The sequence below is a fragment of the Phalacrocorax carbo genome, chromosome 3 (genome assembly GCF_963921805.1).
Source record: "Phalacrocorax carbo chromosome 3, bPhaCar2.1, whole genome shotgun sequence".
Lineage (NCBI taxonomy): Eukaryota > Metazoa > Chordata > Aves > Suliformes > Phalacrocoracidae > Phalacrocorax > Phalacrocorax carbo.
The window spans coordinates 59,239,673-59,383,851 of record NC_087515.1 but is presented as its reverse complement, the minus strand read 5'-3'; the positions used below and the strand labels follow the sequence as shown (position 1 = coordinate 59,383,851).

At 40.9% G+C, this 144,179-nt stretch overlaps 3 protein-coding genes across 4 annotated transcripts; all 3 read left to right on the top strand.

Annotated features, from left to right (window-relative positions):
• Positions 1–67,133: 67,133 nt before the first annotated feature.
• RGS17 (regulator of G protein signaling 17) lies at positions 67,134–97,876 on the top strand. Its single transcript, XM_009502519.2, has 4 exons — positions 67,134–67,272; positions 88,200–88,289; positions 90,519–90,753; positions 94,279–97,876. Exons 1-4 carry the CDS (start codon positions 67,154–67,156, stop codon positions 94,465–94,467), a joined length of 633 nt encoding a protein of 210 aa, XP_009500814.1. The 5' UTR covers positions 67,134–67,153; the 3' UTR covers positions 94,468–97,876.
• A 3,060-nt stretch (positions 97,877–100,936) lies between these two features.
• Positions 100,937–116,434, top strand: MTRF1L (mitochondrial translation release factor 1 like). Of its 2 annotated transcripts, none has more exons than XM_064447062.1 (7): positions 100,937–101,431; positions 104,303–104,382; positions 105,600–105,783; positions 111,789–111,952; positions 112,899–113,016; positions 114,824–114,960; positions 115,430–116,434. In XM_064447062.1, exons 1-7 carry the CDS (start codon positions 101,125–101,127, stop codon positions 115,643–115,645), a joined length of 1,206 nt encoding a protein of 401 aa, XP_064303132.1. In that variant the 5' UTR covers positions 100,937–101,124; the 3' UTR covers positions 115,646–116,434. The 2 variants fall into 2 exon arrangements, with proteins under 2 accessions (XP_064303132.1, XP_064303133.1); XM_064447063.1 differs by having other exon boundaries at positions 101,305–101,431; positions 104,242–104,382.
• A 3,335-nt stretch (positions 116,435–119,769) lies between these two features.
• Positions 119,770–125,525, top strand: FBXO5 (F-box protein 5). The gene is made up of 5 exons (XM_009505931.2): positions 119,770–119,792; positions 120,401–121,137; positions 121,457–121,547; positions 122,754–122,915; positions 124,433–125,525. The coding sequence occupies exons 1-5, from the start codon at positions 119,787–119,789 to the stop codon at positions 124,682–124,684; spliced, it is 1,248 nt and encodes a 415-aa protein (XP_009504226.2). The 5' UTR covers positions 119,770–119,786; the 3' UTR covers positions 124,685–125,525.
• Positions 125,526–144,179: the final 18,654 nt, after the last annotated feature.

Genomic DNA, 144,179 nt, shown 5'->3' with positions numbered 1-144,179 from the left:
TTTTCTTTTTCTTTTAGCTAGTGAATGCCCATTGAGTTTAGTGTGAGTATAAAGACAGAGAACAAGATTGTCACCCAAATAGAGGCGTTAGGATTTGTCCCTTTATAGTCCCTATCATTCCACTACCATGCACAGATCATTTTGAAAATCACTTAAAAATGAAATGGTGGACTGGGAATGAAATTTAATACCCGGTAAGAAACCTGACTCTACGATGAAACAAAGCAAGCTACCAGTGCAGAGGATGTCAGTATCACTTAAAGCCTTTGCCAATGCAAAAACAGCAGCCAAATCCAGTCAAGCTGTACCTCCTTTATCCACATCCCTGATTTTTTAAGTAATATGAGTGGGTAGTCAATCTTAGAGCATACACACATTCAAAATTAACAGATATAGTCTTAGACTGTTGAATACTTCTGGCAATATACACGCACTAATTTGCAGTAACAATTTGGTAAAAGGATAAAATCCAATTTAAAAGGAAGACATTTGCAAATTAATTCAGATTGCTTTTGTAAGAACAAGCCAACCTTCAGAGAAGCTTCAAGCAAGTGAAAGAAAAATTTGTTCTGAAATTTCTGCTTTCACAGAAACAAAATAAATGCCTGCTGACTAAATACTTTTGTTTCAGATAAACTTTTATTTCTTTTTCCCCATCCTATGTAATGTCTTTACCACAATCTTTTCTACTGCATTGGTAACATCTTAATAGTAACTTGATAATTTTCCATGCTATTCCGGACAACTGTAAAAGAATGTGTCATCAACCTTTGTACTGAGTTGATCAGCAGTTAATATTATAAATAATTATATTTTAATTAGTTCTTTCAATAGTCTATTTCTGAAATTTGTTACAGATAATCAGTCGCTATACGAATGTAGCCCAGCAATAATTAACATTCAGCTTTCTGGCACTAATCACCGGAACCATGGCTCGCTTCCTAGCATTTAGGGCAGCCCTTGGAAATAATGTGATAAAGCACTCAAGAGCGTTCAACCAATTAGCGCACTTGGATGAGTGAGCTTTCCAAGCCATCACAGCCTCACGCTGTGGAATATTGTCTCTGTTGAATTTCCGAAAGGCTGTTCCATTAAATGATGGGGATGGAGAAAAAAAAAACAACTGTAATCAGAATGTATTAACCTGAAAAGAAATTCTGCTGGTCAGTCAAAGAAAAGAAATTCTATAAATAAATAAGTAAGTAAATAAATAAATAAATAATAGAAAGGTCTGGGAGAGAAGGGTCCAGTTGCAGCTGTGAATTTTTCTTTCCATTCTAAATGCCAGATATGCAGTATGTTAACAACCATGTAATCAGTAGGTTAACTATGATTGTGTTACAATCAATATTAACCTTTTTTTGTGGAATCAAGGGGTTTTTTTAAATACTCAAATTATACAGTAACACAGCATTACCCTTGTGCGGTGGATAGAATGAGGGTTACACTCTCTATCTTCTTTTGTCTACCATTTAAGAGGTTCAGGAGTCTCTGAATTTCATTTTCTGAAAATGTTATTAAGATTCACATTTCGTTGTAAAAACACCTCATAAATTTTAGGAAAAATTTTCAACATGTTCACAAGACCTAAACACAGCTGAAAATTCCTGTTGGTTAATGCATGCCATTAAATAAATAAATCAACATTTTCTGTGGGTCAGTTAAATTTGCTTACAGCACTTCAAAAAAATATCTGTTATTCAAAGTCATGTTGTTAAGCAGAACCTGCAAATGATGACCTGTTTATTCACAGGCAGATTTTATCTAATGTGACTAAGTGCCTGATTTATACATTTGCTTATTTTTAAGCAGTGACTCTGTTGGCACAAAATTAATACAGTAAGATGCTTCACTATTCTACCCAGTTTATAATATAGTACTTGCTAGAAAAATCTCAGTTAAAATATAGTTTTAGATTTTTTTTCTGAAGTACTTGAAAAACATTAACTTATGCTCTCACAGAGGGGAATTAGATCTATATTATTTGAAACAAATGAGCAATTTTAATCTAGATGATGAAATAAATTTATGTCTATTATGTTTCTATTTTACATCTTAAAAATAATATGTATGTAACTGTGAACAGCTTGGGTTTGTTTTTTTCATCAAAAAAACAAAACTACAAAAATACCTTGTGAAATACCTTGTGCAATGAAATGTTTTATGTGCAAAAACCGTTGATCTCTTAATTTCTTCTAATATTCCTAATTTTTCCTGCTAATTTATAAGATTTATGAGACTCTTCTGTAGTTCCTTTAAGAATTTTGAGATCTTAAGGTCAAAAGGGATAGAAATGTGCAAAAAATTAAAACACATTAATGGGTGTGGTTTTGCTTTACATTTACATGGTCCTGTGCTGAATTTCTAGATCTGTATGGCCACATTCACCTTACTGCACCCAGAATTGCCTCCCATTTCCCAGATCCAGATATATTTTTTGGCATTATCCTGTACTGGAGCCAGATCTGGGCATCATTGAATGCCACCCATACTCACAGACCTTTGTTTTCATGCAAAGAAAATATGAGTGCACACCAGGGACAGGAGCCACTGCAGAACATTTTGAAAATTACATCCAAACACAGTCTATATGCCCATCTGTGGAGGGGTCATTTTTTCTCTATGTTGAGAAGAAACATAGATCAGGAGGAAGAGTCAGGGGGAGACCCAGCTTTCTCAGCACATGCCAAGTGAAAAGTGTCATGATCTCTCTAATACTACTGTGGCTAAAAAGCCCCAGTAGGCTTGCTCCATTTTCAGTCAACCAGTATAATCAGCATTAGCTTCTCCTACCAGCAGTGCCTCTTTCAGTCTTTCTAACCCTGATACAACATCTGAATTTCAGAGAACATCTATAAGTTGCACAAGCATCTGTCAGACTGTCCACGTCTTATGGGAATCACCCTTTATGTAAACCCAGAATGCCTCTGTTGTACTCCACAATTGCAGACAAACCTGAGCACTGGTAGCTCTCACTATGACTGTTGTGCCCACAACTGAATTGAATTAGCTTCACATTTTCTTTAAAAAAAAAAAAAAAAAAGGTAAACTAGATCTGGAAGAAATTATTGTAAGGGGCTAGGATGTGAGATGCCTACATACAGCGCTCGCAGTAGATTTTGCACATTCAGAGATAAGCTTAGTGTTTGGGAAGGTCGCTTTCAGCTCCTAAAAACTTCACTAGCTGCTGTGAAGCACAGTAGAGATTAAAATGTCAAGAAGCTCCCTGAGATGTAGGAGATAAAGGGAAATTTACAGAACATTTCTTATGTCCTGACATCAAATCTCTCAAGAAGATACCATACAACAAAAGGTAGGGAGCCATGTGGAGAAACATACTAAAAAAAAAAAAAAAACAACAACAAACCCAAAACCTCCTTCCACGAATTATAGAACAAATGCATTGGGATATGCGCAAAGCTAAAGTTTCCTTCAGTAATTCTAGCTTCCTGAAAGATGCCATGATTGATCACACACCTCTTAATCAAAGGCATCCAAAACAGGATTCCTACCTGGAGGTACTAACCCAGTCCTCCTGCCTTGATTGTGATCAATGTGGCAAGAAGTTTTTGCATCTGATAAGAGAATTGAATGGTCTAAGACATATATGCTTCCTTCTGAGCCTTTTCAGTGCTCACAGCCAGTCCTGCAGACCTAAGGGGGTAGGTGCAATGAAGGTTCCTCAGCTCCTAACGTTGTTTTGATTAATTTCTGTCCCTCGTATGCACTTGTGCAAAAGAGAAACACATGGTTCTGCTTTCCTGCTTTAATCATCCCAATCAAGGCATCTCTTTGATCAACATCACAAATCACAGTACATTGCATATTCTACAGCAAATAAGTGCAGTGTGTGCTGTAGATTGATAGCCAAATGGCACATAAAAGATCCGGAGCACAGATCAAAGAGAAGAATGTTGGGTTTTGGCTGGTCAGTAGTCTTGTGTTGTACTGTATCATTCCTTTATGTCTTTGGCTAACACGGCTTCTGAAAACAGGCTAGCTCAATGAGCCTCTATGGGAAAACTCACTTTTTGTTCCTCACCAGTTTTATCTGCTGGCTATTCAGAAAGCTATCATGCAAACCTTTTATTGCCTCTGTTTTCTAATTCAATCGCAAAATAGCTGAAAAAGACATGAAAATGTGTATCCACACAAGGAATATTTGGAACCATCGCTGTGCTTTGGGTCACAGAATCTCATTTTTCAGCCCATTAAGTGCTTATATGTGGGTTCCATTATCATGGTGCTTATATATGTCTTCCACTATCGTGCTCCCTCTGGTGAGGCAGGAAAGTTGTGCCATCCCCTTCACAGATGGGAAACTTGAGTATACAAAGCTTAAGATCAAAACTGAGCTGCTTTTTGCCGTTTTCCCCCTGTAAGATATGCTGTGCCATGCAAGGATCCCACATCAGCTCCCATTCAGCACTCGAAATATTCAGATATCTGCGAGTCTGTTCCTACCGCATGGTTGTCAATTAGCAATTACTCCTTTTGTAGATCTTCTGAAAATTAAAGGTATGGCCCTCCTGTTCAGTTCAATTCTTTCCAAAGCATTTGAAGCCTTCATTTATGCCGGTGAGTATTGAGGTTTTGATGGATTATTATATTATTATTTTTATTGTTATTATTGTTGTTGTTATGATGATGATGATGATGATGATGATGATGATGATGATGATGATGATGATGATGGAGGGGGTGGCTTTAGCAATTTTTATTTGCTTGTGTTTCCTTAATAATCCTGTCCTTTTTCTTTTGCACATTTTAAAATTTACAGACATAGATGGTCCACTTATGTATGCAAAATTAAACATATGAAATAGCCTACTTACATAAAATAAAGTATATGCATAAATGGTTGCAGAATCATGGCTTCAGTGTGCACATCATAACTGCAGAGAGGGCTTGCCCATGGCTCCTTCTGGACAGACATACAAGTTGGCACATAAGGAGCCATCAGACACACCCTTTTCTTGCATTTTAGGAGTGGTCCACGTCCCAAGGCACATACCTGTTTCATAAAAGAGAAAAGAGGGCACTTCTTCCTGTGCTTCTGTTTCTCAGGCTGAGACTGGGGAATGCAAAGAGCAGGACAAGTAATTTATGCCAAGTTGCAGTGGTTATTTGCATTGTGGTCATCAGGGTGCAAGGCAGGATTGGATAGTGACTCTCAGAATTACTCTCCTTTTCTTAGGGTACTCAGCAGAGAATGAATAGCTAATTTGTAATTTGCCTTGGTATTGTACGGTCAATGTGACTACCCTTAGATTTGTTGTTTAATTCAGCTAGGATGAATTAAGCTAAAATAAAGTACAAAAAGGCCTGATGCATTTTTTCCCCTCATCCATTTCAAACCCTTGAGCTCTTACACAGGGCCTGTTGGCACTCCTGAATGCCTTTGCCCGGGTAGCTCTCAGAGTATGATTTCATGGGGGCATCCTTTTACTGGGGTTCACAGAGACTTCATATGCTGGCAGCAAGATGTGCCCTTATGGGGCTTTGTATTTATTGATGATTGAGGAGTAAATGCCTGTGAAGATGAAATACCAGCATGTTCATCACCTTTTACTGAGCACATTTCCATGTTTCACCAAGTCTTCATAAGTACTCTGTACAGAAACAGCTCTGTTTGTTGGAGGTGCTTGTTCCCCAAGCTCCTGGGACTGTGCCCAATTGCAATCACAGCAGTGTTATTGCAGTTCCTTCCTGTCCCTTTGATGTAGCATTTGCTTTTTAAATTCCTGCTGCTTTCACTCATTTTTCTCAGTCTGTTTTTTGGCTTGATTTCTGAAGGTACTGGGGCTCTTTCAGGGACAAGACTTTAACAGGGAGTGCATGTTTCTCCCACCTCACAGTTTTGCTAATTCATAGTGTTAAAGCCTGATTGATATACTACCACCAACAACTCCTAGAAGCACAGCAAGGACTACATAAAATACTGTATGCACTACATAATGCTTAGAAGAAGTCAGCATTAATAACCAAGAAAATGAACCCTGTTTATTTCCCAGCTTCTTTCCTTACTCCCTCAAGTTACTGCAGGAGTTTAAGGAGTTTAGGACCCTGGAGGAGGCACTTGGTGCCTTGCAGGACGAAGCTATTGAGTCAAATGCCTCACAGCAAATAGTGTAGGAACATAACTATTAGCAAAACTGAAGGGACTCTTATGTATTCACTTTCATGGTCCAAGAAGACCAAGATCCAGATGGCAAATCTGACATCAACACTGAACCTAATTGGTTTATAAACCATTTTGGGTTAGATTTTCCAAGCTGCTCTACGTAATCACAAAACTTGGTTTTACGATTTCTTATTGTAAAGTTGGCAGAGGCCCTATAGCTCCGCAAAGGATTTTTAAAGGCATCACCATGTCAGAGAGCAATTGGCATTTCTCTCTCTGTATATGGAAGGAGGGTGAGGATATAAAACCCAAACTGAAACAAGAATTCATTCAATCTACTGGTTTTTTTCCTAAAGTTAGAGCAGCTAAAATCTAGCAAAATATGTACTCCAGGTGTGCCTGGAGGGATTTATTTTGCCTTACACCTCTCTTTTGAACCACCATTATTTTTTTTCCCAAACACAACATATGAGAGCTCAGAATTTCACAAATATATTGAAATTGACTGTAAATTAACAGTGGGATTAAAGGAAAACTGTAAATGTTGTGGTTTAGTGGACTGAGCACACCTATTGATCTTGATGTTAGCAGTGTTACCTCTGCATTCCCGGGTAAGCAACTTACCTTAATGTTTGTAAAATGGAAACAGCACTCATTTCCTTACAACACTTCCTATTAAGAAGTAAGTTACAGTCCTACTCCAATGAAGTTTAGGAGGAGGAAGATCCAAATTAATTTTAGGAAATGTCAGACAAATTTTGCCCTCAGTTAGACCCTATGAACTTCTGTGGGAGTGAGAGGGTGGCACGAGAAGCAGAATTATTCTGTTGTCTTTTCCTATTCATGCTGTGCCAATCATCACAGCATCTGAGCGCTTCCCCAAATTAAGACTAAACAAAGAAGACTAATGTCTGTCCTGTGAAATTTCCTCCCCCCCCGAGAAAAGTTATGTGAATGCTCTGTAGGAGGGATGTTGTGATAGTCACATAAACAAAAAACGTAAATGCAAACTTAAAAAAAAAAAAAAAGCAGAAATGCTTATTTACTGCCTGTTGGGAAAAAAAGGTTGAATAAATGAGCTTTATAATTGAACTGGAAAGGCTTCTAGTTTGTTGACATACTCTTCTCTGAAACACAGTTTCAAACCCCAGACCCAGCTTTCATTCACTGTAATCTTTAGTAATGAACACTGGGGTCAAGATGAGGGGAGGCTAACAATGTGGACTTATCAGTGGAAAGCACTACTAGTATACACTGAAAAGAAGAAAAATATGTGAAGGACATCTTGTAATAACTTGAATTATTTACTAAAATTTACAGTGATATTGTTTATAATTTTTAGTAAAGGATGAACTATAATCAGTAATCCATAGGACAGGGAAACACTGGAGCATCAATTCATTTTGGTAGCCAACAACAGCAATGTGGATAAAAATCCCAGCAGTTGCATTTCACAGAATAACAGAATCACAGAATTGTAGGGGTTGGAAGGAACCTCTGGAGATCATCTCATCCAACCCCACTGCTTGAACAGGGACTCAGGACCATGTCCAGGTGGGTTTTGAATGTTTCCAGGGAAGGAGACCCCACAACCTCCCTGGGCAGCCTGTGCCGCTGCTCTGGCACCCTCAAAGTGAAGAAGTTTTTTCTCATGTTTAGCTGGAACTTCCTGTGTTCCAGCTTGTGCCCATTGACCTTGTCCTGTCATTGGGCACTATTGAAAAGAGTCTAGTCCCATCGTCCTGACACCCACCCTTTAGATATTTATAGGTATGGATGAAATCCCCCCTCAGTCTTCTCTTCTCCAGGCTGAACAAACCCAAGTCTCTCAGCCTTTCCTCATAAGGGAGATGCTCCAGTCCCCTCATCATCTTGGTAGCTCTCCACTGCACTTGCTCAAGGAGTTCCCTGTCCTTCTTAAACTGGGGGGCCCAAAACTGGGCACAATACTCCAGATGTGGCCTCACTAGGGCAGAGTAGAGGGGGAGGATAACCTCAACCTGCTGGCCACACTCCTTTTTATGCAGCCCAGGATACCATTGGCCTTCTTGGCCACAAGGGCACAGTGCTGGCTCATGGCCAGCTTGCTGTCCACCAGCACTCCCAGGTCCTTTTCAGTAGAGCCGCTTTCCAGCAGGTCAACCCCCAGCCTGTACTGGTGCATGGGGTTGTCCCTCCCCAGGTGCAGGACCTTGCACTTGCTCTTGTTGAATTTCATCAAGTTCCCCTCAGCCCAGCTCTCCAGCCTGTCCAGGTCTCACTGGATGGCAGCACAGCCTCCTGGTGTAGCAGCCACTCCTCCCAGCTTGGCATCATCAGCAAACTTGCTGAGGGTACACTCTATCCCAACATCCAGGCCATTGATGAGTATGTTCAACAGGACTGGACCCAGCACAGACCCCTGCGGAACACCACTAGTGACAGGCCTCCAACCAGACTCTGCCCCACTGATCACGACCCTCTGAGCTGTGTTTTTGAGCCAGTTCTCTGTCCATGTTACTGTCCTCTCATCCAACCTCCACTTCCTTAGCTTGCCTATGAGGATGCTATGGGACACAGTGTTGAATGCCTTACTGAAGTCAAGATAGACAACATCCGCTGCTCTCCCTTCATCGACCCAGCCAGTCACGCCACCATAGAAGGCTATCAGGTTGGTCAAGCATGATCTCCCCTTGGTGAACCCATGTTGACTGTTTCTGATAACCTTCTTGTCCTCTACATGCCTGGAGATGACCTCCAGGATGAACTGCTCCATCACCTTTCCAGGGATGGAGGTGAGACTGACTGGCCTATAGCTCCCCAGGTCCTCCTTCTTGCCCTTTTTGAAGACTGGAGTGACATTTGTTTTCTTCCAGTCCTCAGGCACCTCTCCTGTCCTCCACGACCTTTCAAAGATGATGGAGAGTGTTGCAGCAATAACATCCGCCAGCTCCCTCAGCATTCGCAGGTGCATCCCATTGGGGCACATGGATTTGCAAGGATCAAGTTTGCATAAATGATCTCTGACCCAATTCTTCTTCAGTAATGGCAAGTCTTCCTTTCTCCAGATTTTTCCTCTCTCCTCTGGGGGCTGAGATGCCTGAGGGCCAGCCTTTGCAGTAAAGGCCAAAGCAAAGAAGGCATTCAGTAACTCCACCTTCTCTGCATCCTGCATTGCCAGGGCCACTTCCTTGTTCAGCAGTGGGCCTACTGTACCCCCAGTCTTCCTTTTACTGCTGATGTATTTAAAGAAGCCCTTCTTGTTATCTTTGACATGCCTTGCCAGATTTAGTTCCAAGTGGGCCTTGGCCTTCCTCGTTGCATCTCTGCGTAACCTGACAATATTCCTATATTCCTCCCAAGTGGCCAGTCCCTTTTTTCACATACTGTGAACCTCCTTCTTCCATTTGAGTTTCTCTAGAAGCCCTTTGCTCATCCATGCAGGTCTCCTGGCTCCTCTGCCTGACTTCATCCTCCTAGGGATGACCGATCTTGAGCTTGGAGGAAGTGGTCCTTGAATACTGTCCAGCTCTCTTGGAGCCCCCTGCCTTCTAGAGCCCTAGCCCATGGGATTCCTCCTAGCAGGTCTCTGAAGAGGCCAAAGTTGGCCCTCTTGAAGTCCAAGGTTGTAATCCAACTAGTTGCCCCGCTTCTTCCACGCAGTATCATGAACTCAACCATCTCATGGTCACTGCAGCCAAGGGTACCCCAACTCTCACATCCTTAACCAGCCCTTCCTTGTTTGTTTTAGGATAAGGTTGAGCAGCACATCTTACCTTGTTGGCTCCTCCACCACTTGCACCAAAAAGTTGTCCTCGATGCTCTGCAGGAACTTTCTGGATTGTGCATGGCTCGCTGTGTTGCTTTTCCAGCAAATATCAGGGTGGTTTCTAGCCATCCATCCCAATACTTAGACTTACACATCCTCGGGTCCAAATCTTCTGCTGATGTGAATTACTATACATCTCCTGGTTTCAATGTCCCTGTGAATCCCTGAGTTGACATGGTGCTTGCACAGACAGTTTGGTTTGCAGCCTTGCAGAAATTTTGTGGGTGCAAGGGCTAACATCACACAATAAGGAGAAGGCAATGCATAGACCAGAGGGACACACTCCTGGCCAATGCACATTACCACATCAGATGAACACAGTCTCTGCTGCACTAACAAATCTCTACCGAGAATGCTGGAACATTTAAATAGAATCCAGACTAATTATACCGAAGTGGCATTGTTTTTGCTAGTCAGAAGGCAGGGATGCTACACAGTTCCTAAAGTGAAATAAGGCAGCCCCTTCCCCAATTACACACTCTGCGCTCTGGCTGGTTTCAGTAACCACACTAACCACTGGACTTGTAAGTGCTGGGTGTCCTGACTGCAGTAATTACAGCTCTTTCTCCATAAGACAAGCGTGGATGTGCACAGCTGTCTGCCCTGATGGTCTGTGCTGGTAGCTCCTCTGCACAGACATGTTAAGCTCTTTGCCAGCAGCAAAGCTGGGCTCTCAGCTTCATGTTCCTTTCTTCTGGAAGGAGAGGCAAAAAGTAAAATGTCAAAATGTTCAAGGAAGAGAACACATTTATTTGGAAATGTCATTAAGAAATTTCTCAAGTTTATAAAGTGTAAGCCCTATTACACATTTTGCTCTGATCTTTTCTTCCCCTTTTTGCTCCTCACCAGCAAAACTCTCCCACTCCTACAATTGCATTTATTGTGTGTGGGTCATGCTGTTATTCTCTTAAATTGGATGTTCTCAATTATTCCCTTTTTATTTACTTTGAAATACAAACTCCATTTTCAATTCCAACACAATAATTCTACAGCAAAGCCCAGAGGAACTTTGAGTAGGTAAGGAATGAAACACTGGACTTACTTAACAGTAAAATTAGCTGGAGTCACCATTTTACTTTCCATACATATTTTATAAAGGAATCACATTCAATAGCCTTTGGTTTCAATGTCAGGATTTTCTGATATTCCTCTACATTTCGACTTCCCTTTGGCTCACAGCAAAAATGATAGATGGGGCCAGGGCCTAAGAGCTTCAGTAATTAAAAACTTGCACCGCCATTTTCTGTATGCACAAGCAGATTATCTGCTGGTGCATAGACTCTTACAAATTATATTCTAGCTGCCAGCATCACTGGAAAAGTCAGACACATCTCCTTGTATTAGGTTCCAAAATAGCATATGGTCTAACAGCCTCTAAAAGATATTGTCGAAGACGACAGTAGCTGACAAGGTCAAGCCTGGTCATAGCTAGGGAGATGGGATTTATCAGTAAACAGAAAAGGTTTGGAAGGCAGCTTTGCTCCTAACGTGAGCACATCTCAGGCACAAAAGCAGACCAATAAAGTGACTTGCCCAGTCCCAAGGAATTGAACTGCTTCTTCGTCTACCCTCTTATGAGCAAATCTGAATTGGACAAGTGACTTCCAGACTGAGCTTGTATAACTGCAAGCACGACTTTACCCAAGATCTGAATTTATAAAGGGCTATTACAAGAATGGCTTGGCCAGTTGCTTGAGTTATTTTTTTCATCAAAATATTTTGTCAGAAAGCCCATAGCACCAAAGGCATTACAAATCTGTGCGTGCATGTACAATAGCATTTGTATTATTTCCTCCTACGGCCAGTGATTATGTATGCCTCTTAGGGGCTGCTTCTGCATGTAACACTATCACAAACAGAGCAGAAATTATTTTAAAAATAAACAGGCAATGCTTATAGTTCTCTTTTCTTACTATTGGCAATATCACAAATCCACTGCTAAGAGAGTAAAGATTTTATTGTTTGGTGGGTTTTTTTTAAAAAAATGTTTGTACACCAAAGGTCCCTTTCTTGGATTGTATCCTTATCCACTGAAGGATTTATATGAAAAAGAAATGTTTTCATATTTCTGCCTATGGGACTTAGATTGTCCTGTGAATCCTGTCCTGACCTAATTTAACATAGCACTACTGCTCAATCAGTACTATTAAATTTGGTGGATTTTTTTTTTAATTTACAGCATTAAAATTGATATCAAACTGCGACCATGAATTTTACAAAGTGGTAAGTGAGAGTGATCAACTTAAGACATTTCTAGAAGGCTGGCCTTTCAGAAACTCATGGGAAGACCATTCCTCTTCCCTGCCTTCTCTCTAAAAATGAGAAGCTTTGGGGTGTCTCAGGTTGTTGAGCCAAAATAATGAGTCATTTCAGAAAAGTGATTCTTTTTAATGTTGACAACCTTATCTACTTGCCTCTGACAACACACTGGCCATGAGAACTGCCTGGATCTTGCAAATAACAGCTGGTCAGTGTAAAAGAGGCCCTACAGTTTAAGGTGCTTTGATGTTATTTCATTTTACACCCTTTGATTTGATTCATAAAGTGGTGCTTAGGAATTCTTTGTAGTGTTCCTTAGCACGACTAAATTTCCAGGTGCCTCCCCTCCATTGTAGTTCTGATTATGTCTTGGGAACAGGCGTTTTTGGCTAGAGGGTGCCATTTTTAAACATTCATTTTTCAGGCTAAGTTTGCTGTTCAAGTTCTGGTCTGTTGCCTTCTGAATTGTGGCAGGCATTAAGAAATGCTTTTAAAAACAATGATATCATTCTTCTCAAAAAGGCTCTGTTTCCTCTTGTTTGTTGTGTCTAAAGTGTTTTACCAGGCAATATCAGCTACATGCCATTTACTGAATTATTAGGTTTCAGACAGGTTTATCAAACAAGTGATTGATCTTAAGAAACTGGTTTTTTACATATGTAAACACTGGTGTTGTCCACAGCACGTTTATAGTGCTGTCTTTCTTAGTTTTGGGACAAACTAGAGTTCACAAGGTGCTGGGTTTCATGGAGGGGAAGAAGAGACTTGGTGGACAGACTTCGACTTCATACAGATACAAATTCCCTAGCAATTATCAATTAACTTTTATTAGAGAGGATACATTCACACCTAATTTACCACACTATCATTCTGGATTGCGTTAAATTAAATAGTTTCTCAGGATTTACAGTAATATACTTTAGATTAGATTCTAGCCAATAAATTCAAAATGGAGAAAGGGTTTTCACAGATTCCATTTTAGGAACTCACAGTTATTCTTCCTGAACAGAGTTTGAGTTCACATTTCTCTGTATAATTTTATTGTAGTCATGTTTACGGATGAGCTCCATCAGACAGTACAATGTTAAACAGCTGACAAAATGGCAAGCTCTTTCCTTTTTTTATATAGTGCTGTAGGCATATGCATTAGAAAATAAAGATGGAGTCTTGCTTAAGAGAAACGACAGGTTAATTCAAAACAAGAGCAACAGAAGAAGATTATAAATACAGGAAATTTTTTTGAGGGAGGTAGGCTAAAAATGAAATAATGAGCTTATGTCTGGGTATAACTTCGGAATTGCTTTATCATGTTTAAATAAATACATACTAGTCTAAAGGTCTTCAAATAAATAAAGACTCATCCAGGAGTCTACTTAGGGAAGTGAGTTTTGACAGGTCCATAACAACATGACAACCTGTATATGAATAGTGAGTATGTGCAGCCTGTTAGCTTCCAGTCACGTGCTCAGCTCATTAAAACATGGTGCCTAGTTGAGTGACAGATTTACAGGTCTTCTTATAATTTGGATTGATGTCATAATTATGACATACTCAAATGTAAATGCTTTTAGTTGTGCAGATGAGGCGAATACCTTTCTCTTTTACCCTCTAAATGAACTATAAGTTTAGGACATGAACTAGCCCTAAAATATGAAGAATGAAGACTAAAAGCATAGGAGCCAACCGCAGAGTCATAAAGTCAGAGGTCAGTAAGATTGCAAGAATAATAACAGAAACAAAAAGCTAAAGAAGTCCAAATGGAGCCATAAAAAAGCCATTTTGCACAAACCAGCATATTTTCAAATTAGTGTTTTGCAGATTGCTGGACCTACACCTATTGCCCTATTTCTCACCTGCTGCAAATCTCCTAAAGCATCAGTGATGCTCTTGGACCGGACTTGATGCAGCCTAAACTGTGATGCTGGGAGAGGAGTGTGTGGTGTAACCTACTGCTTCTCAGCTTGGTCTTGCCTTGCAAAATGACTATGGGGAAAAAGGAAACAGAACACCTCCTACATACTCGAACACCTGCAATTGAGAAAAGAAGCTAAATCAGGAAAAAGCAAGCTATACAAGAGCATTCAGAATTTATGCTAATTTTGAGCTGAGTGTAGAAACACTGCACAGGCACTGGGGTGTTTTCAGAAAATTTTAGATAGTCTCTAACAGGCAAGTTTGAGAAGCATCGTCCTCTGATCAGCTGCATATATCCCTCGCAGATGAACATCATTCTATTGTTCAGTGAGAAGGATGTGGAGGTGACAGACGTCCTGATCTCTCCGCGTTTGGATCAAGCCATTTGTTTGCAGACTAAAGGCTAAATTGATCATGCAGGAAAATCTGACAGGGAAACTGTCTCTTGATTTTCAGAAGAATATTTCAGAAGTCAGGAAATTTCCACTAAGTTTCCATTTTGCTGCAGAAAACAAAATGAAGCAAATTGAAGTAAAATGGTAATTTTAGTGGAGCTTTGACAAAAGCTTGCTTTGTATTGGCTTTACTGGCAGTTATTCTCAGTCAAAGCAAAAAGAAGAAAAAAAAGTGGGTGAGGAAGAACAACAACCAAAAAAATACAGGCCCCAGAATTTTTTGGAGGACAACTGCTATGAAAGCCACGGTACTTGCACATGGCACATTCCTTCTCTGAGGGCGATTAAATTTGCTGAAAATATTCTCTCTCCAGTAGGTAGAAAACAAATTTATGTTTTACCTGTGAGGCTCTCGCAAGGCCAAATCTGTGCCTATTTACAAAGTCAATTGTTGGCTAGCTAACCTGGAATTTGTATCTTAAGGTCATGAAGTCATTGACCTGCAAGGACTGATGGATTTTGCTTTCATAACTTTTATTAGAAGGTAATTTTCACATAGAAAGTCTTACTTCTGTGTTATGCAAATTTAAGGCTTTCTGACCCGGACAGTACCCAATTCGTTGTTCTTACATCATATACAAATGGTGACATGACAGCTTTTTTCAAATATTCAGACAGGTGATCAGATACAGCCCAAAGCAATTAGTTAACAAAATGACCCAAGAAGGGACTGAAACTTCCTTATGGAAGTTTCTTATGGGGAACAAACTAAATAATCTCTTGCAATTTGTGTTAAGGCCTTTTGTTCTGATTTTTCAAAAAGCTCCGATCACTTTTGTCAGACTTTGTTGATAAGTACTTTAAACATGTTAAATTGTCTGAAAGTATTTTTGGAAGAGCTTACTAGACAAAGAATGAAGTTCATATTTCCATTTATTATTGGTTTGAAGAGGTATACACCAAGAGGATGTGTTACAGAACACTTGAGGCATCATTCACAAGGGCAATTTACTGACATTTGCCTGTTCTCCTGGATACATCTGCTAGCGATTACTTACCCGAGTCACCACCTTGTGTGGACTCTCTGTGACTATGTACCATTTCCACTTCAAAACGTTTCAGCTTATACATCGCAAAGAGGAAAGTGCAAGTACCAACCAGAGAATGGTGGTGCCCATGTGCAAATACAAATATCAATAGAAAGACCAGACATCCTCTAAAGAGGAGTGTGCTTGTGAATACTGAGTAATCAACTGTGTTAATTCATATCATTAAATTATTTTCCCCCATCTGAAGGGCTTTAAGCGGGCAGGTAGAGCGCAGTGGCCTGGCACCGGAGAGGGAGTGCTCTGCTTCCATCTCTCGGTGAACGAGAGGAAGGGCAGCCAGATGAGACTTTTTCATCTGGATTCTTCATTGATCCAAAAGCCAAATAAACAGATGCTGCAAGGGGGGAGAGGACAGCTGAGCTATGACACACAGGGGAGCATGGATAGAGAGTCATTTATGCAGGCTTTTCTCCCAGGGTGTTCCCACCACTGCTCTGGGACTCACCATAACCGCAGCTACATGTGAAGTGTGCAGGTCGCGGTGCCGATCCAAGAAGAGAAGAAAAAGGTGTCTAGCTTGTGGTGAGGAATCTTTTCACATTACTATCAGATGCTGATTCCTAGCCATTAAAACCCATATGACTTTCAGAGGATTCTTCAATACGCCATGACAAAGAGGGAAACAAGGACAGAGAAGTGCCTTCGCCAGGAGATACGGCATTGACTACTGAAGCCAACGAGGCTGGCAGCAGAAGAAGGACCAAAGCTGAATCCCTGCTGGCACGCTAAGGGGTGCAGCCGCAGGCAACAAGCACAGGACACTTCCCAGCTGCCTGGAACCGAGGCTACCGCCTGTGTCTGGGGACTGTGGAAACATACAAACCACTGGCAGCAGCCTGTGACTGGCACCAGAACCAGGCAGGAAAGTTGCCTCTCTGATGCTGTAGGCTCTGGGCTGAGTTAATAAACTCCTGCCAAACATAGTGGGGACAGATGAGAGGGTTACACACCATCCATAGCACAGGAAGCTGCTCACCCTACTCCTTCAGCTGTATAATGAAATCTCTGAGGCTGAGAGCTGCAAAACCTGCCTCACGGGGTGCCGAGGAAAGGGAGGGTCTCCGCCACAGATCAGACCCTCATTGCCTTACCGCCAGCTGCATAGCATAGTCAGAAGTATACAGAATTAGAGCCATGTGAATTTCAAAAGCTGCAAGTTAAGTAACTTTTTGGGAGATATCATTACCCTTCATTTTCATAACACAAATCTCTGTTATGATATTTCATCGGGTTTTTCCCTTGAAAAAAGTTCTTGTTGGTTCTCTCAGAAACTCCAGGTAGACACTTATATGTGCTTCCCATCCAAAATCTGGTTGCTGCTAACAACTCTAGCAGAAGAATTACATATATTTCAAAAATAACAATGAAAAGAAATGGGCTAATTTAATTACTAGACACAAAATTAACGTCTTCACATTATAGAAAACACATTGCCTGTATTTATAACAAAGAACAGATACTACCCAAACTCTTCCATGAAATTAAATACTCCGTTTTATTCCAGCACATCTACCTTGTTCTATATTTAGGTACAATTCTCCGCCTGAAATATTTGCCTGTTTAAAGAGGTGGGCTTGTATTCACCCATATTCTCTGGTTTCAAATGCTTGGAGTTTTACGTCTAACAGTACCATTGTGAACTTTCACAATGTAAACTCTTATAACCACTTATAGTTGTGTTATGAGGTGGAGGGGTTTGGGGGCTTTTTACCTAGTATAATTTACACTCTGACATTTAGCTTTGGCTTAATTAAGATTTTCATGGAAACATGAAGTAGACAAACTAAGTAGAGACAGAATATATAAAGCGCAAGCCTTTCTGCTTTCATTTTACCTTCAGCAAATTATATGAGACTATAAACTGCGTAAAACATAACAGAAAACACAAACTCCCACTTGAGAAAGCAAACAAGTGTGTGTTATTCTAATACAACTTCTTAAGGATGGAATTACCTCCACGTCTATATTTAAGTCCCATTTTCTGAGAGCAAGTTTGTGTTTAAAGGCTTTTTTGACTCAGGATCAGATTTTAAAACCATAACTCATTTTTTACTGTTAAAACAAAGTTTTAGGGAAATGACATTATGATAATCCTAAGACTTTTAAGGGTAATCAGGGATGTCATCATTAAAAAGAAACATTGAAGAGTTTGTGGATCAGCAAACTAAGTAAAAATCAGTATTTCACTGCTGAATCTTAATCTTGATAATTTATCGTTAATTTACCAAGATTCATAACCTTGGGATTATCATTCGCTAGTCATGGTCAAAATACTGTATACTTCTTGCTACCCAAATGACATTTCATGGGAGATATAAGTGGCTTTTGTGACTTAAGGACCAGAAATGTTTTGCTGCAGAATGCTCGGATTACCTGGTTACTGAAGTGAACCTCCATCTCCCACTTCTATGCAATGAAACCTTTTAAATTTTATTCACTCCAGCTCCTAAGAAAGGGGGATAAAATATATTTAGCTCTAGGGATCTTTGTCTAGCTTGTGATGGAAGAATATATTTGGTGATATGGTAAAATGATAATACCAGTTTATTACTGAGCTAGGATCAAGAGACCACCCAGGTGGCTCAAGCCCATAGGAAGCTAACTTAAACACTAGCGCTATAGTTCAGTCTGGTTTCATCAGTTTAGTGCCAGTGACATTTTTCTTCTCGTTTGAGTCAACAGACTTTTGGGTTTTGGTGGCTGTTGGCACATAATACCAGCCTTTGAAATTCTGATTGCTCAGCCAAAGTTAACAGAAACAGCTGCAAAACAAGATGTCATTATCTCTGGGTCTTGCTCTGAGTGAGCTACAAGTGCACTGCCATCTGCAAAGAGCAGTTCTTTAATAAGGGGACTTCTGAAGCCTTTGCTTCTGCATGTAAACAAGCCAAATTATAAATGTCGCTTGGGGAAATCTGAAACTGGACAGAAACTTGGAGATAGACTCTGCATTTGTTCGACTTGTTGCTACTGCAAAAATAAATCTCTGTAATGCTGAGATGCTGTATCTGCAATCATGTTTTGCAAGCCAGCTTTCCATCCGAATAGCCAACTGAAGAAGATCACTTCTTCAACTCATTTGCTTTGTGCCAAAGAGGAAGAGTTAGGTTGTGGGTTTGGTGGTTGGGTTGTTTGTTTTTTTTTAATTGTCACGTTTTTCTGCATAGCAGCATAGAAAGGTCTATCTAAATCTTTAAACTCTTCCTAATAGCACCAAATAGCATTAGACAGCCTGATAGTTATAAACAGCCATGGCTGTAAAAGAACCGTGGCATTGCACAGACATAGCAAAGAAAGATTCAAAGCAGCATTTTGCATGTAGCAGACCATAAATATACAGTCATCCCTAACTGCAGCACATTTTTCTAACCCATTGCCTAGTTGACACTACAGATGTAAGCATCCCTAAAATGTTGCAGTACTGCTGCTTGCAGAGGAAAATATATGATCAGTGGATCAAACACATTTTAAATATTTCATTTTGTGTCACATTGAAGCAATGCTGGGGACATGAAGGAAGATCATCTCTTTTTGATAAATTTGAAGTCTTTGGCTATTGATTTGTTTTAATGATAGCCTGTGATTTTTTTTAAGTTAAAGATGGGCAGAGACTGCTGTCAGCTGAATGTAATCTTGAAGAGTCATGACCATGACAAATTTTAAACATCTCGTATTCTACAGGTAAAATATGAAGTTGACTGAAATTATACAGTCAGATAATAAGACTGGAAAACAGGGAACCTAACTTCATGTCCATTAAAGTCAACAGGAACCCAGTCATTAAAGATCACAAACTTGAAGTAAAATGATACTAGATTTATATGGACTCTTTGTACCAGAAAGCCTTCTCACATACATGGTGTTCTAGGTTTTCACAAGCCTTTTGATAATGCATTTCTCCATCCATTTCTCTTTTCTCAAAACTCAGTGACAATTGGTTGGAAAAACAGTGACAACAGGTTTTAATAAAGTAACAATGAATGCATGGTAATAAGGAAACTGTTTGGGTTAAGAAGTGCAAATAAGCATGGAACAAGACACATGAACCAGGGAGAGAGGACAGAAAGGCCTGGAAGAGAAAAAAAAATCATTGAATGCAGTTGCAGGCCTCTAACACAGGCACTAGGATTAGGCAGCGGTCAGAACAGAGCAGCTGAACAGCTATTGAAAGGAAGTGGATTTATAAACAGGAGCTCAAGCAACAACAAGGAATGGCTTCAGTACAGGAAACTATGGTAAATAGGAGTGGCTGGGCTTCTTCAGAGCTGTGGGAAAAATTAACAGAGCCATAACAAGCTGAAGTTTTTTATTCATTTAAACACTTTAAGCATAGCGTTTTCAAACTTACAAAAGTTTTAAATCAGTATTTTTTTTTCTTCTGGTATATGGATAAAATTATTTCCTTTCATTCCTACCCATTACTCAGTCACCTTTTAGGTTGGACATCTGCATATACTTTCTATGTACCTACTAAATCTTTAGGAGAAGACACTTGCTTTGGTTGGTTTCATAGCTTTTGTCAGACTACAACTGTCTTCGTAATGTTAAGCAGGTACTGAAAGCTTACTGTCTTCAATATGAAGTCAGTAAGCTCCAAAATATGAGCGTAAAGTTAAGCAAGTCTTAAGAATATTTCCCAAACATGGAGGCTTTTCTGAATTGAGGCCTTAGAATAGAACTGGTGCTCTTTAAAGCTGTAGGAAGGTACCCAAGCAATTGTTTAAGCATTGCAATTAACAAATAAAACCACTGTTATTGCTTCATAAGTACGTTTTATCCCTTTTTAATACTCTTTTGAGCACTGTTTCTAAAGAAAGGGAATGCACGCTAAATTTCCACAACGACTTCCAAATCACCATGCACTCAGATGTTTAACTTGGAGTTACACCTACATCTCTATTTGGGTATGTAACTAAAAACGGCCTGATTTTCTGAGGGCAAGAGTCTACGTGTAGGTAGCATTTTCATTAGGACACTTGGGAGAGTTGGAAAAAACAGTTTTTCAGGTCCTCAAGCTCTTCTTCAAGTCTTAAACAAAAGCTTAAACATCAAGCTAAATATCAGTTGCTCTCAGTTTAATAATTTTAAACCAGCTGAACAATTCAGGAGAAGTCTGTTGATACACAAGGAACAGAGGGGGATGTTTGCCAGGGTTTGCCAGGTGATGAGGTATGAGCAACTATAAGACAAAGAGGAGACACTGCAAACATTTTGCTTGGGCAGAACGTGATATAAAATCAGTGGTACAGGTGACATCGGTTAGCCAGTAACCTTCGGCATCAGAGTTACGACTCCTAGTTCTCAGACTACTTCTTCACGAGGCTCGAAGTCAGAAAAAACCAGAAGCGATGGTTCCATGAGGAGTGACTTTCAGGGAGGTTAACACTGGCTTTGGTCCTTTTGAATCAGAATTTGAAACTTCTATCCCAGAAGACAAAAAGTAAGCCATACAGCCATGGCTGCTACTGCCATGTTGTTAAATTAGTTATGTTTTGAATTCAGATTCCTGCGAGCTGAGATGGCTTTGATGTGCCTACCCTCCTACGGCTCTCCTGCAAGTTAGCCCTTCTGGAGTGCTTCCAATCCTTTTAATTTCAGCCCTGCTAACATATGTGCGGTTTTGGCTTCAGTTTTTTGTAGCGCTCTACTTTGGGATCTAGATGGGATACACAGGTGTCTAGACCAGTTTTGCAAAGAGAATTAATACAGGTTGTTGGCAAGGCACAGCACCACCTTAATCCAGCCTTGTGCCTTTTTGTACCATCTTGCCAGATTGTTTTGGCGGAGCGGTAAACGCAGCAATGTGTTCTCTCTTGAGATATTAACATTTCTGGATTCGTGGCATGATTTGACAGGATCCAGATGCCAAATACGTATTTTTCCAGTGCTGTTGCCTCGAGGCGTATCAGGCTCCAGATTTTTAAGGTGCAGTAGGGAGGCTAAATAACGTTGTCTGTTGAGCCAAAATTTGGAACCTGGAGTTTGGAAAGCTGGGACAAACTAACTGGCAAGACCGGGCAGGATTCAGGATTCAGAGCCAGATTTTCAGAACATCCCGATCTTGGTTCTCACGGCTGCAGCGGGCAGATCCACGCTGCTTCTTTATTTAGGCATCGCGCTCCAGGTGCCCGGCATCAAAAAGTTACTCCTCCGCTAAATCCCTGCCTCTCCCTCGGCCGCAGGGGCAGAACGAAGAGTTGGGTAGTGGTTCACACACCTACTTTTCAGTTTTTTGTTCTGTTGGGACGTACCGATGTGGGGACGGGAATAAAGACAAGCGGAGCCCAGCGCCGCGGCGCATCGCTCCCGCCGCAACACGCTTCCAGGCCAGGGGCTCGGGTGCCGCCGCTCCGCCGCGGGGCCGAGGGCTGCCCCGGCCCCCGCCGCCGCCCCCACAGCCCCCGGCGCCTCCCCGGGACCGGCGGCGGGGCTCGGCCGAGCACCCCCGGGTGCCGGGGCGGGGCGGGGCGGGCCGTGACTCACCCGCCGGGGCCGAGCGGGGAAACTCCCGCTGCCGCCGGGCTCCGCCGCCGGTGGCAGAGCGCATGTGCGGGGGCTCCCTGCCTCCGCGCCGCTCCTCGCACCCTCCCTCCCTCCCTCCTTCCCTGCCTCCCGCCCTCCCTGCCCGCCCGCCGCCGCCTCCCTCTCCCCGCGGCTGGGTGCTGAAGTTGGGCGGATGGCAGCACACCCGCTCCGCTAGGGACGAGCCGCAGCAGCCCTTCCCGGGATCGCTCAGCGCCAACCGCACGCAGCCGGGCGGGGGTGGGTAAGGCGCTCCGCTTTTATTTAAGCCTGAACCGGGTTAAACGGCATCAAAATGTCTGCTTGATACTGATGCACGGGGGGGTGGGGGGTGGGGGGAAGAGGGGGGGAAAAAACCCACCAAGCAAACGGGGGGAGGAGGAGGAAGAGGAGAGAGGGAAGGTGGATGGATGGATGGATGGAGGGCGGTGGAGTGCAACAGCAAATGCATTCGCCGGGGGCACGGGCTGTGTGTCAGTGTGCGTGTGTGTGCGCGTGTGTGTGCGTGTGTAACAACGGGCGGCTGCGGCGCCGAGGCTGCAAGGTGTGCGTGCGTGCGTGTATGTGTGCCTGTGCCCGCGTGTGTCTCCCTGCCCGCGATGCACAAAGGGGTGGGGAGAGGTGCCGCCGGGCTCTGCCCGCGCCCCCCCCTCCCCGGCTTGTGTCTGGGGTACCGCGGGGCTCCGCCGGGCGATGCCGCGGGGATCCGTCGCGCCGGGCGGTGCTGCCCAGCGCGGGGGGGGGGGGGCGGGCTGGGGAGCGACGGGGCCGCCCCCGGGGAAGCCGGGGGCATGGGCTGGCGGTGTGACAGCCGCCAGCTGGCGGATAAGGCAGCGCTCCTGCCTTTCCTCCTGACCTTCCCTCCCTGTAACGCGGGTCTGCTTGGCCGGGGGCGGGGAGGTGCTGTAATGATTATTATTATCATTATTGGTGTTGTTGCCATTATTTTAATCGGAAGGTGAGGGTGAACAAACGAGCCGTTGCTCTAAGATCAAGAGTTGCTTTGCTCTCCATCCCCCCGGACCCCTTTCTCGGCCGGACCCGGGGAGCCCCCGGGGAGCCCCCGCCGCGCCGGCGAGGGGAGGTGGCGGGGGCCGCCCCCAGCCCGGGGCCGCGGGCACCGGCCGCACCGCCCTCCGCGGCCCCGGGCGGCACCCAGCCTCCCCCGCCCGCCGAACCCTGCGGCACCGCCATCCCTCCCTCTGCCCCGGCCTCCTTCCCGCCCCTCCCCGGGAAATGTCGGCGGGATGCGGGAGGAGCAGGTGGCCGGGCGGGGCCGGGGCCGCTCCGGGTGCGGCCCCGCCACCGGCCCCGGTGCCGACCAGCGCGGGGCTTCCCTGCGCCCAGGGAAACACCGGCTGCCGCCGCCGCCGCCCCCCGGTGCTGCGGGGGATGCTGTAGCGCTGCCCAGCCGCCGAAACCCGAGGTGTGCCGCTCCTGCGGCTCCTCACCTCTCCTGGGGATGAAACCGCCCGCGGTTAAGAAAGCCGAGGTTGCCTGGCTTGCTCAGCTGTCAGCGCTGTATTGCACAATTCGTAGCTACCTCTTCTTGCTGATTTAGAAGAAAACCTTACCCGCGCTGTCAGGCTTAGAACTGGCAGGTGTACAATTTAGGACTTTCGGTATTTTCTTTCTTCGTTTCCGTATCTGGATTTTTACTAACGTGTGTCATAGGTTTGCAGCCAGATGCTTCTGCAAAATGGATGAAATCCCAAATAGCCTGCTAGGTAAATATAAGTAAGTTACATATCGTCTGGCAATACTATTATGGGTAACAGGTGATAAATAGCTTTCTACAAATGCAATATTCATGCATTCTAATTGGGGGGAGTTCTCTAAAGGAAGTTAATTCTTTTTCACATCAGTGGATGCTAGTATCATCAGCCTTATGTAAATCACTAGGGAATTTTCCCGTGGCACAAGCCATTTAGGCAAACAAATTATTTAACCTCTGTAGAGAAACAGTGTTACACACTGTTGTCGTTGTTATCAAATACGTATTTTTATTTGAGTTCATACTCAGAATAAGCAAAGTCCTAATAAAAGATACATGTGCCCCACCCCAATAAGTTTATGGCCTAAGATGCAGAGGCTATGATACCCACAAGTACCTACCTCCCTAAAATACATGAGCGTTAGGCATTTAAATGCCTTTCTCCATGAGGGCCCTACGTCCTTTTAAGTAGCCAAAATAAGAACATAATTTGATTAAAAGCATATGATTAAAAAAAATTGCTATAGTGAATTGAACATGTAGTCCAATATCCTGGCTCTGACTACAGTCATTAGCAGATGCTGAAAAGAGGAAAATGTAAGAAACAGACTGGGTATACAGCGATCTTTTCCCGGTATATCCTTTCAAGTTCCAGCAAACCATAGTACAGGGATTTCTTAAACTGGGGTTTGCTCCCAGACCATCGTATTTAATAAACCCTTGAATTTTCACTACTTCCTTTTTTTACTACGTTTATGCTTTGGTCTCAACCACATTCTGTGGCAATGAGCGCCACAATTTAGTTATGATCTGTAGGAAAAAGTACTTCCTTTTGTTCACTATGAACGTGCTGCCTCATAATTTCATTCAGTGCTCCTTAGCTTTCGTATGTGACAAGGAGCACATACTGTGTCTGTACAAGGTGCTAGGAGTGTCCTCTCACACCAGAGCAGGTACAGCTTTGGCAGTTCAATTCTCTTCATTTTATCTGTCACTGAGTTGAGAGGTCTGCCTAGAGGCATAAAGCCATATTCAGCCCTCGGCCTTTATGTTGAAATCTACAGATAAGAATACTCGTTCTCTTTCTTGTTATCCAACATGGACATTTGTGCGCAAAGAATTGCCCTGAACCCATGAACTCATTTCAAGAGGGCTACTGAAAAGCCATCTGTTGAAAATTAACTCCCTGCACTATTGATTTGAATCGAAATCTGACTGACAGCTTGGTGAAAAATTCGCTATACTAAACCAGTTTTACACCTACCCTGGAAAGAATATGAAATGTTTTATTCTCAAACTGCAGTTCTTCATTTTTAAGAAGTATATAAACACAAGATGCAAGCTATAGGTCAAGGGACATATATCTATGAACTCTGTACATTTGAATTAACATCACTTCTAATTGTTCTGTGCAACGTTCATTATAAGGATGTACATATTGAAAAACACACATAGTTTCAAAAGTAAAGTTTAAATGGCCCATAAAATCTAACTGATTTGGAAGGAGCTGTGACCCAAGCTCTTCTCACCGAGAGTACTACTGAGTTCAAATCATGCTTGAGAAGTGCTAGTACTGATCAGACCAATATTGCAGAAAGCTTCCGTGATCTCACTGGTTTTGATTTCCTTACAAGAATAATAGAGGAATAAGAGACCAGAGAACTCCAAAAGCATAATGCGGACCCAAAGATCCAGAAGTTCTCACAGTTTGAAATCAGCAGCAGACACAGCTTGGAGCAACACAGTCCACAGCAGAATGTGGACAAGTGGAGAATAGTAGAAACCCATGCGAGTAAAATACCAGGAACCTCAGCTGCAGTAATCCTCATCTCCCAAAAGACTAAAAGAAGAAGAGACTGAGTGGTGTCATTATGAAGACAGGATAGGAAGGATGTCAGCCAGTCTCGGACTTAAGCCAGTCTCAAACTGAATGTGAGAATGATTTTCCACTTATAAGTGGCCCATATGTGTATATGCGTGTGTGTGTATATATGTGGCAAACCATATATAGATATAACTATATAAACTTTCCTTCACAGAAAATACATTTATTTGAATAAATTTTACTATCCTAGTATCTTTTAAATAGCGCTTTCCTTCTCGTATGCTTCACACGCATGCCTTTAAGTACGAGACATATGGAGATTCTTATGAATACGCTAGAATTGTACTAAGTGAAACAGTATTAGCTCTTACGGAGATGTTCATCACAGTTCCATTAGCTGCCTCCTGATTATGTCTCCATGATGGCAGGTAGGGATTTAGTCTGCACTTGTACCAAGGTCTCGGCTTCAGCTTTTTAAATGAAAAATATATCCTCACTGTACTTGTAGTGCTTATTCTGTGAATAAAGAATGAGGCTTCGAAGAACATAAAATTAATGTGCTAATTGGCTTGAGTTAAAATTAGTTAAAAACAGAATCCTTCAAGAAGTCTAGCCTTTCTGTTGACCTATTCTTTGTCCTAAGTAGTCTTAATAATGAAATAATGCAATCAAACTTTCCATACTGTTAACTAATTAAAAGCTTGTGCATAGGGTATAAAAACAAATGACTAGGCTAAGTTGTAATTAAGTTTATCTATTTATGGATATAGCTAATGGCTATAACTATACAGGCTGTAAGCAGGCTTGTGTGAGTAGCTTTGCTGCCGATTCCCTGGGGGCTACTGCACCCTCCGAAGGAGCTCAGCCCTTCAGCTCGGCACCTCTGCGGGTCTTGGCTACAGTGGGTCCGAGACAGGGAGCTGCGTGCACGTCTCACTCTGATTCTCTGGCAAGTTAATCAGTTCAGAGATCTCTTTTCTGCAAAGATTTCTGCGTCTCAACCCGAAGTCAGGTATCTGCACTCAGGTTTTCCTTGGCACTGCTGTTGTCTCTAATGTGCACAAAGGAAGCAGCCATGCACTGTGACTGTGGCAGGAACCTAGGGGAATGCTTAAAGCACACAAACAGATGAACTCAGGATCTGCACAGCTCCTCCTGCTCAGCCACCACGTAATGTTTAGCCTTGGCTAAATGTGGGTCTTCCAAACCAACACAGGAGCTTGATTCCCTAGCGTGCTTTATCTGCTTTGCACCGCTCCAGTGATGCAAAATAGATGTAACCTCAGTTTAAATGATGGGTGCACTTTGAAAAATTTGTGCTGTTCTGGTATATTAATGAATCTGGTCTTAAATTAAAAAAAAAAAAGAATAAAAGTAATGCAATCAATTTAATATTGATTCTATCATATCTTCATGTAAGTTTTGAGTGATAGCTTTGTCTTTAAGTTCCTTGTTTATAAAATATGAATGAAATACGTTGCTTCATACCTTTCACACAATTGAAATTTTCATACATTATTTACTGTGCAAGTAAATGGCAGTAAGTTCTTAGAAATCAGTAAATTTCTAGACAGAATGTATGTGGGGAATTACAGGTAGGGAGCTGGAATAGAAATAAGAGGTTAAGAAAATCTTAAATCCTCAAGTCAAGCATTACATATTACTTAAAGACACTCAGGCATCTTAAACACTACATCTGCACTGCATAGGCTTTCTCCATGCAAAAATACTACATATCTAGCCTAGTTTCTTCAGTGAGAAAGGGAGCAAATTAGAGAGTGATGCATTAACACAGCTATGTGGCTTCTGCTACCAGAGCAGCTTCATTTAAAGCAGCTTGGCTGCTCTCTCCAGTGATGCCAGCTCTGTGCCTGCTGAAATATGAAAGAGATCACAAGCTCCGTATAGCCCTAACTGTATGCACAGACTAGCAGAGAGTATACGAGAGTAATGCTGCCTTTAAAGGGAGACTGCCATTCTGTCACAGCTCCCTGCTGTAAAAGTCAATTGATATGACACCTTGCTTGGTAATTTTAGTTAAGTGCAAGTCCAAGCAAGACTTGGTCTTATTCTGTTTTAGGAAGGCTGAATATGGTTTGGGCTGTTTTGCTATGTTATGTTCTGCTGCGTTGTCTTTTGCTGTGCTGTGGTGTGCTGTAACAATGTCTTCATTTATCAGCAACTCATGTCAGTTACAGTAGAATAATCCTATGAGATAAGGCAATTAAACCACAGGAATCATGGATGAAGGCTGTCATGGCATCCTTAGCCCAGCACTTTTAGTTCAGAGCGCTTTCAAATGAGAGAGCTCAAAACACTGGGCACCCCAGGAAACAATGAGTCCTAGGCACATCGCAGCCGCAGCAAGGAGCTGCAAGAAGTCCTTATGTTCCTCACAGTACCACTGGCCGGTTAGTATCACCATATACACACTGATCTCCTAAAAGCTTAAATTAGAGGGAAATGTATGGTAAATTTTTAATACCATTGTAACTGTTTAGCGTTTATGTAATGACAGCAACCTTCTGAAGTAAGGAATTTCTTTTCCAATCCACCTTATTATGTCAGCACTGCAGGCAGCACACGCTCTCTGATGTTCACATTGCACCAGACCTTTGGGTGGTGTAGATGCTGCTTTCTCGATGATTTGCATCCTATGAAAATCAAGAGCAGTGAGTAATAACTTCCTGTACAAGGGCTTCACAAATAGCCCTGTTTTAATGAATGTAGGTGGGAAGTGTGGTCCTAATTACTCAGTGTCCAAAAGGTACTTTTATTTCCAAGTCTCATTATATTCAGAAATTACAAAGTCCTAAAATATTAATTGGATACTTCGTAGCTTTCAAGATGGGTTTGGGAAGGGAGGAGTGAGATGTATAAGTTATTTTTTATGATTCAGATAGAATGGTTTAAAAATATATCCACAAAATATTTTGATGCCTAACTCCAAACTAATTCATTGGAATGCAGTTGTCGTCATATAACGGCTTGATAATCTAACTGATCATCCCAGTATATCTGATAATCTGGTAACTGGAGTCTAATTTGTAGGATTTTTTCACTATTATAAGTATTTTACATATCCAAATATTTTTATAAACACTTACTGACTTTCACAATGTAAAAAAACCCAGATTATCATAATAATCAGAGTCTCAGCTGTATGGTAAGCATCTCGCTTGTAGGGGAATAGACAGGGATCGGCGACCGGAAGATTACGGGATGTGACGGAAAGATAGACTCCTCCCCATAGGAGTGGCAGGAACAGGAACCGCAAGAGCTATATAAGCGTGTGACGCAGCTAAATAGACGGACATTTTGTATCCATCATATTGATGTCTGTGCATCACTGTCCCCAGGGTGGGTAGAGCCCTGTGTCCCGGAGGTATGCGGCCCAAGATAAGTTCTCCCGTAGAAGCGTACAGCTACACTCGCTGACCAGCATAGACACGGATTCAAATTCTATGTCTGAATATTTGATACGTAAAACCAAGTCATAGAGCTACCACAAAAAATTAAGTACTTGTGTGGTGAGGATCTTGAAAAGTATAGAGGGGGTATCTCTACCCAGTGAATTCAGCAACTTCATAAATTATGAAGTTATGAAAGTGGCAGCTTTGAGCTGATAACTCATGTAGGACTGGGCATTGGTCAGTGATTCAGTACACAGTGATTCACTATACAGAAATCTGACTCTTTATTGGATTTGTCCTGAGCTCCCTCTGCAGAAGAACAATCCCATATCAAGTATCTGCCTCAAATCCTGTATCTGCACTGCAAATTGCAGTCTAGGGTAGATATCTATGACAAAGGTTGGACACTCGAAAAATCTAGTTAAAGCAGCACTGAGGCCTGTGCAAGAAAATGACCTTATTTTACCTCTATTATCTGTATGTCATCTTGCATCCTGCAGTATAGACTACTCAGAAACTAAGAAATCCGCTCCTGAGATATTTCTATTTTTAAGCTAAATGACTCCTGAGGGCATTTACTATGAAATATGTTCCATATGCCTTCAACCATTGTCTTAGCTCTTCTTAAACCTGCTTCATTTCATCAATAACCCTCTTCATCTGAGGACATCACGACTGTTGTTTCAATAGCAGTCAGTGAAAAATACAGAAGTAATGTGGCTTTCACATGGCTGTGTAAGATTTCGGCTCTATGTAGCCAAGGTAGCGCAGCTTTTTTGGGTGCAGGATGGCACTGAGCTCTTTGTTTCCTCGTCAGGACTCTCAGTTCTTGTTAGAGTCCCAGGTTATGTCTCTGTAAAATAACAAAAGCCTGAGGTTGTGCACCAGAACTTGACCGTCTACAAACTAAATCATTAGAGTGGTCCCAGACCTGGCTGGTAAGATACCACAGTCCAGGGACCGTTCCCCAAAAAATGCTTGTATGAGGCTGTCCTGTTATACAGAGCAGGTCAGTCTAATATATGAATATAACTAAATTGGCCATTTAGCCTCAGAGCCAGAGAAAAAGCCCTGGAATTGCTCAGCTTTCCAGTACAGACACATCACATCTCTTCTGGGTATAGCCTCCAGCCTCTGACTTTGGCCTGCATCCGCTCTTCTTAGGCATATGATATTAGATTCAACCAAAGTAAATCTATATTTGCTGTGATTTACTTACCAGTGGATCCAGATCACCTTAAGCCAGCAATTTGTCCTTGTTACCTTATATTGTTCCCTCGATATTCACCTACTACAAACAATAGCATTAGCGATTTTTATGGTTCCGTTTCGTTCACAATAGAGGGAACTGTTGTCAAGTTGTATAAAAGAACATATTCCTCAAGGATCCAGTCAGAAACACCCCTACTTAATAATTATTCCCCATTTTTAATTTCAGATCAATATTTATCAGGTTTTAATATATTTAATGTTTATCATGTTGATTTTTATCACGTTTATTCCACAATCACAATGTTGAGTGTACTAACAGAGGTCAACACATTTATATTGACAATATAGCCATCAACTTTAGCCATCAAATTGGTAATCATATCTAAAATACTGACATAACCATCTCATACTCATCTCAGATATATGTCGTTTTAAAATTTGTATCTAGCATAACTCATATTGTATGGCTTTAATTATGTGGAGTTCAAATCCTTCATGTGTCTATTATTATTAATAGTCTATCATATCTGTGGGATGAGGTGGGCATGATTTATGTCCACTATTCAATTATTTCATACATAACAGGAGAGAGAATTGTTCAAGCATATTCAGTAAGAAAGGGTAAGTTTAGGGAAGGGGAGTGGTTCTAATCTGTATGTGCATGTTATGATAGGAAAATGATATACCTTGTGTGACTTCTTTTCTACTGAGTGTTTTTCTTGGTCAGGCATATAATGCTGTGACAAGTACTGTGACCTGGTTTCATACAATGTGTAAAAGCAGATGACCTTTCAGGAACTTTCAAGAAAATAAAGAATCCAGAAAGTTCAAAACAGTAAAAGAGGAGGGGACTATCTTTCATATTATTATTATCCTGAGCATCAAGACAATTTAGTAAGCACAGAACACATCATGAAAAGGCTGTTACTGTCTTTTCATATTCCTGGGATTTAGATTTAGTAAGTGGTTTTAAGATAATTGTCCCATCATGCCATCTTGTCTACAAGCTCACTTTTCAGACAACCCCATCACCTCTGTGTGCTGGGACAACAGCACTGCTATTTAACAGAAAAGAAATACAGATACGTATCAATAAAGCGATTATGGGATCACACAGTAAAACAGTGGCAGATGCAGAAATTTAATATGAGGGGCAAAATTCAAAATTCTTGTTGATTTTAAGGGTCAAAATTTAACATTAAGAATCTTGTCTCTCACTCCACTTGACAACTTCCTTTCTACCAAAGTAATGCTCATACATAAAACATCAGAGAGAGCTTAAGATCCAGAAAATCTCCAGGACAAAAATGGGAATTTGCAGTTGAATCAGAAGTCAGTCTTTCTGATCAAATATTCTTAGACATTCTGAAGATGATCAGAGCAAAACCCATCCAATATAATTACACTGTTCCCTTGAATATGTAACCTGAATATCAAAATGAAAAGTCTTAGTTATGGCCATGCTAGGGAAAAAGTCCTCAGTAAGCAAAAGACTTCAAAAACAGGAAGACTGGATGGTTGAGCAATGTAGCCCTACATTTAAAAAATCAGAAAGAGAAAATGGAAGCATACAGCAGGTAGCACGATAGCTTCTTCGTATATCTCCTGACATGCAGCTCATCATGCAGCTCATCAGTTCTTTTAAACGATCTGGGATTTCTGTGATCCATTAAACCATTACCTGTAGATCTGTCACCCTCATAAAATGTGGTACCTCCAATACCAGTGAAGTCAGCGAAATAACAGCTGTCCTAGCTTTATCAACTTAAGTATAAAAAAATTTTAGGCACATTTCTTTTGGCTTGATTGTTAGCTTTTTCTGATAAAAGATCCTGTAAGATCACAGTTATAATACATACAAGAAAATGTTTTTATAGGTAATAACAGAGTGGACTAGCTAGTCAGCTCAGGCCTACTTCTAGTAATGAATGCAGCATGACTTTTCTAATCCCAGGTTACTTTGAGTTTTAACAACACTGCATTCCTGGGCTTGTTCAGAGCTCGGTCTAGGGGAGATGCGTTAATCTGTCTATAACAGCATATGCTTTGTATGTGCTTATGTATATTTCTTTTTAATTTAGCCTAAGATACTTTGAATTAATTGCCTTCTGCTTAGCACAGTGAGCATGGGCTGTGGCGTAAGTTACCACCAATCAACTCCTCCAGTAAATTTGCCCTGAAGTATGCTGATGACCCAAGTAAATGCGATGTAGTTTATTTCTTAAGTTACTGCGTGTCCCTTCAAAAATGGGGGGAAAGGTCTCTTGGAATTCAATTAAATATGGTCTAAAAGAACTTTAATGTAAAAAGACTAAATTTGTCTGAAAGTGTAATTTATTGCAGACCCAGCTGCAGATGGGATTCAGTTGGTTTAAGGCCCATAGGGGTTTTAAGACTCCAAATAATTGAATTGCTATTAATGTGTAAGGCATTTTTCCATTAACTTGAATGGACTTCTATGGCAGAAACTATTCTTACATGCAATGCTAGCCATCAGTCGTATTTCATAAGTGATTGCAAGGCTCTATTTAGGCTCTGTTAAGTAGGAACTGTGCTGCTGGACAGTGAGATCATATACAACAAGGGGACTGAATGCCAGAGCCACCTTGACTTTGCACTGTATGCTGTGAGGTACTAGCTGGAATCACCTAAAGACAATATTTTCTGTTTTAAAACCAAGTTGGGTACTTTTCATACAGGAGACTTTTTTTTTTCCTCTACGCTAAACCCCGAGCCATGTAGGTGAGAGGCTGTTTTAAATTGTGCTACAGTCCTATCCTCTAAGGTACAGAGTGTATCCAGCAGAGTGCCAAGCAAATCAACTGCTATCGAACCAGGCTGGCAGCGTGTGCTCAGCAGCATTCTGGATTAGACTGCTTTTCATTAGTATGGCCAATTCCAGCAGGTGGCTTAGTAGTAGTTTTAGGAACATTGGAAAATAAGAACATAGGCTGGAGGGAACACCCTGGCTAATTGCATCCCAATCTCCGTCTGTTGCCAGTGACCAGTTCTTACCTTTCCTTCCTTTTCTGGATCAAGTTAATAATAAAAGCAGGAAGGGGTTTTTTTTTACATCTATTCTTACCTGAAAGCTGTTCCAGAGCTCCTGTTGACAACCTTTTCCTCATTTCCAGCCACATTTATTCAAAGACAGCTTATTCCCCATTAGTTCCTGTGCAGTCATCCATATTAAATTGGTCTCCTTCCCTTCCATTTCTCCACCTGACACACTCATCTCCCTCCCCTCTAAATATTTGTCCCAGTAATTCTCTTTAGATGAAACAGATGTCAGAAGATGGAGGGAACCATCAGAATGCAAAATCTTTGTGTCTTGTGAAGAAAGGGGGCTCAAATGGCATGGCAGCAGCACTCCTTCCAACCACAGAGCCCCTCCTCCAGTCCTTTCCTGTCATAACTTCACCTGTGGACCTCCCTGGAGTACGAATGCAGTAGGCTGCATGACTACTCCATGAGCACCCTCTCACTCCCATTTTTGTAAAGGAGATCCCTTGCTAAGCAGTATGCAAGGTGCAGCTAACACCTAAAGAAATCTTGGAAGTGTGCTGCTTGAGTTTCAGTGCTAGATGCAGAGCGATCCTTGCTGTGAATCAAAGCACATGAGATCATGTGTATAAGAAAAGACTGACCTACATGAACTCTGGGGGGGCCTAAAACTGTCTTTTTTCTCCTCTATCACCAAAATACATTCCCATGTTGATTTGGGTACAAGAAAGCTTCAGTATCAGTATAATTTATCTTCTCAGACAAAATGGCTTTTTCAGGAAACTCTTCTGTAAGTTACTTATAAGTGCTTCTCAGCCTTGGCATCTTGTAGGGCTAGATAAATAAACAAAATATTAATGTAGACACTTAGATATTGGTCTAGAAGAACAGGGTTTCAGCAATAACAACTGTGTGATGCAAATGCTTTGGTTCACCTGCATGAGATTGCACAGGACAAACAAAAATGTCATCGCTTTGATTTGTTGCTGCATGAGTCACCTTCAAAAGAAAAGTCAAATCACAAGAGAAAATTAAACATTTGTCAAGGAAATGAAGAATCTGGGCCGCTAGGATGGATTGGCTCATGATTATTCTTAGAGTTCAGTTCGGTTACAAACTAAGTATTGATGACCCACTTGCAGACTTGAACAGAAACAGATCATGCTGCTGTATGAGAGTTTCGCACTCACATCTAAAAAGTTGTCTTTACACCCAAGAAGAGGTTTGAACCGACAATAAGCATGCCATATGCTTTATTCTGCTTGCTATCACCCTACCTGTTACTATGCACTGAGAAAAATACTCAGCCCTTTCTCAGGACAGGGACCTCACTAGGAAACAAAATTTGGCTGTGCCCAAACTTATGGTGGTTGAATAGTGATCAAACATCTGATGTGATCAGCAGGCTGCTATGCCCCCAGCCCCAAATGCAATTATAACATGACCTCAGTTGATTTTTTATATATATGTAAAAAAGTATTGTTCAAACAAACATAAAGCCATTCAAAAAATCATCTAAATTCGGCTTCCAGGCTCTTTCAGATTTTGAATGCCATGTCACTGCTTCTGAGTGATGTATAATGGAAATTTAAAGGTCAGTGCTATTAGCACATTGAAAACATTTCCATCCACATCTCCTTCCTAAGATGTTGCACAGGTGACGTACCAGCGGGCAACATGTGTCATGAGTATTATTTACGTGTGTCAGAAAACAGTCTGCTGATTGGAAAAAACAGGTACCCCAAGGTTGTAGGTATGCATACACCATTTGTTAAAGGCCAGTCTGGAGCTCAGACACCCCCAAACGTGGGGACAACATTGAATTGGTCTGGGTGCCCAAGTGATAAGCACTTATCTTTTAAGTGTCCGGTGGATGGTTACTCCATCAGCACTCCACATCTCACCCGGGTCTGAGTGCCTGAGCCTCTCTGGCACTGCTGCTATCGTGATGCCACACAGAGGCACAAGAAATCTTGACATCTTGCTCACAGGACGGCGATGTGGATGGACAATGGGAACTCGCTGTGCTTGCAGCTCGTGGGGACCTGTGGTTTTTGTCCCCTTGTCAGCAAATCTTCTCAAAGGCAGGCAGAAAGTTTCCACAGCACATGTTTATTCTTGCTAGGACTCTAAACCAATCCACAACTCCCCAAAATCAAAATTTCAGGTGTGGATTTAGAGGGAATATTGTTGGCAAGAATATCTAACCTTTGTCAGTCTTTCTCCAGAAGTCATCTGTCACAGAGCAATTATAGCGATAAGGCTAAAAGTTAGGGTGAAGCCAAAAAGAAAATTCAAGAAGTTTTGAGACATTTAGGTCATCTTTGAGAAGTGTCTATAACTTTTCCAGAGTATTAATGAGAAAGGGAAGATTGGAAGTAGATCTGCATGGTATAGAGGGTTAGTGGCCAGGGATGGTTTCTGACTGTAAAAGCAGACATATACTTTCTTAAGGTGCTTGGTACTACCGCATCCTGAAAGATGGAATAAAAAATATCCTCCACAAAAGTATCATAGTACTTGCCCACAGGTCTATCCCAGTGAGGAAACATGTTAGTCCAAATCAAAACTCCTTCCTACGTTTCCACAGAATGTGAATGAACATGAACACGGGCCTCCACCCTGGCAGAAAAATCTGCAAAATCTTGCTTTGTGACCAAACATGCAGGTGGTTCAATTTAGTTCTGACTAGTTCTTTCCACAAAACTACAAAAATTTCCCTGCAGGAGGAAGTGCTTGAGTCAGCTCCACAGAGAACAGAAGTTTATCCTATTCACTAAGTGGGATGAATCTTCTATTGAGATGCTAAATATTGTTTCAGTGCCTTCCACACAGCCCTTCCATAAGATTTAAAGAACTTTTTATGCCACATTTATATTCATTGTGAGCCTTTTGCCCCTGGCTCCCCAGCTGTTTCCCTGCTTACATCCTGAGGCAAGAACTGCTGAACCCGGGGAGCAAGAAGACTGGATTACTGATAAGGATGGTCTAGATAAAATTTTAGATAGTGTGCACACCTTAGAATTGGCTATCCAGATCTTCCAGGGAAAGGAACAAATCTCAAGAGCAGAAGTAATAAGCAGCACAGACTGAGAGAACACAGAGATGTTAAAAGGAACTCTGAAGTGTGAAAGGGCAAGGAGCAGGCATAGTAGACATCAAGATTGTAATGGCAGATGGCAATGAAGGGTACTGAAGTGAGAACATGAGTCTGGATGCTAGTTAGTGAAGAAAAAATGAAATTAATGAAGAAAAGGCAAATTAAATGGCTACAGTGATACAGTCCTGGAAGTATGGAATAGGAGAGTAAGACACTGAAAAGTAAAGGTTGGGGCAGAGGGCATAGTTTTTTGCTATGGCAATGGGAAGGAGAGGGGGATTTTAGAGCTCAGAAAAATGAACAACAGTATTTTGCAACGGAAGAGATGATAAATGAAGGAGAGAGGAGGCGATGATGGCTGGTTTAGAAGGTTGGGAACAAAGTGATTTGAAAGATCATGGTAAAGAACCCAAAGGAAAATATGGAGTGGAGATAAAGACATTTTCTCTCTATCCAATGAATTCAAATTACCAGTGCAACATCAAGAAGAAGAAAGCCATTCACCGGTAGGTGAGAGGCTGAAAAGAGCAAGTTCTCACTACCAGTAAACTGACTACATGGGTGCCAGAGTACACTTAAGGCAGTAGGGGAGCTTGTTGTGGGAAAAAGAAATCCAGTGTTAAGGAACTAGAAAAAGAAACACGTGATGCTGAAGAATCTTATAGTAAAGACTGAGGAGAATGGAAGAAACATATTATAGTAACTTTTTAAAGTAAAAGCTGATTTGTAATAGTTTTTTATTATTAGAAGTTGTGGCATCAGAGGAATTAAGTATTTTTAAGAAGATGTTTCTTCAGCCTGAATATTAAGAAAGATAGTACTCAAGTCCTGCTTTTAAAAAATCGTGTTAAAAATTAAAACAGTTCCTTTATATGTGATAAATAATGACATATGGACAACACCAGAACAACACTGCCTTGACACACCCCCCCCCCCCCAAAATAAAATGAAAAAAACCAACCCAGATTCACTTTTCCTTTGCTATCTGCAACTAGAATTTCCTCCAGAGGCACTCAAAACTATGTGCCATTCAACTAAATTTCCTTAATCTGTAGATAACAGATCAGAACTAACACTTTTATTCCCTCTCCTCCTTTCTGATCCTACCCCACACTCAAAGAAAGAAAGAGACCTCCGGCTAAGTAAGAGCAGACGACCTTTTTCAATAGAAAGGAAATCAACTTTTCCAAAGATGTGTTTTCCTTGGATCTGGTGATCTGCACATGAAGAGAAAGAAGGCAGGCAACTTATGATAGCAATAAAACCTTATGCCATTCCTGGATTTGCTTTACATGGCAATTCCACTGGAGGTCTTTCTCATCCACAGCATGCTTTCTATTACAGGACTAAGGTACTAAGGAAAAAGGTACCATTGAGCCAACTGCAAGCCTCCCAAAGATTTTATTGCTGTTAGACATAATTCAAGATTTCATTGTATCCTGATCAATATACTTTACATTTAAAAACTGATTTTCTTTCATTGTTTTTTAAAAAAAGCTGTTTACCACCATTCAAAATCCTCCTAATATTATTTCTCATCCATTCTGTTTATGGAAGGTGCATAAATATTACAGTAGCATAGTTATTGGCAACACTGGAGTTCCGAGTAACAACCCACTGGTAAACAGAAAGTGACCATTTCAGCGATGACTGAACGTACATTCTGGGATGAAATCTAAGATCCCCATATTTTTAGGGATAGAGCCATTACTAACTAATTGTAACTCTTTCTGAGGAAAACACAGTTTTTAGAAAGAAGAGAAACAAAAAAATGTAATTAAAATATTTCACTTAATCTAAACATTTCCTACAGTTCCATTTTACATGCAGCCTTTCAAGATGAGGTGTTTGTGCATGGCTTAGCATAGAGACAGGCAAAGAAGAGTTTATCTTCTTTACTCAATCTGGGATGACAGTAGCTGCTGTATGTACCTTAGCCCCAATATGCTACAGAGATGAGGCATCCAAACTAGGACTTAGTTGGCTTTCAATCCTCTGTATCTAAGAACCCACAATATCCCATTCCTCTCACACCCTAGGTACCCAAATTTCCCCAGTCAAGTGCCTGGAGTGCCTATTACTCATACTCGGAACTACTTCCAGCTAAGTCACAACCAGCTCTCATCAGGATATGTTTTCTGCCTGATATCCCAGAGGAGCTCGGTCCAGGAGACATGCTGAGAGTGTGCTTCTCATTTCCTAAAACACCTGAGCTCATCACAAAACACAAGATACAAACGAACTGTCATTCCAAAACACAGCCGGAGAAGGAGGCTGGTCAGAAGTAAGTTTTGTGGGTGGTTCATCTCTCCTGCCCTCACCACCAAAACTGTTGCCATTTTCTCTTTTTTTTTTCTTTCATAAAATAAAGTAAGAGGGACAGCTCTCACCAGGACATGAGACACCTGGGTTCACCCCATGTGAATCTGGGGGAGTTCAGACCTTCCCTTCCCCATCACAGTTTTTAAAAGCCTGCCCTAATCACCAGTTTTGTGTCCTGAGGATACTCAGGGAAATGGTCTCCACTATTCCCATTGACGCTATGCTGCTTTGCAAAAAAACTTACCCAAACCCCATCAAACAATTAAAGAGTAATTAGCAAAATACCCACCATTACAATGTTCACCTGGGAGCAGGAATGCCTTGATTTCTGCCCTGTTTTAAGCACTAACAAGTGTGAGCACCATATTATTTACTCTTTGCAATATTGAATAAAAGCAAGAAAGCACATCCACCATTTCCTTTTTCAAAGCATATCCTAGTCCTTAATGAGTTTTTAAAAGGGATGACTCAGGGTCCTAAATCTAGGAGAGGGCCATGGCTGCAAAGCTCAGTTATTCTGCAGTTCAGACTGTTTCTCGATCCCAGGAAGGGACAGGGTAATGCACTGTCTTAGCCACCAGCCCTCCACTCCTAGCTGTGCAGCAGCTTAAGACAAAATCAGAACTACTGCTCCTCTCTCCCTGCCACATGTAAGCGACCACAGTGAATCAGCTCAGAGAGTTAATCCATCTGACAATCATTTGCTTTTACAGAGCTAGTTTTCTGCCACAACGCCTACCTGATTTGGGTTACCACATGGTAGAAACGCACCATCAGAAGGCAGGAGCTGAAGGACCGATGGCTTGAACTTAAGTTGGCCAAAGCTGCCTTTAGGAGTTCATTCTGAGGTGTCTTATCCTCTCAAGGTACTGCAGATGCCCAGGTACTTTATACAAGGCTGTTCCCTTCTATGATGCAAATCTCTTCCCCCCAAAAAACCCAAAACCTCTAAAAGCAAATGGCTCATTGCAGCCAGAGTTGTCTGCTGTGGTACCTATGAGCCAGCTGAGCCGGGCCAGATCTGGGGAACCCAGAGCTTCCCACAATGCACTAGAAGCAGAAGAAGCATCACGCTGGCTTTCACATTTCCTCATCTTGGTAATAGTACCCATGTGAACTGTGCAAATTTTTTTTTTCTGGTGTTCTAGTTTTATTGGGCTCTGGTTTTAAATTTCAGGCTTATGTTTGTGTTTAATATTTTTTGTTATCTTACAAAAATAAGATCATATGCAGTAGAACTAACATGTAACAAATAACTGAATCAAAAGCTGAGAAAGGTGGTTCAACTCACGAACTGTTGTTCAAACAAACGGAAAAATTAATTAGGGAGCACGTTAAAACCAACAAAGTCTGGATGCCTGCCTGGGGCAAAGCCTACAGTTAAATGTTATGTGCAGCAAATAGCCTGACAAGTTCTCTTCAAACATCTGTAATTATTATTAAGTCGATGTTCAACCTGACCAGACATTCTAAAAGGTATTTATCCTTGCATAGAAGTTCTGCAGCTATGTAGTTATCCTAAGCCCATAGCTACCAAATCCATCTCTACTCCACCCCATAGTTTCTCTCTTTTCTTTTTTCTATTTATACTATAATCAACTCTCTTGAAACTTCACCTGAGTGAAGATACTCACCAAACCTGGATGGAGAGTGCACTTGAAGGCACACATTTTCCAAGCATTTCTTCTGATACAGCATTTGGTTTGGGCACAGATGAGCTTTTCTGGGAGGTTAGTCAGACAATTTTGAAATTGTTGCTTTCTGAAAAGAGACCATTTGTTTTTAATCTTTCCAGTGCCATAGGGACATCAAACAGGACTGTAAGGAAATTACTTCCTGGGGTCGAGGCCCATGCCGGTGGAGGCAGAAGATAGATGGATTTAGGGAACTCCACTTAGCATTTCTGAATTATCTGTCAGTCCCTGCTCCATAGACCCGTGGAAGAGGCAAGAGGCTGTATGTTCCCCTAGTCTGTGAAATTCTTAGTATGACAGGAGTCATATATAGGAGATGAAAGCTGTTTAAAAGTGATCGTTGGACTGAAACAAACAATGTACAACATCTTTGGTAATTCCAGACAGGGCCCCATTAACACAAATATGTCCACTGTTGTGGCCCTGCACCGTAGCTTAGAGAAATGCAAATCACAAATTCTTGCAAGTTAAATTTTTTCTCTGGTTATCTACATTTCTTACGTATCTCTCATTATCATCTTGTCCAAGTGCCTCAGAATCTTAAAAATCTATGTCTCAAGTCCAAGCTCTGCTTTTTGACTGTCTAGTCAAAAAGGAAAGACTCCGTTCTGCTCATCCAATAGTCAGTCACTCGTCCTTCCACCTGGATCTGGAAAGCAAAGTTTAAGTTCACGATGAGCAGAAAAGGGACTCACGTTGGCATCTCTTGCATCCCCTAGCTTTGTATCTGCTAACGGTTACATCCCTTTTGATGTGACCTATGCACAAGTGAGAAGTCTGGAGTCACTCGATTCAAAACTGGAATGAATTTAAAATCATAGTTATGCTTCATGAAATAGAAAAACTATTTTGTACATTAATAACTGGAATACCTTGTTTCACTACCTCTAGTCTCAAAATCCTATTGAAAAAAGTAACTCACTAAAAGACAATAAGCAGCAATTCAGTCAGGTTTCTTAACTTTTAGGATAGGTCTCAGCTACTGGATCATCTTTCCTCTCCAGTTTATTCACTGGTCGATTGGGTATGATGCCTGACTCTGGCACAAGTGGAACTTCCTTTATTAACTATTTATTGAAGTTGTGGTGGATGGCTACTGTAGAAAGTTTAAAGCTTATGCACTTTAGTGGAATCTGGACACATACTCATCTACTGACACACTGGCGGATGTGAATCATAGCAGGACTGCCTGCTGCCTTCTGTGTAGAGCTGGACACACTGAGAAAGTGTCCTCATCTCCATCACCAGATTTTCTAATTAGTTAATGTAAACATTAACTCTGCACTGCTGTTTCCTCCTGAAAGGAATGTCTTGCTTATACACTGTCAGATTTTGGGATATGAGAGAGCAGTGAAGATGAACACTGAAAGACAACTCACAGAATCAGTGTGGTCTGTTAGGGGAATACAATGGCTTACTCTAAGGGAACATTGTTAAAACCAAAGTGCAATAAGAGAGAGGTTTTTATGCTAAATTTATCTTTAATTACCAGGATTGCACCTGGAGCACAGAACTCATTTCTTCAGTTAAAAAGCATACAAGTATCTTCCTCTGAGACTAACAGACCAACTTTTTAAAGCCTTCCATGGAAGTGACACAAACGCACAGAAACAGGAATAAATGAATAAATGGGGAAGGAACATTTCTATCCATTGCTGCAGTAACTTAGATGGAAAAGGACATGCCAGTAATAGAGAAAGGGTGATAAAAGCATATCACTAGACCGCTAAGTTTGCCTTGTACTTTGCCATAAAAGCTAGGGATCATCAGGCTGAGTGTTCTGAAAGCTTCTCCATTCAGCAGGACTCAAAAAAACAGTTCCTACATTTTGTTATGAGTCAAGCCAACAAGATGTTTTTAATGGGCTTTCAGGCTTGATTTTGGAAACATCATAGTGTCACTTCTGGTAAAACTAGAACAAATAATAGCATCTGTCTTGAATATAGCCATCTCAGCCCCATTACACCATAGCAATGCCATTAGAAGCAAACCAGTTTTCCTGTCCTGCCTGTCTATTAAGTTACCTTCCAAAGTGGTAGCACTCTTACCAGGAAAATTTGCCAAGCATGTCTAAAGAATGATTAACTGTTTATATGTTGCTGCAATTCCTCCATCTATTGCAGTTTTTATTTCCTTTGGTTTATGTTTTGAGTATCACATAAAAGAAGTCTTTTATTGCCCCCATTTGATAAAAATAGCATCTGTATCTGAAGGATGCAGATGTTTAGTTTGCACCTAGGTTAGTATAATGGTAGCTGGGACATTATGGATTAGTTACTCCAGATTCAGAGAAATTCAGCTTTTCAAGAAGGTATGTGAGGTTGGTTGCTGCTACCTTTCCCGAAGCAAGCATACCTAAGTAACCCGTGTAAACTGCAATGGTTCTGAAGCCCAAAGTATTGTTCTCTTGACTGCAGTTTAGCCTCACTTGAGCTAATGGACTTTCAGACTTAAGGTACTGGAAAGGTGTAGCTACAGCAGAAAACCACACTGAGATTATTCCTGAAATCTGAGGTCAGTTTGTTAAAACTACATGGCTTCTGAACCTCACTGACTCAAATCACAGTTTCTTGTGCTGATGATAGAGCATAAACCAGCTTTCTTTTTGCCAAGTGGCTACAAACTGCCACCAGAGCCCTACAGTAGGTATCTCTGCGGCTGAAGCGAAAGCACTCACTGAATAACAGTGAAGCAGCGTAAGGGAGGATGGAGCACAGAGAAAGGGAGCAGGAAAAGCTGAGACAGCTGACAGAACTGCTTTTGTAAAGGAAAACAAGGTGAGCACCTGCAAACTCCTGCATCATGGCATGTCATCCTCTTGAGCAACGATTGGAGAGTAGACTGTCCTCTGCATTTGCCCAGGAGTAATCCTGACTCATTTAGGAAGCAGACTGTATCCAAGCTTTTGCTTCGCTTTTGATAGAAATAGTCACTTCGCTTCTGCTTGTTCTATAGCAATAGACATCTCAGTGCTCAGTATCAAGCTTCTTGAGTGTCAAGCAAATAAGGCAAAAATCTGAGTCCTATACCATTCCCTCATTCTTTATAGGAGTAAAAAATGAAAGGGCTATCTGTGCTGTGTTAAGCACTTCATCCCTCATTCCTCCCAAGGAAAAGAAAAGAAAAGAAAAGAAAAGAAAAGAAAAGAAAAGAAAAGAAAAGAAAAGAAAAGAAAAGAAAAGAAAAGAAAAGAAAAGAAAAGAAAAGAAAAGAAAAGAAAAGAAAAGAAAAGAAAAGAAAAGAAAAGAAAAGAAAAGAAAAGAAAAGAAAAGAAAAGAAAAGAAAAGAAAAGAAAAGAAAAGAAAAGAAAAGAAAAGAAAAGAAAAGAAAAGAAAAAAGGTAGCCCTTTATCTAATACGAAGTGTGTACAATTCTAACTGGGGACATCTGTGGGATTCAAGAAAACTGTGCTCTAAATCCTCACTGAGTGGTTTGCTGTACAAGTCTGCAAAAAAATCCCACCAAACCCTTATGCACTTGCTTTTACGTTGATATGACCAGTTATAGGAAACCAAAACTCATCTTCCTTTTAGGGTTATTTGGGAACCTGATTCATATCGCAGGCACTTGGAGGCTGATGAAAATTCTATGCAAGTGCATAAAGCTGCTTTCTTACCAAACAAACTGTGGCTTTACAATAGCTAAGATGGAGTTAAACTAGAAATACATTTAGGCGGCTTTATTGGGTCACTGGTTAAAATGATTACTTTCTGATGTACACTACATCTGCTCTTTAGATTATGCGTCTTCTCCAACAGCTCCTGTAAAGCTTACTGCTCACTATTCACTTTCTCATTTTAAAATACCAGTTTACATAGCTTTTCCAGTATAAGAGTAAAGGGATGGTAAATGGTGACTAACAAATCCTAGATGTGTTTATGATTCAACAGCCTTAGAAAGCAGCTCTGCAAATAATAGATACCTGTCTTGTGAAACAAGTATCAGGGAAATTTCTTAATCTTTGAAGCAGAACTTTCCAGGCAGCAGTTTTGCATCCATGACACATTTGGTTGTCCAGACATGAAACCTTCCAGACAGCTCATGTGCTGAGATGCAATCAGGACTAAATACCATATTATGACATTCAGTAACCTTGATTGTGGTCACTTAATCTCTGTAGGCATGGGCAGGAGTAATTATATGACAACTTATTTTTCTTACATACAAGATTTCTTTTTGTACAGGTTTACCCTAAACCTCAGATGTTATGATTATTATAATATAATATCAGATATTTTAATGGTTTAATTATTATAATATAATATCTGATATTATAATATTTCAATATTATCATTCTCTGCAAACTCTTTAACTATTTGACACTACTTGGTTGAGTGAAGCTCTAGCTTTTATTCCCGATTATGCCCAGAGGATCCCATTCCTTAAGTTCAATCATCTACTTGTCTACTGCTATACTCAAAAGGGGATGAGCTAATTAGGAGAGGTAGCCTAGATGGCTGTAACAGAAGAGATTAAATTGTCAAGGTTTCTAAATACTCTTTTTTTTTCCTCATGGTCAGATACTTAGAATAACCAACTTGCTTTTAGCTACTATGTATTTGCCTGAGAGAAAAGAGTACAACCCAGTGCCTTTGTATGTACTATTTGCCATTCAAGTATAATTGTTTTAATAAGTGGAAAAGCTTTGGCAACCTAAAAAGCTTTTGTTAGTATTTATTTTAAGTTAAATCATAATCTGTTAGGAGGGAACACTGTTTTCTGCTGTAAAATAACCAGGTATACCCTACTGAATCAGTAGCAATCAGTTAATTAGAGTCAAATTTAAGGTATTCATTCACATTATAAAAAGCAAACAAACATGGTTTGGGTACAAGAAGAACTTTCAATGTATTCTCTAAATATTGGTTTGTTTTCTTCCCAGCCAACAATTTACAAACTCTATAACTTGAGCTCTGATTTCTCCTCTGAATTGTTTTCCCAGTTTTAGTCATACCACAGCAGTTTTCCCTATTCATGGTGAAACGGTCAGGGTTTGTTCAGCACAACTGCTTGGAAACAAGATAAATTGGATTCCAGAGGAGAATACAACTTTTAAATCTAGAAGATTAGTGGTTTATAGGCAAGTGGGAAACTGATATTATCATAAAAGGATTGTATTCTTCTTTTAACTTGCTGAGGTCTCTAGGAATGAGTTCACACAGTCCTGAACAGTTCCAGTCTAGAGGCAGAGACAGAAAGATCTGTCCTGTCCCATGAGCATCTCTAAAATTTTCAAAAATATTCCTGCCCTGAATAGTGAAAAAAAAGTCTCTCAAACATAATAATCCTTCCAAAATAGAAAATGTGGGAATTTGGTTGGATTAATTAAAACATTGGGGTTTTGGAATTCCTTTATTTCAATTCCCAATATAAATTGATTAATTTAAAACCAAAGTTCTTCTTTAAATGAAAAACTGGCTTCCATTAACACAAAACAAACAACAGCAAAATAAAACAAAACAAAACCACTTCAGTGAGATACTTTGGCAACTTCAAAACTTTATTTAAAAGAAATTTGTTTTAAGAGAACATCTGTCAAAAACAATTGCTTCAGCAGTCAGTTTCAGTTTTGACAAACAGTCTTTTCTAATTAATGTTTAATTGAAAAATTCCTGAGCAGGCCTATTCTAGACTGACATGGGAATTGGTCTGCAGTTGGACACTGTGCAAAAGAAATATGATATTTGCACAGCCCAACAACGAAAAGCAAGCTGGGGAGTGAGGGCATAAAATTAAGGTGATGTTATATAAGGCAGCTTCTTTCCCAGAAAAATCTCCTAGCGAGTAGAAAGCGTTACTGATTTTGTTTGCTGTGACAGCAAGGGGAACTAGCATGGTGAAATTGGGATTGCTTCATGCCCTGGCTGTGGAAAGCATCTGCACTTTTTCATATGTCCTCTGCAGGACATAGCAGTGGTATATCAACATGCACAGTGCCAGTGGTTAAAAAGTTGGAATTTCACAGCAAATGGGAGTCACCAGTATCACATTTTGATGAAAAAAAAAATTAAAATATAGATTTCCCTTTACTCCATGGAATAGCCTTTGTGATGGTGATGCCCACTAAACAAACAGCTTACGTTCTGCTAATCGCAGGGCTACAGAAAACTATGTACGTGCACACAGCTGCAGAGCTCCATGTTCCCATTGAAATTCCTTAACAGAATAATTACTTTGCCAATTACAAATTAGCCCTGCTTATAAAGCATCTCCACATTTTTAGGCTAAATTTTCAAGGGAAAAAAAAAAAAATGGGGGTGTTATTTGCTGCTGCTGCACTTCTCACCACTTTTGTTACTGCTGCTACTACCACAGCTGCCTCACTAGCGGAGGAGGCGGTAAAGTACACTGAGACAGCAGTGGTACTTGCAGCAGGAGCTGTACCTGTGGAGGTGGAAAAGGTGCAATGACAAGAGCAATGTATCAAAAGAGTCAGGTACATGTAGGATGAGTAGGAATTTCTGCACTCCTAGTGAGAGGAAATGAGATGCTGGAGAGATTTCAAAACTTTTTTATTCCTCCAAATCAAATCCTCTTTTTCTTTTTTTTTTTTTTTTTTTTTTCTCCTAGAGCACAGCAGGACAATAGTGATTACAGTCTCCCTGTGCAATTCCAGCTTTCTAGCCACAGCCACTTTGGGGTCAGATTTAAATGATCTTTTCCCTGTGCTCTTGAGCATGCATTGGGATACTCTCCAAGTCTCACCATCAGCAGACACCTTTGTTCGCCGAGGGGGATTTATTCACTGCTACAAATCACTGACTTTGAAAATTCTAATCAATATGTTTCAAGAGAGTTTGAGTAAGTGATGTTTGGAAGCTGTGGTGAATAATTCTTCATTTAAAAGAAAGCAAATTTTCCTTGAGAGGGAATGCACCATGTATAATTCTGGAGCAGAACTGATGAAATGGACAGAGACCCCTAGATGGCCAATTCACTAAAGCAGACAGTCTTCAGTGGCAATTTCAGGGAACAAAAAACCAAAAAGGTAGAAGATACCCAGGTTTTTAGTGTAGTGGCAGAAGTTCTTCTTTCAGCCATAACAATAAAAATAGTCTCTTTTGCATAGGCCTCACTGACATTGAAGCCCTAGGCGTACCAAGAGGATAACAGACCACTGTCTCAGCCTCAGCAGGTAAATGAGCACGCTGGGCGTTACTACTCTCCTTTCCTGAGGACTTGAGGACAGAAAGAGGACATGAATGTCACCATTACAGGAATCCCATGTAACACCTATGAATATATTAAAATTCTTCTCTACTTCATCTTGTGTGTACATGTCCCAGTAGGAATGCGGAGGGGAAGAGGAAGGAAGAACATGGGCAGTGTAGTGGTGTAGTGGCTATAAATTACTTGACCCAGCTCTATCTTGACTTACTTCAGCCTACCAAAAGGCTGATTGAAATGGAGTCTGTGGTCTTGAACGGATGAACGGGAAGTAGGTAGGCATAGAGGAGTCTTTAGAAGTGCCAGAGTGGCTGGCATTCCTGATTTGTACAAGAAAACCCAGGCTCACTGAGACTTCTGCAAAGGAAGAACACCTGCAATGGAGTCAATGGAGTAGTTGCATCTACCACTAAACAGGGAGATCAAAATTGGCCTTTTGTTGCTAAAGTGGCAATTCATGGATACAAATAATAGTTTCAATATAGGCAATTAAAATAATAAGTGATGTGAGTAGGAAAGGACCCACTCCAGCAAAATTGTTCTTCTGGATTAATTTGAATTTGAAAAGACCACAAAGCTGATAGAAGTGCCAATGGAGTTTTTCAGTCCCTCTTCTGGCTCTAAAACATTAACGTGGGCAAAAATGAGAATATCAGTCCAATGGAAGTCCATCTTATCTGAATATACGTGTTCATCTCAAATGATTGAAATAACTCTGCAAAACTTCTGAACTTTGATATAGAAATACCAAAGCATCATTTGAGCAACTCTGGTCAAAGTATTTCAGGCATTAACTGCAGAATAGCACCTTTCCATTGCATCAAGATCCTCTCTACCCACTGTTTCCCATGATGCACTTCCAGTAATGGGACTTCAGTGATACATTATGGGATTTAGGCAGCAAGACAAAAGCAGTGCATCACAGGAGATAAATCTAGCCAATGCTCCCAGCTTTTGGGAAGTTGATGAATCATGGCATCAGTGGCAGAAACAGTCTACTGTTGAACTGAACAAATATGAAGGCGGGGGGGGGGGGGGGGGCGGGAGGAGGGGCAGGGATTCCCCCAACCAGAAACTTAGAACATAACTGGCAAAATCATTCCACCACTACCACACCCCTGAAAATGTGTAATGTTGCAAAAATGCCATTTTCCAGCAGTCACAGGGATACTCTGATTAGTGCTTGGCAGAATCAGATTAAATGTTGTTCAGTAATTTGCAGCAAGACACAACTGTGTGTTTCTGCAGGATCTTTTGCATTTTTAAACTATATAACTTGACAATATCTCTGAAAATGTTTGTCTGCTATCATCATCAGCATTTAATCTGAGTCTATTTTTCTGGGAAAAAAAGTGCAATCGTTGTGAATATTACTGAGTAAATCATGAGGGTTTCAGGATAGAGCAGGATATTTGGAAGTTTTGTTTATGGACAAATAAATCACAGATAGGATACCTGGTGACTTCACGAGAGCCTGAACAAGAGTGGCCAGCTACATCACCTGCATAATTTTTCATAAGCCATTCTTTGGTTCAGCTGAATTAGCATTCGTGTCGGGGCACATGGTATCAATGGAGGACACAACTTCTAGGTTCTCATCACTTTCACTAAATGCATTCAGATTATCTGTAACGAATAATCAACTTGAAAAAAAAATTGCCTGGCAACATGCTTTTAACCACTTCCTGCTTGTGTGTTATTAAAAGCATTGCCTTTACCAGGGAGGGAAGGGTTGCAGATGTATTTACATACAAACAGAAAAAACCAAATCTCTGTCATGTTGCCATGTTCCTCCTGCAGTAAGAATTGCTTATGGAGTTATCTCAGCCCGTACTGGGGGACGTTATTCCTGCAGTTCCCTCTGCAGAACAGCATCCCTAGGAGGGCTGGGGCTGGGGATGGAGCCGCACGTTCGGCTTGGGGGAAGGAGGTCATGCAACAGCCTCACGAGAGATGCCGACTGCAGCCAGGCACTGGTTTGTTGCAACAAAGGAGTAATGGAAACTGTTACCCGAGCTTTAGGGGAAGAAAGGAACAGATCTTCTCCACTGAGAGCTGAATCTCTGGAAATTTCAGACATTCGTTCATTTTGGCAGGAGTTGGTGCTACCCAGAAAAGAAGACAGGCAGAAGCATTCGTGTTCTGGAAGGTAGATGGTATTGAAGAATCTATTGTTTTTAGTTATTTTTGCTAACTCAAGTAGAGATGGTTAACCACCAGGCTATGTTCAAAATATAAGAAATGCACAAAAATTAGGCACAGAAACAATGTGGTTTTTAAGAAGATGTTACATGCAAGTAAAAATGGAGTTAATGACTGGTCTAGGTTTCAAAGGTAATTTTGGCAAGGTGAGTTCAGATACAAAACCAGACTAGGACTGCAATTTGAGGCAAAGCCTTTGGCCTACTGAAAGATCCGGAATTAACTCTTAGCAATATGTTTATTGATGGGCAAAGAAAGTGCCCCTACCTGAAGTTTTGAATGATAAACAGGTCTTTGATATTGTGGGAAATGAGGACAAACATTAAATGCATTTAAAATGACACCTGAATTAGAACAGCATTCAGAACTCAAAGTCCACCATAGGCAGCACCCTGCAAACAACACAAGTGTGGCTGCCCAGTGTGGAAAAACTGAAGGAACTGTGTTGGAATATGCCCTTAGGAAGACTCTGCAAACTTCAGGGAAATAGGTGAACAGAAGAATGCTTCCTAACAGCCTGAGACAGCCCTGGAATAAAAGATGACTGGATTATTAACTGCAAATACATGGAATGCTTAGTTATCCAATGTTGAATGCTGATGCATAAGTTAGCATAGTGCTGGAAGTGATGACAGTATCTCAGAAAGAAAAGCAACAGAAAGTAATAGGTAACCAGGAATAAGGTTTTCAAGGTGACTTTTCCCCGACAAGAGGACAGCTAAATAACAAACGGAAAAGATAACGCCTGCAGTGCTGCTGGAGAAAATTATTCCTGTTAGGGCTAATATCTGTTATATATTTTCTTCTTCCCAGTAAGCTGTCCTCCCTTCAGAATAGGCTTTAGGTGGCCTCCAGTGGAGTGGTAGTCTGGAGACCTCTGGCCCTGCGTGCTCGTGGGTGCCGCGGGTGCCTGCCACATCAGCCTCATTTGTTCCACATCTGTGAGCTCTTCCGTGCTGCACAGGGCAATTCTTCTCCATCAGTCGTCTCCAAGCATAACTGAGTAACTCTGCTGGGATTTTTTTTATTCTTCTGGTCTATAATGTGGAATGAAGCCACTTCAAGAGATGTTTATTAGAACTAGCAAGGACTGGCAGAGTAGCGTTAGGCATGCTGACTTGTGTCAAGTGTGCTGGGAAGAAATGCTGAGTTTTGCTTTTTCAGTAGTGCATTCACTGAATGTGCCAGAACTTTGCAAGAGGCGTGAGTCAAATATAAAACATAACATGAAAGCATCATTTAGTTTGAGAGCTCTTGAAAGAAAGCAGTGGTCTCTTTTATTGAGAAATATTGTATTTAATGTCCCTTTGTGGAGCCTGTGTTCTTATTTATCATTGCACTTAGTTGCATGCCATTCAGGTATCAACAAGAAAAGACATATAGTAGATCTCTGAGGCTGCATGGTTGTTTTAAGATTCATCTTTTGCCTCAGAGGATAAGGATTTATCTAGCTGTAGCAAATGTAATGTTTTTGCTTCGTGAAAGAGCTAGAATGTCAGAGGAACTTCTGATCCACATCATGCAACCTTAGAAACCACCCGTATGAAGCAACCTTATGTCTAACAGTTAAAACACAGATAGGTTTGCAGTAAATAAAATTAATTCCATGTAGTTTTCTATGATATATGCATTTTTTAAAGATTCTGTCCCCAAAATATTTTCTACCTAAGAAGGTTTTAAGAGTAAAACTGATTCAGATATTCACCTTCTTCAGGATGAGTGCTTCCTCTTCACTTTGATTCCAGTTAGAGAAGTTTTTAAGAGTTGGTTCAGTGGATGAAGCATGTTACAACCACGGGATTTTCTGAAAGTCCTATCATACAGACAGAACATGGTATATTTTTCATAAAACGAAATATATGTCTTGGTCTATAACAAGCTCTTCTTGCTACTATCATTATGTCCTAATATCCAGATTACTCACTCAAAAAGGTTTCATTATTCTTTTACAGTAAACAGTTTTGGAAGAAAAGATACTATAAATAACTAGTGTGGAGATTTTAAAGCAACTGATTCAATATTTATTTCTAAAAACATACAAGTCATAGAATGACATACTCTACCCTTTGCCTCAATAGAATCAGCTAAGGCAAATAGAAACAGGACATAAAATTTTTGACCTGAAATGGGAGCGAGATAAGGCCCTTCAGCTGGAATATTTTGAATTTTTATGTCTAAAGAAACCTTCTTTCTAATTTTGCCTTTTTACAAAAGAGACTGAAGTAGTTTCTAATATTAAATCTCCTCCTTAGCCTGCTGCAAACTTTGGTAGCTTCAGCCATATTTTCTGGGTTTATTGCATAACTTTTTTCCTCTCCCCAAAGCATATGATGAAGCTGCACAATTGGCAGGACTAGATCTAGCCTAAATATTCCTGATACACTAAATAAAACCATGGTGGTGTCTGGCTCTGCTTCACTCAATATGGCTGGGCTAGACAGTGAGCACTACTCTTCTCCTTCCACACCCTTCCCCAACACCCTTCACCCTTTGCCTCAGTGACTGAAGATAGTTCCTGGATCACAGCTGTGGCTGGATGAATGGGAATTTAATATTCAGTGGTGGGTATTCCAGGCCATGTTGCTCAAAAAGATCTTCATATTCATCTTGTTTCTGACTTTTTGTTTCAGTTTCCTAAGCCAATGATGCTTGTGAGACCTTGCTGTATCTGCACCTCTGTCCCTTTCCACTAACTTCATGTGTGTCATCCAATTTCAACCAAACAACAGGCCAGACTTTCAAAGACAATCTCAAAGACAAAAGTGCATGGAAAAACCCAGCAGAAAAGTGAAGGAGAGAGGTGCTACTAATGCTCTTTTGGAGAGAAGATTTGGTCTGCAGGCTTAACCCTTACTGGCCAACACAGACTTTGAGATTGTCTTTAATAAACCCCTGCTGCTGGAAGAGCTCCTGTGACAGCTCACTGAGGAGGTCCTCAGAGAGAATGGGTGTGGAAGGTCTCAGTACAATTTGGCCTTGTATCCAAGCTTGTTCCCAAGCTCCCATCATTCCCCATCCTCTTATAGATCTCACAGCAAGGTCCTACTTTCAAAGAGAGTTTGTGACAGAAGCCAATGCCCAAGTCACAATATGACTGAATGGCTGGGAGAAGGCAAATTGTGGGGAAGGTGGAGCTGCGTATAGCTGCCTGGGACAGCTGTGCCGTGCCCATAGTTCTTTTTAGCCCACTTAATGCTGTCCCTTAACATACAGTTGACAGGCTGCCCAGAGCTCTTGTACGCTTCTTTTAAACGAAAACCTTACCTTGTCCTCTTATCATTACAGACATACATTTTCTAAAATTCAGCAAGAAAACTACCTAAGTATATTTCACTGGCTAGAGGATATATAGGTCTTTATGCAAAGCGCTCTAATTATTTTTTAATGTTATGAAATGCTGGATAAAAGGGTGCTGATGAGCTTCCCTCATGGAGCCTATAGTCTGTGTGGCAGTAAACAAGGACATCAGACAGGCTGCACTGCCAGTGAGCACAGCTTTTATAGGAAGAGGGGTGATAGACCAGACATTCACATCAAGCTTCACTCAGTAATCTGTGAAGACAGTGTTCTGAGAGGTCTTGTCTGCTGATCTTCAGGGATCTATTTATCTAAATTAAAGCAGTTCATTCTATCCCATTGCATACTCAAGTGGAAGAGCTACTTTAATGCCTTGCTATACAGTAACATAGCTGGTAATTGTAAATCTGTGCTAATGCTCAGCATAAGAGTAGAGAGCTTGTAAATGTGCAGATCTGACTTGACACTATGCTTTCATACCAAAATCTGCATGTTTTCAGAGATTTCAAAGGTTTCAAGTTTCCACAGCACGTTTTCAGTCTCTTGTGTCTTAGTGGCAGATTTTTGATGTTGGTAGAATAAATAGACTTGGATTATGAAAAATCATGAATTTTATATTATGGGAGAGTAGTTTCAAGTTCCATCCTTTAAACTTTATAAAAATGAGGTGTTAAAAATAGACCTTTTATGTAAGACTTTTTTGTAGTTCACTTATAAGTGGTCTTCAAAAGGTTTTTCTGCGTTTGGAAGTATTTTGCTCTTTTCTGGGCAGCAAATGATTTGCAATTCTTTTTATCTTCTTAAGTTTTGAAAAAAAATGCAGTAGCACCACAGCCTTCCCTAAGCACGTACTACTTCAAGTACACCATCATACAAAGAAAGGGGAAAACAAATTAAGTTCTGGGATATTACTCACTATTGGTTCCTGTCCTCCAAAGTAAAATATCCTTTCTCAGGAGGAAAAATGGTGGATTCTTTCTATGCAAATTTGTATTTAGCGTTTGCAGAAAAGCTAAAAGAGTTAACTCATATGCTTGATAGGATTGAAAAGAAAAAGGAAAAAAAACCTGCTATATTGGTTTTTAATATGTAAGTTTTCCATGGTGTAATACCTGTTGGGTTCCACAGGAAGACATCATTTATTCTTTTCTGTTGGTGAATATGAAAGAATACATGCACAGCTTGCTATAAAAATGTATTTACTGGGATGGTTGGAAAGCTGTATTTTCAAAACGGGCACATTAAAAAATGACCAACAGAGGAGAAAGGAGAGAAGAAATCAGAGTTGGTTTTGCCTTCTTTCGCTGAACCTCCATACATCCCTTTCAACACACAACATGCTAACCAGCTTTAGGGTCTCCTCACACTTGTTTCAAAACCTCTCCAGCCCTCTGCCTCAGTGTGGTATTTTGGGACTCTCTATGAACTTAGAGGTACCACTTTGACTGTTAGATGTTTTTCTGTATAAATAGACATTTATGGCTTTCTTTTGCTGCACACTTGCATCATACCTCTGTGCTTAGGGGAGAGAGACTGCTACAGGTGTCCACTACCTGATGTTATAAAGTGCCAACAGCCACATAAATTTGTGGTAGTCAGAAAGTGACCTGTGAGTAGCTCCAGAGAAACCCTTTCTTCCAGGCAAGCTAACAAACAACACACTACTGAGGATTCAGGCAGCTGAGGTAGATGCTCAAGTGATGAGGTGCACAAAGGAAGCTGCAGCTTTCTACGTGGGAATCCTCCCAGCAAGGGAAGGGATAAAACAAGGACAAGGGAAAGGAAAGAAAACCTGCTTTCTCTCACTGAAAAGACAGTGAGTAAGCCCTAGAAAGCTCTTGTAATGGCAAGGGGATATAACTTGGAAGTCTGATTTTTCTTTTTCTCCACCATTCTCTTTTTATTTCCTGTGCTGCCTAGTGGCTTTGACAGATGAGTTGTAGCGAGTCTTGCTGCAGCAGCATGAGACACACATCTGCCTGCCGTATTGCTCTGCAGGTTATTGGTTTCACAGCAGAGCTGACAGACATCTCAGCCAGGGAAAGCCAGTGACCTCAGGGGTGGGAAGGAAAGGAGGCCATGGAAAGGGAGCTGAGCTAAGACACTGGTGCAAATCAGGAGGGGGCAGGTGGTCCCATGAAAGTCTGTCACTCTGCTGTCGGCTGAGTGCATCCTGTACCACTGCACTGGGTTGTTGCAGGTGAATGCAAACCAAAGCTCGAAGGGCACTGTGTCATCATTTCTAAAACTCTCTGGTGATTTTTTTCTGCTGTCAGGGAATCTTAGAAGAAAACAACTTCAGGGTGTAGACCGGTGGCTTCCACTGCCCAGAGATGTGTCAGGTACAAGGCGTGCCTTGACTTTTCCATGAGATCTAGGTAGAATTTGTATACTTTTGACCAAAATAAATGTTGTTGCTGAAATGTTTACTTTTTAAACACACACATATATATAGTACAAATAGAAATTGAAAGCTGTATGTCTATTCTTTTATATCTAAAGAAAAAAAAAAGCCTCCCATTGAAGTTTTGAAGCTTTTCAAGCCACATAGCTTGTCACCTCTTTGACACCCACTCTAATTTCTTGCTCCAAAATGGTTCTAACCGAAGATTTGGTCAGGTCAATCCATGTCTTCTGTCTTCCATATTTGTTTGTTATCTTCCATTTTCCTACTGTTGTCAGATTCCATTCTTATTTGATGCCTGGTTTTCCTGGTAATTTGCTGAATAGAAAAAAGGGATAAAAGAGCTCTTGATAGCTGCTCCCAGTCACTGTCCTGTGCTTGTGGCTGTGATTAGTAGCTCCCATCTCTCTCCACACTGGTGAAGCCCCAGCCACAGGGATATGGAGCCTGGGGAGGGGAGAGCACCGATTACAGGGATGTAACAAAGCCTTGGGGAAGCATGCAGCCACAGCACTCACTACAGCACCTCCACAAACCATTCTGCTACTAAAGAAAAGGGCCACGTTCATTGTATAAGTGGGGAACCCTCTGATGTGACACGGTGTGAAGGACATGACGCTTAGTAGCAGCAGATGGAAAAGTGAGACTTGCTGCTCAGGGCATGTGACTAACAGGTAGACAAAGCAGCGTCTAACACAGAACAAGCAAGTACAGTGAAAGAGTCAGACCAGTAGAAATGCAGGATTTCAGCAACAAATCTTCTCCGGGCTTGGGAACAATAGCTGCTTCTGTAAAAAGACGAGGAAATGAACGTAAAGCTTTGTTATGCTGTGGGGAGGAGAAAGGGGAGATGGAAAGGGACTAAGACATCGATGTCAAGAATAGTGCCTGAAACACAAAACGAGCAGATACTGAGTAACAGAAAAAAAAGGAAGAGGTTTATTTTGGTTTACTTTTTTTTTACCTAACATCTAGGAGCACAGAGGGAACAGACTTACGCAACAGGAAGACTGGCATGAGAACTAATGAGAACGACGGTAATTTTGGAAATCGCTCAAGATTCCATAATGTAAAAACACACAACTTGGGGATCATTGGATTACAATTTGTAGCAAAGATTTGAGTGGGGATAGTAGATTTCATCCTAAATCTACAGACTAAAGTGTTCATCGCAGCAGAACCACCCAGGGAATAATTAATATATCCGCCTGAAGTGAAAAATTAATGATCTGTATAGCCCTGATAAAAACATAGCAATCAAATAGAAAGACATGCTAAGGAAATTGCAGACAAACTTGGAAGAAGTCAAGAACAAACCTGTTTGCTTTTAATTTTATGAATGATTGTTAGACTACATCCCAAAACTGAGTTGGCAATCTGGAAGACACTTAGGCAAAACTGTGATTACAAGTTTGTTCTTTTCAAAGCTTTATGCATTTACAATTGCAACAATATTACTGCACCCATGGCATGGCACCGTCCTGGTACCAGTGAGCACAAATTATCTTTACTGATGCTCAAAATAATGGACAGTTCTTGTCAGCAATAAAAGCAACCAAAAGATTGAGAAGAGGATAAGGAATGGGTGGAAAGGGATCCCTCCTGTGTCATGCTGAATCATCCCTTATACCTTATCAGGTGTTAATTATAACCATGCACAAACTGATAGGTAAAGATCTGCCTATTAGAGTCAAACACATAGAGAAATGCTTGACATAACACAGACATCGTTATAGGAATACTAAGGAATAAAAACACCGCAAATCTGAACCTGTTATACAGGTGAGCAGATGGCCACCCAGAGCATAGGCAAGAAACCAAAACCCCAAGCTGCCGTGGACTGCACGTCACTTAGAGCAGCTACAGACCTGGAGTGAGAATGGAGGAGAGGAAACCAAAGGCAACTCTGGAGTAGTAGTAGAAAGTGTCATACACTGGCATGCAAACCCCACGGAAACTCTTGAAAACCCCTAGTTAACAACTAAGGAAGAAGTCAGAAGTGATAAGATAAATGTGCTGTCTTGACATAGCAGAAAGGCAAATGAGCAGAGAAATAGCAAGGTGGAAGCAAGAACCTTGCCAACAGCACAGTGCACTAGAGAAAGTCAAGGCTTTAAACTAACTACTATCCATAAAAATGCCAGCACAGTGGGAAACAGCACGACGCTTGCACTGAGCAGACACTGGTCTCCTCTCCCTTCCTCAGACCAGCAAGCATTAGTGCTAACTAGAGGAGCAGAAATATCAGGAGCTTGCTACGAGCTCAACAGAAGTAGCATAGCTTGTGGGAGGGAAGTGGAGATTCATTACTGATGGGTATGCACCCAGTCTGACCACTGCCTGTAAAGGGCAAATATTCCTTTAGTTCTATGGTCATGAAGTTCATAGAAATGGTGACGTGAGCAGAGTGTGGTACCTGGACAATACTTGCTCCTGCCTTTCATATTGGAAGCGGCTTGTTTTTAGATTAAACCTATCCTCATGTAGTGCTTGGATTAACCTTCTCCCACTATTCCAAACCATCCAAAAAGACACTAAGCCTGCTTCTACCTCATGCCACCTTCCACTCCTCTCCCTCTCAGTTTTACCTTCTTAAACAAATACCTTTTCCCTAGTCTTTTTTTTTTTTTTTTTTACTTTTGCATGTACCTCAGAAGTCAGTCAGTGAAATTAAAATCAGCATGATGACCAAATATCCAGTTATTTCAAAAGCCTATATTAAGGAAGCCTTTTTGAGGCTACTTCTGTCCAAATTTGTGACTTCTATTTCCAGAATAAATCTGAAAAAAATAAAGTGCCTTGGAAGTAAGGGGTGTAAGTCTTGATTTTATAGTGGAGCATGTAGATTATGTCACTTCAAAGCCTAGAACCATGTCCAAAGTTGTTTCAGAAAAGCTGTTCTCACACTAAAAAATTTTTCCTAAGGACTTCCTTTGTTTTTCAGCCTGTAGTAGCATGTGCATGATGAACAAAAGTTGTGTGCATTTATTTGGTTAAATGGTGCCATTTCTGCAGATGAAAATTTGCCAGAATGGTATTACATGCAGAAAAAAAGTAGTTACCAACGTTAAAGCTTGTTTGATACTTGAATTGCACTTGCATTTCTTCTTACACTATGTTAGTTGCAAATTCTTGTGCTGGCCCTATGATTTTTTCTTAAATTTCTGCTGAAATTTGTACGGAGTCTGTGCAGTTCACGTAACCCCCAAATGTCATCTGGCTTTTTTCACAGAGAAATGGCTTTGAGCACAGGGAAACTTATTTAGAAACTACAGTGCTAATGCATGCAGTGAAGCTCTCTGTGTTCTCAAGGGTCTTCTTAGCGTCTTCTTTATGGGGAATGTCTTGGACTTCAACACTTCTTTAATTTTCCAGCAATATGTCAAGATCTGTATTTCCCCCCTGTGAGGAAAGTATCTTTGTGGCTTTCTGAAGTGTAGTGGCTTCATCTGTCTAAGTCAGCAGCAGCCGTGCTAGCCACAACGAATAGGTAGATAGATGTAGTGTAAAATGGGATTCTCAGATGTTTATCAAACACATACAAATAAAAACAATATGCTTAAAAAAGATAAAAGGTTTCCTGATGAGTTTTACATTTTGCTTTTTATAAAATGTTCCTGAAGACTGTAGAGTGCTCTTAATCATAATTTTAGTAGAGCTCCTTAAAAACCACATGCAGGCATCTCAAACTTTTCAATAATGCATTACTGTCAGGCTTAATGTTTTGCTGCTGAGCAGTAATGTCTGATTCAGAAGTACAAAGGCATATCTACTTGATGATGCAGAGATTTAAGCAGGGCTTCCTCAGGATACTAAGTTCACCATAAAATAATAAAAAGAAATCTCAGACATCCTTTATGAGCACGGAATCTGTCTGGCAAGGTCATAAAAAGAATATTACTGTACACAAGGCAAGGATTTTATAATGTTTGGCCAAATTGCACAGTTTCAGTTTAAATGAATATTCACATAGCAGTGTTCTGTCCTAATAAAATGCTTAATGTCTGAACACTTTCTGCCAAGTGTCCACACAATTTCTTTTTCTTCCTATTCCATCAATGGACAGAATGTGCATGTTGTGACCTTCTCAGGGCTTGCTCTGAAAGGCTTTGGAAAGAATCAAACATCTCCAGAGCAGAAGACCTGACAGGAGAAAGATGTCTGTATGGTAGAGGTGTACATGTCTTGAAACTCTTTGCTGTGTTGCAGTAACTAATAAAGGAGCAAGATGTTTTGCTCTAGACTCTCAAGTCTTCAGTTCCCCAAAAGAAAAATTTAGTAGGTGCAATAACCTGTTCTCTGAGCCGAAAAGTATTCAAAACCTACAGTTTCAGAAGTTACTACAAAAAGATGGTCTGCCATTTATGTGTGAAGAATGACAGAATGGAGGCTGTGGGGTGTCTTGGGCGCATCAAGCTACTTAGGAGAAATAAATTCCCTCCATGATTCTGCCACCTTGGTAATCAGCATGGGACCATCAAAGTTAACAGTAATGGTTCATACAGCTTGATTCAGGCAGCCAGGCTTTTAAAATTAAAAACTATAATACAGGCATGCCCTTTATTGGCTGAACTCAGCATGTAGAGCACAGAATCTGTGCACCAACCTGCATGGGATGTCAAGATGGGGTATGCATGCAACATGAAGGTCTAGTTACAAATACATGGGACAACTTCTATTTTGATTCAGACCTTCTTCTCAAGTTTTTAGAACTTAGACGTGGTGCAAAATATAGTTTTTGAGGAACCCAGAAAAGCAAATCTGTTAAAATTTGGAGTTCTAATTCAAATTCTGACATGACTACTGTTAACCACAACGGTTTTAATTCTTAAAAATGCAAACATTTTAAACTGTCCATGCTGCTGCAATTAAATGAAATTTTCCATGTTGGCTATATTTAAATAACTTAAGGTGCAATTAAGGTTCCATTGTTGCCAATAGCTTCTAATTGTTTTGTAACAGACTACAGATACCTTGAAATAAGTAAATGGGGCACAAGGTAACTCAGTTACACTTCTTCTTCTGGTAGACTTATTCTTCTCTATTACTCTACATGAATTTATTGTGAAATACTGAATGTCTTTCAGGACTCAGTGGCAAAAGAGAGAATGTACCCATGTCAAGGTTCCTCTTGGGCAGAGTGACTAGTATGAATGCCATTGTTCTGTGAAGACTGTATTATTGGTCAGCAGCACTTAAAAGGGTGCCCATGGCTCTGCCATCTTGATTTCACTACTCACTCAGCATTGTGAGGGGTGTATGGAAATCTTTATAGGTCACAGACATCTGATAAAATCTCTTGGTCTGTCTTCATCTAGCTTGTGATACCCTTACGACACACCTCCAGATGAATGAAGACAACACAAATGAAAGATGGGGGTGTTAGGGCTGTGTTTGCATTGCAAGAGCAGCACATGCATCTGTGAGATTATTTAACTGGCAGGTGCATCCAAGATGGGTTGCATTGTTCTGGTATGCTAGTAAGTATGTCCCTAAAAAAAATATGGCTTTAAAACAGATAGCATATCACAGATCATTAGAAGTAATATATTATGGCATTCTCTGAGGGTTTTTGCTTAGTGTTTGGCGTTAAAAAGACATCTTATTAAAAATTCAACAAGGCACCTAACTCCTCTGAAAAATATAGTCTTTCAGGGATATCTCTGTCACTTCTTCCTAAAGCTGACTGTTTTAGGAAACTAAAACCCAAGTAACCAATCAAAAACCTGTAAAGATCACTCTAATTGTCCCCAAACAACTAGTTTTAAAAAAATCAAGGAAGTGTTAATGTAAATCTGTTCTTATAAATGTTGAGATTTTCCAAGTATGTGGAAAATCTAAAATGGTAGTTGGAAGTCACGAATCCACAGTATACAAAACCTTCTTCAGTATACATTATTTCTTACAATGAATCCTGAATGAGGTCTTAAATGGTCAGTATTTACCTTAATGCTTAGGGCTTGAAGACTTTCAACATCCCTAAACTTAAAAGCAATTCTGTTTCTGAATGAACACCAGTTAAGACAGTGAAAACATGAATTATGATTGAGAGATCAATAGAGTCACATCTGGGGCTGGTGTAAACTGGTACAAGGTCTGAATTTATGTAAGCTCCACAGTTGAGGTTTTAGTTCTTTATTGGCAAAGTTAAAAAAGCAAAGCAATGCAGAAGAGCTAAGTTTCTTGCCTGCAGAGTAAATCACCCTCGATATCCTTAAATCATTGACTGCTCCTTTTTGATGCAAGGTGATCCTTCTTGCCTATTGCAGAAGTTTGAAAAAAGACAGACCGCTGTAGCAGATTCTGCTCCAATTCTGTCCTGAAAGCTAAGCCATTATGTGTCCTGCCTGCAACAAAAGACATAATGCCACTTGCCTGCTGTATAAAATGATGGTGTGTGTTTATCTGTACCCTTATATGATATCCCTCTTTCAAAACAGCCGTTAGGGAATGGCTCTAGAAGATATGATAAAAATTTCTCAATCCCTAATGGAGTTTCAAGGTGTTTCTTTGACTTCCTAGCACATGAGCTTCTCCAGGGAATGCCCTCTCAATCCTGAGAGGGGAACAGAAATGCTTACAGGAAGGTCACCTGCTGGGGGAAGCTCCAAAAGTAACAGAGGGGGCTGGATGGGACAGTGCCAAAAGTTCAGAAAATTTGCAGGGCAGTAACAACAGGCTTTTGAGGCCAGGAGTAAAATAAGGAAAAACATTTTAAAAAGGTTGCTCTTGCTTCCTTAGAGGATAGACATCAGTAGAACCACTGAAATGACTGAAATGATGCAGACTGTGTTTTGTGCCATGTCCAACACCTTGGGAATTTCTGGGGAGACCACTCTAAAACTGTAGCACGAGTCCTGCGGGAGGTGGAGAGTCGGGGAGGTGCAACTGTTCAGAAATTACCTTCTTTTCATCTTCTAGAGACACTCTGTGGAATTTGAAATTACTCTAGTCAGTCTTCAGTAGGACTGCCCAGGTATAAATGTAATAAACCAAATGATTCTTCCATCAGTTATTCCTTTCTGAGCTCTCTTCCCAAGATACTGCTTTGTGCACAAGGGGATTTCTGTAATAATTACCCCTGAGTACCCAGTGGAATAAGTGGTAATTACACTGTCTAAACATAGTAGATCCTTGTGCCATTGGTTCCACGAGTGACTGGAAGCCTTACTCCAAATTTCTATGATTTTTTTAGTTTTCATATTCCTGTAGCACTGCAAGATTGAAGATACACACAGGGTTATACAGACTTTCTTGCTCTGCAGCTTGTATGAACTACCTGTCTCATAACTTGTATAATAAACAGTTGCTGTACCCTTGGGTTCCTTCCCTCAGCTGCAGAGTAGGGACAGCAGATGTTCTGCAAAGTGAAGTCCTTTGTGATTATGGGATTGCTCAGAGGGCCATAATACCTACCCACCCCCAAGAGAATGAATCAGTCAAGCAAAACAGAATACTATTCCTGTTTCCTATCAGCACAAATGGGAAACGTAACACTCTTAGTAAACCATGCCACCAAATGGAAGCAAAGAACCAGATGCAAAACTGGAAGAAGCAGCTTATACCTGTGTTATGATGGTCTGAGAGATCATACGGAGTACCAAGGAGAAATATTATTTCTACTTGACAAAGGCCCACCTTCGCCACCCGTTTTTTTTTGGACAAGTTAGAGTGTCTGAGGAAGAATGAAAATGTAGAAGAAGCTAAAAGGCAAACTGAGATCTTGGAGACAGTAAGTACAATTTGTATCACTGTCCTAGAAGGTCTGCTCAATATCAATTCACAATATTCTGCTCCTTCACAGTTATGTACAGACTTTCACACTTAATTGCAGAAAAATAATTTATCTCATCAGACTGACTTGCTGAATTAAAGATTCTAAATTTCTTTTTCATGCCTTGGACCAAGGCACCAAATATAAACCCTCTGTCTACAGTCAGTCTCTAAATATAGCCAAGAATTAAGATATTCCTGCTTCTGCATCTTAAATAATCTAATGGAATCAATTACAGTTTTGCATAGATGACATCTGGTATTTGCAAATACAGCATGAAACATGAAATCCAACCCAAATAAGCATGAAGCTAAAGTTTCCATCCCTCCTACTTCATCCTCACTACATATATTACTGTTTTGCATCACAGGGTGCATTTTTCATATTTCTTATAGACTTCAGCTTAGAAGCTCTCCAAGAGAATGTAACACTTGCAGAAGAAAAGGACTGGTAACTTTTACTTCAGCCAGTGGTTAAGCCAGAGGAGTGAACAGAGAACACTGTCTCATTGCTTGGATTTTCAGCCTTGGGCTTTTATTGATCAGCATGCCAGTCACACCAAGCTAAATAACAGTTTGCATTGTCAAATACAGCAAGGTTCAGAGTGAACACCAACATCAGCTGTGGATAGGACAGAATCTGAAACTGATTAAATACGACTCCATCCCACTGTGCCAGCAAGATCTTTGCCCGTTATAACTGGAAGCTAAGGATAGTCCCACCACACAGTATCCAAGTTATCGACCCATTTCAAAATATAACCCCTTGCAGCACTCTCCTAGCATCATAATTAATGCTTTAGCCTCAAGTAGCCAAACATACTATATTAGGACTAGAATGCAAACTATCCCTGGACGTAAGTACACAGGGTTTGGGGGGGTGGAGGTGGAGGTGGGGGTGGTGGGATTTTTTTCTTCTTTTTTTTTTCTTTAAAATACAGCCTAATCAAATAAATGTAACTGCACCTGTAATCAGGGACTGCCCCCTTCCTCCTCCAAATAATGCATGGGCAGGGAAGGGACCCCATACTCCAGAGCAGAGTCAGAACATAGCAAAGCAAGCAGTTGCACTCTAAAGAACAGCTAGCCTGTGGGCTCTGAGCAGCCTTGGAGGAAACCACGACTCCTGAAATTCTCTGCAGTGAAGACCTATGTTTCCTCACAACTCCTGTTGCTACCATGTACTGCCAGACTTGCAGACCTCCGGAACAGCTGGCCATGGCTGTCCATACAGAAAGGTGAACGCTGGAGAATTTTTAGTGGTAGAAGTTGCTGGGCAGGACTGAGGATGTGGACCATTCCTGGGAAACTACACTTCTGACTCTGCCTCCCGGCCATGCCATGTGCTGTGTGCTGGGAATTACAGTCACAGATTTTACCTTTCTGTGGCTGAGCAACTCCCATCCATTTCACCATCAGTTCCTGCCAGCCCAAGCAGGGGCTGAGGGAAGTGATCCCTTCGCTCCCCTCGCCTGCCTGACGTTTGTGCTATACTGTTCGGTTTCCTTCCTTGCTCTGGCCCAAGTGCTCACACCTTCCCAAGGTGAATGAGACTGGGACTTGAACCAAGTTAAAACTAATTTTTTTTTTCTTTCCCCTCTGGATTAATCTTAAATCATACCTACTCTTTTATCCAGTTCACCAAGTACCTGCACAAATGCTTCTGCCAGCACAGAGGAGGGGTCAGCTCAGGTGAGGGAATGAGTGACTATGAGCTGTGCAGCAGAAAAGGGAGAGACACCAGTATTTCAGGAGCACGGCAGCTTGTGCTGTGTTAAAGCTGTGTGAAAGTACAGCAAAGTCACCATCATCATCGTGTCTGAGTGGATAACCTTCACCTGCCCCCTTGTATTCATAGTGCAACAGATTCTAGCCATAGTACATTTTGTAAATATAGCTACTAAAATTGTGTGTAAGAAATGCATAATTTTAGGTACACAGGTGGAATGCATGGGAACGTTTCATTCCAAGATTACAGCCCTACAAATACTTAAGCATGGATAATTTAATAAGTTTCTGAAACTAATAAATTTTTTCATTTTGTACAAACATCTCTATCTTACTTACAAGAAACAAACATTCCCTGTGAAAATATCTGGCTTTAATTTCTTTAACCATAGTCACTGCACTTGCTGAAGCAAGTACCATTCACAGCATGACACAGCTATCTAGGAAATAATTTAACTGCATCATGCGCAGTCAGCAAAAGTTCAGCACTGTGATTTGGAGAAAGTGACTCCAGAGTGTCACTCACTGTTTGAGCTACATATTATGCTGCCACACTTTTACTCTCCTTATTATCTATTGTAAGAATACGGGCATTTTTCAGTTATGTCAGAGTATCCCTTGTTAACAACACATGTATACATTTGATTAAAAAATGTGTGGGGTTTTAAATATGTCATGTTAATCTTCAAGAGTTCAGCAACTATAAACCATAAGAAGTAATATCAATAGCATAAGCAGGTGCCCTCACCACAGGTAGTTAAATGGTTCTTCATTGTTTAATTTGACCAAACACTTCAGAAATTACTTGATTCTATTCAGTGACAAAGAAAAGTTAGCTATGCAAGAAGCTGAAATAACCACCAACCTTGAGTTTTGCAGCACGGGTGCAAGTTCTGAAGCTTAGTATCCTCGCTACATGTTGTGTGTAAACAGTCTATAAGGACACTATTACAGAAGAAGAACTTCAGGAGTTTTAGCAATCATGTAACCGCAAACTCTCACAGCTGCTGCTTGAATGCATGTAGATGGAGTAGCGTATCTCTCGGTTGTCTGTGCATGATGTGTCCAGGTGGCAAATCCAGCAGAGCCTGCCTTTCCCCAGCACTCCAGGCTGCAGGAGGATGCCCTGGGGGTGTGGAGCACAGTGCACGCTACTCATACCAGGCCATCTCCTACCTGATTCTGTTTTAAACTGGGCTCCCCCCCACAGTAATCTGTTTGTATTTTTTGAAAGGCAAAAGTACTATATTTGTTCTAACTTGCATGTGCTTGTAATAGCCATTACTCTGGGGAACATACAGTTGTTGTACAAAGAAGATGTGAACCACTAGAAGGATCCTGACATCTAAACCTTCCTAAATAACATAGCAGTAAACATTTCAGCTTCTTTTGAAAACTAAGTAAAGCATGGAATATTACTTCCAGCTGCATATTGCAAGTCACTGGAAAGAAAAATATCTTGGCCTAATAAAACCTAGGAAAGACTGGCAATGAGCAAGAGAAAACCTTCTGTGACAGAAAATAATCCCAAAGTTGGAAAAGTATTTTGGAAATACATATTTATTATTCATTGTATTTACAGAGAATAACTCTTAAGTAGCAAACCTCCCAGTTATGACACTTGCAGTAAACTTGGCTCTTAACAAGCAGCTATTAGTGCCTGTGATATATCACTTTTATCAATTTCAGTGGTGCAGCATTGACCAGAGAAGTCAAAAAGTAAAAAGGATCAGTTTCCAGCTCATGTCTAAAGTGAATAACCATCCCGCTGTATTTTTAGTACAATGGAAAGAGCTGTGATAGTCATATGGTAAGGAACGACTCAGTCTCTACCAAGTGCTACACAAGCTGCGTAGCTTGCTGTTCAAAATGGTAATAAACAGTCCTTTTAGTCCAGTCAAAGCGATAAGAATAGATGTGATTCAATGGCACGGTAGCGTAAGCGTGTCGCTAAAATGTGGTCTTCTGGAAACTGCTTTCAATACAATAGAACTATTACTGGGCCAGCACAGTTGATGGCCACGTGCTTTTGTTGCCATGGGCTGTGCGAATCAGTAGAATCGGAGACTGTTGTAGAAATGTGAATGTACTTTATGATGGTCTGTAGTAATTCTGTACATCTCTTATGTCTGTGTTCTTGTAGCCACTTGGGCACTGAAGTAGCTGAAATGAGAAAGAGGCAGCAGTCACAAAATGAAGGAACATCAGCTGTGTCTCAAGCACCTGGAAACCAAAGGCCCAACAACACATGTTGCTTTTGTTGGTGCTGTTGCTGCAGCTGTTCATGGTATGTCCTGTAGTATATTTGGTTCACATCCACCACAGGTAAACGATGAGAATGGAAAGTGCCAAGCACTGGGAACGTGTAAACTTCTGGGAGAGGATTGCTGCCAAGAGGCATAATTTAACATTTCACTAAAAAATTTGATTAAACAACTCCCTGATTTGGTTGGACATCTTGTGAGGGGGAAGAGGAGAGAATAGTAAATTCAAGCTATATTTACCCTACTTAAACCATAACTAAATGAGTAAATATCAGTTGTAAAACTAGTATGTGTGAATGAGAGACTTGATACTGAACATTTTATAATTTACATTCAAAATATTTTTTTTTTCTGCTTGTACTTTTGATATTGCAGTTCTCTGCATTCAGGACGGTAAAAGGGAGATGGTCATAAATGTGAATATATGGTGACCTTTTATACTACTTAGTTGTTGAATAACATGTATTTTGTAAATCTTAAACCACAAGCCTTAAATTCCACTTTATCTTTTAACCGGTGTGGCAAAATTTTAGTGGAAAAAAGGCTCAAAAATTGTTGCTGCTTGTCTCTTCCTAAACAAAGAGTCAACTTGGAAAGTCAAAGAATTAAAGTCAGTTTCAGACATAGCTTTAAATTCTCAGTGTCTTGAGATGCATCAGGTCTTTATTTCTTATTTTCATGAACATAGAGTTGAAATATAAAGTAGTTGACATGTAGTATTGTTTGGAGCCTGTGCATCCTATTACATACACGGTTCACTCTTTCTGGAGTGACCATTCCTCTGTCTATCTGTGTTATGTTAACTTGAATCAACTGCCTGGCCCCAATCTAAAATCTGAGGCTATTTGCCCCCAATATCTTTAAAAATACATACCAGCATGCATGCACCAGGCATCAAATGTGACAGCTTTTTCCAAGATGCCACGTCCTGGAGGCAGTACCAGAGTGGATCTGTCTTGGCTGTTACTTCCAATTTCACCTGGAGGCAGCGGATATTTGGAGCAAGGATGCATGAGAGCTCATGCTTTTACAAAGTTACTCTGCAATGTGTTCAATCCATAGAGCAGAGGTGGAAGGGCATTAAATGGGAAGAAAAGGGAGGACATTTTGCCAGTTATCTCTGCTTTGTGACAAGGGCACAATGTAAGATTAGCTCTACTGTTACAGACCAGAGGTTCATTTACCTCAGTATCCTATTTCAGGAAGTGACCTGTAGCAGATGCACAGGGAAAGGATAAAACAAGTGGACATGCACCTCCTCAGCCTACCCACAGCAAAAGTCCTCACAGCTTCTTGCAATCTGCAACTTAGGGACATCCTGGCCCAGAGGTTATTTCTGTGTATTTTATAGCCCTTGATGGAATTTTGTTTCATTAATTTGTCAAACCATTTTCTGAAGCAACTTCCTGAACTCATCTAAACTTTTGGCATCCAGAGTTTCCTGTAGCAACAAATTCTACAACGGACCTGTGCAGTCTGTGAACTATTACTCCCTTTTATTTGTTTTAACCTACTAGATGTTAATTTCATTTGATGCCTCCTTGTTCTTATGATTGTGAAGAACAGTGAATAATTGTTTCCAGGATGAACAAGATTTTATAGAGCTCTCTCATATTCCCCTTCAGCTGTCTTTTCTTCCAAAGTCTTCTCTGTTTTAATCTCTGTGATACAGAAACTGACCCAGACCATGGTTTATCCTTATCTCTCTTCTGTCTATCCACCTACCTTGTGTATCTTTCCTATTCTATTCTTTCCTATTCCTATTCTATCTCCTTATGTACCTTTCCTATTCTATCTCCTGTCTGAGATGTGTGACTAGATTTGTTGCAGTAAAGATATGGGCGCACCGTGTTTTGTGTTTGCTCTTGATTTTTTATTATTAATTCCTAGCACTCTGTTTGCTTTTTAACAGCCCCTGAGATAATGTTTTCATAAAATTATCTGCCATGACTACAACATCCCTAACTGAATGGAAACAAAGCTTATAATTGTCATGTACAGCTAGCATTGGCTTTTGCCTTGCATACTGGAACATGAATAGCCATAGAAGTGTCAGTCTAATTTCTAAAAATTAAAGACAACTGTACTCTATTTTGAAGCTTTCATGAGCTTTGTGACCCTTGGAGTGCCTCCATTCCTTAAAATACAATACCATTATAAATCTGAACATCTTATGCATTTTAAATCTAAATTAAAGCAATTATTGCTTTAAAATGTAGGATGTCCTTTCAGCTGCTTTTGTAATTGTTTTTTGCTGTTAATATCCTGTCTTCCGGGGTTGAAGGTTTTTCTTTGGTAAAGTAGATTAGACTGAGCATGGAGAAATCCTGTCAATTTAAGCCAGTTTTCAGGATTAAGTCAAAGAATGGGTCAAAGGGCAGAGGGACATCACTTGCATTTTCTAAAATCAAAAAGGTGGAACAGATGAAGTAATAAGTCTTTTCCAGCTTTATCTTCTGTGATTTCGTAGTGGAAACTCCATGAGAGGAGAGATAGGACAAAACTTTGAAAAAGGCAGTATGAAATATTTCAGAATCTCAGTTAAAATGAAGTAAATGGTTCTGGTGCCAAATTTGTTTGGTAAATTTGAAGTGCCCAGGTAGAGTATGTATTACTGTTCTCACCTCATTTATGTACCATAAAAATCTACAAAAAGAACTAAAAAAAAAGTAACAAGCTTTACTAGTCACTCATTATATAGGTGATTATAGGTATTTAGAAGGTATTTAGGTAATTAACTCTGGCATAGGAAAGCCTAACCGATAATTGGAACAGGTTCGCTGGACCTAATGTAATTACATGCTTTCCCTAGTTCCACAGGTCTTTGTATTTGAGTAACATGAATTTCTCAAGAAATACCTGTCTGGAAATGTTGCTGGATTCATTAATGGTGATGACAATGCTTTAACTGTCAATATCAAGGTTAGGGGATTTTATCTCTGTTTTTCCACCAGCCTGTGTGACTGAGGACAGCTCTTGTATCACTAACCTCTTAGTGCCTCAACTTCCTCGCTATTCATAGAAATGGGTGGAGGGGGGTATGTGCAGCTTTTAGTAAGAAGCTTTCACTTTTGCCTCTATGAAGAGTTAGTTCAATAGGTCATATATCCAAACAAATAATTAGAATTCTAAAAATATCTTTTGTGAATCATGTGTTGTTTGTTTACTTCTGTTCCAGCCTGTGTTATAATCAGAATAAGCATTAAGTCTTCTGTCTGCATAACAGCATAGGCAAATATTCACACCTTTGTTTGGGGAAATAGTACCTTGCCTAAGAGAGACTTGGTAACAGCAAAAAGTTAGATCAAAAAATTATTCAGTACATCTTATTACAAACTCTTTTTTTCCCTCTAATAATTCCTTCTTAAATGTAACAAATATTTGGAGTCCTTCTCCATTGTCATGGGGTAACCCTGGTAGGCAGCTCAGCCCCACGCAGCCACTCACTCATTCCTGCCCAGTGGGATGGGGAAGAGAATCAGAGGGTGAAAGTGACAAAACTCCTGGGTTGAGATAAAGACAGTTTAATAGATAAAGCAAAGCTGTGTGCACAGTAACGCAAAACAAGGAATCCATTCACTGCTTCCCATGGGCAGGCAGGTGTCAAGCCATCTCCAGGAAAGCAGGGCTCCATCACACGTAACGGTTACTTGGGAAGACAGACGCTACAACTCTGAACCATCTTGCTTCCTCCTTCTTCCCCCACTTTTATTGTTAAGCATGACATCATATGGTATGGAATATTCCTTTGGTCAGCTGTCCCAGCTGTGTCCACTCCCAACTTCTTGTGCACCCCAAGCCTGCTCACTGACAGGGCAGCGTGAGAAACAGGGAAATCCTTGACACTGTGCAAGCACTGTTCAGCAACAGTTAAGACATTGAATTCATGTGTTATCAACACTGTTTTGGTCACAAATCCAAAACTCAGCACCATACGGGCTGCTATGAAGAAAATTAACTCCATCCCAGCCAGACCTGGTACATCTATTGGCACTGATAATTGTCAGGACAATAGATTGCTCAGTTTACAAGGGCAAAGCAGGGCTGATTACCAAGGTTTGCTCAGATTGGAGAAGATGAAGATGAACAGACCCCTTAAGTTGGCCATTTAATCGCTTAAGCCCTGAACTGGTGCCTGAGCATCAGTAATGAAGGAAGCAGTCCTCCTCAGTGGAGAAAATAAAGTGCTTCTGTAGTTCTCAACAGGAAAAGCTTGTCCACTTACCAGAGGCAGATGATACACCCTTCTGGAGATCTTCTGTAGAACCTTCCTCTCTCCACTGACCAGATATAGACCGTAGGAACTTACTTCAGGAAGTCTGCCTCACTAAAGCAACTAACAGATAAGTACCAGTCAGGTACCTAAGGTGCTGGACTGAATCTCACCCTGTGTCTTAAGCTTCCACAAAACACCATTCCCATAGAAGATAGAAGAAAAGGCTTCCTTACTAGGCATAATTTCAATGGGTAGCCTGAGAGTTGCGAAATTTGCAGTAAGACTCCTAACATGACAGCCTAGAATTCCATCAATTACACTTTCTCCAGAGAGCTGCGCATTTAGTATTTAGTGCTATGACTTTACAGTTTTGAGCTCAGCTTGGCGAGGTAAGGGTAGAAGCCTGCTATTTCACCTCCCCAGCCTTATTTAGCAATTTGTTACTGCAGCTTCCTGAGCAGACGTGAAGCCAGTCATTCTCTTGCAAACACTTGTAAATCACTTTCTTAAAAAAAGCTCTCAAGACACTAGCACAGGGAGGTTGACCCTTCTGCCAATTTTATTTTTCTTCCTCTTTTGTCTCCCATCCAGAGCAGGAGTCATATCTTTTTACCCTCTCTTCCTTTCATAAGGTGCTCAGTGAATTTTAAAGCTGTGTCACACTCCGATGCCTGACAATCCCTCTCCTTTTACCACACACAGAAGGCTCAAAAGGCATCTAACATCTGCCCTGCAAGAGACATTAGCAGTACGGGAGTCTGGGGGACATGAAAAGGCTTCCAGGGGATAAGTGAAGATGATCACACAACTTCACTTGGTTCTGTAGCTCAATTCAAATGTGTGAGCTGGAAAGCCTTTACCTAAAGGGAACCACTAAAACAACTGCTGAAGACTCTTGTGGAAGCGGGAAAGGCACTCACACATCCAGCAGCTCCGAGCTGTGCCCTACACAAAAGCTATGCCTGCTGTTTGATTTCTTGTGACCCTTCCATGACTAGTTTCCCACACCCAAGAGATGCCAAGGAAGATAGGGTATTTGCCAGCTTGGCAGTAAACAAGAGTTGCTCTTGGCAAGAAACCTCTATCCTCCAGTTCTTATAAGTTGCCTAGGACTGCCATGAATTACGTCTGAAACTTCTTCCTGATAACCTTGTTACACAAATATTTTTCTTTATTAAAGGGAACATTTTCCTTGCATGGGTTTAGCAGCTGACTTGGGCCTACAAGAAGATATTTCTGTCACTTTTGCCATGAATATGAGATGACAGATACAGTTCTAAGGACAATTTTAAATTATATTATTATTTTTTCTCTGTAAGGTTCAATGTTTTCCTCCTCCTTACAAACAGATAGTGTGCATGGTACTCTAAATAAAAAAAAAAAAAAACAACAATTTTTTTGCACTTCCCACCTCTCTAGTACTTTGAGATGAAAAGTCTTTTTCCGGCATATTCAGTATTAGACTGCCATCGAAACATTGTGTCTAAGCTTTGAATGACAAGATAATCCCCGGGTGTCATAGTCATGGCTGTTTTATCTTATTTAACTATAGTAGAAAGTTTGGAGGAGGGGGAAGCAAAGAAAGGATGGAAACAAAAAAAAAAAAACAAACCCATTTAATGCAATAAATTATAGCCACATGTTCTGAAATATGTGGAAAACAAAATCCATGTTCTGTTTCCCATGCCTATCTGCAGCAGAATTTTTATACTAGGAATAGACTAGAGGTGGGCTGGTACAAAAAGAGTCCCCAGGCTCCAGGATTTTGTTAAAGTTTACAGCAAGAAAAGAAAATATATTTGAAACAAAAGCACTAATTTTGAAGAATATTTTGGCTTTCAATTTTATTTCTTTTATGAACCTAATTTTTAAATTCTGCTTTTCCTCCCTGAACACATAGGACAACACATCTGAAACAGATGTACTCAACTCTCTGCATTTTACCTTTTCAAAACATCACCCCTGAGAAAAGCAAATATGGAAAAGCACATCGGGAATTATTGTACTCTAGCGCAGAACACAGAGGCGCAGACTACTGTACTCTATTTTACTGAAATAGAAGGTGACTTTTAAAAGTATTTAATGGGAAAAGGTGTTCCATTCTGAGCCTTTTGTACTTTAAAACATCACAGGACTTCCTTACGTTTTTATCATTTGCTGTTGCAGAGGTCAGAGATGAAAACATTCCCTCTCTTTCCTGGAGGATAATTTATTCTGGGGGATGGTAGACTTAGGTAGCACAGGAATCATGTTTTGTGCATCTATGGGATAGTATCAACTGTATCATCACAGTGCAATGGGAAGCACTGGTGCTTTCTTAAGAAAGGAGCACCAGTTCCTCTGACAGGTAGAATTTAAAGCTGGGTAAAATCTATTGTATGACCTGTCACACAAACTACCGAATGTGGTGTTCTAGAAAATCAGCCTTAAATCACCTTGTCTTTAAGTCCACGTATCCTCAGTGCAGAGGCCATGAGAGAAAGCTGCCCAGCACACATTCTTGTTGTCACTGGAATGCACGATGGGGTGAGTGTGGGATAAGGATTTAAATACTTAGTCCTCAGAAATGGGCCGCTGAAGGTTCCCTGAGCTGCTTAAAATAAGAAATTTAAATTCTCAGCATTTGGAAAAACAAGCAGAAGACACTCTAAAAATAAATAGCTTGTCCAGTATTTTTTTCATACTTTAAGTTATGTTAACAGTACTTATTAAATAATACCCAAGTGAAGCCTTTTTTTCCCTTTAAAGCAAAAGAAAGGGATGATCTCTTAAAGTTAAAAAAATCAGAGAAGAGAAGCATGTCTTCCTAATGGGTAAGATATTTAATAGGCTTACTCTGCTTTATAATTCAGACAGGGCAAGTGATTTTGCTGGAGTTTTATGGATGTTTAGGTCCTCAGGGCAGGCTGGGGACAGGTGGCTGTGTGCATGCTTGTTTACACAGCTCTCCCAGGGCATCACAGCCTGACTTGCCAGCCTCTGCGCTTGCACCCTTCTGTGATGCTGGGCCAGATTGTCAGTGTTAGCCTAATAATTCCTGGAAGTCTGCCCTCTCCTTGAGCCAGAACACAAATGTACCTCAGATGTGATTCAATACATGGCTTAACCCAGAGCTTGAGAGGTGGCGAGTAAAGGCAGCTTTGACCTCTGCCTGCACCTCCTTGTGAAGCAGATGCAAAACGCTACTGTTCAGAAGAGGGGAGCACATTTCTTCTACATAAATGATGCCACAAGGTGCAAAGGTATGCTAGATGAGGTCTCAGGTATACGAACTCCAGGAAACTACTCCATAATTTTTGCTGCATCTACTTCTAAAGAGTAAGATGTAAATGCAGGAAATCAAAATGTTACTGGCAAGCCAAAAGGACTATATAAATAAAATATACAAATAGCAAAATTTAATGTAAAAACAACTAAAGGAAGCTTAAAGTTAGCCTGTTAAATCTCATGAGAGCCTGCCTTGGTCACTGTGGAGCCTTGTTCTAAATTAATCAAATACATCTCTTCTGTGCTTGTCAAAAAGCAGCCAAGAAATTACTAGTTCCAAGCTCATCCATCACCTTTTGTCTTCCTCATTTCTTCAACTCAGCCCCCTGCCACCAACACCCAAAGCCCCGTGGAAGCGCAAGGTCTTGTGCAGCCTTGGAGCAGGGGCAGGAACTGTGAGCCACCAGCTCCCACAGCAGCAGCAACGGGTTTCCAGAGGTCATTTGCCATGCAGAAGGGTCTTTGGTGCAGGTCATCGCTTTGCGGGACAGGCAAAGTAAATCAAAATCATGCAGTTCTCTAGGAGAAAGCTGTAAGTTACACATTGCTTTTATTTTGGCAACTGTCTGTGAAGGGGTAGTTGCTAAGGTGCTGCTGGCCAGCCAAGAAATCATGGTGGAAGCACAAAGATACACAAGACACTACGAAGACGTTCAGCATACATAAATCTTTTTCAATTAATTTTCAACCAAGAATTCTGGTTTGAAAAAACTTTAACACTGTAAACTGAGTCTAACTCTATGTAAACTGATTAATGTTTCTATTTTCAAAGGTATGAGGTAAACTTGTTCCTCCCCATAACAAAATAGAAGTTTAACGTAAAGAGTGGAGCAGTAGCTTCTTACGCAGCCCATCTGTTAACTTGGATCACAAGCTAGTGGTAGAATCCCCATTAACATCAAAAACAGTCCCGGGCTCTCTGGGCCAAGTTTTCCTAGTTTGAGGATTTTATCCTTAATATTTTAAACTTTGAAAGTTCATTGCATTTTGAGGAACAGATGGAGGCTTATGTACTTACTGACATCTTTACCCATCTGTGATAACACAAGCAGGTTAGATAATGAGTAGAACATAAACATAATATATTAGCAAATTTTAAATAAGTATTTCTGAAGCTTCACAAACCAAATGCGTAGATTCTGATGTGTATAATACTGCTAAGATAAGAAACCCTCATCAGTCTAACTGCAGAAAATAGTCCTATTTCAAGCAAACAATCCTGTAAAGAAAATTGGAATGCAAAAAAAAAAAAAAAAAGCATCAAACTACAATCCTCCTAAATTGAAGAAGAAATACATTCTCAGAGGGGATTTGGGATTACACAAGGCTCATTCTAATTCAGCCGCACATAAGATGCTGACAGTAGCTCCTTAGAAGAAGATAGCAGACTAAATCTAGTTAACTTTAGAAAATGATCTTGATTCTGCGCTGGCACAGTACACAGAGTGTATCCAGGGACAGCTGCTCTTGAGGAGACTAGAGGGAGAGAAAGCAATGGCAGAATCACCTCCACTGGGGTAAAGCAGCTTGATGTCTCCTCAGAGGCTGTTTTAGAGATGGATTGCTCTAGAGCATCAGCATCTTGGCTCTCCCTTGCCACTCAGGCACCTGCCTGTGCCAAAATGCTATTCAGCTTGGTGTGTGTGGAACAGTGGCTGAAGGAAGATTCGTAGTGTCATGACAGATTTTCTGCCACCAGCACACAGCTTGACTGTTGCTGTGGAAAGAAGAAAAAAAAACCACAAGAGTGTTGAGGATGCCTGTGTCCAGTTTATGTTGTGATTTTCAGCTGTTAGGAGTTTGGAGCCTTTGAAATCTCCCCTGATAGGGTTTGGGCTGTTTTTTTGTTTCATTATTGCAAATCTGACGATTATGTATTTACACAAAGATTCATTAACTCAGGAGTCTGTGGAAAACCACAGAAATGGAGAAGTGTGTGAAAGGTCAAAATGGGTCTGAGATCAAAATATAAGCTGAAGTAAGGCATGTTGATACATAGTGTCATTTTAAGGGCACCCAGGCAGCCTTGCAAATCCTCTGAACTTTATTCATTGTGGAGTATAATAAAAACTTAAATGCTTAACATGCAAAAACAACAACAAAAGATCTTATCCAAACTAAACACGCTGGCTGTGTCTATACTAGTAAACTAAGCAGGGCCAGGGTCTAATATGGGCTCAAGCAATCAGCCGTACAGTTAAACTGTTAGCAAGTGTTAACTCCCTGGCAGAGTTTTGGCCAGTGCCAAAGTGTACAGTCTGAGGCAACGACCTGTCACAGGTGCAGAAACCCTGTTTCAGGTATCGGCTTTATGGACTGGAGCTATGTGGTGCCTGTCAGCCTCAGGGCCAGAGAACTCTCTCAGCCCATTTCATCTGCAAGAATAAATGCAGTCTGTAGTTCCAAGCCAAAAGGGAAAAAAAAATAGGCTACTTAAATCTGTTAGCAGCAAAATTTCCATTTTACAAAGGTTTATTTTTTAGCCATATATCATTCCAAATCGGTTTAGAATGTAATTTAAAGCAGGAATAAATGTCTTGCGCTTTTAAGAGAAAAGATGAGAGAATGTATCATGGAAATGAGTCTGCACCCCTTGTAGATAACACTTATAAGATGGAGATCCTCTTACTAGAAAAGTGGGTCAGACATTCATTATGTGAGGCAGAAAGGCAAAGGAGATGTGAATTTTGTCTAGTCACCCTTAATGATTCCATAGCACGTATATTTGTCTAGATGGCAACTCTTGCTCTTCTGAAGTAGCTGACTGAGGACCTGATACCAGCAGAGGCTGAGCACCCATTTTGGAGCAATGGATATCTTCAGTTCCTGTTGACATCCATGTTGAAAGTGCTTCCCAGCTTGGCCTTGTCTAACGGAAAATCTGGAAACCAGCAGTTAACATCCATCAAAACAGATGCCTGCAATATACACAGACTGGCATGGTGGTTCTCAGTCCTGTTTGTTATTTGGACAGGTGTTAAGTGGAAGATCCCCCGTCTCATTTGATTGTAATGTGGATAAGCATAAACTAGTTTGGTCCAGGAAAATTTCACAAAACATAAACACAATGGTATGAATTATACTTTACGAAGACATAAATCTCTCTTTAACAAAAGAACTTTACAACACCTGATGAAAGGAAAAAATGTGAATTTAGTATGAATGTTCCCAGGCGTCTCTTCCCATTTGGAAATTGCAACTAAATCTATAGAATCAAAGGAGGGACCCTAATCAGGCTCAGTTCTTTACTGTTGCCACTATTTTCATCTCTACAAACCAAGAATAATAAAAAAAAGACACTACAGAAGCTGACTAGGCCCATTTATCAGAATTAATTGAGACCATTAGGCTTGCTTGCTAGTGGATTGGAGGGCTTTTATTCATCCAGTTACCCTTTCAAAGAATACAATTTCTATTTCTTTGAGCACTAGACAACTGCCACTTTTAATTGTCTCAAATATATGAAGGAATTGCTTGCAAAATAGCTGTAGCCAGGAGTAAGGACACTACAGATTGTCTAGTAATTAGATGTATCCATTGTACACGATGGAATATGAATGGTAATATTATTCTGAAGGAAGGAATGAAGCTGACAGCCAGACTAGTGATCCATTGGGTGACCTGACAAGAGAAATACACCCTTGAGTTGAATTTTGCCTAAAGCAGAAACCAGCTCTACAGTAATGAAACAAAGCTAGAGTAACTCCATTAGGAATCATTTGCAAGCAAACTTTGGCAAGCCATGGATTTCTTCCCTATACAGAAATTACATTCCACATCTGAGAACAAAAATCTCAAAAATGTATCCTAGGAAGGACTAAAAGTTTCCAGAAGTTGGAATAGCTTCCGGTGTGGCTATCATTATGTAAAAGTTATATAATCTCTTTAGAGCAGAATCCAGCAGAAAGTATAGTTTCTTAGAGATTTTCAGAAAAACAAAATACATCTGCGAAAAAGGAGAGTTTAGGAAAGTCAAATTGCTTCAAACCATTCATTCTTTCCTCTCTTGCACAGTTATAACTTTCGCCCAGTTAGCACTGGTCTAAGTTTGAGGGAGACACTGTCCTTTATTTCAGAAGTTCAAGAACGGTGCACACTGGTAGTGTCCATCTGCTTTTGCATGCCTGCTAAGCTGCAATATCTGTAGCTAGGTAGTTTAAATCACTCACACAAGAACAGAGGAGGAAAGCAAGTTCAGCAAGGTTGTCCATTAAAAGGACCAGTCTCCTTTCACATACCTTTTAGCCTGCCCTGCATCGACCTTGAGACCATTCCCTTCCTTCACCCTGAAGTCATCCTGAAGTGTAAATATCATTACATTTTTTTAAGTAGCCCCCAAAAATATTCTTCAGTATCAGTCTTTCTTTAAGTATGATTGTAGTAAATGTATTGGTTGTGGCACTGGTGGCCACACCTGGAGTACTGTGTCCAGTTCTGGGCTCCCCAGTACAAAAGAGACACAGATGTACCGGACAGAGCCTGATGAAGGGCCCACAAGGGTGATGAAGGGACTGGAGCACCTCTCTGAAGAAAGGCTGAGAGAGCTGGGACTCTTCAGCCTCGAGAAGAGAAGGCTCATCGAGATCTTATGTGTGTGTACAAATACCTGAAGGGAGGGTGCAAAGAGGATGGAGCCAGGCTCTTCTCAGTGGTGCCCAGTGGCACGACCAGAGGCAGTGGGCACAAACTGGAACACAGGAGGCTCCCTCCGAACATCAGGAAACACTTTGTGAGGGCGACCGGGCACTGGGACAGCTTGTCCAGAGAGGCTGTGGAGTGCCCCTCCGTGGAGATATTAAAAACCCATCTGGACATGATCCTAGGCAGCCTCCTCTAGGTGGCTCTGCTTGAGCAGGGGAGTGGACGAGATGACCCCAGAGCTCTGTCCCTTCCAACCTCAACCATTCTGTGATTCTGTGTTTCTGTGATTCTGTGTTCAACCTGGCAAAGACTAAACTTAGATCTTAAATGTTCACAAAATATTTCTGGATATATTTGTGGGTATTTTAGCAGAATGTCCCTTGCATCAGGGGGTTTCCAGCTCGTTAATTTTCCTACTACTGATCCACTTCTGAACATTTTCTAAAAGAAGAAAAAATCAGTATAAAAATTACATCAAAAATCACATTGCAAATAGCAATCCATGATGGAAGATGTATTGACACGTGGATTTTTGATTCTATAAGGCTTTGCTTTCAAATTCTTCATGGGCTCTAAAGGGAAAAAAAGAAGAATTTGGATAAATTTGAAAGCTTCTCTGCCAAATGTACACTGAATTCAACTCTTATGGAAAATCCAGCAGGAAAATATAACTCATGGCTTTAAAAAGAGACAGTTAGTGCGACTGTCCCTTATGAATAGAAAAGGTTACCAGATTTTAGATCTATTCATTTTAAATCATTAAATGTACAGGAAAGGGAATAGAGTGGAACACTGCAGATTTGCTAAAACCTTTTTAGGTACTTGCTTTACTGAGCACATCCCTCTACAACTTACTTTAGCTTAGCATTCATATTTCAGTAAGGATGATCTACCTTCAGAGTGGCATGTGGGATGCAATTTAATAACCTTATATAATGATCTTACATAAACTCCAAACTCTTGGCCAAGACTTCCCATTAACAAAGAGATGATTATACTCTTAAAGCACTAGATCACTTGGGTTCAATTCTGCTTTTACTCAAGCTGAGGAGTAGCGCAACATGAGTAAGACTATCAGGACAGAGCTAAATGTCTTAACTGACTAGACCTTAATAGCCTGAGGTGCTCCAGATATCTTAAACCTTAATTTCCACCAATCTCCTTTTTCTTTTATGGTTTATAGTTGAATCTGTAATGACTTTGGCCAATTACACTGAATCCAGCACAGTATTAAGAAAGCACTGCAATTAAAAAGCAGTAAGAAATTCAGCCTGCTTTCCGCATCTTCAAGGTATGGCAGAATCATACAAACTCAGGTGAACTGACAAGTTTCTTATCTTTCACGGGGAAGCTCACAACTCTGAATGATGGTGAGCTGGCCTTATCATAAGCCTTTGAACAAAATAATTCACAGACCTTAGTCCAGGTTTTCACAAGGAAGAAAGGTAGGACCCTGTTAATCGTAGTGGTTTTAAGTGTATTTCCTTCTAAACTCTAAAATATATCACAGGGCTAAAAGCTATTCCTTCACACAGAAGCACTGCAAGAGCAGTGCTACGGAATGGAAACAGGAGAATTGTCAGCGATTCCTTCAGTCACCCCTGGGTTGCTGCTACAGCATAGGTGTCAGAAACATGGCAGCAAACAGGCCAAGATACCTGTGTGTAGGCACACAGGGGTTTTGACCACGTCTATTCCTATGTGCACATGCTCCACAGACATACCATCAATGCCACTTGTGTAGAAATCTCAAGACTGGTTTAAGAAAATGAGGATGCTTCAAAAAAACCCAGAAAGCAAATGCAGGTTTTTCTGTGCTTTAGGAGTTTGATGCTCTCCAAGCTTCTCTCCACAGTTCTTAGTATAAACGTGATTCTGAGTGAAAAGTGGGGCTGCTAACTGTTTGCAGAACTCTGCGAGATGAGGTTCTAATAACCTCCAGGTATCACGAAGTTAAGAGTTATAGATGCTGGATTTTCTGATGAACTGTTTTCTTATTAGAAAATCTCTTTTCTTGTAATCAGAAAGCTTCCTGGGAAAAACATCTACTAAGACAGAATGTAATTTTTCTGAAGAGCTTTTTAAAGTTAAGCACAATATTTCATTTAGATCTATTATTTGATTACATTAACTAGAATTACTTACAAAAGACTAGTTAGAATAATGGTTACTAAAAATGAATGAAACCAAGACAACTGATTATTTAATTTTAAAATGTAATAATAATTCTTTTTAAAACCATCAAAACAAATGATGAAATGTAATTAATCTTAAACTTTTCCACAAACACTATTTTGTGGAAAATCCAATTCAGAAGTAAATTATCTTTAACTGTTAACTCTCTGTGGAACACAAACTGGGTTCCAGTCAGCTTCATTCTCTATAAAACCCCAGTGGAAGGGCCTGTGAAGAGCAGCTTCTGCACCCATCCCAGGTAGCAAAAATCAGACCAGAAAATTTCTACCTTGAGTTCCCCCTTGGCCCACAGGATTTATGGTATGCAGAAAGGTGCATATGGGAGCCAGAAGTCTGCCTGCATTTACTATTACTGGATCCTGAGCAGACATTAAGCTTTTCAGTTGAAAGCACATTCACAGCACTCACAAGTGCCCAACCGTCTGTTACAGACTGTTTCTCAGCTGTATGCTTTTCAAACAAAGAGATGGAAAAAAAGAGAAAAAGTCTGAAGTACACCACACTGCAACATAGCAGACTCAATTGAGGGGAAAAAATAACACCAAGGAAAATTGGAGAGGAAGAAGTTGAATGTTTTCTAGACATTGGAAGAGTCAAAGCCTACGTTTTTATAATTTGTTGCATTTTTATTTTACTTTTTGTGACCTATGAGGAAAAAAAAAAGGCCAGTTATCACTGCAGCTTTTATAGTTACAGGTCAAAATTATGAGACCACAGCGTAAGCTGGGAGGTTTGTGAGTCCACATTCCTTCCTCCATCTGAAGCTTTGCAATATGGGAGGGGTTTTAGCTGTAATACAAATTCTCCAGCATGCTAACCTTACAAATACTTGTGTTATTAAATTAAAAAACAAAACAAAACAAAAAACCAGACACCCAAACAAAACAAAATATTTGTTTAGGCTGTTTTCTTACATGAGGTCAGGCTTGCAGAATCAGACCTCAGGTTTACAAATTTTCCTTGCAAACACTTTTTTTTTTTTTTTTCATTCTAAAAGTGCTGAGTCCAAGCTGGAGTCTATGCTTGTTTGTTTCTTTTTCTTTTAAAAACAATTTGGATTATAGATGTCTCTTGCACCATCTTTTCACCTAAGGCAAATGTAACTCTGGCACTCAGGAAACGGAGCACCACAGGTACCTGGATTTTTTGAAAGGAGTTTATAGTTTCAGTGCACACTGCCAAGTAGGCTGATTAGAGCCTTATGGTAATTGTTGGCTTTTCCCCAACAGACTGCTTTCCTGTGTCAGCCTACTAAACACAATCTCCATCATTTAGTTTTAAGCACAAGACAATTCATTTTTACTCAGAGATGGATGTAGCTATTTTTCACTAAAATTCTAACTTGTTTTCAGTATAAAATTTTACATCCTACACTTCTTTACTGAATTCAGTGAAGATCTGTAAATCTTATCTCATTAAAGAACTAGGATGGACATTAATTTAAAAAAATCCTTCACATTTTTTGATCTGTTTCCTCTTTGGAACAAAAATTATCATGTATTCCTAACTGAGTTAAGACCAGATTCTGATCAATTTAAGTAAATTACTCCAAAGGCTCTGACCACCGTTTCCCTCCAAAGTTTCTCACAGACAACCAATGCAGACGTATGGAAATACCAAGTTTGCAATTTTTACTGTTTCACATCTTTCTGTGGATGAACTGCATATTACTTTTACTGGCCTTGCAGACCTCCAGGGGTCCACACAAGCCCCTGCTCTAGAACCCATTTAGTGCCACTAATTTGGCCGAAGTTTGCTCTGCATTTCTATGCTTTGCATATACCGGTATTACTACAACAGTCTAAGCGCTTTAGTCTGTCTCGCTATTCTTACAAGGAGGTAAATTCTGAGAGGTCAGAGATAAGAGATCATAATGCATGGCTTTGATGGCTGATGCATCCCCTTTCTCTCTAATACAGCCAGAGGCCTGACGGATATAATGCAAGTTTATCTGAGCCTATCATAGAATCATAGAATCGTTTAGGTTGGAAGGTACCATGAGAGGCCATCTAGTCCAACCCCCCTGCAGTGAGCAGGGACATCTTCAACTAGAACAGGTTGCTCAGAGCCCCGTCCAACCTGGCCTTGAACGTTTCTAGGGATGGGGCCTCCACAGCCTCTCTGGGCAACATGGTCCAGTGTTTCACCACCCTCGTAGTAAAAAATTTTGTCATTATATCCAGTCTAAGTCTACCCTCCTTTAGTTTAAAACCATTACCCTTTATCCTGTCACAACAGGCCTTGCTAAAGAGATTGCCCCCATCTTTCCTATAGTCTCTTTTTAAATACTGAAAGGCCACAATAAGGTGTCCCTGCAGCCTTCTCTTCTCCAGGCTGAACAACCCCAACTCTCTCAGCCTGTCCTTGTAGGAGAGGTGCTCCAGCCTATGAAGCTATCTAGTGAAAGGCATCACTTCCTCATAAAAATTGACTCTAGCTCTAGTTTTCTCAGAATAATTATTCTAGACATTATTCGCTTATTGTAAAGAAAAAGTTAATTCTTTTCCTAACTTTGATAGAAGAAGGTTTTTTACCCTTTACTCAGCTTTAAAAAAAAGTTATCCTTGGATAATACTGTTCTTATGGATGCTTATTTTTGTGCCATTAAAAGGGAGATAAAGAAAGCATTACTGACTAGACTCTAAGTGATTTTGAGATTAACATAGCTGTATTGTTCTTTATGAATGGTTTGTGATAATATTGCTGTTATTTTTCATTATTATTGCTTTGTACAGAATAGCAAAATCATCATGCTGTTCATAAACACAGCCCTGACTAGTTTTCACTGCCATCAGGCTTAAAAATTCCAGCTGTCAGAAAAACAAGTTGTCAAAAAATATTATCTTTGGTTTCATAAAAGAATTTAGAGTGCCAGTATAGTTTTCTATTGCTTTATCATATGGCATACGGGGACCACATCCACCTCTGGCTTCTACCAGAGCCTGCCTCAGCATGTAGGAGCGAACTTGTGAACAGAGCTGTGCAAACAATTGATTTTTCAATGACTGACTGTTGGACCACAGTATTGAAGACAGTCTGGTCAGATTGAACAATGAAAAATTAAGAAGATATTGGCATGTACTTTTTCTGCCTCCAAATTAAAGCCAGGAAAAATATGTTTCTGCTCATATAGCATGTTTTAAGCCAGACATAATAAAAATAAAGGAATCAAAATGCTTGGAGACAGGGAGGAGCACAACTGCTTTGTATGAAGAGTGAAGGTATTTACCCAGCTGGTGAAAAATCTATGGTTGGTTCCCATCTTTGTCTCAGAGTTTTCAAAACCACCTTCCCCTCACTTCAGGAAAATGCATTAATCGTATGTTCTTGTTTTCAGGCTCTCCCCTCAATGATGTATAAAATATTGTACTTTATATAAAATGCTTAAAAGTATTCATTACATAATTATTTGCCATTCAGTTAAGAGTCTCCTGTTTCTGTCTTCTGTAATGAGTGTTCTATTATTTTCACCAAAGTGGAACAGCTTCAGCAGAACAGCTTGAAAGACACCTACCCCACCGCAGTCCCACAGGAAAGGTGTTTCAAATCCTGAATGAGTGCACTAACCTGCTTGTTTAAAGGAGGGCTTTTCCTCCTCCAAATGACCCTGAAAAAATATTTCCTGTCTGAATCTATTTGGTAAATTCAACCTGTATTTGTCAACTTTTTAGGTGAATGGCCATTTTACATCATCTACCAGTGGAATGTTAAAATCACAATTAAATATTAATCTCTTGTGGCTTCTTTGGGGGAGGAAGTTGTGGTTTTTTAAGAAAGCCTTCATTAATCAACATTTACTAAATCACCATTATTTAAGTTATGGCAGTCCTGCCTGTAGCTCACTCACACTGGAAGCTGGATTCAAGCATCAAAAATATCCTTCTTGGCTTTTGGATGTATGACCTAAAATTATTTTGTCTCTTGATCTGATAGCAATAAAAATTCCTAGAACTAGGATAGGGTGAAGAGCAGTGCCAGTGACATACAATCTTTCAAAGGGTAGATCAGTGAAAGAAACATGTCACGACATCCGTTACCCAGAGGATCTTAACCAAATATTGATTTTCATCTTAAAACCAAATTCTGCCTTTAGGTTATGTATGTGCAACTTACATGTGCAACTCAGGTGGCCTTTGGGCTGGAATAAGGAAGGTTTTTGTGTTACAATGATGGTTAGAGCGATGATGGCCCTACTGTGTGACATACACAGGTTCAGTCTAAATGTAGTTGTTGCCCTGCAGGGCCTAGCATCTACAAAATTCAGCCAAGAAGTAGGAATTGAGCACAGATCTCCTGAACAGCAACCCGATAGCCTACCAACTAATTCCCAGTGTCCCGGTTTGATTTCTACTCCTTATCTTCATGGCAGCACAAAAACCACTACTAAGGCAAGAGGATTTAATCATCACGTTGTCTTCAACGCAGACATAATAGCAAAATACTGCAGTATAGCTTTCCTGTCCGTTTTCCTATTTCTCTTTCTTACTCACCGCTCACTTGTATTCCACCTTCGTCAGCCCATGTTGGTTTTCCTAAGTTTAGCAGAGATTTTGCATGAGCAGAACAGACAGTATTTGACCCCAGACATCAAATTAAATTAGCAGTGTAGGTTAACTGCTCTCAGATGAGTCGCCCCTACTTCCAGTAAGACTCCACATCCAAGCTTTGGATGTCTATTGCCCAACAAGTACATTATCTCAGTACAGCTTAGCTGCTGCTCGTGTGATGGAGGAAAGAAAATGAGCAGCTTCATTCTCTTTTGGATGGACTCGGGTCAATACCCTGTTACATTCCTTACCTATACAAACTGTTTCCTCCTTCCATGGTGTTGCTCTTCCATGGAACCAAAGGACACTCGGTTCTCTGCACCCAGCAGAGAAAACAAATGCTACTCTACCTATGGACTGCAAAAGAGGGAGGGAGGGAGAGAGAGAAGCTTTATGCCTTCCCTGCTTCTCCCTCACCCCAACTTTGTGCTCCGGCCAGATGCAAGCTGACCCTAAGCAGTTACATGTGTGGACTTAAAGATTACAAGACAGAAAGTGGATGGTCCCTTTTTTTTCTCCTCCTGTATACGGAATTCCCATTGGCTTTCCTGGGTGCTCCCTCCATAGACTGACGAGCAACAGGTCAGAGGAGACGGAAAGGCTTTTTACCTGCCAACCCCAGAGTTCAGGATGTGTTGTTTCTCCTGCAGCAGTTGATGACACCCTAACACCTTAGCAGCACTGGAGCTGCATTCCTACGCTGTAACAGGGGAAGCAGGACCAAGGGCCTGAACTAAGGTCTTGGCAGGTAAGTGAAGGAGCAACCAGTATCAAACAGCTTCGTTCGAAAGTGTACGTCTTTGTAATGTTTAAGTCTTAATATGTGCTCTGCTTTACCTGGGAGCTTAAACTTCCAGTTTTCAGAAGAGAGAAACCTATTAACTCTGCCAAACGCTTGAAAAAAAATGTTGAAGAAACTCATAAATGCAGAGGGGCTAGAAAGAAAGGTTATTTGTGCTAAAATCATCTCAAAGCTGGAATTTCTTCTTAAAGCTGAGCAGAAGTTGTTCAGATATCTGGGGGAGGGAGAAGCTTTATGTTACCAACATATTTTTGTATATCACCACTTAGTATGACTGAAAGAATCATTGTATGGTGAATGCTCAATATTCAAAATATGAGCTGTCTTGGCATTGGGAGGGGGATTTTTTGCCTGGTTGCTTGTTTTCTCTCAACTGGATACGTAGGGGACATGTGATAAAAGGAAATCTCCATCTCCTTACTACGTACCACTTCTTAAGCTTAATTATTGGAACTAGGTTTCCTGTATGAATATTTATGTCGTTCAGTGTCCTTTATTTCACTAGTTACCACAAATTGCAGTTTTGCTGGCAATACCACATTCCAGAACATTCATAGAGAGCACACACAGAGGAAGTCGCTACCACTAAAGGAAATCTGATTAAAAAGATATTTACAGGAAAATAAGTGATGCTAGTTACCAGCTCAAAAAAGGAGAAAAAATAGAATGAAAAACATCCTTACATAAAGTTAGTCTTTCTTTTCCTTGCTTGTGGTAATATGAGGGTAACGGATGCCTTTCTGTTGAGAGGCCAGTAAGTTTTACTTTTTGGAATCAAAAACAATTTTAGGTCAGAGGAGGAAATCGTTAGGAGCTGCCACATGCTAAGTTCTGTGTCTGAGCCATCTCCTGCCACCATATCCTGGAGAGAAAAAAGGGAACGTTCATAAAAAATGAACAACCATCCAGAACTGGTGGGACACCAAAGCCTCATCAATGTCCAATTCAGATATTCTTATTCCCCCTACCTTTATTGTTACTTATATTCCCGATTTATGAAGTGAAATAACTCCAGAAGTGACCTCTAAGTTTGTGTCCATCTTTCAGTGGATAAACTGTGAGCTTGTAGAAAATTACACATTCTAATAGCACCTGTTAATTAATGTTCATCAGATTTAAGGGAAAAAAGTCATTATCAAAATTTTCTCTCCAAAACTTTAGGGGAAAGAGTGAAAAATTACACTTTACATAGGTTTATATCTTTTAAAAATTTGCATTACTATAGTCATTGTTTTAAATTAACTTTCTCTAGACAAAATAAAGTGTTGTACTACATTGCAGCCTCACTGTTAGGAATGAAGATAGAGGAGACAATGCAGGAAGGCCAACACATACAACCAAAATGGAGAGTATCCAAGTCATAGAAGAATGGTAAGTTGGTCAAACTGTTGTCTAGTAAATGTTTTTAGTTTGCCTAAACTAATGTCAGTAATTGCTTTGGTTCTTATGCTTTGGGAATGTCCTTTTTATCTCCAAAAAATTCTATACAAAAGGAAGCAAAATCTGTCCTGACAATGAAATGCCAGCAGAGACATTAATAAGTCAGGCTTACTTACAGTTTCTTATTTGTGGGGAAGAAACGTGGGGAGGAATGGGACCTCCCAAGGGGATGGGGCCAGACTCTTTTCAGTGGTGCGCAATGACAGGACAAGGGTCAATGGGCACAAGCTGGAACACAGGAAGTTCTACCTGACTATGAGAAAAAAGCTTCTTCCCTGTGAGGGTGCCAGAGCAGCGGCACAGGCTGCCCAGGGAGGCTGTGGAGTCTCCTTCCCTGGAGATATTCAAAACCCACCTGGACACGTTCCTGTGCCCCCTGCTCTGGGTGTGCCTGCTCAAGCAGGGGGGTTGGACGAGATGATTTCCAGAGGTCCCTTCCAACCCCTGCCATTCTGTGATTCTGTGAATGTGAGGTGCATGGATGGTTCCATAAACCTGTGGGTCTCTATAAGAGAGGCTCTGCTACCTGCAGGATCATTTTCTTCTGTTTATCCAGACAAGAAGAAAAACGGGCACAAGTGTACTTCACAGTCAGATTCTTAACATGGCTACCTTTCACAAAACAGCTTAGACTATGGTTTCAGTGGAATTAATCAAGAAAACACATACCTTGAAAAAAGGGCTAACACGCACTGAAAGTCTGAGATTCTATTTCTGTCTAAAGATTGGGACCATGTTTATTATGTTGGGAAAAATGATAACCTATCAGTGACCTTGAGTTCTCTAATCCCAGAAAAAGTAAATTAAAACTCAACTCTAGAGGATATGATTGATGGTAAAAGCAACCCAAACAACTCATTGTCTTCATTGCTGCTCATGGTCATTTATGAGAGGACAATGTCAGAAATTTCCACAAAATACTGTAGTGAAGAGAGCTCCCCGATAGACAATGAGGGAGCACAGGGTGCTTGTCAGCTCCATCCTCCCCCACAGGTTCTTTTTACTGTCCTCAGAGAGAGGACTTTTCACCTTCAAATCTGTATATTTTTACTTTTTAGTTCACATTACAATTCTTTTGCTGGATAGTTTAAATGTTAAACACTTTCTCATTTATTAGATCTTTTGGACTGCCAAAAAAGCTATCACAAACAGCTTCCCATCATCCAGTCTGCCTTGCATGCAGAGGAGGAGTTGAAAAATGGACTTGAAGAGAAATCACATAGACAAATGTCACTTACTGTGCAACATGATTACACAGAAGCTGTTAAAAACAGCTAGTAAAGCTCTTGTGTTGGATTGTATCAAGAAGGGGAGGGTGAGAGCTCAGAATTAAGTTTGAAACCATATTTAATTGTTATTCAGTGACTTGGAGTATTACCATCTCAAGCTATTCATTGGTACATTAATGGACTAGTGACGCAAGTTAGTCTTCTGATTACTTACCCCGTGCGTCCACTGTTACAAGCCACAAATAGTTTCCTTCAGAACATGAGAGTAAGGACTTCTTCCCATTTCTTCCCCCTCCAGTTTTACCAGGAACATCCATCACATCATGTGCCAACAGATCATCATTCAGGTCAATAGCACCAAACAGAGGGAAGCTTAGCAACCCTTAGGTACAAGCACAGAGAAATATGCTAATTTAAAAGCTCTCTGAATTACTATTTTGTTGGGCCTCATTAGTATGCTCTTGGCTGCCAAAAGCCTTTTGTTTTTCTTGTCCTTCCTGAACCAAATCATGTGGCAGCCAGTGATTGGCCAAACACCATCAGAAGCAAGCAGGGACATCAGGTGTCATCTAAACTCCTCATGGAAGAGAGTCTACTGCCAGCTCCCTGAAATCACCTCTCCTTTAACTGCAGAGGCAGGAATTCAATGCTGTTGTGGGATTTTGTCTTTGAGTCTGATGGCTAACACCAGTAGAATACTTGTAGAAAGCCAAGTGCATGTCTCATAACATTAAACACATTTACTGGGCTATTGAGATAATGAATGCACAAGTGAAGAATGAACAAAATTCCCCTGTCACTGCTGAAGCCTTGTTGCTTCCAGTTTTCACTCTGGACTGAAGTGCCGTTGAAAGGAGAATTTTTGGATGAATGTATGAAAACACTGTTACAAAAATAGAAGCATATTTGTAATGATACTTTGCTTTTGCAGCCAAAACCCTACTGCAGATGAAATTTTGTCTTGGGCTCAGAATTTTGACAAGATGATGAAAACACCAGCTGGGAGGAACCTTTTCAGAGAGTTTCTTCGAACAGAGTATAGTGAGGAAAACCTGCTTTTCTGGCTTGCATGTGAAGATCTGAAGAAGGAACAGAACAAGAAAGTTATTGAAGAAAAAGCAAGACTTATATATGAAGATTACATTTCAATACTATCACCAAAAGAGGTAAAGCTGTAAAGGTTACATTTGCATTTTCTGTTATTCCAGAGCAGAAATGTTATACCCTGGATTGCCAGATGGGGGTCTAAAAGCTTGCTGGATCTTTCAGATGAAAGTCTTAGTATGGACATTAAGTCAGGAAAGGAAGGGACAGAAAAAGTAGAGGCACAGGTGCTTGGCCATTTAGCATCACTGGCCACAAAACCTCAAAGCTCTCTCGAGAAACTTCAGTAGGAAAAGGCTGAGAAATAGGTATACTTCTTCAGTAATGCTACATGCCTTCCAGAGAGACAAAGTAAGTAATGTAAATGGATTTCTGGAGAAAAGGCACCAAAATTAAGGAATTTAAATCAGAATCATTATAGATTTATCTGCTGCAACAGCTGTCTGGGAGAAAATCCAGATTTGCACTGGTTATTCTTATGTGAGAGTCCAGGAATGGAAACCACGTATTTTCTCTAATGAAAGGTATAATAATATCTAGGAAATTATATAAGGTTATATAATTCAACCCTTAAACTGAAATAGACAAATTCTGAAATTATCTTCACCTGGAGTGAAGAAAAATCATCCCATCAAACCACGTTTTGGAATAGAGAGATCTATAAATATATAAGCACTATACCAGAGTCTTAGGCCATGTCATATACTTTCAGCTCCTTTGCCTTGTCTCTGTGCATTGCATCTGACTTTCTACTCCATGATGTTATGCTAATTTATGCTCATTGTGGACCTTGCTTCCTACCTTTTACTTCTGCACTGCATTCAGTAGTAATTTGCAACTTCATTTATATGAATGAAGCCAACAGCAATTTGTAGCTCCATTATCTTCTCTTGTGCCATAGTGTATATTTTTGCTTTGGAGCGAGACAACTGCCAGTACAGCAAGCTAATAACGAGTTTTCCTTATAATATAATATCTATAGTACATAAGTATGTGCTGAATGCTCAGTTGTCTTTTTTTAAGCTAAGATCAACCAGAAGTTAAAATCCAAACACTAACTAAGTGTTGTCTGACTCAGAGGTCAACAAAGTTGCTCACCAACTTGATGCATTGGACATGTGCGGATGTCATCAGTCCAGTGGCTCCTGCCCCTACTGGAAATCTTACGAGGCAAACAAGAACTGTTTGCAATGCTTTGGACCAGCACAGGAGCTGAAAAGCTCTTGTTCATCCAGGCATCCCATTTCAGATGTTCTCTTTTGGCATAAGAGCTGAAATATTTAGCATCACTTGTTCAGGGATGAAGTTACTGAGGCATAAGGTCTCAGTGTTCTAAAGAATACCTTGTATTCATCTGTTTAGGAAGGAAATACCTTTAGTAAATCCAGCTAGTTTTGCCATCTGGCTTCGGTGAGTCACTGAAAAACTACAATGTAAATTAATAGTTCCATAATTAATTTTTTTTTTCATTCTGTAAGTACAATTAACTTCTACTATATTCAACGGCACAAAACCCCTCCAGCCTGCCAAATTTGAGCTTTTAACCCCATCCCAGCTATTATATGTGATAACGAAGAACCAGTTAGCTAGCTGCACAAACTGTTTTTGCTAAGGTAGGAGTGTGTACGTGTGTGTCCAGGGAGAACTGCTTATATCTTAGTGTGTCATTTCTGTGCCACGGAAATGCAATGGTCTAGGATGGAAATCTATTAGAATAGATCCTAAGGATGCATGGCTGCAACACTGCTTCTCAAAACTACCATAATACTACTCCTCTGCACGCTGTTGTGTCTAAAAGCAGGTAGTCACTGGCCGAGCAGCCCCACCAGTGTGTTCATTCCTGCCGTGCAGTCCGCTCTGCTTGCACAGCTGCATTAGTTAGACAGTGAATTCAATCAGAAAAATGCCTGGGTTGAAAAACAAAAAAGAAATGCCACTTTCAGATGGATTGATTACTGTACGCAGCTGGCTCTGGGGCTGCCCGTACAGCCGTGCCAGCAGAAAGGAGGGGAAGCACCAGGGTGGGAAAGGGGGAGGCTGTTTGTGGCAGCTGATGCCACCCGTAAGGGAGGCGTACAGCAGGGAGGCCTGCTGCGCCCCGGGGTGCTGCGTGCAGGCCTGGCAATGAGCACTTAGACGGAGGGTGTGCATTAAGCAGGCGTAATGGATGTTCTGCAGAGATAGCACGCTTGAGTAACAGGTACAGTTTGCTAGCATAAAGAGGCAACAGTTTACTCACAGTTAGGCTGCATCATATTTGTGCCTTGCGACCAATAACCAAGTAACAGCAAATATTGGAGGAAAAAGAGCTTGCCTGCCGTGGAAGTAACGTACCCCAATATGCCAACAAACCAACAATGCCAGATTCTTCAGCTGGTACTGAAGATATAATGAAAATGTATGTTTACTCCTCAGTACCACACCATACCACTGTATTTCAAAGACTTTGCTTCACCACATCTAAAATACACAAGCTCACACATCCACACGCGTTCTGAGTTTTCATCTCAGTTAGCACCCTTCACGTATCAAGGTATCTTGGTACGTGGAGCTTTCCAGGGTTGAACTCAATCCTTCAGACAACATGAATATCTATTTATATATGGTTGCAGAGTAGTAGGGTCAGACTGCAACCTGGTGTAAATCACAGTAGCTTAACTGGTCTGTGCTTGGTATTTCTCTACTTTTCTTCTTAGCTGGGTAAACCCTTGCTGGCCCCAGTGGGCTTTCCTGCTACTGCCATTTCATTTAATCCAGAAGGCATTAATTTTACTGTTTTTAGAGCATTTTGTGGATAAGCTGTACGTTCACTCAAATTTCTAAATGATATTCTAAAATCATCCGTGCATTCATCCCAAGCATAATATGCCCTTTTCTGCCTAGGCACAGGACTTCATTACAAATGGAAAGTAAATGAGAAGCTAAAATTGAAACTTGCTAACAACTTCAATATGGACATATGATATCCTGAAAGTATAAATTACCAGACGTTAGACAGTCTTGAAAAGAAGAACAAATCTGAAATAGTTAATATTAATGGGGAACTTAACACGACAAAAATTATCAAAAACTCTGGGTAATTTGTAAGTAACAAGTATGGTGCCTGAAAAAAAAAGGGAAAAAAATCTGTAGGGCAGCCAGATGAGAATGCTGAATAGAAAGCCTCTAAAGATTTGACCACAAATGGCCAAGAAAAAAACATTCCCGCTCTCTGAATGAGAGCCATTAAATATTCGGTTTAGAGAAATAATTTTTATTATGTAAAAAATTTTTTTTTAGGGTAAAATAATATTTTTGGGGAGATCCAGGTTACTGGAGAGCTTTGTTTAGCTGCACTGTATTTATTCTCTTATATAGCTGCATTTCATCTCTACAGATCTTAAGACGGATGCAAAGACCAAGTCAAAACTGAAATAGAGTCGATGCTCTCAGTCTCTAATAGTGTGGTGGCTCTGAAAGAAGGACAGAGAATTACTTGAATAAACTGATAAACTCGGCATGTTCAATGGAGCCCTGAGAAATAAAGATACATATAACAGCCTTTCAGATACCGCTGTTTAATATGAGTCTGTTCTCGTCTTCTTCAGGTTAGTCTTGATTCCCGGGTGAGAGAAGTGATCAACAGGAACTTGTTGGATCCCAGCCCTCACATGTATGAGGACGCCCAACTCCAGATATACACCCTAATGCACAGAGACTCTTTTCCAAGGTTTTTGAACTCTCAGATTTATAAGTCTCTTGTTGAAAGTATTACAGGCTCTACTTCCGAAACTTAGTTTTAATTTTCAGACAAAATAACTTGATTTTTTTTTTTTTTTTTGGGTGGGTGGGATGGAAGAAAAGTAGTTTAATAACATCTGGAGCTGGGTTCCTGGAGAACTACAGTTTAGCACTACTCAGGCTACTGTGAAGAAAACAAATACATATTATGGTCTCCGTCTACATTTTTACCAAGGTCCTCCTTGCTCGAGATGGCGTGGGAGGGGAACAATGGATTTGCCAAAATACATTTGTTTCACACTCCTTTCACCCTACTGCGGTCAAGATTGCAATGATGTATTTGTAGTTTTATGAACAGTCTCCTTGTGTATCCTCACACTGCATGTGCAAGGTAAAACTGCTTCACTTACCACTTAGTTGTTGCAATATTTAATCCAATAACATAAATTATATCTGTATTTAAGGACTTTTTTTGTGCAATACAGTCTTATGGTACATAGAAACAATTGCAGCAAACCAGAAAGAGGCTTGCATTTTTTAACATCACTAACTGAAAAAAGCCAATTTTTAAGGTGTAGCATTACTCAACATGCTCTACTGAGTACAATACACTGACTTTTTGAAGCCAATATTTCTGTACAGAAAAAAAGAGCTATTTATCACTGTTTATTTAAAATAAATCAAGCGGAGGATTCCTCTGGTTGTTCACTGCCAAAACTGTGGCATTTTCATTACAGAGTTTGCAATGTCAAAAAAAGAAAAAAAAAAAAGAAGAAAAAAAAAAGCACAAACCACTTAAAGGGATCCGTATCTGGGTGACACAATCTATGCGCTGATATTGTTTAATTGTTAAAAAAACAAAGATTTTCAATGTACATTTCAGATGTCAGATACTGTAACTGATTTATTAAAGACTGGCTATCCAGTTCTAACACTGTTGTATAATGTTATGTACTTCAGCAAAAAAAAAAAAAAAAGAAAAACAAAAAAACAAAAGCTTGATAATTTAGTTTTTTTAATAAAGAAATTTAATAAAAGATTGCCTACATGTAGCATTTTAGAGCATTTTAGAACATTTTGATGAACTGCATCTGTCCGGTAAGATTATTTTTTTTGAAAGCTAAATCCAGTAAAAAAATGTTTTTAAACAAAGTAATGTTTTACGAGGTGGTGGGTTAAAGAAGACTTACCTTAGCTTCTAGCCTCACTGATTTTGAGTAACTCCTTGAAAACAAGGGGTTTGGAGAGTAGTATTAAACCAAACTTCAAGGGCTCCTAAACCTACAGTCCTTACCCAAGCAAAATGCCTACGGAAACGCAATGGGTGTCTTTCCTGGGTAAAGAATCCTGTACTGAGCCCTCAATCAGAGCTAAGGCAGCACAGTACTCCCATTGCTTGGCTGCCATGGTGTTTTTAATAGGTGTTTGCTTGGCCTTTTTATCAAAAAAATGTCCAATTCTAGGATGCATTTTGATGTTTAAAGAGACAGTGACTCGGAACTTAAAAAACCCCCATCTTCATACCTACCACGTACAAGCAAAAGGAGCGTTAGCATCCCTCACAAACTGCTAAAGATATACCAAGAAATGGTTTTGAATACTTGTTAAATATATATATGTGTATATATATATTTAATACTGGCAACTCTGGTCTTATACTAAGACTTAAGAGGCAAGGTTCTTCTCACTTACGCAGGACTAAACATGGCATAAGCCCGTTGCTTTCGATGGGACTGGAGGGTCTGGCACTTGTGTCCCTGAGTGGAATCTAGCCCCAACACGCTTGTCTCCACCCGCCCAGTTACTCCTTGCAGGAAGCCTCCGGTGCCGGCTCTTGCTGGAGCCGCTGCTGCCGAGGCGGCTCTGCTGCTCCACAGTACCTGGTAGGATGCAGGTCTTAGTTTATCTTCTGGGGCTTATTTTTTTCCTTTGTTTTACTACCTCTCATTTTTTTAATTTATTGAACATGCTTCAAATAGCAAGTGTGGGGAATTTTTTAATCGTTCTTTTTACTTGAAACCTGTGTGCTTTTTTTGGATATATATACGAACAATTTAATGAACTGTTTCTTAAACTCATTTGGTTTTGTAATTTATATAGAATTCAGGAGACGATTAAAAGGGCTATTCTCTATTCCCTATGCAAATATTTTAACTGTTGTAGTGTTTGACAAAATGGGATCTAAAAAAAAAATCTGCAAAGTGGAAAACAAATCTGTTTACAGTGGCGTTGCTGACTATCCTACCATATTCAGCACTTTTAAATATTGTTATTTATGAAAATGTAGTTTAAAATGCAAGACAGAATATTTATAAATGTTTCTTTTAATAAATACCTGTTTTGTCTGAAAGTGTTATGGTGTTATGACAACTTTATTCATGTTGGTTAGCTACTTACCATAATGAATAAAATATTCAATTATTATACTGATAGAATAATAGCTATGATGTTTACAAATCCTGAGGGGGGAAAATTCAGTGAGAAAGGACTGCCTCCTTCTACTGTGAAATACTGTTGAAAAAATTAATTTTTCTCGCTTTTTTTCCTAATTGGAATTTAACTATGGTCCTACATATGTCTAGTATCATTTGATTACAGTTATATTTACTGTGGTACTAAACATATACAGCATCATATATGTATATATTTACGTAGTGTAATTTCAAGTTTGTTGGTGTTTGAGGCACAATACATTCAGTCCACACATCTAAACAATGTGTAAGAGAGAAAACTGCATGCGTAAGTCTTTTCAAATGTAGACTTGAATACTCTTAATGTTACTATTTGATGGTGACCTGCTAGTCATAAGCTATCTTTATAAGATATTTCACACGGGTAGAAGTTCTTGTCAACATAGACAAGTCATCCTTTCAAAGACAGTTTTGAAGCTGAATGTGCGGGCCCTAAAATATTATCTTGATTTCTAGCATAAGATTCCAAAATCTGTATTTGGAAACTGTTACGTCATTTTGAAAAATATTACGCCAGTCTTCAGTGTAATACCGCAATGAAATCACGTTCAAAATTTCTTGTCTTAAATCCTCTATTCGGATGGATTTAAAAATTGAACATAATGTGAAGCTTCTTTCTTGGAGCAAATGCTCATATTAAAGCATTTAATATACATTTCACCTATCAGTTTGGGTTTCCCAAAACTTTTTAAGAAAAAATGGATAAGGTCCAAATGGACAAGTCATGCCGCAACATGATCTCATTGCCTATCATACAGTTTTTTGAACACAAATTGTAAAACAGTCAAGCTATTAAACTGATTTATTGTGCATGCAGCGTACAATACACTTTGAAAAACTGCCTAGATACAGTTATTCTACAGCCTGGAATAAAATAAGTATGTATTTAACTTGTATTTCAGTTTTTCATGAGAATGTGTATAGCAAGTGCACTACGGAAAGTGAGTTATGTTTTTTTGCTCACTTTTGCCCAGTGTTTAATCTGTTCTGTCAAATAGAGCCTAATGCCAAATAGCCACAAATAAGCAGAGCACTTGTGTACACTCCTGACCTTTAGGTTTCAAAGAAACTGAATATATATTGCATTATGCATGTGTTCAACTTAGCTGTTTACAGTCAATGTTCACATAACTGAGCTGAAAGTGGTTTGGATACCCAGGATAAAACGAAACCTGCAGATAGTATCGAGAGTATGTAAATTAGACTGAAAGCACATATAGTATGAAGGACACTAAAGGTATGATGGAGAAAAGACAGGTCAATAACACAGGTGACTGGGCTCCAAGTTAACCAGCTGAGTCCAGGCAGCACGGCACTGTGGAAACGCGCTTCCAGGTCCGCAGCCCATCCACAGCTCACTTGAGCACCTCTGGAGTCCACGTAACCCATTTTGCAGGACAACAGAGAGTGGACAGAAGCCAGACTTAAGCTAGTAATAGCTCTTTTAAATTAAAAGCATGCTAAAGTGTCTGCTAGGCTGTGGTCTAAACCAAGCAAATAGAGGAGACCTACATTGTACCTTAGACAGCCAGGGTTTAAGCTGTCACCTGATGCCAAACTTGCTCCCCTAGGCAGCAAATTCAAACACAAGGGCATCTGCCTGTGGAACCAGTATCTAAAAAAGGTGGCGGTCTCCTCTGGTGAGGGCAGCTTGCTGGACTGACCACGCTGTGAGCCCACTCAGGAACCAGCAGCTTCTGTATGCAGTAAGTGCTTGTGAAAGCCATTTAGCATAAGTGTTCCACAACGCCAATCCAAAAGCAATCAAAGCCAATACAAGGAAGTGTCTTAATTTCAGTGACTCTCTACACCACAAGGAGTAAAGCTCACACATCTACAATATCTGTGAGCCTGGTCCCGGCAGCATTAACCCAGTCAACAACAGCCTCAGTCCTTATCAAATCCAACAAGGCAAAAAATCAAGGTTGCAACATCTGCTCCAAGTTGATTTGAACCATGTCTAACTACCAACTTCAAAATAGGGTTTTTCTCAGCTCATGATGCTGTTATTTTTGGAGACACCCAACAGTAGCACTGTAGCACATCCCAGGACATGGCTGCAGTGACAAAGGTCCTGTCCTGTTCACCAATACCCTGAGCATGTTTGCAGTGACAGAACATCGGCCCCATTCGCATAGGCCCTGAATACTTCTGCCAGCAGCAGAAGTGACATTTGTGGGATGAAAGAACAAAGCAATAATGTTCCCAAAATCAGCTGGGAAAAAAGCTGACATAAACATTGTCTGCATATTACTTTAACATTATACCAAAAGCCAGATTTTGCCCCTTCCTCTATCCATAAACTCACTCTGTGGAAATCCATCTCTTTGCTGATGTAAAACAGGGATACAGTTCAGGTGATTCAAAGACTGACCATCAGTCTTTGGCTCACACTGACTTTTTTCTTCTCAGAAGCTTTACACGAAATCACCCCTTACTCTGAGTTTCCCTGACTTCTGCGTACTTCTCTCACAAGCAGGGTTCACACAGCCGTTGACTCTCATGATTTCTTTAATTGTTACAGAACACCAAAATACTTTGTCTATTAAATGCATAGATTTGATCACTTTCCTTTACCCTTCTGACAGAAGGCTTCAGGGAGCTTCATGGGCAGAGAGCAGTGAGTGCAAGGGAAGCTTTTGGTGGGTGAGATTTCATGAGCAACGGCCTGGGCCCTTTATCAGTGCCAGAGTATCCGCACAGGCTCTACATTCACCACAAAGCTCTTCGAGTGTGATTCTATTTGTCAGTTGTTGCTACAGTGTATTTTGGCAACAAACATTATTCAAAGTGGTGCATTTACAATCATAAGAAAATGTTTTTGTCCAACCATTCATTTTAATGTTTACTACTCCAAATAACAAATTCTCACCTTGACCATATTGCCTCTGGAATTCCACAATGGAATAAAATTTCCAAGTTTTCATTTCTGACGACTAAAACTACTGAGATGTACGAGAGTTACTCTTGCCTTTGATATTTCACTCATGACAATAACAGTTTATTAATGTATCATATGGAAGTTACTGTTATTCCACCAATGTAGTTTAATTGTAAAGTATGATTACCTAGTTCTGTTAAGACACGAACAAGGACAGAAGAACAGCAAAGACCTGGCTTTGACTCCTCCAATGATTGTAATATAAAATACTACCTAATAAAGTTTTATGGATAGTTGCACATTTTTATAATAAAGAATATTCTTCAAACTGTTTAGACAAGAATCTCATTAATGGTGTTCTCTAAAACAAGGTTACTCTGCCACCCTGTCTGCATACCAGAGGGGACATGTCAAGATGATCCCACAGCATCCATCACATCGCATTTACTAAACAACTGCATCTTCACTGCCTTCCAGTTTAAAACTCTGACATAAGACACTGTACTCAGATCTGTATTTTGTAAAAGGGTGGTCTTTCAGTCTCACCACTAATCTCTGCCCTTATTTTCTTCTTTCAGCTGCCCTTATTTTCTTCTTCTGACAACACATTTCTTTCTCTCCAAATGCTTAATTTTGCACCTGCTTTTACTGCGGTGGTATCCTTCCGCTAGTATTTGCAGCTACCCCCTCCTCCTCAGGGTCTTTTAATTCTGGAAATGTCTTTTGGAGCGAGATGAAAAGACCTGTAGAAGTAACCTGGACACCCAAACCCCCGACCGCAGCCTCCCGCGTCCCCCTCCCCGTCAGCAGCCATGAGGGCTGGCCGCCCACCAGGACACCAAACCGCCCCAGTGAAAACCGCCACCCCCGCGGGCTCCACCCCAGGAGCCCGGCTTCAAACTCGCGGCGTGTATGATTTGGCGAGGTTTGGGGTCTTGGGGCGCTTTTTTTTTGTGTGTGGGGTTTTTTTTTTTGTCAGAATGAATAAAAATGCCACACAGACGCCACCCCACCACCCCACCCGCCGCGCGCGCGCTGACTGAAGCCGCCGGCACCGCCACCACAGCGCCAACGCCAGGGCGGGAGAGCAGCCTGAGCGCCGGGCCCCGCCCCTCGGCCCGCCCTGCTAGCTCTGGCCAATCAGAGCGCTCCGCCTCGGGGCACGGCCCCGCGCGCCGAAGGGAGCCGAACACCTTCGTCCTTTTCCGCTGGCCGAGCTCCGAGAATTTCCGACTGCGCCCGATATCAGCGCCGAGCCTCCTCGGCAGCTTCCGGAAAGCCGGAAGGGAGGTGGCCGAGCGCGTTCGGGCGTCCCCGGCGGTGGCGGCGGAAGAGCGCTCGAGCTCACGCCCGTGCTGGTCATGCGGCTGCTCAGGCGAGCCCTCCGCGCGGCGCAAGCCTGCCGGGCCGCCGCGACACCCCCGCCCACCCTGCGAGCGGCGCCGGACGGGGGCAGCGCGGCGGGGCCGCGCCCGCTGCTGCAGCCGCGCCGCGGGCTTACCGCCCGGCCCGACTTAGAGGAGCTGTTCGCCACCCCCTCCTTACGCCGCCTGCTGGAGGCGCGGGCGCGGGGCGGGGCCGGGGCGGGGCCGGAGCTGGCGGCGCGGATCCAGCGGCTGCGGGACAAGGAGCGGGAGCTGCGCGACACGCGGGAGCTGGCGGGCCAAGGTGCGGGGCGGCAGCGCCGGGGGCGGGGCCGCGGCCGCCGCGAGCCAGGGGGCGGAGCCCCTTCATTTGCATATGCTTACGCGATTGGGGGAGCGCCCCAAGGGGGCGGGCGGGGGCGGCCGCCACGTGGCGCCGCGCACCTGTCAGGGCGATTGGCTGCGCGTGCGGGAGGCGCGGGGCGGCGGCGGCGCGCGTGCCGCGGTGGCGGGAGAGCGGTGAAACGCGGGGAGGGTTAAAAGCCTGTCAGCTGGGGGGGGGGGGGTGGGGGGGTGGTGGTTTCCTCCTGCCTCTGTTGCCGAGAGCAAAGCAAGCTGCTGGGCAGAGGTCAGGGTGCCAGCGGGTGCCAGCCAGTGGGGAAGGCTCAGCCGCGGGCGTGGGGGCTGAGGCGAGGGAGCCGCTGATACCTGGAGGAAGAGCAGCGTGGTAGCATCTATTTGACATAAAATAGAAGGTAGCTAATCAAGGATGGAAAGCTTTTTTTGTTGTTTTTCGATTTTTTTTTTTTTGTTGTTGTTCTTGCTGTCAGGCCAGAGCAGCGCGCCGCCCGCCCGCCCGCCCGCCCCGTTTCGGCAGTCGCAGGCCTTGGCGCCTGCCTGTGCTGCCTCCGTTCCGTGGCTCGGCCTCGTGTTGTGTTCGTAGCTGCGCGCTTTTAGTGCTGCCGAATAGTCGTTATTTTTTTTACCCTGAATCAAACTTCATTTTGATAGGTGTTAGAAACCAAAATGCAGGAAAGGCGTACTTTAAGATCACTAAAATGTTCCCTAGACCGTGTAATACTTACTACTTTGTTAAATACTGATTAGTCCGAAGTGTTAACTGTAGTCAGTTATTCTGAGTAATGGAGATGGCAAATGGTCTTCCCCCCACCCCCCTGTTCATTTTCTCCCACCTCAGATTGAAAAGGGAGAAATGGTTCCTTTGAGCAAACTAATCATTGCCCCAAACTCACTGAATGAAATGGAATGGAAGATTTCCCCCCCCCCCCTTCTTTCAGAAACTGCTGAAGAAGCCAGTGTCCTCAAAATCAGGCTTAGAACTTCAGCAAAGTGGAATGGTCACAAGGGCTTAGTCAGTAACTTGGAGCACTTCTGTAGTTCATCCTTAAAAATATTTATATATGTTCTTTTAAACTGATTTTAGAGCCTATGTTACATTCGCGCCTTAAGGTATGCAACTGCTATTAATTGTTATATTAGATTATTTCTTAATCGAATAATAACTGCATTTTCAATAGCTGATTTGATGCTAATAGATCTGTAATTCCTTAATTTTTATCCTTCCCTCTGTTGGCCTTAACGACCAGCTCTTCACTAGTCAGTAGTTACTGTAGAGAAGTGTAGGTAGTTCACGATGATCGAGTTTACATGCTTAAAGAGTTACAGTTAGTCAGGTAGTCAACCATGCATGCTTTTAGCCAGCTGTAGGTAAAGCATGCTTGTTGTTTAAACCCATTAATTAAAAAGCTAATAATGAATAACCTTCTTACAGAAGTGATGGGGGGGGGGGGTGGGGTGTGCGTGTGGTTAATTCACCAATATTAAACCTAAGTTGTAAGGTCAAAAAGTTTCACTTAAAATTGTGCTAGTGACTAAATGCGGTTACAGACCTGAAAAGGTGTGGCTTTATTGTAAGAGTGCACCTCCTGTCTCAGCTGAACGTATTTAAAAGCTTGCTGTACACAGAAAAAAGAAGTCTCATATATTATTTTTTTTCTTCTCTTGCTGCTGACTGTGCAGTTATGTCCCTCTGCCCACCCCAGTTCCCCCTTTTTCATTGTGTGTACCATTTTTCTCCTTTCTGGGGTAATATTTTTTTCTTCTGGGTGAGTGAGCTGAATCAGTGCAGATCAGAGGCTGCTTAAGATGTTGATTTTTTTTAAAAAAAACTTTTTAACTTTTTTTTTGGGGGGGGGAGGGGGGGACACGACACACACATACATCTGAAGTTTTATATTGACCAGAAAAAAAGGGAACATTTTAACGTATTGAAACTCTAGTGCAGAAAAACAAGTCTTAACTGTAAAGCATTACTGTTGATCAGTCAAGTAACACTTCGAAGTTACAAGTTCCTCTTACTATGACAGACTTCTTCCATACCTTTGTTTTTAGTGATGTGTTAGAAGTTTTGCAGCTGTTCTGGAGTAAATTGACAGAGACAGGTAGTTGAAACCGCTACTGTTAGCTTCAGATTTTTTCATACAATGATAGGGGTGATAGCCCTTTTAATGAAGAGTGTCAATTGTGGAGCTGTTGTGTTCTTTAGATCCTTGATGTCATGTTGAAATACAGAAAGTAATTTCTCAGAATCACAGAATGGCTGAGGTGGGAACTGGCCTCTGGAGATCATCCAGTCCAACCCCCTGCTCAAGCAGGGTCACCTACAGCAGGGCACTCAGGGTTGTGTCGACTCGAGGTTTGAATATCTCCAAGGCTGGAGGCTCTACAACCTCTCTGGGCAACCTGGGCCATTGTTCAACCACCTTCACAGCAACTGTTAGTTTTTTGTTTGGGTGGGGGTTGTTTTTTTGTTTGTTTTTTTTTTTAGTTTTTTCTTTTTTTTTAATATTTAAGTGGAACTTTTTGCATTTCAGATTTTCCCATGTCTCATCCCTGAATATCAGAAAATACTCTTAACATGTACTGTGTATCTTTTACAGATCATATTATTGATCTTGCTTTCTGACAGGATTAGTGTGTTGGGGGGTTTTGTGTGGTGGGTTTTAGTTTGGGGTTTTTTTGTGGTTTGTTGTTTTGTTGCTTGGTGGTTTTTTTTTTTCAGTAGAGTAAGTTCTTCCTGTGGTTATTTTTCAGAAGGTTTTTCTGAAAGTCGCACTGATAAAAGTCTGAGGATTAACCATACTCAATATTCCAGATGAGAGCGAAGATTTCCAGAAGCTTGCAGAAAGGGAAATCGCCTCCTGCGAAGAAGAGATAGCTGAACTGAAACATGAGGTTAGATCGCCCTTTAAAAGCCTCTATTTCCTTGCCATTCTTGAATTAACAAAGCCAAATTGTCTTCTCATCAAAATAAAATGTATACTATAAACTCTTCTCCTCCTCCCCTCCCTGCCATTTATACTTCTCAACTAGTGTCTGTTATCTAAGGAAAATAAAAAATGGAGATGGTATAGAGATGGCCCATTCGTAACTGCCTACTTGTATCTGAAGTTGGTTGCATCGATACATCTTCATAAGTAGGTGCTACAGTTTGTTTTGCCTGGGTGTACCGCGATGGGTGTCCAGCTTTTCATCTATTGGAAACGTTAAACTTGTATCACACACACTAATGGGTTTGAAAAAAAATATTTAAATACGATGTAACTACTTTAGACCGCTACCTTATATAGGTTCTACATAGTATCGATGTTATTTAAGGGGAAAATAACAATGTTTACATTAACTGTTACATATTCTTACTGTTATTGGTGAAGTAGAAGCTGGTATTATCACCTTCTTTATTCCTTCAACAGCAACACAACAGTCACTTTATAAATAATTTTGTAAATATTTAACGATTTTGCCAGAAGTAGTTGTCTGTGGAAAGAAATGTCACCTAATGATAGTAAAGAAAGATGATTGAAAAGCATTTGCAAATCATCCCGAGTTTTGATCCAGCCTGCAAAATTGTGATACAGTTTTTTACTTGTAGTATATCTTTCTACTACAGGTCAATATAAGGCTGGCTCTCCCTTTTTAAATAAATGAATGAAACAACTGAGTTGTTGTTGAAGGACTGTCCTCCTGAACATCCATGCCTTCTTAGCTCTGCAGTTGAGACCGGGCTAAAAGGGAATCTGATGGGAAGGGAGATGCAAGAACAGGCATGTATCCTGTGGTGTCCAAATGCTGCGGTGCTTCTGATGGGTGAAGCCTTCTGTGAAGTTTTGTAGGTCTTGAGAGAGACCTATTTAGCTCCTGTGACTGTGGACAGACACAGGGAGCCTTCCTGCAGTGCAGCATCCCCCCCCCCCCCCCCCCCCCGCCCCTTTCCTGGCTGCTGCTTCTTCACTGCAAGAGGCATGAGAAGCCTGTCCTCTGGGAAACCAACAAGTTAGTGCAGGAGAATGCAGCAGAGACTGATTACAGACTTGTCCGGCATTTTATCCTATCTCAGTTGTGGGTAGCAGTGTCAGAGGGAAGTCTTAGCTGGGTGTTTTTTGTATTCACAGATCGTGTTGCTTTTGATTCCTTCAGAAGAAACAGACAAGAGTGATCTTGTCATGGAAGTAACCGCTGGAGTTGGAGGGCAGGAAGCCATGCTGTTCACCTCGGAGATATTTGATATGTATCAACGATATGCTGCCTATAAAAAGTGGAAATTTGAAATATTAGAATACTTTCCCAGTGAAATAGGTCAGTAATAAAAATACTTAATCTTTGTAACTCTTTAAGTTGAAACAGTCATTCATATGGCACTTGAATTTCCTGACTACAGGAAGCTAATTTGCACTAACTTAATTTTAGAAGTGGAAGATTGCTTGAATATCTGAGTACAATTTTCCTCAGCTTCTGTATTTGACAATGAAATTCCATTTCAGAAGTAGTATTAAAATACTAAAGTGCTAAAAAATAAACCTTGTCTTCCAGTAGTTTCAAAAAGTAGAAGTGAAACTAAGTGCTTGGTGGAAGAAAATTCAGAACGTGATGTAGATACGTTGTTTAGCTTTATCTTTTTTACAAATACAGATTATATATACTTTTTTCTGTGCTGTTCCACTTAGTTACTTAATGTTTCTAGTGTTGATAGATCAGTTTGGTGGCAGGTTGAGAGTCTGCTTATTACTATGGATCCCTTGGCAGAGAGGAATCAGTATAATCAGAACTAATCTTGAGGTTTAATCTAAAACATCTTTAATTTATCTGAAATAATATCATCTGGGGATTTATATAAGGAAACAGGAATTTTGGATGTAGCTCCTCTGTAAGAGCTGATGGGTGAGCAAAGTGGGGGAGTTGTTAAGTCTTTGAGTAGAGAGATAAGAGACCTAATTATTTATGAAAGCCTTCAACTAAAATTTCACAGGTAGTCAGTTTAACAGCTTGATGCCAGCAAAAGGAGATGTTTTCCCTTTCTGCCCTTTTCCTTACTGCGCCTCTGCCCCTGTGAGCAGTCCTACTTTTTTCTTTTTTTTTTTTTATTTTGCTTGTTTTGATGTCCTTTCACTTAAACTGGCAAAGACTTTGCTTTTCACAACTGGGATAGTTTTTTGCCTAGTTAATGTGTTAAGTCAGTTCTCTTGAGCCTTAGGGGCAGAATAAGATAAGCAGCAACATGGGGCTGAATGCAAGGAGGTCGAAAAACTGGATCTTCTGGTGGTGGTGTGCTGTGAAGTTGGTTCACTGCATATCAAGGAATACTGTTTTTGCAAAGATGGGGATCAGTAGGTTTACACAACAAATTGAGGCAGTGGCATATGTTAGTTAATTTTAGCTTAATCCAGTTAGTATGTAAAGTTGTTTCACAAAGATCAGGCTGAAGTCTCTGTGCTGCTGCTGACTTCTTTGCATAGGCACTTGTGATTATGTGTCTTTCTCAGCCAATCCAATTGAAAAATAGGACAAAAAACACCTTGACTAGTTTTCAGGTAATCCAGCACAAGAGGAGAAATGGGCATGGGGGAAGCAGAAGCATGTGGCTACTGGTGGTGGCAGTGATAAAACCAGGACATCCTTTCAGCAGCAAGAGGTTCAGTCAGTTTAAGCAATCCAAAACGTGCCCGACCAATGGCAGGGATTTTGAGTTTTGATTGACAGATTGCTAGCCATGTTTCTCAGCAGGCTAAATATGCTAAGTCTGTCTGTTAACTGATCTGCAGGCTTACTGCTATCCATGCTGTTGTGGGTAAACTAGCACATTTTGCTTACATATTACTGTGGAGGTAATGCACGTATCATAGTGGGCATGGATCAGTAGATAGGCACTTACTGTTCTTGGTGCAGATTAGTTGTGAAACTTTATGTGTATTCATACTTTAATCAGCATTTTCTTCTTTTTTAGTGAAACTTTGAAGAAGAGATGAGAAAAGCTAGGATGTTAGGGTATGCAATCTGTCAGAAAAACCCTAATCTTTCTTCAGCAAACACTTAAAATAATTGCAGAGAGATTTTTAGCAAGCTGTGAGAAATGTGAAGTGTCTTCTCACACTTTTGTTTACTTATGCCATATTGTGGATTCAGTCATATTTTCAAGAACCTTGAACCCTTTCTGTTTCAACTGTGTAAAAATTCACAAAAAATAAATATCCACAAATCTCCTAATCGAGCTTCTCATGCCAGTAAGCTACCTTCCCCTTCTAATGAGTGTCTTCCTGTGCCCTAAAGACCCTTCTTGCATTAGTACACTTTTTGATTCACGGTTATATATTGAGGGATTAAAAGAAAGTTCAAAAACTGGACTCCATGGAAGAAATACAGTCAGACATCACAAATTGGGAACTTGAAAATCTAGGTACAGGCTTGATTTGTTGCCTGTATTCACACTTCATAAAAAGGGAGGCCCATGTCTTCACCATTCAGATATGCCCATACGATTTAACTTAATATGAATTTCACTTCTGGGTTCTTAGTCTTTAGTAGAATTTGCTTTTTAAAAATGTTATATCTGTAAAATGTTTTAATAACTTGAAAGTTCTCAGGAGGTGACTTACTTCAAGTTGGTGAACATGAACTCAGGTATTCACAGTATGGGAATCTCCTAGAGTGGCTGCTGTGGATTCAATTAATATACTTTTTTAATTTAATGACACTTGAATTCAGTATTGTCTATTATCTAGATTTGTTACTATTAATAAACTTTTTTTATGGTCATTTGTCAAGTAAACTGTCTGTACAGTCTGAGTGAAGATAAAGGCGAGAAGCAGCTCCATGTTAAAGCACAGCTTGTTGCTGAAAGAGTAAAGTTATATTTATCCTCATTCATGACCAGGCAAATGCTTTGCCAGGAGCTGAGCCGGTTCAGCCTTCAAAGCCAACAGAAATGTTTTAATTTTTAAACTTTTATTTTTAAATTTAGTGGAATAAACATGGTGCTGGTTAGATGGGTGTAAACAGAATGGGGGAAGGGTCTGGGTCACCTTTATTTCATATACTGGGGGAGAGGAGAGTTCCCCTTTCTATTGAGGCAAGACCTAGATGGGGTAAACCCCAGCAGTCACATACAACTTCACCTTCAGAGTACAGTTTCACAGTCAGCTTAAACAAGGGCTGTCCCACCTTCCAGCCAGCTCTTTGTTCCTTCTCTCGCTCAGCTCTAGCAACTTGGAAGCCACGGTGCTAGTTGGGCCAGTCCACTGATTTGGCTTAAAAACTCTCTTACTGGATAGTTTTCAGTCAGGTCTGACTCCACTTGCAGTCCTGTGATTGGAAGAGAAAGGGAGTTGCGCTTGACTACCCTTTTGGTGAAAGCTCAGTCCTTAGACAAGGAGCCCACACTCTCAGAGGTATTATCTATAATGCCTTAATAGGGAAATTCAAGTAATATGTTAACCTAGTATATATCTAGCTGTATTTTCTCTTTGAAACTGCTAGGCTTTTAATGGATATATATTTTAAATTCTTTTGTCTTGCTGAGGTCTTGCCTCTGCACTGAAATGAATGTTTAGGAAGGTACAATGTAAATTTAGAGAAAAATAAAGGCAACCCTAGCCTTTGTCAGCCTCTTGCAGTGTATTTTCTGATCTTACTTGCATGACTATGTTATCAAAACTGACGAGCTAGAAATTAAGTGGGAGGTAGGGGCATTATAGGCAGCACTGCCATTGAAAAGCATGTTTGAACCCTCAGTGTTTAAACTATGCTGTGCTGAGTAAGAATGGAGTTAAGGATGATTGCTGATGACACTAGGCTGTTGCATCCTGTTCACACTCCACTTTTATGGACTGCATGAGCAAAAGCAAGGTCCTACATTAGAACATCCAGCTCCCTCATTTCAGAGAGCTCCGGAATTTGGCTGAAGTCTGAATGTGAGCATGTGTGAACAACGTGAATGTTAAACAAAGCTACAATTAAGAACTGGTTTCAGTCCACTCTTAACTGATTTTATTAACTTACCCCAAGAGATGCCACTGTACAAAAATAGCACGTTCATGATTTATCATACATTAAAGCTCCAACCCATGTGATGTTATTTATCCATTACCTCTCACCCTGTAGTGGCAGGCAGAGACACAGATATGGGACTTTGTCTCAATCTGTGTATAAGAGGACACATAAAAAACGAGTGCAAATGCATACCCTTGTTCTGTGCATACCAGCTTTCAGGACAGAGAGGGGTATTTTAATTTAAAGGGGCAAGCAACATGTCTGCCAGGGTAAAGAGTTGGTTGAAATTTCTTTGGATTTGACTGCATTTCATATTAAACCTGTGTTGGTAATAGTTGATTCAAAGCAGTATGACAGAAATACCTGTCTTTTGAAGCAGTTTCTTGGTCATCTCATCCTAAGCACTACGATGCCACAGGCACACTGCTATCACCACAAACTTAATCTCTCCTGAGCGTGTCACGGATGTGGCTGCAGCTCAGATAGACAGACTGTACCCGCAGTATAGATATATTACTGCCAAGGAGAAGTGAGGGAGAAAAGACAGAACATTAGCTTTTGCAATGAGCTGATTATCACGTAATTAATACTTGTCAGTAGTGCTGTAGCCTTGTGGACATTGACATTATTTTTACTCCTGATATAGTCTGGCTTCTTTCTCATGTGCAGAGGTTGCTTATGATACTTGCTTTTATGTGTAAAGGAGTAACTATGTTGTCTTACTCAGCTACATTAATTATTTTAGGTTATATGCAATTCTTTTAGAGTAGAGAAGAAATATTTTGTTATTTGAATAGCCTTTACATAACAGTAGAAAGATTTCACGCTACCTGTTAGAATGAAACTTACTGATCTCAGCTGAAGATAGTGACAGGTATTCTTATTTGTTAAACTACATGCTTTATGGTCAGATTTACTCTAAGCGTGATGGATTTATCTTACAGAACTGATGGTAGATAATGACTGTAAATTAAATCAGTGAATGTTGAACGGTGCATTTGAATCAAAGTGGTACAGATTTCTGCAACCAGGAGGAAAATTTTAAAAGTCAGAAGAAAAAAAAATGAGATTAAATAGAAAGGAAGGGGCAGTTTAGGGCTGTTTCCCACAAATATGACTGTAAAAGGAAATATGTTTTAGTAAAGTTATGAGGAAATGTTAAATTTCTGTATAAGAAAAACATTTGCAAACCTTCTCCGTGGAGGTGAAGAACCTGGTCTACGTTCTGGCTGATGATTTTTTCCTGCTCTGCAGGGCATTTTCAGATTCTACATTGTCTATTTTCCTTTTCTAAAAAGCTGCTATCTGGTAGGTTTCCTTAGTCTAGAGATAGCCTAAAACAGTATTTCTGAGAAGTACGTGCCTCCTTTTCCTTGGCTGCGGTTTCATGTTGCAAGACTTCAACAGCAATACTCTTTCAGGGCTGCCTATCCCCCCCTTAATCATTCCCTTGGCACACCATCTGCTGTGCTAAGAATGGGATCTGGGAACTGAGCTGCGTTAAAAACCAAAACGGGTGAAAAATTACATTAATTTATAGTGCCATCACTTCTCTGATCCTTCAAACAGTTACACTGGCACGACTGAAGGGTTTGCACGCAAGAATACCATTACCTAGTATTGCAACACTGTTTCTGTCATGAAACTATGATTGTATTGGGCTTTACTTCCAGGTTCCAAGCTGCTCAATGCTAGTTTTAGTACATTGTGGTCAAGTGTTTTGCCACATGTATTGGTAAGAGGGGCAGGAGTTGGAGTTCTGCTCGCTCCAAGGGGGTGAAAGATTAAAATGAAATGAAAGAGCAAAGATGAGACACGGGTAGGATGCACAGAGGAGAATGGATAAGTGGTGTATGAATGATACTCATCCTTTAGTTAGAGTTGTTTTTTTCCCATTGAATGATAAAGTTCTGAACTAACTATAAAAAAATTGATGTAGTTTCTGAAGGTGGCTTTCAAAATTTGATCTTTATGTAAACTTACTACTGGTGTTAGAGTTCTGCTATGGTTTATGATTGTGCGTGTACCTGTATGTACATTGTTCATAAACAATCTTCATGTATATATAAAAAATAAATTGGACTCTACAAGAATTTGACAGTCCTTTACTTGAGATAGTGTGTGAGTATATATGTCTGGGTTTGTTTTTAAGAGCTTTCTTCCATTTTCAGTATAATTCTGCCTAAGTTTTTAAATGGTAAATTCATAATTTTAAGAAACAAATGACAGAGATGTCTAAATACACTGTTTGAAATATAACAGCATAGTGCCAACAGTTTTTCTTACAGCTTTACAACTGTTTTTCTTCTTTATTTAAGGTGGCCTAAGACGTGCAGTTGCCAGTATAGCAGGTCTTGAGGCTTACAAGTACATGAAATTTGAAGGAGGAGTGCATCGTGTTCAGCGGGTGCCAAAGACAGAAAAACAAGGACGAATTCACACCAGCACAATGACTGTTGCAATATTACCCCAACCCACCGAGGTAATATTTATCTTTTAGTATAACAGACTTTACCATGAACAAAGTTTTAACATGCCTTATTGCCGATACCCAACTGTTTTCTGTCTCTCTTGTTATTCTCCCCTAATGATTTTTTTCAAATCTTAGTTTTAAACTATGTCATGTTTGTTTGTTTTTTTGTCTAGGGGGGTGAAATAAAGAATTTCTGGATTTCTGGATTTCTTCATAATCCTAATCTCAAGAAAGTCACTGGCAATTTACTTCATTAGAGCTTGAAAATTCACTATCTTCTTGCACGTTTTGTGGAAAACTTTAATTTTTTTCCAAAGTAACAAAAGGCTGAAGTAGTTAAATAGAGCTCTTAGAGATTTCTTTTAGCACCTCCTCCGCCCCATTTTTGTAGTGTCCTCACTTTTCGCTTCCAAAGGGTGATAATTCATTCTCGCCATATTTGCTTGGTTAAAAACGACTGGCTAAGAATTAAAGCTTTGTTTTGATCTTTGTTTCATGTTGACCTAGCAAATTGTCAAAGATGTTACTCCTTCCTATTCTCTCCCGAAGTTGTCTTGCTCCTTCCTCCCAGAGACCATCACCCCATTCCAGAGTCAGCAAAGGGAATATGTTCCATTTTATCTAAAAACCATCTGGTCAAGTTCAAGTAATGGTCAACTCTGCTGGAAGAGGGTGCAGAGCTTTCAGAAGAGGCGGAAGATCAGTGCTAGGGGGTGATTATGTCTTAAGCTACTATTTGTCCGATTTCCTGGCTTCCATCATGTCGCATTCCAATCTGGCTACAAGGATTTATTGCTATATTTGTAAGTGGATGCGAGCTACCACTCATAAACTTTAAAAAGTTTGTGCCTTATAAAATAAACCAACTACGCATATTTGCAATCTGTCTAGAGAGAAACAACATAAACGTGTTCTTTTTTATTTGTTTGCATGTTTTTTCTGTCTCCCATAACAGATGAGACTGCAAATTAATCCAAAAGATCTACGGATAGAAACAAAGCGAGCTAGTGGAGCTGGAGGCCAGCATGTCAACACCACAGACAGTGCTGTACGGATAGTCCATATTCCAACAGGTTCTTCATTTTTTTTCCTTAGTGCAAGATCTATATTGCAAAACTACTGACAGAATTTCTTTAGAAACAATGGTTTAATTTTCAAACCTGGACAACAGTAGAATAGAGTTTTCGTTTAGTTTTCACATATTTATAGTACTCTAAATGCACCATCTTGTGCCCACTCCCGTTTGTAACAGTGGAGACTACTGGCTTCAGTGGGTAAGCGATCCATTTTGCCATTAAGCATGACACTCTAAAAGTATCCAGACCAGTTTCTTATGAAAAAGTTATATTAAGCTTTCAAATAATGGAAAAGAAACTGAAAAGTAGGTTAAAATCTGATGATATGCCCTTTCTTGACTGGTGTCCAAAAGAGAGATTGCTCTATTTCCATATTAAAATGTTGCTTTTAATTGCAGAATCTACTCAGGATGCTGGCTTCCATTTGTCTGCTGGCTCTTTTCCCATAGGTTACACACATAAATAGGAGGCCCATCCCCAGAGCTCAGATTAGGAAACGTAAGAGGGATAAGATACACCCTCAAACGTTACCTGATTTTAGCTATCGTATCTTTTTTTATTGCCGTTCCTAAGCTTTTTACTTCCCTTTGAGCAATCCCCGACAGCTGCCTTGACTTCCATTGCTTTTTAACTTTTCCTCTTCTCTACCACAAACATTAGTCAGGCTTTACAGCCCCAGGGTAATCCTGAGTGCCCTTTATCTTCACGTATCCAGATTTTTGCCACCTATTTCTTGATTTTTTTTGAAGACATGAATCCATTCTGCAGTTTTTGCATCACCTTAGTAAAGCAGAAGGTAAACAGTGGAGAGGATAGAATTCTGTTCAAGATACGGTGACAAAAAGGCACTCCAGATTCAAAAAGTTTTGTATTGCCTGCATGTTTGGAAAAAGAACCCACAAACTAAAACCAGCAAATGATCTTAGTTTTTGCTGAAGGCAGTTATTAGTGTTTGTTACAGAAATCTTAAAATGTATTGCAATTTTTTTTGTGGTTATGCACTAGAGATGGTTCATAGGGGGTTTTATATCTCACCTTATCTCCTGACTTTTTCCTATTCCACCTTTCCCTTCTTCATTGATCTCTCTTCCTTTACAGTTGTCCTGTTACTTCTTCTATTTCTCTCATCCTAACTCTTTTTATAAACTTTTGTTGCGATCCAAAAAGTTGTTTGTAAACAAGTCTTTCATAAAGTAATGCTATGCAATCTTATAAAAGTATACTGTAATCTTACCAGAGTTAATTAAAATAAATCCAAATAATGACTTAGCTTGTGCTATCTTCTTCCTGTATTTCTTCTCCCTACTCTTTTCTTAGGCTATTCACTTCTCATCTTAGCTTGAACTGTATATTTTGGGGGAAGAAGCCACACCTTTTTTAAAGAAAATAGTGCCCACTTTTGTATATTCTGATCATAGTCCATGTACTCACTATCTCATGTATTTTACTGCTCCTTAAATCCTAAATTTCCTGAAACTGTTGCCAAAAATTACGAGTATTAAAGGTGTCTTCTGTAAGTCAGATCACATGACACATCTTTTATTTCATTATGTACCTGTTGTCCAACATATCAAATCAAATTTCTTGTCTTCTGGCTTAAAGCACCTGTACAACTCAGCCTGCACTTCTGTCCCAAAATGTATCGTTAGACGTTAATAAGCCTGGACTTCTACATTCCCAGTCCCAAATAAGTATTGAAGAAAGAAACAGTTCATTGTAACATAATAAAGATCTTCTAGAAATTGCAAAAACCTTTTAGTATATGTTAACTGTTAACTGTTAAATGTCATGATATTTTTGGTAGGGATCATGTCTGAATGTCAGCAAGAAAGATCTCAAATTAGAAACAAAGAGAAGGCTATGCAAATGCTATGTGCTAAACTGTACAACGCCAAACTGGAAGAAGAAACCAAAAAGAGAAACAGTGTTCGAAAGATTCAAGTAAGTTTCACTTAGTAAAGATATAGTAAAGATATAATTCTGTATAAGCATGTGTTCTTGGGGTAGCTCCTGTGCTGAACTGCAAATAGTGTATGGAAATACAGACGAACAGGAGCCCAGGAAGGACTTATAGGAGGAAAAAAATTACAGTTCTACTTCAGCAACGAAGGTTGTATATTAGCCAGATTTAAAATTTCAGTACTATGTAAATTCTAGAGATCTAGTGAAACAAACTGGATTACAGCATGAAGAACCAGATTAACATTAGAAAAGGATACAATAAAATTGTTCTTTTACATGTTCGAGAACAATTATTGCAACTACTGAATTGGTCTGAGTACTATGTAACTGTAACAAATTTTGGATAATCATGGGAGGAAGAGAAAGCTTTCACTTTAGATGCTTAATCAATATTTAATCCTTTTTATAACAAGACAACAATGATAAAATTACTCTTCTTGTCTGATAGATTGGGACTAAAGGAAGATCGGAGAAGATCAGAACGTACAACTTTCCACAGGACCGGATTACTGACCACAGGATAAGCAGATCGGTGCATCATATTGAGTGTTTCATGCTAGGGGAAGAAGTGCTAGATGAAATGATACAAACTCTGAGAGAATATGCTGATTATGAATCTTTAATGGAAATTATTTCAGAAAATGAAAAACAGAATCTACCCTGAGCATTGCTCTTTGTCAGCCCATTACAACAGATGGAGGCATTTGTCTGCAAAGGAGCTTCTTGGAGCACCACCCAGAAAATGCAACTCCTTTTCAGATCACGAAAGGCACCACAACTTGTTTCCTCGTGGCTGATAAACAGTCTGATTGATAAACGGCTTTCTTAGTTGCTGAGTAAAAGACTTTATTACCTTCATATGAGACATTATTGCTGCAGCAAGCCACTTAAAAAGTAAATTTGACTGGGCCAGAAGGAACTGAAGTTTTTAACTTTCTCCACGCTCAAAAGGTACGTATTAAAAAAAGAGCTTTTTCTAGTTCCAGTTTTCATTTAAACAATAGTTTAAACGTCAGTACAGTGTCAAATAGCTTACTTGCGAGAACAAAAAAATCCTGTTTTGTTTGAGTGATGGGAAGAAAGTGATAAATAAATGACCCCGCTACTAGTCTGCATATTTGTTAATCGCTTATATGTGGCATGGGAGGGGGAGTCAAAATATATCTCCTTCATGTTTTCATGGTCTTCTGGCCGTTATTAATAAAGACAAAAATTGTTTAGGAATATCCTTTCCTCCAATAAAAAAAGCTGTGGAAGCCAAGTGACAAGCTATGTAGGTGAATTGTTTTTGAAAAGGATGTTTCCGTTCTCGAGTCAAAAGTGAAAAGGATTGTTACAATATTGTTTGGCTGATATTTCAGTCTCCATTCGGCTTCAGTTCCATTTCTCCTTTATGTTTTTCATTGACTCTCCAGTTTATTGATTTTCTAAACATTACATGATATGAACGGCATCTTACTGTTTTTGTCTATTTATTTAACAGCATCTTGAAACATTTGATCTGTGAAAGCAAAGTAAAACTTTTGCTTTTCTAATCTACTGATACATGTGCACGTGTTTATATCTGTGGGTAAAGACTTAACCTTTATTTTAGACTACATTTTACAATCCCAAACATGTATAGCAATACAAAACCTACAGCTTCCATGCCACATTATCCCATCATGCATTGTACTTATGCATGTGTGTATATACACAGAGACTGTACTTGAAATATAAATACCAGTAGATAAGAAATTGGAACCCGAGGAAAAATGCTACCATGAATATAGGGGTGTTTACTTTCAGACCTCTAATTAAAATTAATGTAAGAAGTTAGAATAGGAACAAAGTAAGTTTGCGACAGCTAGCTTATAGAAATGCATTATTTTAAAATCTTATATAAAAATCAACTGATTATTATCAGTTTATTATATTCTTTTACATTTGAGCTGCGGTTTGAACCAATGCATGTCAAAAAACCGCATAGAATCACTTAATACGTTTATCAGCTTTGTCTTCTAGAAAATACTGCTGGGTAACAATGATAGAGTTCCAGATCTTTTAATTAAAGGCACATACATTAACTTCAAATGTAGGAGTGCCTGTGTGCATAAGGTGAGGCATACGTATTTCCTATTGGTAAGTGTGCGACCTAGGTCTAGATTTACTCCAGATTTACAACTCCCAACTGGCATGTAAGGAAGTAAAAATAAATATTGATGCAATTTGTGTGTAAAATAATTAGCTATTGATTGGAGCAGAAACTAGGACTGAAGTCTTTATTCCTACCAGATCAGTACTGTAAATGGAAGACTATAGAGCACTTGGGACAGTCATCTTGACTTCACTTAAAGCCGGGCTATCTTATACCAAGTGGTGGATGGAGCTTGCGATTCCTTCTAACTTCAGCTCCATATTCCTCCAAACAAAGAAAGGGCCATCAGCCAGGTCTAAGCACTGGACTACTGCATGAAACTTACGTAAGCGTTCAGGTCTTTGTCACTCTAGACCTTCCCTGATGTTCTGGCCGGTGGCCTGCCTGGCTGGATCCTGCCTGGCTCACAGCCTCCCCGTTCCCTGAACGGGCACTTGCTGTGTCATTGCCCTGCAAGTGGCCGGCCTCTGGTCAGCGCAAAGAGGGCCAGATACCACGTGGTTCTGGCAGGAGGCTGGCACAGGTATCCCAGAACTGGCATCTGGCAGGGTCATACAAGGTGGATGTCACTATCTTGAGTGGTACCTCCTTGGCCTGTCATGGCAAGCTTTACTGCGTAAAGACTTGAAGTCCCTTTCTTGCTCCGTGTTCGGTTTAACGCAAGGGCTGCCGTCTCCCTGCAAACGCAACCTCCCTGAGGGGTGAGAAGACTATTTTCAGCAGCGGCGGGTTCCCTGCAGCGGTGTCCGCGCTGCTCAGCTCCCAGCAGCGCTCCTCCTCACTCTGCCAGCTACTGCTCACCTTGATCACGCGTTAAAATCAGTGCCACTCTCCAGCGGGGAGGAGGCCAGATGTACGATCCGCCGCCGGGCTGAACAGCCCCGTCCCCGGCGGAGGAGCTTTGCGCGCCGTGAGCGCGCGCTGCGGGGCGCGGGGAGGACGGGCGGACGCCAGGCGCGTCCGTTTGTAAAAGCCAAGGCAGAAGTGGCCGGGCAGCGCCGGGGCGTGTGTCACCCCCGCGGCGCGGGGGTCGGTTGTTCCCTTAGGAGAGCGACGCGAGACCCTTCGGGGGGCGGGGGAGGGGAAGAGGGGGCGGGCGGGCCTGTCTCCCGCGCTCCGCCCCCGCCCATTGCGGAGCGCGCGCGCGCGCGCCACCACCGCACCACTCGCCTCCCTCCTTGCCGGCCGAGGAGGGAAAATACGAGCCGGTACGGCTCCGCCCTCGGCGCTCCGGATTGGCCCCCGCCTTCTGCCCGCCTCCCATTGGCTGCGCCGCCCTCGCCGGCGGCGTTTGATTGGCCGGCGCGGTTTTGGATACCAAATTCAAAGTTTTTAAAAGTGCCCGGCGAGAGCGGCCGCGCACTCACTGCCCGCCGCGGCGCAGCCCTGCAGGTGAGGCCGGGCGGGTGGCGGGGCTCCGCGGCCGGGGCTCTGCGCGGGGCCGGCGGGGCGGCTTAGGGCTGCGGGGCTCCGCGGTAGAGGGTTCGGGGCAGCGGCGCTCCGCGGTGAGGGCTCCGTGGCTGGGACGGTGGGGGCGGCCGGCCTACGTGCCGGCGGGACTGGGGTCGCTGGCGGCGGCGCGAGGGGCGGCGGGCGGACCGGGGATGGGGATCCCCGGCGGCCGCCCGGACCCGTCGCCCTCCCCGGCCTCGCCCCGCAGCTATCCCGCCGGCGGGACGGGACGGGGCGGCGGCGTATGGGCGGCCGCGGAGCGCCCCGGTCCCGCCACCGATCGCCGCACTGCCCGCCGCGCACGACCGGGGCCGGTCCCGGGCCGGGGTCCGGGATGGGACGGGGTGGGGAGCGCAGCGCAGCTCCCGCCGGCGGGCAGTGGCGAGGGGGGAGGCGCCGCGCCGCGCTGTCTCCCGCCCGCCGGGCCATGCTGCCGGAGGGGGGCATCCCCCGGCGCGCTCCTGCCCGCCCCTCCGCCACCATTTTAGGGGGAATCCTCCCGCGCGGGGGAAAGGGAGACCCCCCGAGAAGGTGCCGGGTGCGGTTCCCGGGGCGGCGGGGCAGGGCCGGGCCGGCAGGCGGGCTACCTGCCGCCGACCCGGGCCATCTTGGGCGCTGGGCGGGAGCTGCCTGACAGCGCCGCGGGGGCCCGCGGCTCAGCCCGCTCTGCCGGGGGGGGTCGGGGCCGGCCCTGGCGCCCCGAAACGCGGCGGCGGTGGGGCGGGGGGACATTTCCCAGTTTTGCAGGGTTTCAGCCCAAAAACTCCTCTCTCGCGGCGCGCAAGCGAGGGGGAAAGGGGAGGAGGAGGTTAGCGAGGGCTTGTATCTCTCCCCCAGCTCACACTGTACAAAGCCATAAGCCTTTTTGCTCTTTTCTTCCAGCAAACATAGGTACGAAGAAAGGACTTTTTGTCCGAAACGTTCATGAAACTAGTTTTTCTCAGTTTTTTTTTTCCAAAACTGCTGGAAGTGCTTTAATCTCTTAAGCTCCCCCTTTCGAGCTGGTATTTTATTTTTCCTGCGGATTGCAAAGCATGCTGAAAATAATTTTCCCCTTCGATTTAACACGACGGAGATGGCTTCCTTCAGCCCTCACCCATCCCCCTGCAATTGTTAATACAGATAGCACCACACTTTTGGGGGGAGGGGAAAGAAGCAGGGGAAGGAAAGCTCAATCTCCCTATAATACCTATCGATCTCCCACTCTCTTAAAATCATGCTTGTAAGTAAACTTTATTTCACTTTGACCATTGTTTAGGGGTCGCTGCTTTCCACTGTAATTTGCATATGCATGTGAACACTCAAGCTTTTCCTGTGCCCCCCAGCTTCCTCCCCTTTAAAAATGCCAGATGCCTGGCTGCCCGAGCAGCATTGCCTCTGGCCTTGGGTGCAAATTTCAGGCTGCTCTGGCCTGGTTATACCGCTGCATGGGCCTGCTGTCACTCACGGACCTTCTGCCACTGGTGTCCCTTGCAGGGACTGCAAATGTCCTCTGTGTGTCGCTGCATTTAGGGTAGGGATTGGAGGCATTGGTGTGTCTAAAAGTAATCTATACTGGTGGAATGGTGGCAAAGTAAATTACTCAGTTTTCTCGCCTCAGTTATATGCTGCATAAAGCTGTAATTTTGAAAATCTCTTGCATAGATTTAATGTGTGGCTGTTCAAATCCATAGTTGCGCTAGTTGTCTGTGTTCTAGACACTAGAGGGTGAGTTAGATAAAGCTTAAAATTCATAATGCAGAAGGAAGGTGTGATCAGTTCGTTATAAGAAAAAGAATTTGTGATGCAGTTTATGCTGTGTTGTAATACTGTCCTTGTTATTTCTTGCAGGATACAAACGAAATAATGAAATCAAACCGCAACCACTCTTTCAAAATGAAACGTGATTTTGGTTGTATGTCTCTTCACACTGAGTTTGCACCATTGAAATCTGCTGTGGAGAAAACAAAACTGGGAGAATCCTGCCCCTTGATTTATGAGGAAGGTTTTTGTAAAAGCTGTGCTGAAGATCATGAGAAAATACCCCTTAGTGACTCATACCATGCAGCCACCAGATGTCTAGATCTTGAAGATGAAGGAAGACCTGTACATAACAAAGAAAACAAACAAGTAACCCAGAGACTTGATGAAGGTATCTATGAAATGGAGGCACTGGAAAACAGTAAATTTAATGAGGACAGTGGTTATTCCTCTATGTTAAGTAATCAATATGCTGATGCAATAGAACATGAGGATAGTATACCTTTAGCTGGGAATCTCTGTGGCACACCAAAGCATTATCTCATGAAGAACCAAAACCAAGCACAGTTTTCAAAGAAGACTCTGTTGCCAGTAATCCATTACGAAGAAATGATTTGCTCAACTTTGAAAAAAAGTGGTAAAAGAAATCTCAAGTCTTGGGCTGCAGTAGACAAAATTGTTTTTAGGGGAACGGTTGAACTTTCTAACCTAATTGGCAAGAAAATGGGATTAGATAGAATAGACATTCTTGCTGAACTCTTCCAAAAGGACCTGAGGCATATATTAGCAAACATTTTAAGGCATCTTGGTGAGATGGATTTGATAAAGTAAGTATATTGATCTTACTGTATTTCATTGGGAAAGCAAACAACCTAATCAGATGGCTTAAGAATGTTTTAGATATGGGGCTTGTGACATTTACTCAATGGTTAGTATTATGTATTAATACATTAAAACATGGACTGTCAATGTAAGCCATGGGATATATAGAGAGAATGTCTTCCCTAGAAAGCAAATTAAAGACTACAACAATGAACATACCCCATCTTCAACATGAAAGAAAGAGATTACATAATTATTCCCACTATTAAATAAGTTTTTTCCCTTTCCTAGGAGGTAACTGATATGTTTGTATTGTCATTGCAGTTTTGCCAAAGTCAGCACAACATGGCAGAAGATTCTGCAAGAAGATAAATGGATTTTCCAGATGTATAGTAAAGCTGTGAAAAACCTTTCTGTAAGTTTCTGCACTTGTTAGATATTTCAAACCTAAACCAGCAGTCTTTCTGCCATGTCAGGACTCCTTCCAGCCTTAAGGATCACAGAAGCGTTTCTTAGACTGAAGACATTGTCACTGGAGTGTCTGAGTTTGTCCTTTTAGGATGCCCAGTCTCAAGTATTGCTAGTCACTTCGCTGTCTTTGGAGCCCAGGGAAGGCTGTCGGAGGATGTTACCGAAGGAGAGATGGAGATGTTCTTAAGAGCTTTTGCATGTCCTGGCAGACAGAGGAAGGCAGGAAGGAGAGGGTCAGTTCCAGCACTGCCCCTGGGCAAGCCCTTGAGGCTCTTAGCAGAGGCTTGCTTACTTCAGTGTCCCCACTGATCCAGAAGGGACAGAGACTGAGAGAAACCACTCAGCTGACTGTGCGAACCAGCTTCTCTGTTTATACTTTCTAGCAACTGTCTCTCAAGTGCAATGTGTTGGCTACAGAAAACTGAAAAGCTTTTTGCACTGTAAGCTGTTCCTAATGCTCATTTCTCCTATGAAATAAAAAAAAGATCCAACCACACTAGCCTTGCACGTTACCAAGGCTAAAACACTAGGGGTATTTATCTTTCTTGAGAGATAGAGACACAATGAAACAAGGCTTAGGATCTGCCACAGAATAAGGTAGTCAACTAGTTTGAATTTTATGTAGTATATTACAGTGGTAGCCCGTTGGGGTGAAACAGTTGGACACCACTGAACATTCATCCCATAAATTTTTTTCCTCCCTGCGATTGTATGGGGTTTTTTTAACCTGAACTGCAAACTTAGAAAATCGTTGGGAAGATTTTACTTCTCAGAAAGAAAACTCCAAGCACCCCTCTTCACTGTGAAGAATTAGAAACATTGCTTTGTGCTTTAAAACATTGCAGTGACTAGGTTACGTGCTCTGCCTAAATAATTATGAGGTGTTAATATGAAAGCACGTTGCCTTATGTAATAGAAGATGGTTGGTTTTGGTGGTATGAACTAGGGGTCTGTTCTCTGCATTTATAACAGCAGTGACTGCAAAAGCTAACGTAGCATTTTTAGCATGCTACTTGGCAAGACGCTTTATTATTGGAAACCTTCTAGCCAGGAGGAAGGATCAATAATAAGTTGTTGACTGCCATTAAACAAAAAGTGAGTATTAGGTAAGTCTCTTCTCAAATTGTATTTTTGTTTTTCTTTTCATTAGAATGGCACTAAGGCACCAGAGCATGCTGCAACAAGGGAGTATGTTCTCTACCGAGCAGCTTTAACTTCCATTCAGAAAGCAACCCCACCAAAGAGCTTGAATAAAAAAGGCACCAGATCCAAAGCACCTAAGAATCACAGCAGACTCATGGAGTTTTCTGAGGTAACTGGTGATTTCCATTCATCTTTAATTTCTCACATGTTGTCTGGCACATGATCAGCTTGTAAGCTGTATTTCTGAAATTAGTATCTCCAATCTGAAATGCTTGTAACTCTTACTAGTATGGCTGCCAGAAATTTGCTTATTGAGCCTATTTTAAAACAATGTCAGGAACTAAGTGGAGAATATTGACACACTGGGATATTCTAAATATTTTACTTTTTTTTTTCCTCTGGGTGTCTAAGTACCCTCAAAGTGGCTTAGTGATTGGGGTTTTTTGGCTTATATTTTGGCTTGGATCAAACATGAAAAAGTTCAGTCATTTCTTCTTAGTTTCCATGGGCTTATAATGAATCACATGTTTTCCAGATAAGCAATTCCACAAAAACTGTCAATTTTGCTTCAACATTGAAGGGCAATTTTAAAAAGATCAAAGACTAAGCAGTTCTTATTTTTTAAAAACTAAACAACTATTTCTCTTGTTCATTCTATGCTTTTTTCCAACTAATTATCTGACATTAAAATGGCTTTAGCTACATATTTGTAGTGTGTCACGAACATTTGGAGTTAACAACTGCCAACAGCCTAAGTTTCCCTTCACCTTGTTATTTTTCTTAAGCTTTTTTTCCCCACAGATCAGTGCAGTTCTACATTGCGAATATCTTGTAAGACTTTTAATAATGTTCACTGAAAGTCATTGCTTGTTAATAAGCAACAGATTTTCCTAACCAGAAAAAGGTTTTATACTCAAAATTCTTATTCTGCCAATTGGTGCAATAAGAAGATATGATTGCACTTGAAAGTATGATCGAGCTGCTGTAATACTACTATATAGCACTTTGTAGCTTTAGGAATCTGAAAGTTCAATTGTATACTGAAGTAGCAGTCTAAAATTCTTTCCCTGATAAACCTATACATATACACACGCATTTAGATAATAAAAACATTTTGCGTTTAACAACTGAGTGATATAAGGTGTTATACAGGCCTATAGTTTTCTAATGCTGAATGATTTTGAATCGTGGATCTGGTTTTGTGTCAAAAATCAATCCATTGGACAGAAGTAGGAATTGCTTCCATTTGGTGCCTCAAGCCAAATGCCCCACAGCTGAGATTTTTGGACACTGTTCACTTTTCAAAAATGTTAATGATCTAAATGGAATTCTGATTTATTTTCTTTTTTAATTAAAATCAAATAAATCTCTGTCCTTGGATGAGATTTGGAGGGTTCAGGAGGGCTGTTTTTCTTACTGCTTTGCATTTAGTCTGCCTGTCCTTTAAATTTAAAATGTAAAGAATTTTAAACTGGATACCTCTGTTCCAGTCCAAAGTACCTGCAGTTATAGACTGATTATTCCTGTTCAATCTCCATCAGAATTTGATACAACCAGAATTAGGCTAAGTTTGTAATTCATATCTCTGGAGTAGAAGTTGTAATATGTTTTGTGGCAATTAGATAACATCAGGGAATGTTTGGGGTGTGTATTTACCCTGCACTCACAATATGCTTTTTCCAACAGGCTGCCAAGACCTTGAAAAACACTGAAAGCCTTAAAGTCTGCCTTCGCTGTGGCTCGCCTGCAAAGTATGACTCCTATCTACAAAGAGCGACGTGCAATCGTGAAAATTGTGGCTTTGACTTTTGCACAAAGTGCATGTGCAGCTACCACAGCTCCAGTGACTGTATGAGTGGCAAACCAGTGAAACCCAACTCTAAGCTAGGGCCGCTTCCTGGGACTAAGAAAAGCAAACAGAATCTACGGCGATTGTGATCCATCCATCCCCCTACAAATTGTCAGATGTCCCATAGAAGTTTTTTTTAGGATATGAAATTATCCACAAAGAAAATCAAACAAGAAAATGCTTTCTGCTATTCTATATTTTTAAAAAGGTTAATTTTATTATTCCGTTTTACTATTCGGTTGTATTGAAATTCCTAGGAATCATCAAACATACACATTTTAAAAAGTCTTACTGATCTATAAATTTAAAAGGAAATTCCGGATATGGAGTCTAATACCATTTTAAATGTTGTCCTGACAGTTTATCTATTGTGTTCCAGTCCTCAAAGCACCCTACAATAATATTGAACAAGACAAAGTTTTGGCAAGCAGCCTGCCACGTGTAACCCTATCAGTCCCTGAATACCCGAAGCAGAAAGTGTAAACTGTGTTTTATTTAAATGTTTACTCTTGTTAAAAAGTATTTTAAAAGCATTTATAGTGCGATGTCAAGTCAGGTGAGTGAAGTACCTTTTAACATAAAATTATGAGTGAGTCTAGATTTTATTAGTTTCTTCAAGGGTTTACCTTAATTTTAAAATGTGAAAGTTCATAATACCATTTCCTGTGATTGTTTACCTTACGGTGAATCTTAAATGGTTGTTCTTTCTTCATTCAGAAAGTACAGGTTTTCCTTGAACTGAGGTGACACCCTTTACAACTTAAAAAAAAAGTACTGTATCTTGGCTATACTGCTAAAAAATACTTTGCCAGTTTTCTAAATAGTAAGACAATTTTTAAATATTTGTATATATTTGTAAATGCTACTTTAAATATTATTCATGTTTGTCTTGTAAATGTGAAAATAAATTACTGTTCTCAACAACTTGGTTGGCAAATCTGGACTTCCTATTTCTTATCTTAAGGTTACTTTTCATGCTCATTTCTCAAGTTTTCTAGTAAGTGCTTCTTAATGTTAATTTAACAAAGAGCAAATCTCCTGGTTTTGTGTAAAACTTATTGAATCCATTTTTGTGCTGTGTTCTTGCAGCTTACCTAAAGGCTCTTAGCAGTAATTACTGGCAGTTTCCAAACCAAAGCATTCAATGGAAAATTTTCTATTGGCTGAATTTATGCTACTGTTGTAGAAATAGCTCACTGTCAGTAAAGTCTTTGTGATTCCACAGCAAAGAAAGGCAAGCACTCAAGAAAAGGACTGATGATTTTCTGGAGATATCTGGGGTTTGGGTGTGTTTTTCCTATCAATAAGTAGATAACAGTCTGGGAAGGCAGCATTGTAGGTCCTGCTCTTTGGACTGGGACAGCTGTTACGTACTGCATGGCAACTTTTCCTGCACTTGTTAATTTTCCATTTGTGATGGCAGTGGTAGAAACAGTTGAGCAGGACCTCTAGCATTCTGTTTTTATGTGGCAAACTTGATCTCCTAACCTAAACCTGAGACTTAAGAGGTCAGCTGAGTTATATCAACAACTTTCATTCCATAAACCTATTTAAATCTACTTACAGATATGATCAAGATCTGAAAATGAAAGGCAGAGGCCTTCTATCCTATTATACCTTTTTCTGGTAATTAGACCATACTGCCTTTACCAGTCCTGCAGGTCAGAAGAATGGTGTTTGTATAGGAAATAACAGTCCTCAACTAGTGGATGTTGGTGTCTCCAGTATTGTTTGAGAGACATGGAAAGAAGAGAGAACAGAACTGATTATAATGCACTCCTTTTAAAAAATTTAAAGTTGAAGAGATCAAAAAGCAGAACAGGAGGGAGGGGGGAAAAAAGGGAGGAAAAAGCAGTGATCAAGGGCTTTGACACGTGTGCGACCACAGTGAGTCTGTTAGTAGTCTGTAGGCTGAGCACAGATAAGAAACATTATAAGCAAAGTTTGTTTTAAAATTTTCATCTGCTGAACTTTCTGCATCCTGAAGAGCACAGATATCTTAACGTGAGCTGGACAGAACTGCCCTTTTGTGCATTGATTTTGAGAATTAGGCTGGTGTTGCAGAGTATGATACATATTGAATTAAAAATTGTGTGCCTGTTTTGGAGTGAATGTGGATGTCAAAAACTTAACAGGTTTACCTTTTCAGGTTTTGAGATTACTAAGGGGAACTCTCCACTCTATAGTAAGCCTAACAACTGTATACAGAGAGTGAAGAACAGCTGCCTTTTTGTTGTTTCCTGTAGAAATTTATCTGCTCATACAGAATTTTGAGGAAAATTCCTCATTACCTTCAGATAAGGGGAAGAATTAGACTACATGGCTTCAGTGGTCACAACTGGATATGTACAATATGAAGAAACATGTTTTTCCATTAACTTCTGAGCGATAAGAGATAACTACCTTCTACCCAAAACCTTGTTGGAAAGGTCAGATTACTTGACTTCTAAGGAAGCTTTGGCCGAACTGTAATGGGTCTGCTGCCAACCATTGTGGCTATTTCTCCTTGCCCAACCATTTGTCTTATCTTGATCCTCAGACCCTTGTCTACCAGCTTTAGTGTTAATAATTGGAATAGACATTCAAGATTCAAGCCTTCAACAGCCTTAAGGACCTTGACTTGTAACCAATGCTTGCAATTTTCTTATGCAAAATTTCTAAAAAACATGGGGGTCTCTGGTGGCCACACAGCTATTTCTTCATTTATGGCAGTCTTGCCCAACAGTGCTGAACAATGGACCTGTATAAAAACTATGCATCTTACTGAAAGCCACATGATTGTTGGTCTCCTCATAAATAGCTTCAGTGAATGGTGTGCATTGAAAAACAGAGTGGACAATCAGTCCCCACCCAGGCATGCTGGCATCTCCTGCTGAGCGAGTAAGCAGCTCATTATAGAAAGTGAGGGTGTTGGTTGCTAGTGCTAGCAGGTGCCCCAACCAGTGCTGAGGAGAGTGATTTATGTGCCAAAGGTGGGAACAAAGTGGTAGGTGCAGATTGTTGTTAATGTCTGTGCTGAGCCTATCTTGAACCTGTCTTTGATATGTAGTCAGTGCGAGAATCGTACCTAGGGCAAGAGCATAGCACTTGCCATATGGAGATGAGTCGTCCCCAACATCTGTGTTGTCAAAACTGCTTTGACTCAGCATTTGGCAGTCCCAGTGACATTGCAGGAAAATGATAAGCTTCTTGCCCACATTATATACGCCTTTCAGATCTACAGAGGGTGATAAATACCTGCAGGCTGTCAGAGTCCCATCTGGCTGGTGCAAGAGTGCAGATTTCTCCCAGTTCCTTATCTTTAGGCATGGCTCTGTATGGTGAGGAAGGGTGGGATGCTTCTTTGCTCTGTAAATTGCTGTGGATAGCAGCTGTTCCCCCTGGCCTGAACAACTACGGAGCCAAAATATTCCTTAACTTCATCCTGGCCCTAGCTGGGATGCAGTCATTTAGGACTTTCTGAAATTGACATTGTATATCTGCCTTTTGCAGCTCTTCACTCTTGCCCTTATATGCTGTCCTGAAAAACCCAAGAAGCTGCTTGAGATGCTTACATCTTCCTGCAAAGCATTAAAGGTAATCTTAGCTGTCACATGACAGCAACCAGAAAAGCTGGAGAGAAGTGTGAGATAATGATGATTAATCTCATGATATAATCACTTGTGAAAACAAGGCCAAGTTTGTATGCACTTATCAGTGCAATTTAGCCTCCAGCAGCAACCTTTGTGCTTTGAGGACTGTGGGACATGGAAGAACCAAACCAGAAAAAAAACCCTCCTTACTTCAACTGTGCAACTGATGGTGTGTTAGCACAGCACACAGCCAAGCTGTTCACCTCAGAGGCTGATTTCTAAAGCATGGCAAAACTGCAGCATGTGTCAGATATGCTGTCACTAGCCAACGGCTCCATCGTGAAGAAGTGGCATTTTTACCATGTTGAATGTTTCATTTGCCAAAAAAAAGTTTAAAACTCAAAGTTCTGGCAGTTATCACTCTCAAAAGTTCAGTTTAAAGAACCAAAGAAACAAAAAAAAGCTCAGAATATTTAGTGGTAAAAATATGAAGTTCTTCCTGACTCTCAGAGTTCAAAAAAAGGAATCTAGATTAAGAGTATGATAAGGATTCCCTCCCCACCTTCCAAAGCCCTTACTCCTAAAGCCAATGGCTGACAACCCTTTTGAGTAAATTATGCTGTAGTATTGGGATTTTAAAAAATGAAATATGTTCTGGAAAGGGAAAGCCACAAGATGGTGCTCTTGAAACACTGCATGAAGCCAGTTTCATTGAGTTCCTTCTTGCTGTGTTCACGGAGAGTGTATTTCCTGCTGACTGTAGCTATCCATGTAGTTACAATGGTCACAGGCAATTGCATTAAATCGGCAATTAAAAGAACGAAACCCAAACCTTTAACTCAGTTACTGATTTTATCTTTTTTTTCAAACATATTCGGCTAGGATATGTATGTATTTGCTAAACTTAAGAAAATACAGGTGCCTTCCATAAAAACTTTATCCTGCTGCTAATGCACATGATTAGCTGCCCATAAAACAACATTTATTTTGCCCATCCTGTGCCTCTGTAGTGACAAGGGGAGAGCAGAGTCACCACTCCAAAACATAGGTGCAAGCCATCCCCTCAAGCCCTCAGCATGGGTCTGGAGCAAGCAGTGAAAGGAGCTTTGCCTGGTCTCGGATGTTGTGCTCCTGATCAACTGAGCTTCAGTGAACATGTCAGCTGTGCAACTGCTGTGGTGCGACCTGGACATGTCTTCTGGCAGAAGCTAATGGTGACAACTTGCAAAATATCTAAAAGGCAGAGCACAAGTACATAAGGCAGCTTCTCATACAGTGCCTCCACTGTGGTTAGGAGGAGCTGGTGTCTTGGGCTGTAATCCCATTTCCTGAATGCAAGGATGGACCTGGCAATTACTGTGATAGGTGCTTGATTTTGGAATACACTTGCCATGATAGAAAAGATCCCCCCTGTAATACATTTAAACTTTGGAGTAGACAATAACAAGTTACAGAGATAGACAACTGCTGGAAGGTGAGTCTTTACATGAGGACGAGCAACCTTGTCGTGTCAGGTCAACTTAATTTTAATGTTGCCTTGCCGGAGCAATGAAAGAGGCCAGGGGAACGTAGGGAGAGATGGGAAAATGTAGTGCTGATATTCCTAGCACAAATTAAAAGCAACAAGTGTTTACTTGAGCTTGCTGGTACATATGGAAATAGTTGCAAGGTTCAAATGAAGGAATAGACATTCTTGTAATGGCCACTGAGATGGTTCAGCAGCTGAGGGCTTGTCCTTTAAGGTTTAGTATTGTTCTGCTCTTGGCATTCAGATCTGCCTTCACAGTACCTCAGCACAGCACGCAAACAAGCCAAGGGCTTAGGAAGTATTTTGAGAAATTAAGATCTAAAAAAAAAAAAAAAATATGCAGTTCCCTATGTTTTCTGACTGCTCTGTTGGTTTAGGTTTGATGCTGTGGGGGGATATGACAAGCCCTCCACAGACGTCAGCCAGCTGTAGTGCCAGGGCCAGCCCATGGCCGCCAGCCCAGGGCCCCCAGCCCTGAGATTGTCCCCTGGCTTAGCAGGGGCCTGGCTGGGGAGAGGAAGGCAACCCTGCCCCACCTCTGCCCTATTTCCCACCTCCTGAATGCCGGGCTGGCTTTTGGGAGGTACCAGAAGCGCTGCTGCCTTTGGCTGGTGCAGCTGTGCCTGGCAAGGGGGAGCGAGGCGGCTGATGCTGGAGCGGTGGCTGCTCTGGGGCATGATGGGGAACAGGGAAAGGGTTCAGGAAGTCAGTTCGGTGACTGTAAGGGCCATGGTGGGGAGCAGCCCTTGTGGAGGACTACGGCCTTTCAGTAGCTAACACAGCATGTTGCATGTCTGTGTGCGTGTTTGCCCAAAAGCAAAGGCCTCAGGCCTTTTGATGCTACATTGTAGCCAAACCAGGAGAGTAGCAGTGAACGCTGGTGTTGTTTTCAATGGCATAGTTACTCTGGCTTCCTCAGCCCATGTAGGACCCGCACCAAACATCATGAAGGTCGGGGTTGGCTCTAACCAAAAGTGTTTGCTGTGGGCATATCAAGTTCAGGCGGTCCTCAGCTGCTGAGCAGAAGGACTCGTAAGACACTCCTGCGTGTTTCAGGGGGAGGTATAGCTCGCCCAGCGCTAATGCACAGCAGCTACAGCTTCACAGCCTTAGGACGGGTACAGCTACGGCGGCGTTTCACCGGTTGCCACCTCCTGAGACTCCTGCTTTCTGTCCCCTGTATGCCCACCAGAGAGCGCAGTGCCCCTTCCCAGCGGTGATGAAGGCTCCTTCCAGGGGCTTCACTGGTAGCTGGCTCATGCGTGAATCATAACGCAAACACGATGACACAGGACCTCTGAGACTCACCTCTTACGTTTAGTGTCATTTTATGAGGGTCTACCTCAGCTCCGTTAATTACATTGCAGAACAGATTTTTCGTTAGTCATATGTAGATCTAATTTTCAAGACTATCCCTGGATACCAAATTAGTAGAGAAGACATCAACTGCAATTTGCTTACAAACATACTTTAAACACCAGCTGCTTGTAAAAATGCACATAATATTTTTAAATTAAAAAGCTCTGTGTTGCCTTAAAAATGCTTGCAACAGGCAGCACAATTATGCATTTACTCTCTGTAACACATTTACTTATGTACCCCCCGATAAAAAAATCTGGGTGCTAGTATGAAATCCAGAAAGTTTGTGAGTTGCTCCACATCCCTGTCATTCTTCATGGCACATCACTGTTGTATGATAATCCATGATGTCAAACTGTAGTAGGAAAAGCCCACTGAAGCAGGGTCAAAATCCATGTAAGGTGTCATATGTTAAAGATAAATAAATCAGTGTGAACACCACAGGACTTCCAGTCTCACTGTATATGTTTTAGAATAAGTTTTGGAAAAGTAAGCAGTTCATACTTGTTCTGGTCTCCTCACCTCTGTTAAATAGCAGTTATATTCTCAGTATTTGTACATGATAAACAAATGTAAAATATATAAAACAAGATGTCTTAGTGTCCTACACTGATACTACAGTCCCACCACTCTGCTCTGAATTAACCATGAAGTAGATAAGGACTACACTTTTTAATATTTCTGTTTATACTCCTGGTACGTTAATTCTCACAGTACGTATTCTTTCATCAGTACTCATAATATTCTACAGTGTTCTCAGCACTCTTGTAAATAGATTGTACTCTGAAAGGTGACTTTCTTAGCAAGACTAAGACAACTCTTTTGCTGTGTTTTGCATAACACAACAGAAGAAAGGTTCTCTTCCCTTAGAGTTTCAACCAAGAGCAAGGTTTTCATTGTCCATACAGAACAGATTTACCCTCACTATAGCAATGTTTTCGTAAAGTTTCTGGAGTAGATGGTAGTTCAGGATGTTGGTTTATGTTTACATGTCAGTTTTGAATATGATTTAATGCTTTCAGTTTTCCTATCCATACATATTGACACTGAAGTATATTAAATGCCTGTAATTATTCTTTTCCATATAATTTTCTTAAATTCTGGTGACCAAAATCAAAGGTACTGGTTGTGCATTTTTTAAGATGTTAGAGCATATGTACTCCTTCCTCTGGAAATACACAAAGAAAAAGAAACTATTACAATGTCCTAAGTAATAATAACATTGAAAAACACTGACTTGTGGGGCAGCTAATAGTAACTTTTGCACTAGAACAACTTGATTTCAGTAGATGCAGCTATTCCATGGTCATGCAGTGGTTCAAGCTGCAAATACAGCCTGGATTTCGGACTCCAAATTCTGGGACTATGTCTTCTCCTACCCATACTGCTTTTCACGGTAATTAAAGCAGTAAATCAAGAAACACTTTGTATTTTATGATACTTGGTGCTCAAACAAGCAATGAAACTTTGAGGAATGTGAGGGCTTGTCCACTTAAGAAAGATTACTGGTTTAATTTGGTAATATCTGAAGCCAAGTTACCTATCCTGATGAAAAAAAGTGCATATACTAAAACTGTTGTATGAAGTTATAAAACCAGGCTCAGCTCATGCCTCAGACACTTTTAAGACCAAGTGAGGATCAGAGGTAACAAATATCCTTATTTTTCTTTCTGAGACAGAATTCACCCTTTGAAGCAACTTCTTATTGCAGGTAAGTGATGTATGCTTATACAGCCCTCCTAAGTTTACATGACATATTTGTTCCTTATGCACCTGATGAAAACAGAAGTTTATGGTCCTGTATAAAACCCTTCAGCACTGCTAACTAGGCTGAAGTCATTGTCACTCAAAGAGAAAAAAATTAAATCAATGGATTTCACCTGTGACTTGACCTGTGGATTAGACTTGCAAACCATAAAAAATGTTAATTATGGAGTCAGCATCTGTTTTGGTTACCATTTTTAAGACTTGTTCAAAGCCAGCAAAAGAGTCAGTCATTTCAAAGTTTAACATGGCAGGAAACGTGACCCAAAAGGCTTCTCCTGAAGCTTGCCCTTAAGGGCATGAAAGAAGCTCAATACTGGAATGTGATACGCAGCCTGTGGGCAAGAAATTGATCCATTACTCTTTGTAAATGAAGCCAGTATTTGTGTTACTGAAAAATGGATTTCATCTCTTGGTGAACTCAGAACACCCCATGGCACTATATATCGTCTATATGAATCTGGTTTAGAGATGTTGTTGTACTGCCATAGCAGCTGCTGCAAAATTGCTATAAAGAAATATACTTCTCTGATTATATTTTCAATGTCCACCTAGTCTGGATGTGTTCTGCAGATAAAAAATGTTAAATCCAAGGAGGATGAAAAAGCACGATCACCATTTCTGTATTAAACCTCAGTTAGCATCAGTTCATTTTGAAATCTGAGCAGTAGTAGTACGTAGCGCTTTTTTTAACACTAAAATTGAAATAACATGAAAGGAACATAGAATATATCATTCGGTAGATCTGAGACATCATAGAATTTAGTTCAACAGTGGAGAACAGACTTTTAATGAGACTTCCTGTCTTCTTTATGTGCTCCGTGTAATTTTAAAATTGTTGATTTAAAACATTGTGCAGTTTTAAGATATTCTTCTTCTTAATAATTCTTTATTTCCATCACCTTATTCCTGCAATGCTGGTGATAAATTTAAATACTTTCAAGAATATTTCGCTATCTTTCAAGGCAAGACTTTCTGTGTCAGCAGTCTTGACCTCTCAAAAGGTCCTCTCACTCAATGACCACTGGGGAACAACTACAAAGGAAAAACACTAATTTGCAATAGCACAAAAAAAATTTGATAAACCTTTCTGCACACCAGAGAGAGCAGAAATGATGATGAAATGGAACAAAAGCTGCAAATGAGAAATTTGGTATTTACTACTGTGCATCTGGCAGTGTAATTCCTACATCATGCACACTTGTGTTGTTAAACATGGTATGACATGAAAGAGGCCTGAGTCAAGGTCTGACCCCTCCTCATCTAGTAAGTGACTGTCCAAGATATTCTTTTTGCTTGTAAAACTAGTCCTCAGGTAGCTCTTTTGCCTTCAGCATGAGTATGTAATAAGGGCACGTCTGTATAGCCTTTCTGGTTTTATTTTTGCAGACAGACTTGTGGTTTCTCTGCCCATGCTCTGAACTAGCAGGAAACATAACAGGTCCTATCCAACACCAGGCATGCAACTGAGTTAGCACCATCCTGAATGCATGATGCAGTTCAGGATTTCTTCTTGGTTTTACTCTTTACACTAGTAAGACTGCAGTGACATCCATGAACACATGTATCATATTGCTGTGGTTTAACCCCAGCTGGCAACTCAGCACCACCCAGCTGCTCTCTCACTCTCCCCCAGTGGGATGGGAAAGAAAATCAGAAGAGTACAAGTGAAAAAACTCATCAGATGAGATAAAGACAGTTAATAGGTAAAGCAAAAGCTGCACACACAAGCAGAGCAAACAAGGAATTCATTCACTCCTTCCCATGAGAAGGCAGGTGTTCAGCCACCACCAGGAAATCAGGGCTCCATCACACATAGCAGTTACTTGGGAAGACAGACATCGTCACTCCAAATGTGTCCCCCCTTCCTTCTTCTTCCCCCAGCTTCATATGCTGAGCATAATGTCATATGGTATGGAATACCCCTTTGGTCAGTTTTGGATCAGTTGCCTTGGCTGTGCCCCCTCCCAACTTCTTGCGTGTTTCCAACCTTTTCAGTCAGCAGGGCATGAGAAGCTGAAAAGTCCTTGATTTAGTGTAAACACTACTTAGCAACAACTAAAACATCAGTGTGTTATCAACATTATTCTCATACTGAATCCAAAACACAACACTATACAAGCTACTAGGAAGAAAATTAACTCTATCCCAGCCAAAACCAGCACATATGTGCACCCTGATAAAAAAAAAAAAATGTTTTACTCCTGTCCCATCATTCACATATACAGGCACTGAATACACAAGCTTCCTGCTCTCATCTGTACAAAGTTTACAGCAGGAACAGTGAATATCTCTTATCGGTAGTTTCATCAAAGACTGAGGGTGATAAAAGACTTAGTTCCCCTCTCAGACTGGATGACATTTGGAGCAAACAAGAACAGAGCTTGAACAGAAAACTTTAAGTACCTTTGTACTCCTTCATTTCTGGCCACCCTGAGGCAGATGGGAACAGGCTGGCAGGGAACAGTGCTGCTTTCCACTGCCATCACATCAAGCGCGGTAGAAATGGACCCACAGCATTTCTTCCCTACTCCAACCATTTTCTGCCCAGCAGCAAGGGGAGTGCAACCACCCACCTTCACACCAGTGGAACCATGGTGTCCACCCCATCTTCTGAAGAAGCTGGAGACTACTTTCTTGAAAAGCTTTCATTTTAAAATACTTAGTGCCTATATAATCTTTCCCACTTTTTTGAAAAAGCCCAGTCAGCGTTTTAACATCAGAGCAGGGAAGACAGAGCCACCTTCTTACCTCCTGTCTGAACAGATTATAAACAAGTAGATGAAAGCGCACACGCATACAGTTTTTCATCTTTAGCCACGGCACAGTTTGAACTTGGTGGTTTCAGCTGATACCTATGTAGACCTTCCTTGTGGAAACTCTCACTGTACAACCTTACAGAAACCATTACCCTAACTCAGTGATACTGGAGCTTTTTCTTTCCTGCTGCAAGGTTTTCTGTAAAAAGCATTAGAGTTCATGTTATCGGTGCTGTCCCACATCCTTGGTACTGAACTTGGCCCTGATTTCAAGTTTGCTATCATATTAATTTAGCCATCCAACTTTTGGTTATCTGTATATCTACACTCTTTTGTTTGCACTGCTATACGTGCATATAAAATCAGATCTAATCTCAGTAACTCTGATAGTTTCTGTGATGCCAACAACAATACCAGTACCCACGCATGCATCTAAAGTAAGGGTCCTCTGCTAAAGAGGAGGAAAGGCAAAAGAAAGGTCTTGAAATAAAGTAAGTGCCAAAGATTTTTACCTTTCATTAGATATTTGTCATGCATAAAGATTTCAACTCCTATTTTACACTGAATTCCACCACAGTGTTCCTAAATTGTTGGTTATCATTAATTTCCAAAAGTTATTTGAGAAAAATATTGGAGTTCAAAGTGAAAAAAAGAAAATTGGATCTATGTTTATTGATGTATTCATGAGTGCTTTTTAAAACACATATATTTCTTGAATTACTAGCTTGTTTTATAGCCAATACTGTTTAAAGTATTAATTCTCCAAAGTTATTTTCAACAGTGTTTCAGTTTCTACTGCTTCCCGTCTTATTAAGAACATAAAGCAATTACCCAGAATATAGTCTTGCAGATATGATAAGCTGGATTCAAAGTTAATGAATTTTCCTTTTAATTTTAACCCCTGAATACAGCCATGACCTTGTCCTCCTACAGTGTTGAATTACAATGAGGCTGGGGGTGGTTTAATCTATTGATGCAGTTGTCCATGATGGCATTGCTGTATTATTAATTGCAGACACAGACTACATGTGCATACTCATTCCTTTAGTTAAAAAAAGAGATACTTTTCAAGCTTCTACCTGTACCAGCTTAGGCTTTCTAACTAGAGTATGTGCTTAATTTGTCATGAAATAATAGTCACCATAACAGCAATATATATAACACTTCAAGGCATTCATAACATAGGCTATATTTTAGGCATCAAATGTACAAGTATGTTACAGAGGTTTAAGAAATTATTGGGTATCTGCTGAGCATGGTAACAGTCCCAGGAGTCAGTCTTAGTCCTGGTTTTCATTATATGCCTTATCTTAAAGGCCATCCAATGGTGTTTAGAGTAAATTTTTCTGCTTTGCCATGAGTGACCTAGGAGCGTACACACAGTTATAAGCCATGTTTAAGCTGGCAAAACAAGTGTCCAGAAATGTTTATAGTAATTGAGGTTATCTAGCACAGAATAGCCCATGTCCATGCTGATAAACCCCCTGAGCCTCCAAAAGAGGTTGGCTATGTGCACATGACCTCTTTGTGATAATCTTCATCCAGTGCTAACTTTTGAACAAGAACCCAGGAATTAGTTGGGAAAAAGTTGGTACAGGCTAATGATACAGTTCTAACACTACAAGACAGAGACTTCTAGTGCTCAGGTAACTTGTCATTTGCTTGTATAGAGGCAGCCACAGTGGGCCATCTAAGCTGCTGTAACACCATCAGTTGAGCTTTTATAGTAGTGAATGACCTTTACTGAAACTACAACATTTTAAAAGTGGTTGGAGTTTGGTCCACATGCCTACATTTATGGCAGAGAGAGAGTTTGTTGGATACTGTCCTGGTTTCAGCTGGGATAGACTTAATTTTCCTCCTAGTAACTGGTACAGTGCTTGTGTTTTTGATGTAGTGTGAGAGTAATGTTGATAACACACTGATGTTTTAGTTGTTGCTAAGTAGTGTTTACACCAAGTCAAGAACTTTTCAGCTTCCTGTGCTCTGTCAGGTGCACAAGAAGCTGAGAGGGAGCACAGCCAGGACAGCTGACCCAAATTGGCCAAAGGGATATTCCATACCGTAAGATGTCATGCTCAGGATATAAACTGTGGGGAGCTGGCCAAGGGGAACGGCAGTTGCTGCTCAGGGATGGGCTGAGCACCAGTTGGCAGGTGGTGAGGAATTGTATCGTACATCACTTGCCTTGTGTATTATTATTATTATTATTATTATTATTATTATTATTATTATTACTGCTACTACTACTGCTACCACTACTACTATTTTACTTTATTTTATTTCAGTTATTAAACTGTTATAATCTCAACCCATGAGTTTTCTTGCTTTTACTATTCCGATTCTCTTCCCATCCCATATATGTAGGGAAAGTGGGTGAGTGGCTGTGTCATGCTTAGTTGCTGGCCAGGGTTAAACCACACAGCTGTTTTTGGCGCCCAACATGGGGGTGTGTTTCCATCCCTGGAGCAGGCAATTCCACATGTGCTGGACGCCCCTCCAAGTGAAAGCAAACTGTGGCCTGAACTCTGCTGCCAAAGGGATTGAGAAAAATGCATTAGCAATATCAGTTGTGGCATACCACTCAGCTGCCTTTGACTCTAGTTCATACTGAAGGTCTAACATGTCCGGCACAGCAGCACTCAGCAGCAGCATGACTTCATTCAGGCCATGAAGGTCTACTGATAGTCTCCAGTCTCCATTAGACTTTTGCACTGGCCATATGGGACTGTTAGAGAGTGAGTGGGTCTTACTGATGACTCCTTGGCTCTCCAGTCAGTGAATGAGCTCATGGATGGGAATTAGGGAGCCTCGGTTAGTGCGATATTGCTGCCAGCGCACTGCTGTGGTGGCGATTGGCACCTGTTTTTCTTTGACCCTCACCAACTCCCACAACAGAAGGGTCCTTCGAGGGAGCAGGCAACATGGACAGCTGTTTAATTTCCTCTGTCTCCAAGGCAGCTACACCAAAAGCCCACCTGTACCCTTTTGGGTCCTTGAAATACCCTCCCCTGAGGTAGCCTATGCCAAGGATGCATGGAGCCTCGGGGCCAGTCACAATTTGGTGCTTTTGCCACTCATTCCTGGTTAGGCTCACTTCGGCCTCCAATACAGTTAGCTCTTGGGACCCCCTGTCACTCCAGCAATGCTGATGGGTTCTGACCCTGTGCAGCTTGATTGTATTAGGGTGCACTGTGCACTGGTGTCCAGTAGAGACTTATATTCCTGTGGATCTGAAGTGTCTGGCCATCAAGTCCACACAATCTGGTAAACCTAGCTGGTTGTTTCCTCCACCTGGCTGGAGGCAGGGCCCCTCTAGTCCTGGTCATAGCGTTCATTACTCACTTCTTGTAAATACAAATGAAAAGTCCCTTTATTAAGATTAGAAATAAAACGAGCCCTTCTACTCTGTCTGAGGAACTGGAAACTGGAGCAGCAATTTTCCTGGAAGAACCCCCTTTTGTGACTGTTTTTCCTTACAGCTGACATACCTGTGCCTCTAGGGTCAAGGCAGACTTTCCATCCCACTTTCTCATGTCCTCTCCATGGTCACACAGGCAGAACCACAGGAGCTGATTTTCTTGTGTATTTCTTCTTGTGTATAGGAGCAACCTATAATGCCATGGGTTGGTACTCAGGTTCAGCTGCAGTCTGGATCAACCCACAGCAAATGGTGGGGCTAGGGTTAAACCACAAGAGAGAACAATCTGTTCACATTCAGCTCTTTAACCAAAGGGGTAAAGTTTAGGGAAATCACTGGAACCCAAGCAAGACAATGGAGAGAATGCCAGACTGGGGCATCAAGACATCTCCTGACTGTCTGTGGTGAACTGTCTTATTCCTGTTTCCAGTGACTGAATCCTCTTTGAGAGAGGTGTAAAAATGCATTATGCACATTCCTGATGTTGTAAGCAAAATATGCAATTTCTGTAGTTTCCCAAGGAACAGTATGCTTACTTGCTAGGTAGATGGATTGTAGGAACTTAAAAAGCAATTATAATGAATGAACTACCGTATATGTATAGATCTGAACCACCTCTCAGGAAAGACGCAGATCCCTGACATTACTGCAGAAGAAAAGTACTGGAGTGATATACATCCTCAGATAACTGAGCTGAGTGGAAGGGACGCTGTTCTGCTTTGCCCCAGGCACGTGGAAAGAAAGGGTTTTGTCCTGCCTTGGAAGGAGGAAACAGAGAGGTAAAAAGGGTTGTGTACCATGGTGGGAAGGCAGGGGAAAAGGCTTCTAGTCCTGAGCAATGTCAAGGAAGTGGAAAGAAAGCCTCTTTTCTGAAACCCCTGCTGTAGGTTAGGAAGAAAGGGGGATGTCTGAGAGCTGAAAGTATAGCTTTACTTCTTTGCTTTAGCTATGCCTGAGTGTAACCTCCAATATTCAGAAACTAAAGATTTTGACTGATAATACAGAGACCCTGCATGTGAAAACAGCACATAGATTCCATATCAGCTGAAGCTTGTCAGGGATTTACCTCTCTGATGAAGCTGTAATTTATGTTTTGTGGGACAGATTTTTCAGCTGTTGTAAATCAAAGCATCTACATGATTCACAGCATATGAGGATCCAGTCCAATTTATGTATAGATAATTTTTGTTATATGAGAAGGATTCTGGGGCCTGTTTTTCATGTGATTTGTGCGAGCATAATTTTGGAATAACTGCAGTGAACATAAAAGTATTTCATTACTGAGTGAGAGTTTAATTAGCTCCAACATGTGCATTGCAAAGATGTAAATGTCAGGTCATGTTGTGTTTCTTGCTATCATTGTCAGGTTCAAAACCTAGAAGGCTTATATTTAGGTCAGTGATAGTCATATTAAATTGAGCCCATCAGAGTGTTAATCCTACCATAAATTTGTGGTTAAATCACAGAAAATTATGTTGTCTGCCTTTTTTTTGTGCTTTTCCAGAGAAAAACACTGATTATTTGATTTAATTGATAATGCTGAAATATTGAGATTATTGAAAGAAATAGGCCTTTTTCAAGCAGAAAAGAAAAACAAGTGAACACATGTAATTTTATTAAAAATAAGCTGAGATGTTATTGCTTTGAATAATTCAGCATGGAGTTGTCATCAGATCTGTGGAAGGGTTTCTATGAGGTGGTTCCTTAAGAACAGTGTGTTTAGAACTGCAGAGTATTTTTTTGCAACTATTTTACTGCTAACAGCTAGCATTTCTGCCTGTAGAAGGAGGAAAATTTCTGGAGCAGCACAGTCCATCTCGTGACATATGAAGTGTATTTAGACTCCAGGATACTCCTGCTTGGCTCTTCAGCCTCTCATGAAAGGAGTGGTTATTCAAGTAATGCAGGTAGTCCTAGCAATCCACCCAGCAGTGCCCCAGCACAGCAAGGCAAGAGGGCAAGCCTCTGCCACTGTGTCACTGTGGGAGGACAGGTAGGAATTGGGGCAGGAGTTACCCGCATCTCCATGTGCTCCACCATGTAACTTGCTCCCAGAGCAAGCCAGCCCAGAGAGATACCCCTCAGCTGCGACATGACCCTGGTGCTCACGAATTTCTGGCTACTGTCTGAAATTTAATTCCCTTTAATATACATAACTGAGAGCCTGGGAGAAGATACTTTGAATATTCCTTTTCAAGATGCTTGTGAAGTGCTGGCATGAGAAATCAGGACCAATAAAAAGAAGAGGGAAAGGCTAAAAAAGAAGTAATAGCTTTTTATTAGCCATTTGTGGAAGGCATTGGTCATCATGTGTGCTAAGTGGTGATAATGATGCGGTGCGATACTGTGGTGACTCAAAGCTGACTCTTCTCAGAAGGTTGCTGCTGGCTGCCGTGCTTCTAGCCATCCTCTTCCCCACTGCTCTGGGGAGCTGCACAGCTGGAGACGTGGTGGATTTGCCCATTCTGCCCAAAACAGAGTCCTGGAGGCTGGGGGAGAAAATCCAGCTGTCAGGATTGCCTTCTTATTTCATTCCTCTTTTCTCCTCATGGCAGTAACTTCCTCTGGTGACTGAAGGAGCAAAGGCAGTGGGGACATATCTATAGGAGGCCGCCTTTTGTATCAGGATCTTGCCTGGAGCACCTGTAGGAAATGGTCACCCTTCCTTTACCTGCAAGCCCGCAGACAGTAGCTTGTCCAAGTTGCTCACCCTTCTACCACAGGCAAACCACAAAGGTCCTAGTAGCCTCAGGGACTCACAGCCAGCAGTAAGATTTGGTGCCCTAGGATTTTATTAGATGCTGTTATTCACCATAGGGTGGGGTCTGCTTTAAAATATGACAGGCAGCTCTTTCAAAACACCCAGAGGTGGAGAAGAAGGTGGGGGAGTACAGGATGAGCTTCATTCTTCAGCAGGTAGAGAGAGGGAGTGGGGAGGTGCATGATATTGAATCATATCCACACTCTTTTATAGTGAAAAATAGACTGAAGAGAGGCTCTGGCCCTGATGCTGGCCTTCTGCCAGCGGGTGCCTGAGGCTGCTCAGAGCCCATGAAACCACCTCACACAGCTTGCTCCATTACAGTCCTTATGTGAAGCCCTTCTTGCTAGGTATGTCTGTGTTATGTTTTTTTTTATTTGTTTATTTTGGTTTTAGAAACTGAGGCCAGTGAATAGCAGCCACACTTTAATAGGCCCAGGGTACACAGAGCTGGTGCATGGCTTTGGTGGGTGGCACCTCTGAACGGCAGTGCTTCTAGAACAGTGCTCATCCCCACTCTTCTTCCCAAACCTTTTTGATTTGGTCACATTTTCTATCCTTCATATTTATTTTTCTGTAGAAATAGTTATATGCCAACTAGACGTTATATCGAACATTACCAACTCACTGTTGGAGGTACCCATCACCTCTTTTCTGTCCTCATCCTCCCTCCCCTGCCTGAGCCCAAGCTTTGCTGCTGCTGCAGGTGTTGTTCACTTTCTCTTTATTAAGTACTCCATATATTTTGGGGTGCTGGGGGAAAATAGTTACCATCCTCTTGTGAGTTGTTTTTGACGGTGAAAGAGATGTATTGTTGAAAGGAGTGATGGTTTCGTTTCAACCACCCAGCCATGTCTGACTGGGGACAGTGTGTGTTCATACTTTTTACAATGTGTTGATAAATGGTGTTGGCCTTTGTGAGCACACAAGTCTTTCTGTTGAAAGTATTTAGCAATAGGCTTATGTTTTCATTATCATCATTTCATCTCAGGGATATCTTTACATTTACTGAGCTAATAAAAAAAAAAACCTAATAAAAAACCCCCACCCCAAACCAAATCTTTTGTGTATTGTGGACTAGTATAAACTCATATACTGAAAAGGATCTTTCAGACAGAAATGCTGCAGTCACTAATTTGGGGATGATGGCAATTAAGCTCAAACTACATGTGAAACTATATTGTATAAAGACAATCCAAGAAAAGGGCTCTCATTGCAGCCCTTGGGTGCTGCTTATTAAACCTCCATAACTGTCTGGGGAAAGCTTACGGTGCTTGATTCCTTTGCAAGACCTAAATCAGGGGATGAAGCAAGGGAGCAAAAGTGATTCTGGATGGTGTTCTGGCTGAGGTGGACATGGATAGCCTACAAGGGGCTGCAGAATCAGGAGGGGATGGTTACATTACTGGAATCACAACAGATGTTTTTCCTCAGAAGCTCTGCACTGGAAGGAATTAAATCATCAATGTCACCTAGATCCTGCATTTCCTAGACCTTGCCTGTGCAAGTATCTTTTCTGTCACATTCTTTGATGGATACATCCCGAGTTCATACTAACTTTAGGAGTTTTAAAACACTGTATGATCATACTAACTCTCACAAACTTATAATCTATTTACATTTCACAAATGAAGAATCAGAAGTAAGAACATATAACTAGCTGATGGCTCACTTCAAACTGTTTTCAGAGCCAGGATTATAATGCAGGAAAGCTTGACTCCTACCCTCATCTTGATCGTTATACAGCTCCATAGCCTTTATTTTTTGCCTCTGCTTTCTAGAGACTAAATCAGTATTTCATAAAGGCTCTGAAGATCTACATACAAAGCTTGAATCAAGACACAATGAACAAAATGAATTCTAATAGTGGAAAAGGTTCTTCTCCATCCCCCTGACTCCAGCAAATATTTTGATCATTTTAATGACTGACAGGCTTAAAAATTACTCACCCAATCTATTTTATATTTTTAGTAAGAAAGCAGAAACTAAGACAATCTGCAAGAAATTAGATAATTTCCTACTTTGAAACCTCCTGTTTCCGAGTTGCTTTACTGACTCTGCTTCAGATTTCCTGAGGAAACTTTCATTCATCACATAAGCTGAAATTTCAGGTAGATAGGTTTTGTGTGGAGGGAAAGCTTATTTATATCTGTATTACAAGGGAACTAGAATGATGCATTTGTGAGTAATAAAGAATGTTCATCCAAATATTTTTGTTCAAGTCAGAAAATGTAATTTCTCTATTTATTTTTTCCCCAGCACAGTTCTGCTGACTTCATGGAAATATTTTAGTTTATAGTTACCTAAAACTGGAAAGAACCAGACACTCCTTTCTAATTCTTGATTCTTTCTTTTCTGATACTTGATTCTCACACTATTTTTCTGTGTATACTGAGGATGGGATGAGGGAGTTCTTTGCA

What these genes read in the sequence shown, in the direction of transcription:
- FBXO5 (XM_009505931.2), top strand. An exon ending in GGTGAGATGGATTTGATAAA is followed by an intron (nt 121,138 to 121,456) that starts GTAAGTATATTG and finishes TTGTCATTGCAG; the next exon opens with TTTTGCCAAAGTCAGCACAA. An exon ending in GACTCATGGAGTTTTCTGAG is followed by an intron (nt 122,916 to 124,432) that starts GTAACTGGTGAT and finishes TTTTTCCAACAG; the next exon opens with GCTGCCAAGACCTTGAAAAA.
- MTRF1L (XM_064447062.1), top strand. Translation starts at nt 101,125, where the DNA reads ATGCGGCTGCTCAGGCGAGCCCTCCGCGCGGCGCAAGCCTGCCGGGCC. An exon ending in GCGGGAGCTGGCGGGCCAAG is followed by an intron (nt 101,432 to 104,302) that starts GTGCGGGGCGGC and finishes TCAATATTCCAG; the next exon opens with ATGAGAGCGAAGATTTCCAG. An exon ending in ATACTTTCCCAGTGAAATAG is followed by an intron (nt 105,784 to 111,788) that starts GTCAGTAATAAA and finishes TCTTTATTTAAG; the next exon opens with GTGGCCTAAGACGTGCAGTT.
- RGS17 (XM_009502519.2), top strand. Translation starts at nt 67,154, where the DNA reads ATGAGAAAGAGGCAGCAGTCACAAAATGAAGGAACATCAGCTGTGTCT. An exon ending in ATCCAAGTCATAGAAGAATG is followed by an intron (nt 88,290 to 90,518) that starts GTAAGTTGGTCA and finishes TTGCTTTTGCAG; the next exon opens with CCAAAACCCTACTGCAGATG. An exon ending in CAATACTATCACCAAAAGAG is followed by an intron (nt 90,754 to 94,278) that starts GTAAAGCTGTAA and finishes CGTCTTCTTCAG; the next exon opens with GTTAGTCTTGATTCCCGGGT.